Source organism: Halichoerus grypus, chromosome 1 (assembly GCF_964656455.1).
Source record: "Halichoerus grypus chromosome 1, mHalGry1.hap1.1, whole genome shotgun sequence".
Taxonomy (NCBI): Eukaryota; Metazoa; Chordata; class Mammalia; order Carnivora; family Phocidae; genus Halichoerus; species Halichoerus grypus.
This window is the reverse complement of record NC_135712.1, coordinates 185715021-185840429: the sequence shown is the minus strand read 5'-3', so window position 1 is coordinate 185840429 and position 125409 is coordinate 185715021. Positions and strand designations below refer to the sequence as shown.

Sequence of the window (125409 nt, the reverse complement as noted above, 5' to 3'; positions counted from 1 at the left end):
GCCCAGTTTATCTATTTGGCTCTGTTTTTAAGAAATACCTGGTAAATAGGATTCCAGCTTACTAACCACTTATATGATTGCTGCTCTCTGCTGCCACTCCCCACAGAAACCATTTGGAAAAATCCTAATGCTTTGTGAAAATACCTGTTTTCTGAAGTGGAGAGAGGCAGGAGGCTCTGGAAAGTAGCAAAGGTAGATTCCTCACCAGTAGCAATTTTGTTTCAATTCTGTTTTTCTGCCCCTGCTGAAATTCCTTTACTTAGAGCAGTTTGGTGGGGAGGAGGCTATGGTGGAAAGTGAAGAGTCCTGCAGATTTTACAGTGATCAAAAAAAGGTTAAAATAGGTTAAATAGGTTAAAATGTCAGAAACTTTGCCTTCTTTCATAGGTTGTGGCATTTAAAATCAGAATGGCCATGGGGATGCAGTAATTGTGTGTTTCTAGGAAGAAAGGTTTAGGGACCATCACATCTAGAAAGTCATTTGAGTTAAGGTCTCCCCTTCTGTATGAGAGAATACGTATTAGAATAAGGGACAGAAAACTGTGTTCATTCATTTACATGTTTAGTGAAAAATAGTTAAATCTGCATGCCATTTATGTCTGCCAAGAAAAAGAAGGTTTTATTTTGGAGGTGGACAGGGGATGCAAGCCTTTGTGGAACAGTCTGTCCTTTGGGAAGCAGTACAAACTCAGACGGCTACAGGATCAGGGGGCACACAAACAATGGGGAAAAGTCAGGGGGGTTGTATTTGCGGAATCTAGGACTTTGCTCAGAGCTGGAACTTTGCTGAGGAAAGAAGGAAGAAAGATGTGTTGTTCCTTCCCTTTGTACTAACACACCTGCACTGTTAGTCCTGGAGTTCAGCCTTAAGGCATTTTGCTGACTAGCTTTGGGAACTGGCCACCACACATCTTCAGTTCGTGGGTAGGTACATTCTAAGCTCCAAATGACACCCTTATGTTGGGAATGCAAACGTTTGATTCCTGGGAAGATTAAGTGTATATCTCATTGCCACCTTGATTTCAGAGCAGGTACTCTTAACCCCAATCCATGAAGTCCTATGATTTAGAGGTGGAGATGAGTTCTCATGTGCTTAGTGTGAGGAATTGGGAAAGATTTTGTTAAAGAAATGGAGTTTAAGGAGGGACTTGGTTGAACAGTAGGATGTAAGCCAAGGGAGGCAAAGTATTATAAATAGAGTGACCTTTATGAACAAAGCTTGGGCGCCGGGCTCTGGAGTGGGGAGCATGTTCAAAACCATAGATTGGTCATTTTGGCTGGACTGTAGAGTACCTGCTGGAGGGAACACAGTGGCCATGGTGATGTGGAACCAACTTGAGAGGGCCTTGAGTGCCAGGAGAGAAGTTTTTATTGAATCCAGTGGTCAGTGGCGAGCCCCTAAAACTGGTAGAGTGAGGACTAACATAACTAAAGCCATTCTTCATTCTGCAAGACTGACCTGATAGTATAGTGTGGGTAGATTAAAATTGGGACTTTCTGTGTGACAGACACGGTGTTAATAAAAATAGCTAACCCTTACAGGGTGTTTTTGTACTGTGAGGTTTGCTAATATTCCTCATAAAGTAGATACTCCTGTTTTATTAATTTTATAGGTGAGGAAACAGGTACAGAGAGGTTAAATGGTTTCCCCAGAATTACACAGCTAGTAAGTGGTAGTACAGGGATTCAACCTGGGCAGACCAGCTCTAGAACTCATGTTCTTAACTGCTGGGCCCATACGGTGGTGATATTTACAGTCACTTTAGTGAAAGCTGTATCAGCAGAAAGAAGACTTAGGAAATTATTTTTAACAGTGTGTTTAATCTTTGCATTTTATTATATCTGAGGCAGTGCACTAGAACTTTATATAGTCAGCCTCTTTTTATAGCTAAATGCTGGTCTTCTCCATTTTTCCCCATAAATTTTTTTCTAGACCCCCCCCTTTTTAAACTACTTAAAGCCTTTAAGTGAAGATTTTAAATCAAGTTTGTTAGTAGTTTAAAATTATAGGCCAGTATTAAATCCCTAGAAACATTTGGTCTTTATTCAGTTCAAAGTTAAAACTTATTATTTTGTATTTTTTTTAAAAAGATCTTATTTATTTGAGAGAGAGTGAGCAAGAGAGAGAACATGAGCAGGGGCAAAGGGAGAGGGAGAAGCAGAAGCAGACTCCCCTCAATCCCAGGACTCTGGGATCGTGACCTGAGCTGAAGGCAGAGCCACTGAGCCACCCAGGCACCCCTATTATATTGTACTTAAAATTTTCTCTTCCTTCAAATAGTTTGCTATTACTGGTGAATGTTTCTTTGGGAGAATTCGCCTGTAGCTTACACATGGGATTAAGAAAACAAATTTCAAAATTTTGAATTTTTTGGCAACTGACACAGCTTGTAGAATGAATACGTATACAGGTTAAATCTTTAAAAAGGTAATTACCCTCATCTTTAAGTTTCCACCTTTGCGGCTATCCTTATTATTTCTAATTTTGCACTTGATTGTCAGCCTTGCCAGCTACTGAGCTGAATTCAATTTCCTCCTTCCACTGTTCTCCCCCTGCTGGAATAGAGGTATTCATGACAGGCTGTAAGTATTTCACTAGAGGGAGCATGGTTAAAGGGTCCTTGCCTGCCAACCCCACATGCAGAAGAGAGCAGAGCCCTGGCTCTGGAGAAGAAAGAGGAAGAGAGAGAGAGAGGTGTGGTCAGAGGAGGGAGAGAGGAGATGAATAAAGGCTCAGCCAATTTTAGGAGAAATAAAGAAACCAGAGCCAACACATTCCTAATTCAGGGGATCTGAGTTTCTTGTTACTTAAATGACTACAGTCCTTTGGGGTTGATAATGGAGAATCTCTGTTACCAACCCTGTAATTTGCACAGATAAATATATTGTAGTTACTGGTTTTCAAGTTTATTAAAATGTTGTAGTGGGACCAGTGGGGTTTTTTTGTTTTGTTTTGTTTTTCCAAATAAAATGGCTGGTTGTGTGGGGTCTTGCGTCTTAGAAGTTTTGGACAATTCAACCATTTTACATTAAACCAAATTTAAAGACTGGAAAAGATCAACTTCTATTTTTTTTCACTTAGTGATGCCTTTGGCCTTTGAACAAAGCATTTTACAAGTGAATCTGCTGTGCAAAGAATACTTTTTGTAAAGAGAGACCTTGTTACCCTTGGCACCTACTGGGAACATCCCTAAATTTGGATGGTGAAGTAAGGCCATATTTTAAATGCATCCCTGGAAGGGATGAAATGATCAGAATTTGGCAGCATTTCACTTCTGACGGCCTAGTTCTTATGCCACATACAGCCTAATTGGTGGTGACAGCCTTTTGCATAAGAGCATGTTGATGAATTAAATTTTTTTCCCACTTCTTACTCTTCTCAGGTCCTCAGCAAAATTACTATGTTGTGTTTACCAATTGTGCCGATCCGAGCACCAGGTATGTGTTAGGCAATCAGGAAGTATTTGATAAATTGAGTCCTCATTACTCAAACCTTATGAAACATGTCATTTATCTGTGCAGATGGATAGTGAATCCTCAGCGCTATCAGACATCATCAGTACCCTGGCAGGAACACTGATGGATAGCATACAAGGGACACTACTATATTAAAATAATAATATTAAATGAATACAAATTGTATTGGTAATTTTCATTTTATATTTTTGGGGTAAGGAGGGGGGTATTTAGGTAAGAAGTCATCAGGTTTTTTTTATTATGGCCTGGTAGGTAAAATTTGACTTTCTGCTGTACTCTTATTTATAGACCGTGCCCTGTTTATAAGGAGTACTGTGGAAATGTTGCCCAAATTTGCATATCAGAACACTGTACTTTCTCAGCTACCAGTTTTGACTTTTGTTGGTGACTCAATTGAACTATTGGGAAACCCAAACCAAGTATGGATATCAGAATCTGGAAGGATTTAGGACTTATGGGTGAAGAGAGTGTAGTAAAATGCATTGGCTGCAGCAGAATAGAATTGGTGGGGGGCTGCCAAGAGTTGCCTGTTATTCTTTTGGTCCCCACATCTTCAACTTTAAATTCAAATAAATTTCACAGGTAAGAATTGATCTGGATTGCTTAGTTTGATATTAGACACTTATGGATAGGGTTTATTTTGTGTTAAGCTTTGTACCTAGTGCTTTCTATGGATCGTTTCCTCAGAAGAAGCTTGGCTTTATCTCCATCTTACATATTAGGAAGCTGAAGTGCAGACAAGTTAGATTAGGTCATTTGCTGTGGTTACATAGTTTGTAAGTGGAAGAGCCAGTAGATGGACCCAGAAAGAATTCATAGCACCTACCTTCCAGAGCCCTCCTCCATTGTCCTTATTTGTAAGTTGCAAGTAGTACAACTTCTACCTTATACAGTTTTGAATATTAATTGAGATAATGCAGTAAGGTACCTCTGGCAATGCTTGGCACCTAGTAGGTACTCAGTAACTGATAGTCGTTATTAGTAACAGTTTCTCTTAATAACTATCATAATGCTAAGAGGATACTTAGTATTTTTCACTTAAAGCCCTATTGTGTTTTCTTTATTAAACCACTCAAAAACTGTGAAGAAAAAAAAGAGGTATTGAGCAAGAGTAAGGACAGAAGGTGAAGTATTTTAAAGTGCCATGTTGAGCCCATTGGCTAGAGGTTATATTAATGAATCTTGAAGGATTTTCACATGTAAAAAGAGGGAAATCAATCAGTGTCTTAGGGAAGTCGGTCTGTACTTATGTTTGCCATTCTTCCCCTTATTTCTGTTCTCACATTGTTTTCTCAGAGATCAGAAGGGCTGTACTCAAACAGGCAAGCTCCCTTTGGTATCTATATAGCTGGGTGGCCCTAAGTTTTTTTTTTAATGGCAGCTCCAAATGACATTAAAATTCAAATTTTCATTTATCTTAAACATTGAACTACAAAATTCAAAGCAATTAATAAACTGTGTACTTTAATCTAGGAACACAGAGAAATTGGACATTTTTATCTAATTCTACAAATTCTTCAGTGATTTGGGATGAATGAAAAGTTGAAAGTGCACTGGGGACTTCCTCTTCCAATATTGAGGGCCTATATCAAGAGGTAGGAACCCTATCAGTATCAAGGGAATTACATGTTTTGTCCAGGTGTTTTTCTCACTGATAACTCATGTAGGAAGTTAAAGCCTTAAAAATGATTTGTTTTTTTATCCTTCCAGTAATTTCCACCATTTTTGGTTATTTTGTTTTTACTACTTTTTTTTTTTAAGATTTTATTTATTTATTTAGAGAGGGAGTGTGTGACTGCTGGGAGGAGTAGAGGGAGAGGGAAAGAAAGAATCTCAAGCAGACTCCACACTGAGCACAGAGCCAGAGTGGGTCTCCATCTCATGACCCTGAGATCATGACCTGAGCCGAAATCAGGAGTCAGACACTCAACCAACTGGGCCACCCAGGTGCCCCTGTTTTTACTAGTTCTTAGATAAGGACAGGAAGCATGCATAATTTCACTTTTTGGAACTTATGTTTGCATTCAATCCAGGAAAAGTTATACACCATTATTTCTAAATCTTTTTAAAATAAAAAAAGTGTGTGTGTGTGTGTGTGTGTATGTGTGTATTTTTTAAAGCTTGTAAAATTTCAATGGAAACCCTTTCTTATAAGAGCCCTGCATTAAGTTTAGATTGCAATCACATTTCCTTCTTAATTTCTGTTCTTATTTAAACATTTTCGTTTCTGCAAGTTGGACTTTGTTTCTTTAGCAGAGAAGTTGGCTACCTCTATCACAACAGATGTTCGAGATAAAAAACATGAAACCCTCTTCCTCCCCACCTAGAGAAAGCACCTGTAAGCAAACAAGTGTGACACATGTGCTGATATTATTGCCATGTGAAACATGATCAAAATTCTTGTTCTGTCTCAGGCTTCGGATTCTCACATCAGTTTGAAACAACAGAGCACTTATTGAAGGTGGCTGGTGTGGTCTGCTACTGTTTCAAGTACTTCACATGCTTTAGTTCATTAAGCAGCCTTTTATTCTGCTATCTTTACCTATCACTTAACACTTAAGCAAAAGCTTTACATCCTGTGTGTGTGTGTGTGTGTATGTGTGTGTGTTGGGGAGGAGTGCTAAATTTTGTGGGCTAGTGCTTAATTTAGTGTACAAAATCTGACAAAACACTATCTTCTAGACACGTTATCTAGGAATGCTGTATATTCTCCAAGCCCTGGGTTCCTGCCCTGCCCAAGCAAAGGCAACCATAAAGAGGGAGGGACCAACAACTCGAATTAAAAATGAGTACGATTTTAAAAATGGCAAGATTGTTTTGTTTTAATTTTCGGGGCGAACAAATCACTTCTGGGGGCAGTGAAAGGGGAAATAGAGAAATTTTGGGTAGTGTCTCCAAAACGTGTACATGGATTTGCTTCCGTCTCTCTCTCCCCATCTTACACTGATTTCATGGTCTCTTTGCTAGACGAGAAGTTCAAGTTCCCAGGGCGCATGCTGTGACCTCTAGTGGTGGGCATCGGGCAAACACCAGGCTTCAGGCTGACACCTGGGATGGCACCTGGGCCGCATTTCCTTGCCGGCCCGTGGTTTCCTACACATTAGGCGGTGGCTTGCCATTCATGCTTTTGACAGCTACGCGGCCGCAGGCGAGCGGAGAGTGAAGTGCTCCCTGCGTCAGCCCCTGCGCCCCGGTCCGAACCCCCGGGTGAGAGGGCCCGACGGCGACAACACTCGATGGTGCCCCGGGGCCCGCCGGCCGGCTCCTCCATAGGTGGCTGCGTTTCCGACTTCGCCCTGGCTCCACTCCGGGGGCTTGACGTGCAAACTTCGCCGGAGCGAGCTGAGAGGGAGGGACCGGCGAGGGGGAGGAGGCGGCGGGAGGTGCCTCTGCTTAAGGGAGCCGGCCGGGCGCCGCCGCTCGGACGGACGCGCGGACGGAAGGAAGGAGCGGGGCCGCCGGGCCCGGCCCGGGGATGCGAGCGGCCTCAGGGTGGGCAGCCCGAGGGTCGGGGGTGCGTCTTTGGGCCTCCCCGCCGCGGGCAGCCGTGACGGAGGCAGCTCCGGGCGCCGGCCTCCGTGCGGGTCTCGGCGGCAAAGGCCGGCAAGGGACCCTGTGCCGCGGTGGCGGGCCGCCGCCGGCTCGTCCCCTCCCCCGAGGGGCCGCGGGAGTCGAAAGCGAAAGCGAGCCCGCGCCGCGGACTTTGCGCCCGGGGCGGGGGGTGGCCCGGGAGGAGGCGGGTTGGGAAGGCTGGGCGGCCGGGGGGCGCTGTCAGCGCGCCCCACCCGGCCTGCGGGCCGCGCACGCCGCCGGAACTCCCCGGCGCCTCCTTAAAAGCGGCCCCCGCGCGACTCTTTTCCCCCTTTTTTGTTACATTGTAGGAGCGGAAAGAATGTCGGAGCGGGCCGTGGATGACGTCAGGGGGGAGCCGCGCCGAGCGGCGGCGGCAGCGGGCGGAGCAGTGGCGGCGGCCGCCCGGCAGCAGCAACAGCAGCAGCCTCCGCAGCCCCAGCGGCAGCAGCAGCCGCCGCCGCCGCCGCCGCGGCGCCTCCGGCCGGAGGACGGCGGCCCCGCCGCCGCCTCCACCTCGGCCGCCGCCGCAATGGCGACCGTCGGGGAGCGCAGGCCCCTGCCCAGTCCAGAAGCGATGCTGGGACAGTCGTGGAATCTGTGGGTCGAGGCTTCCAAACTTCCTGGGAAGGACGGTGAGTGTCCACGCCCTCCTCTTCCCCAAGTCCCCCCTTGTCCCTCATCCTCTGACCCTTCCCCCCCCACCCTGTGACCCGCCCCCTCGGGGGTCAGAGATGCTATCGCTCGGTTGGGGTACGCGGAGGTGCCCGCACCTACTCCGTGCGTGCGTGAGCGTGCGTCACACTCCCGGCCACTGATCTGCCTCTCCCCTCCTCCTGTGTGTGTGTATCTCCTAGGGACGGAATTGGATGAAAGTTTCAAGGAGTTTGGGAAAAACCGCGAAGTCATGGGGCTCTGTCGCGAAGGTGAGTCCAGCCCCCCATTGGAGTTTCTGCAAGCCCTGAGGAAGTTTCCTTGCTCGCTTCGCCCGGGTGGGGGACTTCATCCCACCTTACCCATTCCTTACCCCCGCGAAGATGCTGCTGTCTGAGGAGGAAGAAGGGGGAGAGCGGAACGTTTGGAAAATCTGGTTTCCGGGGCTTCCTGTAATGGGGAGCGTCCTGGAACCCTTCACTTCGAGGCCTGGCTTGGTGCAGCATGAGCTGCATTGCTCAGTGATAAGGTTTGGGGACCGGCAGTGAGTTTAACCCAAATCCTTTCTGGTCTGACCCTCTTCCGACAAACACAAGTGGAGAAAGGAATTCTTAGCTTTCGAAAGCATTTCCACGAATGCTTTAGGAGGCTTTGGAAAGGAAATCTTGCCACCAGAAATTTTCTGCTGGCAATCAAAATTGATTTCAAACTTTTTAGAAAAGATAACGCTTTATCTGTGTAGCCTTATTTCTATGGGATTTAAGCTACAAAGTTTAGGATGCCTCATAGGGATCATCACAACTGAGGAGCAGTTGGTAAGACTTTGTGTGTGAGCTGCCAAGATCAGGGCAGGAAAAAGTCCAGAATTTTATATGGTGAAACAAGCGTTTAGTGTCCATAGTTAGTGAAACCAGTGTCTAATTATTGTCAGTTTTTAATAAAACTGATACTTAGGCAAATACTTGTAGCTAAAGGTATGTTTCCAAATGAAAGGTCAGGTATCTAGAAATCGTCAGACTCTTTTTTTTTTTTTTTTTTTTAAGTTTTTATTTTTCTTTGAATAGTCAACTTTGCTATCTAATGCTTTTGCCAGGCCTGGACACAGTCATCCAAAAGGACTTCTGGAGGCCAGTCGACTTTAGGTTCAGTCTAAGTTGCTCTTTCAGTGGTAGTTAAGGACAAGGCCTTACATTAGGTTTGGTGTCCAAAATACTGAGTTTATATTCCCTAGTGCAATTTCATTCCTCATGTGTAGCCGTTTACTTCGACATAATTGTCCAGAGCCCAAGAATAGGTAGAACTTTGGCGAGCTGAATGTTTTAAAGTCCAGAGTTGGCCCATTGTTACTCTGTCTCCATATTTACTTCTTGTTTTTAGAGCCTCGCTTTTTTTCATGTTCGCTGTTTTGGTGTTTTGAACTGGCCTCTTGTTGGCCTCTTGGCACTCGCAGGAAGAGTAATACCAGTGGCAGCTCTGTGAGAGCTTCCAATTGGAACAGATTATAGAGCAAATTAGTTGATTTTGAAAATGAGAATCACTGTTTGAGTTCGAAGGAAAGAGAGGGAAAGCAAAGGACTTGGCTGGCGATGTTGCAATAGGAAAAATCAGTTGTTAGTCCGGTTTTAGTGTTGAATTGGCAGTCCGCCTGAGCTTAAAAAATTAAAATCACTAGGTGGCAACTCTCATAGGAAGCAGTTGGAGTAGAGCATTAGAGGACCTGACCCACTCTTGTTCTTAGTTTTTATTCTTTGGGTGTGGATACATTTCCCATAAAGGGTTTCTAAATCTGTTTGAAAACAGCGTGCTAATTATTGGTAATTCCCCAATAGAGGGTGAGTAAGTGTATTAGTGTTTCACTGGGCAACTTGGTCTGGACTGACCCAACCAAATTTAGTGGCCTGAACCCAGTTTTTGCCATATTTATTATTTTCTGCTGGGACGTACTCATCAGATTTTACCATGAGGATCTAAGACCTCTCAACTACCTTCTCGAGGCAAAAAGGGGTCATAGATTTGGTTGTGTATGCTTCTGACCTATGAAATGATGAGTGATTATTAAAGGTGCTGTTTTTTAAAAGGTACTCTAACCATTCAGAGGATGCTGAAGGGGCCAGGATGGCTGAAATTCTGCCTGGCTGTTTTGAGTAGAGACTGAAGTTTTTAATTCAATCAGTTCTTGATTCATTTGTGACTTGATGGATTTTCTGAGACAGTTTTAAAATTCAGGCATGAGAACATTTAGCACTCATGCAGTGGGCTTTGTCTAACAAACAGCTCCTGTCGGACTGTTTAAGAAATGAAAATACATTTTAAAATTATCAAAAATTATTGGACAGTTATCTTTTGTCTTTGGTTAGGATTATCTCCTTCCAAGAAGATGTGTATGGAACTAAATCTGTACTAATTCCTCTTGGCAAGGAGGTTAAATTGAGAAGAAAATGTAGATAAATTGACCATACAGTTGAAGCACTAAAAATCAGAAACTTCCCATGTTGGAAGAGGTCTAGGACTATGGACAAGACTCCTTGAGTTCTTATCTGGGTCATGACGGTGGACCTACGGGTTAAAAACCTGGGTGTGAGAGCAGGTTGCGTAACCTTGCATCTGTCATTTGACCTCTCAGAATCTAGCTTTACCTCTTTATAAAAGGAGATGATGGTACCTGCTTCCCAAGGTTGTTGGAGTGCATGTTAAATGAGATAACGTACGGAAAAGGACTCTGTGCATCCTACTTCTTTCAACCCTTCCAACTGCTGAAAATCTTTGATTTGATTTCTGAATTCGATATTTATCTAGGTCAGGGGATTTTAGTCTGGGACTCGAATGGGCTTCAGGATGGTCGTAGTTGCCTTGCAACGGTAGGCAAAAGTATGCATGTCTACTTTCTAGGGCAAGTGTCGACAGCTTCTCTTGAATTCTCGAGGATCCTTCATGTATCTCTGACCCCCAAATTCAGAAGTGCTAAGCCAGGATTTCTGTCTTTTTCTTTTTCCTCTTGTAGCTTAGTTTGGCCAGTTCCCTCATGGCAAGACTGCCCAAGCGCTAATGCTGTGGGAGAGGTTAGAACTATTGATTTAGATGGAAGTGAGATTATTTGTGGTTTAGCTAATATATCATCCCTTTTCTTCCTATTGACACAAGTAGGCACATGTTAGGATAAAATTTCAGTTATCTTTCAGGGGTCAGCCTATTTTTTGTTTGCATCCTCCTATTTTTATTGCCTTTTGTTTTCTGTAATTTGTAATATTAGTTGATAACAGAGTTGATCCGGGTGGAAAAAGATGGATAATAATTTTTACTTTTTTTCAAACGATTAAACTCAGAAGACAAATTACCCTCTTTTCCAAAGGTGACTTGTGAAATTCTACATTTAACAAAATTATTTTTAGATGAAATCAATTGGTATAAGTAACTGATTAAGGTTTCCGTATTAGTGCCTGAACATACAGAGAGCCTTAAAAAATGAAAATGTTAAATTCCTTAACTTCATGGCAGATTTTAAAAAATAAATGGTGTCATTGTGGGAGTCAACAGTAGAGTTGGAAAAACGACCTTTTCTTTGGGAAGTCACCCCTAACTTCTTTTAAGCCACCTGTTGTAAAACAGTCAAAGTAGCCTGTACTTTTCCTTCCAATAAACACTTAGCCTGTCACCATTGAAAAGTATGTATTGTGTGGTGGCTCTTTCATTAGAATGTCAGCTCCCAGAGGACAGGAGCATTGTTGATGGAGGCATATTCAGCTTCCGCACCATTGGTGCTCAGTAAATATTTGCAGCCCAAAATGAATTAATTGGGCTACTTAGAAAAATTGAACTGAGTACTCAAGGATTAAGAGGTCAAATGATAAATTTTCCACTGTGACCCCCCACCCCCCCAGGTACCTACTCTGTGGGAGGTAGGCTTTATGGCCCCAGGGAAGGCCAGAGGCTGTCTTTCAGCACTTCCTGTTGCTTTGTCCTGAGTTTAGCACTCCATTTACACTTTCCAGAAGGTGCAGACAGGACACCACCTCTCTTATCTGTGATATTTAGGCAAGGGAGTAGGATGGCAACCCAGAGTGATATCCACACTTGATGATAGGTGATTTCCCTGTCATAATAACGATGACATAATTGAGCCTAGGGCAAGATGAAAAAGAGGTTAGTTGGCATCTACAGGCAGCTAGATTAAAAGAAAAGAAAATAAAAGACCGACTAGGAGGTGGGTAGCCTCAATCAACACAGACGGAGTCAACATATCAATACCAAATTTTTCTTTCCTAGGGAAAAAAATGTTCATAGTCAGTTACTGAAAACAAATAGGTATCTGTGTGAAGTACTGTAAAAGTAATTGCATTATAGGCATAAAACCCTCTTCCTGAAGTGAAGAACATTTCTGTTTTTCACTAGGGTTTCTCTCTTGTTTCTTCCTCTAACTTTTTTTTATGGACAATTTGAAATCTACAAAAGTACAGAAAAAATTTTAATGAGCCTTGTTGTATCCATCATACAGTTTAAACAACTAATGAGTCCTGACCCAATCTTGTTTCATCTCTGCCCCATTCCCCACATTGAATTATTTTGAAGCGTGTCCCAGACAGCATATCATTTCTCTTGGTTTTCTTTTTTCTGCTTACATGGATTTCACCTTGCCTCCTCCAAAATGGAAGCTTGTATGTGAGCTGTACATTCTTTTGAGGCAAGCCAGGCTGCCATTTCTGACCTCTTCCATGGGTGTGCAAGGGTCTGCATTCTGCCTACATTTCAAGTGGAGATGGAAACTGAGCCTCAGATGGGAATCAGTGAGATCCAAGTTCACTGCATCAGAACTCTGTTAATACTCATTTAAAGAGCACTCAGGTGATTCTGTTTCAGGTCACCCACACTTGATGCTTTGTGGATGAGAGTTAGGACTGCATTGAGAGTGGGCAATGTCCTTGCTGACAGTTCATGTATGTGACTCTCTGCCTCTAAAGTCTGCACTGACTTGAAAGACCCCCTGGAGGCCTAGAGACCCTCCCACAACAGGGATCCCTTTCCTTTGATTCTGGCTCCTTAGCTCTTTTAATGCAAACTATAGCCCACCTGTGGGCCAAACCCTGCCTGCAGTCTAGTTAAGAATGGTTTCTACATTGTGAATCATTGAAGGAAAAACTCAAAAGAAAATGATTATTCCACGACCTGTGAAGAACATATGAGATTGAGATGTCAAGAGTCCATAGTAAGGTTTCATTGGAACACAGCCCCAGCCATTACTTTACTGATCGTCTGTGGTGGCTTTCTCCATACATGGAACAGCAGAGCTGAGCAGGTGCACCCGAAGCCATACAGTCCGCCGGGCCCAAAATTGTTTGGTTATTGACAGAAAAAGTTTGCCAGTTTTTGTTCTCATGGGTTCCTTGGTTAATGAAGGGAAACTCATTCTGCAGAATGTGCTTCTGGTACTCCTCGAACTTTTCTGTTCTGAAGGGGACATCCTTTAAAATACTAAAATCCATTATTCTTAAACCAAAAGTTTATTCAGTATTGACGAAGTATGTTAGGTTAGAAGGAATACGTAAGACTCTATGTAAGGTTTTGTGTAAGAAGGATCCTATCCTTGTCCACTCTTGTCATTCACTGCCACTTCTCTAGGACATAGATCTGTTTCAGGGCAATTTAGATACAGAGCATCAACAGAGCTGTTATTGTCTCAGCTTTCAAGAGCCTTAAACTGTGAGGATGGTGCTTGGCTTCTGTTAAGCCTGAATGGAGAAAGAATCGAACTTTCATGGGGGATCTTCAAAGGGGTACCTGACTCAAATTCTTCAGCATTTCTGCCCTTGCATTTGGCTTAGAGAAGCTGAAGCCTCGTTGGAGGTTGTCTTGGGAATTATAAGGCAGATTCACCAGGAAACAAGTCTGCATTTTGATTGATGGAGAGGGTACACAGCATCTATATGTGTGCATTATATCTCACATTTTTAAGATTTTATACTTGCTGAAGAGTGTAACACCTGGCACAATCCATGCTGAATTCCTCAAACATCAACGCCTTGTTGTTCACGGAAATCCTTTACATTAGCTGTAGTAGGATGGGATTCCCGAGCTTTACTCCCGTTACAGTTGTGTTTCTTTGTGAACTTTAACTTTGGAGGTGAAGCATGAGGAATTTACGCATCATTATTGAGTGTGACCTACATGTTCTGTGGCCTCATTTCTTACAAGGATATCGTGCTTTCTCAGTGCCGTATCTCACAATGTACCTTATACGTGTGTGGACAGCTTAAGTTTAGCGAGACCTTTCATTCTGTGCCACCACAAGTTTTTCCTTATGTAATTTTTACAGCACCCGTGTGATCTCGGTGTTACCATTTCCCCGTTTTACAGAGGAGGAAACTGAGGCTCAGAGAAATGAGGTATCTCAGTAAGATCACAAAACAAGTAAGAGACTAACCCAGATCTGCCCGACTCTGAGGCCCACATGCTTGACCCTCTGCTGTGCTGAGCCCATTCCAGACCGCTCACCTGCTTTTCATGAGCTTGAGCCGGTTGCTGTGACCTTTGTTTTCCGTGACCTTTGTTTTCCATATCCTCGGCTAGAAAAACTGAACCTTACTGCCCCCCCCCCCCAAATTTATTTTAAAGATACTGGAGCCTTTTCCTTGCTGTGCCTTACAGCAATTTATACGTTGTGTTTAGCAGTTCTTTTATAAAATCTTTTCTTTGAGGGGGAGGGGAAGTGTGTGCGGTTTGCATTAGAAGTAATTGGCTTTAAAAAAAAAGATTAAGTGAAAGCTAAGGTTGCAGCAGATAGCAAACACAATCATCTGGGATTTGTCCATTAGAAAGAATCCTTGAAAAAAGAAGTGAAATTCTGCTATTTAAATAGCATTTCAGGGCAAGATTGCTTTTAATCACATTGATATTCAAAGTTTATGGCAGTATTTTTAATAAATGTGCCCCTCTGATTATTAAAGTATTTTTTGATTGAAGTTCTAAGGAGAAAAAGAAGCCTGTTAGTAGACTTAACAGTTGGAGTTACTGTACTTTTGAGAGAAAGGCAGAGGATTACATTTATATTCATCTTGTACAGCAGGGATTATTATAAATGAGCAAAAGAAGGAAAAGAATGATTTTTGCATTTCAGGCACTCAACATAAAACTAGATTAAGTGTTCTCATTCCTCTTTGTAATAAAGACCCTGCTAACATGAAATGCTTTTTCTGTTCTGTGTAGGCTTATGGCAAGCAAAAGTCATAGGTTATTATCAATTATATCCACAGTCTTAAAACAGAAAATGTTTCCCTCCCAGGTTATACTGATGTTTTCCACAATCTTGAACTGTAATGCAGTAGGGAAAAAAAAAAAGAATGTTTTTAACCAATGGTCCCAGGCTTTTATATTTCAAACCAGAAAGTTTCTTAAATAAATTGGAGACCAATGCTAGGGTTGCTAGCATTCTAGGATATATATAATTAGACACACGTATAATTCTTACCATTATAAAAGTATGAGGGCCACTGTTTTGGAATGTGGAACAGTTTTTTAAAATTGAAGAAAGGTTAAGAAAGGCACAATGCATTGTCCTTATTTTTCTCATTTCTTTACGGACTTCTAGGAGATCATTATTTATTTTGGCGTTTGAGAACCAGTGTTTTATTTATTTGTTTATTTTTAAAGATTTTATTTATTTATTTGACAGAGGGAGAGAAAGAGTACAAGCAGGGGGAGCAGCAGACGGGGAGGGAGAAGCAGGCTACCCCATGAGCAGGGAGCCCGATGCGGGGCTCAGTCCCAGGACCTTGGGATCATGACCTGAGCCGAAAGCAGATGCTTAACCGACTGAGCCACCCAGGCGCCCCGAGAACCAGTGTTTTAAATCAGTTTCCCCAAGTGTCTGTCATGCAGCCCTGCTTCTGTGTGCTGCTATTAGAAGTTATGCAGAAAAGGAGTTCCATGTGGTAAGTTTGAAAAAGACAACTTTAGAGGCAGTAGTGGCAACTTACCAGTTCTGGAGGTAAACAGACCTGGCTCAAATCTCAGCTATAGTTGCTGAGTAACTTGCTGCCTAGCTTTGCTAAGCCTCAGTTGACTGACCTGTAAAATGGGAATAGTAGTAGTACCTCATAGTGGTTGGGAGGATCAAATGGTATAATGCAGTTTCAGCACTTCGTACAGTGTCTAGCAGACTAACTGTTCACTGAATGTTAATTGCTAATTCTGTTAATTTTATCAGTAATGAAAACACAGTGTCCTGAGCATGCCTCGAATCCAGTGGTGGACCAGGACTGTCAGGGGGGCAGCAGGCAGTGAGATGCCAGTTTTCCTTCAGTAGGCCGTATGTTGGCAGTGAGAGGAAACCTCAGCGTGCTCAGGGGGGCAGAGAGTAGGAAATGAACCCAAGTTTCGAGTTTTCTCGGACCGTAGTAAAAATGAGAAGTGGGATTTGACATTTCTTGTTTCCTCCTTTAGCCCTCTCTTTTTGACTTGCAGAGAGCAGCCCAGTGCGGTTATTTACATGCTCCTGCTTGTACAGAGTGGCACTGCTCCTCTTTCTGGAAGCCTCAAGTTTGTCTTTAGGGAGCTTCTTAAAATGTTTTACAAACCTCTTTTTCTGAGCAAGAAAGGTAAATTGCAGCTAGTAGAACGAGTCATCCTCACTAAATTGTGCGGTGGATAGGATGACGGAGCCGCTCCCATTTATGTGTGTGTGTGTGTGTGTGTGTGTGTGTGTGTGTGTGTGTGTGTGTGTGTGTGTGTGTTGGTGGTCACAAGGGGTTTTTTGCCTGATGAGGGAATTTAGAAAAATGCCTTTTTAATTCTTGGAAATTTCCAATCCAGCTTGAAGCAGTTCTTCATTTAAGTCACCTTGTTCTCTTTGAAAATTGTATAGACAGATATGTTTTCATGGAAAAAAAAATCATTATTATTATAAAAGTGAATGCTTATTCATTGTAAAGATTTTAAAAATAATGGAAATATGGAACATGAAAACTGTCATTCTCTGTAATCCCATTCTGGCCAATTTTAAATCTTCAGTTACAGGATTTGGATTTAGGGCGATTCATACTTGATCAAGGACACCCATGTAGCTGCTTTGGGCACTTCACGATAGGACTCAAAACTTGCTAGCCTGGTCATTTTATTTCCTGACAAGGTCCAGACCTTTCCTTTCGGCAGGCCTCAGGATATTTTGTCCAGCATGATTCCTGCCTCGAGAATCCTCTGGCTGTTTTGCCTTTGTTCGTTTAGCTTTTAACCCACAGGCGTTTGATAGACATTTTATGCGTGCCTTTTGCTGGCCTAGAGTCTGAGGGTACAACTGCAGACAAGGTAAGAAGGCACAGCTGTAACCCCCAAGTCAGGCAGTTGGTCAGCAAATATTTATGGAGTTACCCACTAAGTGCCAGGTTCTCTGATGGGTGTTGGGGATAGAGTGACACAAGTCAGAAAGAGCCCCTGCCCTCTGCCAAAGGGAGACACAGTAAATACACAAATATTTTTCAAGGACGTGGAGTGCTGTAAAGTAGGCTAATGATGTGGGGGTGGGAGGAGGGTTCTAGCTAACATGACCAAGGAAGGCTTTTCTGAGAATTTAGCATTGGAGCTGAGATATGAATGGTGTGAAAGAAGTGGCCACTGGATCTTCTGGGATGGGGGAAAGGGTGTTCCAAGCAGAAGGAAAAAGCAAGTACACAGGAGGAAAATGAGGCGTATGAAGGTTGGATCACAAAGGTCAACAGTCAGGATTTGGGTTTATCCTCAGCGTACTGGGAGCCTTCAGCAGGGGAATGGCCTGATGGTGAGGTGTGCAAACCACCAGCTCTTGTATGCTGAGTGGTCTGAGGGGAGGGGGTGGGCCAGGCAGCTAGGTGAGAGGTGGGGGTGGCAGTGGCCGCACAGACAGGATGTCCTGCTAAGGGTCTGCTTTGGAGGCAGATTTGACGTGACTTAGTGAAGAATTGGATGTGGATGAGGGAGAAGGGTAAGAACTGAGCAGCCGAGTGGTACCATAGTAAGCTGAGGAATGGTGGAGAAAGTGGAGACTGGGTCAGGAGCTCAGGTTTTGGCCCCAGTGTGTGTGATGTACTTAGCCTTCACACGCAGCTCTGGAGTCGGCCGCAGAGTGTATGGTCTGGGGCTCGGCGGAACAGCCTGCGCGGGCGGCCGTGTATCTGTGTCACCAGTGTACAGAGAGTGTGGAAGCTTGGGGCACGGTGCTTCCTCCAAGGTGCCAGTATCCGTGATGAGTAGAAGAGGGCCAACAGCAGAGGTGGTGGGTGGGTGAGGAGGAATCTGTAGGAGGAGGGAGGAAGCTCTGATGGGCAGGAAGGGAATCCAGGTGGGTGGTGGTGTAGAATTCAAGAGAAGAAACACTTTAATTGAGGTGCGATTGCCTACATCAGATGCTGTGTGATGTGAAGTAAAGCCAGGCCAGGGAGCTGATCTTTGGATTGGCAGTGTGGAGGTGGTTAATGACCCTAATCAGGAGAGTCAGAGAGACTGATGCCTCATTGGGGGTGCCTGTTGGAGTGGGCTGTGAGGACCAGCACTGAAAAAGTGGAGAGGACAAATGTGGGCAGGTCGCCAAAGGGTTTTGCTCTGAAAGAGAACGGAGAAATGCGGCGGTAGCAGGATGGGAGCATGGATGAAGGGGAAATAGGGAAGGATTATTTTATTCCATTTTATTTCATTTTACTTATTTGGGGTAATATTAGGGCATGTTTGTCTGCCACTGGAAGTACCCAGGAATGGGGGATAATTGATTGCATGGGAGAAGATGGATCACCACGAGGATAATACTTTGAGATGAGAAAAGGGGATGGGATCAGAGCCCAAGTAGACAGGTCAGCTTTGGATAGAATGAGGCTTTTTTCTGTTGTAATGAGAGATTTGTAGATTCAGTTATAGGTAGAAATGTGGAATTGGGGAAGATAAGGTAATTAGTTCTTTCCTGTGAAGTAAGGGAGAAGTTAGGAGGTCATCAGTTGAGAGTGAATAGGAAAAAGAATTTTGTCTGCCACTTTTTCAAAGTATCTAGATGGGGTGGGGGAAGCTGGATAGCCAAGTAAACTGGCAGTTTTGTATCCTTTGGAGGCTTCCCAGTGCACTTGGAGGAAATCCAAACTTCCTAGCAAGGCCTGTGAGGCCTTGGATGGTGAGAGGGTAAGCCCAGAAAATCAGGAATCTTAATAACTCTGGCGTGGAGGACAGAGTGGGTTGGTGGGAAAGCAGGGGTTAGGTAAGGGAGGCTTCTTGGAGATGAAAGGGAGAGTTGGAGCTATTGTTAATCCTTGAAGGAGTTAGCCAGTCTCGTGTGGGAGCAGCTTCTGAGGTGGGACATCTCTGCGAAGGAGCCTGGAATCTGGCTACAGCCCTGGGAGGTGAGCACTGGAGGGCACGAGGTGGAGCTGGTTGCAGCAGGAGGAAGGTCTCTCCAGAGGGTGGGTGTCAAGAGATCAGCATGGTAGCCATCTGGATATTGAACTGGCTGTGGCTGAAGTAGAAGTTGGAGGCCAGTGGGGCATTAGCTTATCTCCTTCATGTGAAATCTTGCATGTCTAGGTAAGGATAAACTCAGGAAGTGAGGTTTTAAAATACAATTTTAAAGTTTATCTAAAGTGGATTGTTTCTCTCTGGTAAAACTCTTAAATGTGTCTTTTTTTTTTTTTTTAAGATTTTATTTCACATGAGAGAGAGAGAGAGAGGCAGAGGGAGAAACAGGCTCCCTGCAGAGCAGGAACCCCGATGCAGGGCTCGATCCCAGGACCCCGGGATCATGACCTGAGCCAAAGGCAGACGCCCAACCAACTGAGCCACCCAGGCGCCCTAAATGTTTCTTTTTGTTGGTGTTCATTCATTCAGTCAGCCTGTTATTTATTGAGCGTCTACTTTGTGCTAGATACTGTTCTGATTTTCAGAAAAACAGCAACTGTTCCAGAACTGCCCTTTTTAAAAAAAAGGAACATATGAATGTTAGGTGGTAATGAGCGTTCTGGAGAACGGTAAGTATGGAAGGGTACAATTTACAATAGGGCGAGGAATTTTCTGAACCAAGGCTTACAGGATATGAAGGCGTGAGCCATCTGGATGTCATGGATAAGCTTCAGGCAGAAGGAACAGCAAATCCAAAGGCCCCGGTGGGAGAGGATCCTAGGGTGTTGACAGGCAGGGGACCAAGGTGGCTGGGGAAGTTGAGTAGGAGTATGGTAGAAGTCACATGCTAAGGGCTTGGGGTGAGTTGGGGAGGCAGAGCCCATCAGGCTTTGTAGCCCCGTGAAAATTCAGATCCTTTTCCTGTGGCCCACAGACCCTGCTTGGTCTGGCCTCTGCCAGGCTGTCCAACCTCCTCACCTTCCGTTTTCCCCTTTGCCTACAGTGCCTCAGGGGTGCTAGCCTCCTTCCAATTCTTCACACACTCTGGGCTCTTTCCCACTTCTGAACCCTTGCATATGCTGTTCCCTCTTCCTGGGCTACTGCTGCTTCTCCTGGCCCCACACTTTCCTTAGCTTAGGGGTCACTTTCCTAAAAGGAGTCCTCCATTGTCACTATCCCTTTGTAGCCCTTATCAAAAACTGTCCATTAGTATCTTGTGATGATGTAAAGCAAGCCGTCACTTTTACTAAAATGTGGCCTTACTGTTAGATTTGGGGTATAAATGCCGGGTAGAAGGAATTATCATGACACAGGTCTTGGCTAAATTTACAAAATTGGTCTGCCTAGAGGGGAAAAAACTGTATAGACCACCTGCTAATAATACTTTTTGGCCTCTTTTTGTTGGGGAGACCTGGTAGTGTTCACTGCAATAACATTCATTCCCTTGTTGGATATAAGGTTTGATAGATCCTTGTTCATCATTGCTTCCAGTGTTCTAGCATCCTCTTTTTGGTTGAGTAACAGTGTGCCATGAAGAGAGAAATGGTTTTGGTTTTGGAATAACTGGTTTTGTAGGAATAAATGACAGTGTGCCTGAATCCCTCTATTACATCATTGGGGTTTCTTTCCCAAGATAAACTCTGTGCTTTTTTCGGCCTCTGAATAGGAAATTTATTTTCTTCCTTCCCTTTATTCCTGTTTCTAGGCCTTTTTCTGTCTCCTCTGATGAACCACTGTACTAGAGACAGGCTCAGAGTTTACTGTAGATTTTATGTACTACACTTTCTATTCCTCTTATCTTACTTAGCCTCATGTCTGAGGAGCTTTTCATTGTTAACTGGCAGCTGCAATGGCTATTTCTTTAAAAGATCTTGTGTGTTTGGTAGATGTTTTCCTAAAAGCTGGTGGCTGTTGCTGAAAATAATCTGTTGTGTGAGTTTACAGTCTCTCCATGAATCCTAGTCTCTTCTCATTAAAGAGATAGTTATGTCAGGGTAACAAATAAAAGAACTAATTTTTTTAGTTTAAAAACCAAACCATCCAGGGGCGCCTGGGTGGCTCAGTTGGTTAAGCGACTGCCTTCGGCTCAGGTCATGATCCTGGAGTCCCTGGATCGAGTCCCGCATCGGGCTCCCTGCTCGGCAGGGAGCCTGCTTCTCCCTCTGACCCTCCCCCCTCTCATGTGCTCTCTCTCTCTCTCTCATTCTCTCTGTCTCAAATAAATAAAATCTTTAAAAAAAAAAAAAAAAAAAAAAAAACCAAACCATCCAGATAGATTACTCAAGTTGGTAGGCATTAGTATTCATCCATTGCCGTATAAGTGTAGAAATTTTGCGAAGATCCTCTTTTTTTTCCTCACCAGTAATTCTGAAATAAAAACAGCTCCTTAAATATAGGATATCAGTAAATGGCATTTTTTTTTTTTTAAAGATTTTATTTATTTATTTGATAGAGACACAGCGAGAGAGGGAACACAAGCAGGGGGAGTGGGAGAGGGAGAAGCAGGCTTCCCGCCGAGCAGGGAGCCCGATGTGGGGCTCGATCCCAGGACCCTGGGATCATGACCTGAGCCGAAGGCAGACGCTTAACGACTGAGCCACCCAGGCGCCCCTCAGTAAATGGCATTTAAGAATGATGAAAACATGTCAAATCCTGTTAGCTATATGGTTTACATACCCATTTTACTTAACACTGGGAAAATGCTTTTAAGAAGTACGTTAGAACTTGAAAAATTAAGCATTTTAGCCAGTACCTAGTAACTAGTATTAGTGACTCTCATTACTTGACCACTTCCTGTGTGTCAGACGCTATACCAAGAGCTTTACATGGATTGCCTCACTTAATCCTTACAAAGTACTGCAAAACAGGTACTTACATTTATCACCATTTTATTTTTTTATTTTTATTTTTTTAAAGCAGGAGTGGGGGGCGGAGGGGGAGAGTGAGAAGCAGATCCGCCCCCCCCCCCCCCCCCCCCCGCACTGAGCCCTTGGGGGCGGAGTCGGCGATCCCAGGACCCTGAGATCATGACCTGAGCCGAAGTCAGACGCTTAACCAACTGAGCCACCCTGGTACCTCTATATTATCCGCATTTTAAGGGTGAGAAAACTGAGGCTCAGGAAAGTTAACTTGCCCCAAATCACACAGTTTATAAGTGGCAAAACTGGGATTTCTGGTCTGGTTGACCCCAAAGCCAGATGGTTTGCTGATTTGTTGCTTTTAGCAGTGGCCAATTTCTGCTCGTTGAACATTCCTTTATGAGGGGACACTTGGAATAGGCTTTGATTTATTGGTAAACAAGTAGAGTATCAGTGCACACTCCAGAGAGCAGTTTAAAATCAAGGAATTAGCTTGGTTGGTGTTTTAGGGACTAGCGGCAGCAGTGAAGTTCTGGTGGGGAGAGTGGGTTTATTGTCTGAGAACTTTGGACTTAAAATGTTGGGGATGGTGGGAGAGGGAGAGAGAGAGAGAGAGAGAGAGAGAGAATTAGGCCATGCAGGGATTCATTTAAAATCCATAGTAAACATAATTTCTAGAATGCATGGTGGAGAAATGATTAACTCTCCAAAAGTATATCCTAATAGTTTGTTAACTGAAACAGAAAAAGTAATTTAGACATTTCTTAAATGTAACAGGGAAGTGGTATGTATACTAATTTTTGAGGACAGTGTCTTCATCTGGGCAGATAAATAAACACAGCTAATACAGTCTTTTATAATAATGCACAAAGATGCTTGTAATCCAGAGATTCTCCAGGAGTATTTCTTTTGAAAATGAGACTACTAAATTGTACTGTCTCACTTACCAAACCATTTTCTGGTTGGTATTAAGTAGCTAAATTGATTGATCTGATCTTTCATTCTTGTCTTTGCATCTCTGCTGGTCTTGTTGGTAGTGCTTCCTGAAACAGAAATAGGTTACAACAACAACAAAACTTTCCATCAGAAATTTTATTTGCTTTGGTCATGGTGTGTTACTGTGGTCTTGCCTACGTGCAGCACGACTAGCACAGGCAAGTGGGAGTTTTCTGGAAGGCCAGGCCAGCCTGCTCTTCCTGGCTGCAGAGCCACTCACAGCATTCTGTCTTTCCTCTGCGCACAGTGGGTTCACGACATGATTGAGAAGCTCCCCAGCCATCCACAGGAACTGGGAATTACCTGCTCGGTAGCCTTTGGCAGGAATCTAGGGAGGGTCTTGAAATGGTTATGACTAAATTGGACATAATTAATTAACTACTTTTCTTTCTTTCTTTCACAGGAAAAATAGATCTTAATGTGTATTTTAATGGTTTTCAAATAGTGCTAATTACTTTGAGAGGTCAGGCTTTAATGTTTGATTTTGGTAAAATTTAGCAGACCCTGTTCAGAGACAGCTTTTCCTTCCATTTTAAAAGATAACAAGTTTTTATTTTTATTCCCAAATCCCCAGGAAATTTTCAGTACTGTCAGTTTTATGAAAAGGTAATTAGGGAGTGAGTAGGGAATGTGTCTTGCAAGCGGTTGGTTTGGCATCATCACTCAAGTTCTTATTTGCCTGATGAAAATATCTCGTAATAAGATCCCTTTGTGTGCAGCCCCTCTACAGCTTTCCCTGGAAGGCCTTGGCCATAATTATGTCTATATCTGGGCACTGTCAAATGAAGAGAGGAGCCAGAGTAGACGAACAGCCACCTGATCTTTTTCAGATCCCACAGTTTAAAATTTGGGGTGGCTTCTAACATACCCCTATTGCTTAAGGATTTTTGTATCAAGGTTTAAGACACTGGACACGTGGCTACTTCTTTGGAGACATACTAAGAGCATGTGTACTGATTTTGTTAAATATGTCTGTGAAGTACCATGTGGGGCATGGGAGAGTAGAGCAGTCTCTTTCAGACAACCACTAAAGAATTAAAGTGAAACACAGAGGGGTCTAGAAGAGGTCAGCCCTTAAAGCTGGAGTCAGTGGAGTGTACAGTGGAAGTTCTAACTTCTTGTTTCTACTGCTGATCTTATTTACTTGTAAGCACCACCCTCCTCCCCTCCCCCCCCAAAAAAAGTGGAGGGGAAGACATGAAGCTTAATTACTCAAAATTTTAACATAGTTCTGATAAAGGGTTTGTGAGCAATTATCTGTGGATAACCACGTGTGGAGTCGATGCATAGAGGGTGCCTGGCCTTGACTGCAGTGTCAGGAAGGAAGAGCCCCTGGAGACGAGAGGGGGCGTTCATGCACTTGCTCTTCCTGCAGAAAACAAGCCAAAACCCTGGCCTTTGAGGCCACTGACGGACCGATCCAGTGTTCCCCTTTCCTTATAGCCTTTTGCCTTCTCTTCAGAAAAAAGGTACATCATTACCATCTCCCCCCCGCCTTTTTTTTTTTTTTTTTTTGCTTTGTTTTCAGTGCTCTTGGCTGTATTTTTTCTGGTTTAGGTGGTCTGCTTTGTACACCCACACCCTCTTTAAATTGCACCCCCCCCCCCAAACTCTCCACTCTTACTTCAGGAAAAGAGTTCACATGAAATCCTGCTACCTTTTAACGTTTCCGATTTCACGTGGTGATGTAGGTGACCACTGTAAATTGTGGACTGTGAAACACCTGGGTCACCTTTAAGTGGAGAAGTGGGAGTAGACCTACGAAGAAGTTACTAATGCAAGAGCTTTGAAATAAGTGGTTCTCAAACTGGGTTTATTTGAGCAATGGGAGGTCCTTGAACCCCTTTGTAGATACATGCAAAATACTGTCCGTATTTGCCTAAGTACAGTTTTCTAAAAAGAGAGAATATACTTTTGAACAGATACTCAAAGGCCTTTTAAAACCCAATAGGGTTTGGCACCACCAATAAAAATACCCAAAGACTTCTTATAAGCTTGTAGCTAGTCTCCATTATTATTTTATTTGCAGTTAAAGCAGGTTTTTTTGTTCATATTTAAGATAATTTAAAAATTCTCCTATTCAGTTTCTAAATCTTTTGTTTTGCTTAATGCTTTCACAGCCCTATTGTTTTCTATAATTTTCATTAGAAACATATAGTATTCTGGCAGCATTCAAGGTTAAGAGTCATAGTTGACCAGCCTGAGAAGATACCCATTTTTTGTCATAGTGATGCCTTGTGGATCTGCATCATCTCAGACAGAGAGGCAGATAGATAAAAAGCTCAGTGCCACCTGACATTTTGTCCTGAACCTGTTTATAAATTCTGAGCAAATAAGGCGCAGACTTTAGGACATGAGGGTGATCTTTCTGAGACTCACATTGAATAATGTTTATTATTGCTTAAATGACTTGCTCTTGCTTAACTGACTTCACGGATTCCCATTGCTCTTGGGGTAAAGCTAAAACTGCTCAATGTGGCTGCTGGACACGGTTCTCTTTACCTGAGGCTGCCACAGCCTCTGGGCTCCTTCGCCTTTCCCTCCGGGTTATGTATGTCTTTGTGCAAGGTAACTACCCCCTTACCCCAGACACCCTTCCCCTCCCTGCTCCCTTCTTTCCCCTAATTCCCTCCCCCCAAAGAAAGAAAAGTAACTTTCATCTCTCAGGTCCCACCTTCTACCTTAGTTCTTTCAGGCAGTGGCCCAGCTTTAAGCCAGCCGCATGTTTTTTGTGTTCAACCACAAGGAGAGCTTCCCATGACATTGTCGTTGAGTTCTGCCTTTTTTTTTTTTTTAATCCTGCATTGTAGATTGTATTATGAATATACTATGGTTTTTTAAACTCCACTTCAGTGGATGGATATTTAGGCTCTTGGTAGTTTTGCTGCTTTTATTAACAGTACTTTTACAAGCTTCTTAGCACTAGTGAAATTTTTTTCTGGTTTTGTAAATGAACAGGCAAATGGAAAGTATATTTAAGTAGATAATGCCGGAGTGCCCTCCAGAAAGGCGTTTTTGGTGTCAGAGGTCCATTTAGATGACAGAAAAGTTGATGGCAGGGAGCACAGTTCCTTTCTCTTAGAGTCTAACTCTCCTTATGGAACTGGCAGGCTTACCTTTTTTCCCTGATATCCTATTCCCCAAGTTCTGCGCTGTTGAAAATGGAGTCTTCCGTCCTGTAGAAACTTAGAGCCCTGTGATTTGAAAATGCAGTCTCACTTTCAAAGTGTTGTTAAGGGAAGAGTTCATTGGATGTTTCCTGGTTACAATGATTGTTTTCATCTGAGAATCACAAAGTACCTGGGGTATTCCCTCTTTAATCCACGCAGAATTGGGGGTACCATTTTTGCCACCTGTTGTTGATTTTCTTCACCTACCCTGCAAAGCCTCAGCCTCCACGGTCTTAAAGGCAAAAGCTATTTTCTACCTCCCTCTAGAAAGTCCACGATGAGTGAACTGTACATCTCATAACAGGATTTGGAGTTGAATAAGGAACACAATGTTAAGTGACTGTAGTCTCAGCTACTTTTCTTTTACAAAAAAAGAGGAAATAAAATTTCCCTGTGACTGCGGTAATCTCCCTTGTTTTCCCTCCTGAAAAAAATGACATTCTTCATTGGGTATTGAAATAAACCTTTGCAGAGCAGTTTGTTAGGTAACCTTTCTGGGAAGGGAGGGTAATGGTTCCTGCTGAAGGGATAATAAAATTGGTGTCTCACAGGTACCAGATGGAGCAAGTGGCTAGCTGATTTTTGTTGTTGTAGTTTGTATCGTATTTATTAACTGTAATTCTTTTTTATTTTAGAAGAAAGTTAATTGGAAGTTGGGTGATTGATTCATTTGCAGATTTTGCACTTGAAAAGCTATTAATGTTTATCCTCATTTTCAGAATCATCAATTGCCCTCACACCTTCGCAGCTAATGGCTAACACTGTATTTGCACAGAGAAGCCAAAGACTAATTCCTCCAGGAGCTGGGGAAGTCTGAAAACCACCCCCTTGTGTCCTGTCCTTTCATATTTGCCTGCCAGCTGGCAGCCTCTCCCACCGCCTCTTCATTCCTGCCCACTCGGAGGTTATGGTTGAGGCTGGTCTCTGGCGCACAGGGTGCCAAAGTTACGCCACTTCTGGGAAGAGAATTCACAAAAAGAATTGCCTGTTTCTCTGGGTCCTTGGGGGCGGGGGATGTTTTTGTTTATGCTGATGGGAAACACTCTTTGAACAATGGAAGGAGAAATCAGAAATCAGACGGCCCTCCTACTGACACACCTCTTTCCAGAGATCAAGATGGGATGGGGGAGACACTGGAAAGAGATGGCCTTTGTGGGATGCAGAAAGGGAATACCTCTGGATGGTAACTGAGGGAAGAGAGGGTGAAATGAAGAGTGTTACATCCTGGTGACTCAGTTCTTTTAAGTACTTCCTCTCTGGGTTCCTGTAATCATACCAAGAGTTTTGCAGGGTGTTAATGCTTGTTGCACCATGCTTCGCATTTCCTGGGTTACAGTCCCTGCTCCATCACTTCTCCACTGACCTTGGGCAAGTTACTTAATACCTCTTAGCCTCCATTTCCTCACAAGTGGGCATGGGTTAGGATAGACTTTCCCCCATACGGGTTTTAAGGGTGCTTTAATTAATGGAGGGTTTTTCAACCTCAGTGATAATGACATCTGGGCCCAGATAATTCTTTGCTGTGGGGGAATGTCCTGGGCATTGTAGGGTATTTGGCAGCATCTCTGGCCTCTGCACTGGATGCCAGGAGAACCACACGCCCCGTTGTGACAACCAAAAATGTCTCCAAACATTGCCAGCATCCCTTTAGGGGCAGAATTGCCCTTAAATATAATATATATAAAAAATACATAATATAAAATATATATAATAATATAAAGGCCCTCACTCAGGTCCTGGCATACAGGAATGTTCTTCAGTGTTGGATGCTTATGAGGTACTCGATAAATGTTTGAACAAGTGACTGAATGTTGGTGTTACTGGTGTGATGCTGTTGAAAGACTGCTAGCTCCTTCCTTAGAAATATTATGGAGGAAATTCCTTGCTAAGATTGTTGTGGTGTTACATTAACTACATTCTTCTGGGTGACTACCAAGAGCAGCACTCCCTTCCTTATCCTGAGTTTCACTGATGTTGCACAGCCGCACCTGAGAAGTCCCAGAGTAACTCTTACTGTATATCCTTGATTCCAAGATGCCACTTTTTCTTTCTTTTTTAAAAAAAGATTTTATTTATTTATTTGAGAGAGAGAGAGCACGCTTGTGCGTGTGCGCGCGTGTGTGCATGAGTGAGGGGAGGGATGAACAGAGGGAGAGGGAGAAGCAGACTCCCCCTGAGCACAGAGTCTGACCCTGGGGCATAATCCCAGGACCCTGGGATCATGACCTGAGCCTAAAGGAGATGCTTAACTGACTGAGCCACCCAGCTGCCCCACATCTTTTTCCTTTTAATATTTCTGAAATAAGAGTGGACTATAAAGTTGAAAGATACATTATTTTATTCTTCCCCAAAGGCTGATATTGACACACCCTTGATGGCAGCTTTGAAATGAAGGGATGTGGTATTTCTGTGAATGTCTCGGCTTTGCAACTGGATTGGAAGCTCTTTATGGGCAGAGGCTGCTTTACCATGCTGTTTTTTCCCAGTACTCAGCACAATGCCACAAACATACAATCTCGAACATTTGAACAGCCTGCACTTTTCACTGTTCTGTGATGATGCCCTTAAACTGCTTTTCATATGGTTTTGGACCTTCACACAGCTCAGGACAAAAAGCAGTGCAGCCTCTCACATGATGTTGGTACCAACAGTGTTTTTTGCAATTGTCCCTGTTTTGTCATTTCAGCAGTGAGTGTGAGTGGTTATGTGACTGTTTTACTGCATTTTGCTCACAAAAAAGATAAATAGTACAAACTAGTTTTCTGACACTGCTGATAAAAAGAAACCTAGGTCTTGGGGTGCCTGCGTGGCTCAGTCGGTTAAGCATCTGCCTTTGGCTCGGGTTATGATCCCAGGATCCTGGGATGGAGCCCCGCATAGGGCTCCCTGCTCAGCGGGGAGTCTGCTTCTCCCTCTCTGTGTGCACGCGTGTGTGCACTCTCTTTCTCTCTCAAATAAATAAATCTTAAAAAAAAAAAAAAAAAAGAAACCTGGATCTCAGACTTTTACAGGAGGCTTGCTTCATACATGCTTGTAGCTTCTGCAAATTATACCTTACGATGGCACAAAAGAGAAAAAACAGTGTGGCATATTTCACTAGTCATTCCATGCATATTGCCCTGAAATGAGCTTGAAAAGGGAGGTGTGAATCAACTAAGATATAAGTTCCAGGAGGGCAGGATTTCACTCACAGCTGTATCTTCAGCATCCTGAAAGAGTGTTTTGAACATAGTAAGCACACAATTATGAATATTGATTGCTTTTCCTTTATTTGGAGATGCTTGTGGGAACTGAGTCCAAGTGCAAGCATCTCATTGTCTTGTGATTCTGGTGTTGAATTACCTGGATATTTTCGTACAGTAAGGCCCCTAAATACAAGCCAGCTATTTCATTTGGTAGGAACAGCCATCTGGTCTAACATCAGACACACAACTGGCTGTGCAGGACTTATGGGTTGGCCTCCACACGGTGTCCGAGACATTTTTAAGGATGATTTCAACTGATGTTAGAAACTAACCAACCAATTCCTCTCTTAAAATGGAACTCCACTGTTAAGATCAAGACAGATGAAAATCATCAGGCATGCAGAAAACTGTAATATCAATTATATGTTAGGTGGGCTTAAGCTGGGCTCAGGGGACTGTTGTATTTACCTTGAAGTACTAGACGTATATCCCTGGAGACTGTTTCAAAGGTGACCCATAATTAGAAATTCTGTGATTTGCGGGGTCAAGTACAGGATCCCAGTAACCTCTTGTTTGACTTTCACATAGGGTTTGGTGTAAGAAAGTAGGGGATTGCTTGTGGTAGGTTCTAGGTAAATTTGTGTTGATAGATTAATCTCCGATTATAACGTAGTGAAAGAGGTGAAGGTCTTTCCTGCAATAAAGCTTGATTTGTCTTCATCCATGATTCCATTCAGCCCATATTTTGTGCCTTTGACTGGCTGGTCAGTTTTCAGTCTGTTCCTTTTCTTCCTGATTGCTTATTCATGCTGGAGTGAAGAATGGAAACATCACAGTCTCCTAATAACTTTAATCTGATTTGCAAGCATTCTACAACTCAAACCCATTGAAAGAAAGGCAACAAGCCCCACGATAAGAAATCTCAAGAAGAAGAGTGAAAATGTTCCCACTTTAGCCTTGTGTAATTATTTTTGCTGTTCGGTTGCATAGGCAGGCTGCCAGAAGATAGGGGTACAAATTAATTAACCAACTGTTTGCAGAGATATGGCCATGTCATTACCGATAAGCACAGACGTAAATAAGGCAGCGTGTTGGCTGTTTTTCCGAAATGAGGGAGGACAGAAATATGTTAACTAAAATAAAATAGACCAAAGGCTTACTGGAGTGAAAAAGCTTACTTTGTTAGTTTCCATTTATTAGTACATAAAGTTCTTTTTCTGTGTTGTCTTAAGTGCTTCGTGATATGTTGAATGAGGGGAGAAAGTGTGGATTGTCATGTTAGTCTTTTAAGAACATAGCTGAATGCTTTGTACTTCAATCGAACATACTTAGATCCCACCCCCACCCACTGAAATCATTTCCAATGTAATTTTTATACACCATAATTTAAGGTAATTGAGATTTATTAGGTCAGTGGTGAATTTTAAGTAATATGTATAAAGTAATGTATGTGAACAGTTTTGCCCACACAGATGTCTTAAAGTAAACAGTTTTCATGTCAGAAGCTGTGTCAATTCTGCAAGGGTTGGATCTTTGTATTTCTTGTTTACTCTTCCCCAGAGGTGACATTAGTGGGACCCTTAGTGAATACTTGTTGAAGGAGGGAATGAAGCTCTGTAACCAGTGACATGTCATTACATGCTGGTTAAGGACCAGGATCTGGAGTCAACTAGATTTAACCTTTAACCCCAGACCCATCTCTTGCCAGCTGTGCCACCTTGGGTGAGTCACTTAATCCTTCCATGCCTGTTTCCTCATTTGTAAACTTAGGCTAATAATAGTACCTCTACCGCAGGGCTGTTGTGAAGATTACATAACATAAAGCATGTAAAGTACTGAGCACACTGTGTAGCCCAGTGAGTGCTCAATAAATGTGTGACGCAGTGACTATTGTTATCATATTGTATTTTAAATGTTTGACAGTAAGCACTCAGACAGACAAACAACTGAGGAGAAATGGGTGTTTAACTTGAGGCATCGCTCTGAATTGTGGCTCCGCAGGGTGTTATCTGCCAACCACATCTGTTTGCATACAGTTGTGGTAACTGAGCCTTGAGTACCTTGTTCAGGTGTGTGGGCCAGTTTGCCCTGGAAGCACAAGGAATGCAACTGCGCAGTCTAAAGAAGTACAACTGAGATAAGAGAATGCATGAAGCTTTCTGGTAAAGGTATTGCCCATTAGCTCTTAGCATTTTTGAAGCAGAAATGAGCTAACAGTCAGAACAAACTTGAGATACTTAAATATTTCCCAGTAGTAATAAACTACACCTAATCTGTTTAAACAGAGAAAGCCTTTGTAACATTAGGAGAGATTAGGAGTAGAAGTAATTAACCAGCAGTCAACACTCCTCTTTCTTTCTCCCCTCAGTGTTCCCTTATAAGTCTCTCCCCTCCCCATACCCACCCCGAGACAGCAGCTGTACAAGTGAGTTTCCTGCACGAAGGGGAGGACTACCAGAAACGTTTATAGAACTAAAAATGTGTAATATTCAGAAAAGTTGGCGTTCAGACCAAAAGAACAATTTGCACTTTGATGACCTAGTCTGATCCAGCTGTCTCCTAGGCCAGACCAAGTGCTGTCAATTAGGAAGCATCTAGTATTTATGGAATGAGTGGAGGCGTGAACGAATCTGATTGATTTGAGCTGTTTTCACAGGCATCAATGAGAACATTAAATTGACGTGTGTACAAGTGCAACAGCATCTTTTTAGACACAAGGGAAGATTTACTTTATTTTTTATTGTAATTTCTCTTTAAATATAGCTGCCTTTGGGGAAAGCTTTAATTCATTTGAGTGTAAGCAATGAGTAGTTTCAGGCATTTATGCCTGGTTCTCATCATTCTTGGAAACATATTTTTAATTCCTGGGTGACTTTGAATTATTGACACTTAGTATTTATGCCTTGCCTGTTGTTTTTGTTTATTCCATATGGAGGAAACAATGTTTTAGGATTTATAAGACATTTCTCTAAAATCGGGAGTAGGGGGGAGTCCTCAGGATGAAGGCTTCTTTGGTATCTTCTTGGAAGTCTCACAGGTACCTAGATTTCAAATGTCTCAAGTGTATGTTCCTCATTCGCAGACCTGGCATTCTTCCAGAATTCCTTTTCAAAGACGGGTGCCACCCATCCATCCTGTTCTACAGGACAGGAGATGTGGTGTCATTCTCTGTATCACCCTGTGTCCAGGCCATTACCAAGACATGGCAACCGTTCCCTCTGAATGTCTCAGAATCTTCTCTGTGCCATCACCCTGCCATCCCCAAGTCCAGACTACCCCATGTCTCTCACCAGTACTATTGCAAACAGCTCCTGTTTGGTTTTCTCACTTCTGCTTTGAACCATGAACCTGCCTTCTCCACACTGCAGTCTAAGCAGTGTTGAAAATAATAAACAGTCCAATGATACTCTTGCAGTAAGCACTTCCAAATGGCAGAGTAGGGACCCTTGAAAATCTTCTCCATAAAAATGGTGAGAATGCTGTCAAGAATTGTCAAAATTAACTTTGTCAGCCTTCTGAAAATTAAGACTGGCAGGATCTGTTGAACACTTACACAGGAAATAAAGCTGAATCTCTGTAAATACAGCAAACTCTGGGGAGTTTTAATTCATTCTATTTCAAACCCCACCACCAGCTCCATAGTAACTTTGAAAACCAACTGCCCTACAACTATGATAGCTGTGAAAACCAGCAGCCTAGAAGCCACTGGAAGGGACAGAAGGGGTTTGGAGCTTCCCCAAAGTCCTATTCCCAAGCATTTGTCACTCTTTAAACTGCATGGTAGCTCCCTAAAAAGTTCCATTCCCAGAACTTATCTTTACTTGAGCTGGCTCAGGGTTCACTATGTGTCCTGTTTATTCAAAAAAAAAAAATTAGTGGCAATTATTGACCATTACAGTTGTCTGAGGTGGTGATACCAATTAAGGCTAACAACAGTCTGACCAACAAACTAAGGCTAACAACAGTCTGACCAACAAGGGAAAAGATGTCAATTGGGAGACCTGAGAAAGCCCTAATCTCTTACCTGGCTGACCTTGAGGCTCTAGGCAAGCAGGAAGTGAAGGCTGAAGCAGAGTTGTAAAATGCTTGCTAGAGCATTGAAGACATGCTCCAACATAACACATAGAGCCCCTCGGCAAGGGCCGGGAGACTCACTGGTTCAACATATTTAAGGAAATCCCTGTCTAATAATTAGCTAACCATACAGAGACTTTTGACCTAACCACACATAACAGAGAATATACACTTTACAACAATTACACCAGGTAAATCACTAAACAAAGACAGGTGGATGTGATTTCCAGAGTTGCCACATTATATCATTTGTCCAGTCTTCAAAAAATTACAAGAATGGCAAAGAAACAGTAAAATATGGCCCACATGCAGGGGGAGGGGGAAAGCACAAAGTCATGTCAAAGCAAAGCTTTTTTATATATTGTTAAGTTGGTTTTATTCAGATTGCATGTTTAAAGTTGTTAATTGTAATCCCCAGGCCAACAATTCATAAAATAACTTGGGACAAAAAGGTAAAAGGAAAAAGGAACTAAAAAGGTATACTAGAGGGGCACCTGGGCGGCTCATTCAGTTAAGTGTGTGATTCTTTGTTTTTAGCTCAGGTCATGATCTCAGGGTTGTGAGATTGAGCCCCACATTAGTCTCCGTGCTGGCTGTGGAGCCTGCTTCAGGTTCTCTGTCTCCCTCTACCCCTCCCCCCCACTCCCTCTCTTAAAAAAAAAAAGGTATACTGGGCGCCTGGGTGGCTCAGTCGTTAAGCGTCTGCCTTCGGCTCAGGTCATGATCCCAGGGTCCTGGGATTGAGCCCCACATCGGGCTCCCTGCTCCGCAGGAAGCCTGCTTCTCCCTCTCCCACTCCCCCTGCTTGTGTTCCTGCTCTCGCTATGTCTCTCTCTGTCAAATAAATAAATAAAATCTTAAAAAAAAAAAAAGGTATACTAGAATATATCAGTTTAACAAAAAAGGAGATAGTAATGGAGGAACAGCAACAAAAGACACAATACATTTAGAAAAAAATAGAATCACAGACATAAATCTTATCTTACCAGTAATTACATTAAATGTAAATAGACTAAGTACTAATCAACAGGCAGAAATTCGCAGAATGGATTTTTAAAAATCATCTAACAATATGCTATCAACAGGAGACCTACTTCAGGTTCAAAGTCAGAAATATGTTGAAAGTTAATGGAAAAAATATACCATGCAAACGTTAGTCAAAAGAGAACTAAACCAGGGGTGCCTGGCTGACTCAGTGAGAAGAGCATGCAGCTCTTGATCTTAGGGGTTGTGAGTTTGAGCCCCACATTGGGGGTAGAGATTACCGAGAGAGAGAGAAAGAACGAACAAACGAATGAACTAGACTGGCTATACAAATATCAGACAAAATAGACTTTAAAAACATGTCATTAGATATAAAGGAGGACATAATATAATCATGAATAAGTCAATCCATCAGGAAAAAGTAACAATTATAAAGACACATGTACCTAACAGCAGAGCCTCAAAATACATGAAGAAAAAAAACTGATACCAAAAGGAGAAATAGACAATTCAAGAATAATAGTTGGAGATTTTAGTAACTCCCTTGCAAGGATGGATACAACAGCTAGGCAGAAAATCAACAAAGATACAGAAGATGAAAAACATAAACCACCTAAGTTAACCAACAACAGCAGAATACACATTCTTTTAAAATGTGCATGAAATATTTTCCAGGTTCATATGTAGGTAGACTCAGTAAATGTAAAAAGACTGAAATCATACAAGTACAAAGTAGGATTTCTAACCACAGTGAAGTAAAACTAGAAATTAACAACAGAAGGAAATCTGGGAAATTCATAAACAGTACACTCCTAAGTAAGCAGTGGGTCACAGAAGAAATCACAACAGAAATTAGAAAGTACTTTCGAAGTTAATGAAAGTGAAGTACAATGTATCAAAACTTTTACACTGCTGCTAAAGCAGTACTTAAGGAAAATTTAAAGCTGTAAACAGCTCTCTTAAAAAGGAAGAATGATCTCAAGTCATTCCTCTAACCTTCTACCTTAAGAAACTAGAGAAAGGAGCAAACTAAGCATGAAGCAAGCAGAAGGAAGAAAATAACAAAGGTTAGAGTGTAAATAGATGACCTAGAGAACAGGGGAAAAAAAAAACACCACCATAAGATAAAATCAGTGACGCCAAAAGCTGGTACTTTGACAAGATCAGAAGGCTTTGATTTTGATAAAATTGGCAAACCTTTAGCTAGATTTCACCATATTATTCCTATTACTAAAATCAGGAATTAGATGACATCAGTACTGACCTTACAGAACAGAAAGGGGTTATAAAGGAATACTGTGAACAACTGTGTGCCAACACATTGGATAACTTAGATGAAATGGACAAATTCCTAGAAAGACACTACCAAACTACCATCACTGACTCAAGAAGAATTAGAAGATCCAAATAGACCTAGTACAAGAATTTGAGTTAGTAACTTTAAAACTTGTCACAAAGAAAAGCCTGGGTCGGGATGACTTGACTGGTGCATTTTACTATATGTATAAAGCATTAACACCCATCCTACACAAACTTTTCTAAAAAATAGGAAAAGGGGGGACCCTTCTCAACTCTTTCTGAGACCAGTACCCTGATAACCAAAACCAAAGACCGAAACTACAGACTAATATACACAGTATACATTATATAGTATACATTTATTATATTCTACAATGCACATATACTCAGTATAAACTTGAGCAATATACATTTGAGCAAGTATGCTCAATATGCGTTTGATAGGTGGACAGATTAAAAAAATCTGAATTATGAATAATTTCACCAATATTGGTAACATTATTCAGCTTTCAGTCCAAATTGTATGATGCTCTATTTTCAGCACATCTCAAACATTTATGTAAACCATCTGAGAATCTTGTTAAAATGCAGACTCTGGTTTTGTTGGTCTGGGTCAGGGCCTGAAATTCTGTAATTCTAACCAGGTTCTTGGTGATATAGAGGGTATGGTCCATGGGCCGTACTTAAGCAGCAGGGGGCTTTGAGGGGTAAACATAGAGTTGTATGTGCCTTTTTTTTTTCATTGTGATCATTAAGGTAGAAGATCTCTGACCCATCTTTTCTCTGACTTGATGAATCTCAACCAAACTCGACATTTACTCTAGTTTCATTGTCTATTAAAAGTCAACCTTCTGGGACATGTTTTTGGTAAGATATTTAAAGACTTTATAAATATGAGCTAATTATGTTTTATAACATCCCCTTAAGGTACTTACAAAAGATACAGATCTCTAGTTTGCTACATTCATCACAGCCACATGGCTGTTGAATAATACTCAACTATACTGTAAAGCAAATAACATGCTTAACAGGCCAACTGAAGGCTAGCCATTTAATTTCAGCTTTCACGGGTTCATGACTAGTATGTAGAAAGACCGTTGATTTTTGTGTGTTGATTTTGTGTGTAGGCTAAATATTGGTGATCCCCTCCAAAATTTATATGTTGAAACCTGATCCCCAATGTAAATGATTTTGGAGACTTGGCCTTTGGGAAGTGATTAGGTCATGAGAATTGGAGACCTCCTGGGATTAGTGCCCTCATAAGAGAGGCTCCAGAGAGCTCCCTCACCCTCTTCATATGGGGTACACATGGAAGAGAAGACTGTGAGCCAGGAAGCAGGTTCTTACCAGACACGGAATACAGTGGCACCTTAATCTTGGACTTTCCAGCCTCTGGAACTGTGAGAAGTAAGTGTTTGTTGTTTATAAGCCACCAACTCTGTGGTATTTTGTTATAGCAGCCCAAACAGACTAAAGCAGTTTTGTATCCTGTCATCTTGCTAAACTGGTAAATTCTAGGAGGTTTTCTTTTTTTTAAAGATTTTTTATTTATTTATTTGAGAGAGAGAATGAGATAGAGCATGAGAGGGGGAGGGTCAGAGGGAGAAGCAGACTCCCCGCTGAGCAGGGAGCCCGATGCGGGACTCGATCCCGGGACTCCAGGATCATGACCTGAGCCGAAGGCAGTCGCCCAACCAGCTGAGCCACCCACGCACCCCTCTAGGAGGTTTTCTGTAGGTTCCTGTGATTTTCTACATAGACCGTCAGGGTATCTGCAAATAGGCAGTTTTATTTCTTCTTTTCCAATCTGTATGCCTTTTAATTCCTTTTCTTGCCTTATTTCTCTGACTAGAACTTCCACTATTATGCTTAATAGCAATAGTGAGGGTGGATCGTCGGTTAAGCACCTGCCTTCGGCTCAGGTCATGATCCTGGAGTCTCGGGATTGAGCCCCATGTCGGGCTCCCTGCTCAGTGGGGAGTCTCCTTTTCGTTCTGTCCCTCCACCTGCTCTTGTGCGCTCTCTCTCTGTCTCTCTCAAATAAATAAATGAAAAATCTTAAAAAAATAAATAAATAGCAATGGTGAGAGTGGATATCCTTGCTTTGTTTCTGAGCTTAGGAGGAAAGCATATAATCTTTCTTCATTAAGTATGGTATTAGTTGTAGGTGTTTTTTGGTAAATGTTCTTAGTCAAGTTAAAGAAGTCCCCTCTGTTCCTAGTTATGTGGAGGTGGTGGTTGTTTATCCTAAATACTTTTTCTGCATCATTTATGATGGTATGATTTTTCTTCTTTAGCTTGTTAATATTATGATTACATTGTTTGATTATGGATTATTTGAAATGTCTTTTTAGTTTCCATGTATTGGGAAATTTTCATGTTATCTTTCTCTTACTGATTTCTAATTTGATTCCATCATGGACAGAGAACATACGTGGTATGATTTGAGATCTTCTGAATTTGTTGAGGTTTGTTTTGTGGCCCAGCATATGGTCTATATAAGGCTAACCATTTAAAAACAGAGCTAGGTCAGGAGGCAGAGCTATTCCATAGCACTTAGTTATATGAGAGCCAGGGATTTTCTGCATACAAGATACTGGCAGGTGTAGTGTTGTTGTATTGACTGCCTTTTGAACAAAAGAAGGAATGGTATTCTCAGTTGAGTCATTAGTGATGAAATTATAATAACCATAACAATAATGATGGTAAACTAACAGTACTCTTTATTGAGTCCTTATATACACTCTCCTTACTGTATTTAGAACAGAGTTAAGCATTTTACATGAGTTATCTCATTCAATCCAACAATCTACTGAAATAGATACCATTGTTTTTACCATTTTTCAAATGCAGAACTTGGAGGTCTGGAGGTTAAGTACCTCGCTTGAGGTTACAGTATCAGCGAAGGGGTAGACTCTTTTAGCCCACGTCTTACCCAGGAGCTACAAGCTTAGCTGAATGGTAGTGTTGCAAATCAGATTCAGTAAGGATTTTGGCAGGCACTTCCAGATTTAGAACACATGGCATTTCAGGCTTGGGTTCTGATTTGAAAGGTCAGAATTTACTGACAGTATTTTGAGTAGCTTAAGGTACACATGAGACAGCCTGTCATGTGTACTGCCCATTTGGTCACCCTTGTAGCCTGACGTGACTTCCCTAATGCAGATTCCCTAGGATTTTGCTGTTTGCCTCCTCTCTTCTGTCCCAGGCACTGTATCTCACTTTCAGTACAAGCAGTGCCAACATTAGCACTTGTGACTTTTATCTGTGGAGGGTCACTGTAAGGCTGGCCACTCACAGTGATTCAAAATATTAGGACTGCTTTCTTTGATCTAACTCTTTGACCTCTCCTGTTTGGTTAATTGCTTTTTGACTTAAAACATGTCATTTTTCTTTTTTTAATCCAATCTTTTTTGACTACTTTAGTTCAAACAGGGCCCCAAACCATATATATCTTAGCAGGCTGTTGATTGGCCTTTTTGTCCCTAGTTGGTTCCATTGTTTAACATCTTATGGTCAAAGGAAAGTCTGATTTCCTTTAATTATTGGAGTATAGGATATGAGTTTGGGAGAAATGTGTGTGGAAGGTAGCAATAAAATTCTATTTTATCCTTTCCCAATTGAGACATTCAAGCTCATTTAATAGCAATTAAAAACTTTTCTTAGATTATTGATATTACTTTTGATTATCTAGAATTGGGAGTTAGCATTTGAAATAAATTTGGGACTGACTGTAGTAAAAGCTTAGTCTTGCAGACCAGCCTTACAGGTCTGCCAGGTTATTTAGAAGTGTTTCAGACACTGACAGGGCTGAGCGTCCTTGTATCTAAGGAAACCTTTGAGGAGCAATGAGAACAGACCATCCAGAGGAAGATTAAGCAGTCTGCTCTCTGATAGGATGCCTTGGTTGACTTTGATTAAACAAGGCAGAAGGGCAGAGATATCCTGAGAGAGGTAGGGAGGACACTGAGTAATGGAGAGGCTTGTGTACTGAGGTGGAGAAGAGCATGTACTTTCGAAAGCCACCTTCAAATCCCAGCTCCTCCATCTACTGACTCTGTGACTTTAGGCAGGTAATTTCCTTGTGCCTTTCTTGCTTTGTTGGTGAAGTGTGGGGATAGTAATCTTGAAAGGCAGGTAGTATTGCGAAGATCAAATGACTTAATACTCAGCAGTGTTCTTGGAACATAGGAAGCATTCAGTAATTGTAAATTTTTATTATTTTTGTCTTATGTGTTAATGTTTCTTAGGGTTTCTTGTTGTGATTTTTGTTCACTGATACATACCCAGTACTCAGAATGGTGTCTAGGCATAGTAGGGATTCAATACGTGAATGAATAAATGAATGAATGAATGATGTATATAGAGTACTTGCCATGATACTTGTAAGTACTTAATACATAGTATCATAAGAGGTGCTGGCTATAGATGGCAGAGATTGGAAGCAGTGGCCAGTGTAGCTCACTGACGGTAAAAGTAGAAATAATTAGAATCATGATAGGTAAGGTAGACCTAGCACATGTCAGACGCACTTCTAAGAGCTTTATGTATACTAACTTTATCCTTATAACTACCCATTAAGATAGCTGCTAGCATCGTCTCCCATTTATGGATGAGCTGAAGCAGGGGAACTTGCCCTAGGTCATACTCCTAGTGAGTGATGATGGCACTGGGATTTAAACTTGGGAAGTCTGATGCAGAGGGCTTTCTCAAATTCTTTTTTTGAGAATCTACTGTGTGCCAGGCACTGTGCTGTGCAGATAGGCACCCACCCTCATGGAACGTCCATCTTAGGGAAAGAGCCAAAACACAAATAAGAAATAACTAGTGAGTGAAGAGAAGAATTATCTGAAGAGATAGGGGCCTGCTTTAAATGAGGGAAGTCAGGGAAGGTCCTTGTGTTGGAATGTAAGCTGAGACCTGGAGCCAGCCAGGCAAAGCATTCCAGACAGAGGGAGCAGAATTAGCAAAGGCTCTGAGGTGGGACAGTGATTGGCATGTTGGTGTAATTGTCAAGGAGATGAGAATTCTGGAGTGGAAATTATGGGGTGAATACTATGTCTTGAGGTTGCAGAGGTCAGGCAGGGCTTTCTAAGCATTGGTTTTCATTCTGACTACATTGGAGAACTACTAAGGGGTTAAGTCAGACTAGGTGATACATTGATTTAAAAACATCACAGGTTGCTGGGGGGTGGGGCTGGGGCTGGAAGAGGTAGAAGGGAACATAGCTACTGTTTAGATCAAAGACCAGATAGCAGTGATAGGGAAGATGATAAAAAATGGCTCACATTTTAAAGCACTTTGCACTGTTGAAGCATTTTATATTCATTAGTCCCTTCAAGGGGCGCCTGGGTGGCTCAGTCGTTAAGCGTCTGCCTTCGGCTCAGGTCATGATCCCAGGGTCCTGGGATCAAGCCCCGCATCGGGCTCCCTGCTCTGCGGGAAGCCTGCTTCTCCTTCTCCCACTCCCCCTGCTTGTGTTCCCTCTCTCGCTGTGTCTCTCTCTGTCAAATAAATAAATAAAATCTTAAAAAAAAAAAAAAACAGTCCCTTCAACAACCTATGAGGGAGGTGGTTATAATTACTTGACCCATTTATAGGTGAGGAAACTGAGTCAAGGCTAGTAGGTGGCATGACTGGGATTTGAATGCAGCCAGTCTGGCTCCAGAGGCCGTGCCTTTACCCACTAGGCTCTATTGTCTTTGCAAACAAAGTTCTTCCATCTGTGTCTCCCGTGGTCCATGTACTCACAGTAGCTGCGGTGAGGAAGGAACTGCAGACCCATCTCTGGCCTCCTCCCTTGGCCTCACACTCCACTCACAATCTCCTTTGGGCTTGACAAGGTCCTCCAGAGCTTGTCTTCAGCCAGGTTTCCCGCATTTTCATCGTACGGGCATTTTGTGTCTCAGTCTGTTGTGTCAGTCCTTTGGGGCCACTGTCCTCGATCTGTTTCCCTGCTGCCGTTACCTAAGTTGATCCACACTCATGCCAAAGTGACCTTTTCTATCATGTGGCTTCCTCACTTATTATTTTGGGTTCTCCCTGCTTGCAAGGGTATGGCTTAAACTCTGAAGCATGGGCCCTGACCCTCCACAGGGAGAGGGGTGCCAGCAAGCCTCCTCTGCTGGCCTGCTGCCTTTCATTGCTTACAGGGAGGAGTGTGTGGTCAGCAGTAGGATTACGAGACCACTTGAGTGTTCAGCTCACATTGTAAAAGAGTCCCTATTTGTGTATGTATCAGTCTTATGTGATTTTAATTAGTGAGAGCTGGGGCCCTTGCAGCAGACATTGCTAGTATGAATATATTTTTGTGGTTTTGTTTTGTTTTTTTGCTCACATTTATTGAGTGTTTACTACATGCTCAGCACTGAGTGCTCCCCATGGATTAGTTCATTTAATCCTCAAAATAACACTTTGAAGTATAGGTCCTGTTAACTGTATTTTACCGATGAGGAAACTGAAGTTCAGAGAGGTTAAACGATGTAAAACCATGATCACACAGCCAGTAAGAGGAAGAATAAGGACTTGAATCCAAGTAGTGATTCCACAACTGCTCTTAGTTACTGCACTGACATACTAGCGAAAGAGAAATTGCTGATGTGCATATTTGAGAATCAGACCCTGAAACGTGAATTTTTTCCAGAAATGGCCTCCAGGAATGGGATCGATCATGTCTTCAAGGGAAACCTTCTCACCCTTGAATGTGTGTATCACTAAATGGCATACCCAATTCTAGTGGATGACTCTGTCATTAAATGACATAAAGGCACAATTATAACCTTGACTTATGATGGCCCCACAGGGACTTTAATACTTTGCTTATTATTCATCAAGTAATATATGACACATACTTATTTGCTGCTTCCTATTGGTCAAGTTAGGCATTGTCAGGCCCTTTCACTAGAGCAGGAAGCCAGACAAATACAGAACTTTTTCTAGCGGGAGGAGATTAAGGTTCACACGGCTAGATGGATTGTTACAGATTGGGCATGGTACATTGTGGAAAGGCTAACTAAGGCAGTGCTCTGGGAACATACAACAGGGTCTGCCTAGCCAAGTCTCCAGGACGGTGACCTCGAGGCTGAGAGTGAACGGAGTAAAGCAACAAGCCAGGTAAAGATGTGGAGAAGGTTGTGGTTCCAGGCAGATGGAACAGCAGGTGCCTGGGTGCTGTACAGGAGAGAGCATGATGTGCTCCAGGAACAGATCAAAGGCCAGAAGGGCCAGCTGCAAAGAACCAGTGGGGAGAGGGGCAGGTCAAAGCTGTTCGAGGCCTCGTGGGCCAGTTTTTATCCTAAGAGCAACTGCAAGCTATGGAAGGGTTCTAAATGCTGGTCGTTACCTCACAAACAGACAGCGAGAGCTTGTTTCTCGGGATCCGTGCTAGGGAAGGCAAGGAGTCTGCTGTCAGGCAGGACTACAGAGGTGTCTGCTTATACCTTACCATTCATAAGTCATGACTCAGTGAGCGAAGGTCTGCAGTGGGATAATGAATGGTGTGAGTAAGAGCACAGTGGAGAGGGCAGTGGAACTGGTTCTTACTAAATGGTGGGAATTCCAGGAGGAAGAGGGGGAAGTTTTCCATGCTACAGGAACTGTTCTGGCCAAAAGATAGGATTGTGGGAAGACAAGGCAGGCTCTGAGAAGGCCAGGCAGTCTTGAGACTGCAGCAGGTTAGCTCAGACCAAAGAGATAGGAGAAGCCAGAGTGCTAGGGGCCTTGGTCCAGGAGAGGTTGGTCAGGGCTTCAAGCCCTATTTTGGAGCCAGCAGAGGTCTTCAAGGAGAGGAATAGTGTTAATGCATTCTAGGGCTCTAGCTTTGGCAGTAGGGTGGAGGAGGCTGAAAAGGGAAGAAACTCTGGTTCTGTTAGGAGATCTGTCCTGGTGTGTGGAGGCCACCACTGTGGGTACCGGCAGTGGGATTGGCGTGGAGGAGGCAGATTTAGGCAGTGTTTCTTGGGAGAATGTTGGGAGTTGCCTGGGCTTGTGAGCCCCGTGTATCTGGGTGCAAATGTCAACTCTGCTTCTTACTAGCTTGTAAGGTCTTAATGTCTATGTGCCTTAGTTTCCTGAGCACTAGTGTGGATGCATGACTCCTATCTCACAGGCTGGGGAGGGGGCTGTTGCATAAGCGCTGTCTAAGCTCTCCTAGAGCTTTGCATGTATAAACTCTTTTTTTTTTAAAGACTTTATTTATTAGCAAGAGAGAGAGTGCAAGAGTGCACAAGCAGGGGGGAGGGGCAGAGGGAGAGGAAGAAGCCGACTCCCCACTGAGCAGGGAGCCCGATGCGGAACTTGATCCCGGGACCCAGGGATCATGACCCGAGCTGAAGGCAGTGGCTTAACCGACTGAGCCACAGCAGGCGTCCCTGTATTAACTCTCTTAATCTTTCAATCTTGTGAAGTGCCCAGTAAACTCGGTACTGTTTATCATTACCATTTGACACATGAAGAAACTGAAGTTCAAGAAGCTTAAAGACTTGCCTAAGGACACACTGGATTCAGTGATAGGGAGTGGTCCTCTCCCTTAGCCACTCTGCTTACAATACCTGTGATAGAGAGTAACTAGTTGGGGGGCGGGGGAGGTGGAGCCATTTGAAGAGAAGACACCTGAGCCAGACCTGACAGTGTGTGAATGTACTAGGCATCTTATGACGAGAAAGGGCAGAGCCTAGCTGAGAATAGCTTTCTGGGTCTAAGGAGAGAATGGAGGACAGTGTGCCTGGAGCAGAGTGGGCCAAGGAGAGAGGAGCAGGGAGGGAATAAGGGAACAGAGAGTGAGAAGGAGGTGGATGAACATCTGGCGGGGCCCTGGGGGCTGTGCTAAGGGCCGAGATTTTATTCCCAGAGGAGTGGGAAGCCACTGGAGAAATGTTAATGGTAGTGATGTGATCTGCTGGAGGACTTAAAATCACTTTGGCAGCCATGTGGAAGAGATTGTAGACCAGCTGGTAGATGGACTTCTTCCATAGTCCATCAGAAAGGTGCTGGTGGGAGGCTCTACAGCAGTGGCTTAGATAATGGAGAGAAGTGGACGGAGATTTTAGAGTAGAGCCAAGCAGACATGCTGGTGGCTTGGATGTGATGAGGGAAGGGGGGAGTCAGAGATGACATTTGGGTTTTTAGTTTGAGCAATCAAGGAGATGAATAGTCATTTACCCAAGAGAGGGAAAGTTTTGCTGGGTGGGAACAGGGCAGGGTGGAAAGTGGAGTTCTCTTGGACATGCTTATTCCTTTTGAGATGTATATAAGACGTCCAGATGGCAATGTCTAGTAGGCAGTTGGATATATGAGTCTAGACAGAGCTCAGGAGCCATCTGGGCTAGAGACGGAAATGTGGGAGTCGTTGGCATGTAGAAATTGGGGAGCATGGGAGAAGGGAGACACCCAGGGTACTGCAAAGGTGGAATACTTTGCTTACAACACACACGTTCTGTTGTTGGACTCAGTTCTCAAAATGGGGATAGTAGCACCAAAGTGACTGAATACATTCCCTCTTTAGGGTCTGGTTTCAGGCAGAGAGCCTTCATTCTACATTTGCCTGTGGAGGTTCTGCACACGTGCTAGTGTATACATGTGCTTAAACCCAGTCCTTCCTAGTATGCTGGCCTGGGGTGTCCAAAGTACATTGATGGCCTAGATGTGGGTGCTGGGCTACTTGCTAATTGGAAGATTAGAGTGACCTGAATCCTGAAAAAGATTTAGGGCTTACACACAATAAAATCCATTCTTTCAAACTACTTCAGAGTCCAGGGAGCCAGGTACAATTTAAGAACTTTTCATGATTTTGAAGTATATAATGGTCTAAGTTGTATGTTTACAGTGTACTTTTTATAAACTTTTTAAAAAATTCAATAGTAACTAATTTTTATAAACTCTATTTCATTTTTTGGTTTAAATCAATCTTTTACCTCCTTGCATTTGGGCAAGTTTTATATGTTAATTTGTAGATAGGCTGATTATAAACTTATGCTTTAAAAATATTCAGAAACATACATACTGTCTCTCACAAAAATTTCATTTTCTCTGTTGCCACAACATTCCACATTCTGTTCCTGTTGCTAAGGCCTCTGGAATGTCCCAGTGCAGAAAAAGGATATAGAACTCTTTTTTTTTTCTCCCGAAGACATTTTATTTAAATTATTTTGTATCTTTAGCTTACTTCCAAATATGGATATCTGGAAGTAAAGAATTTAGAAAGCTAAAATTAAAGTTGCTTTCGATTTTCATAACTGGAACTCAGTTTCTGAGGGTAGCATGAATTGGATTTAAGTGTACCATGTTTCTTTCCACGGGGATTGTGTGTGCGCGCGCACACACACATACACACATATGATCATATGCACCCAGTGTGTGCGCGAGTGCACACACACACACACACACACACACGATCATATGCACCCAGGCAGGCTTTTTCGGGAGTGTGATGTGCTGGTGAGATATTAAGAACTGAGCTCACAGAGCACACCTGAGTTTGAGTCCTGGTTATGCTTTCTTGGTGGGTGATAGTAGACAAGTTCATGTCTCTATCGGTAAAATGAGGATTTTATTGTAGGATAAACCATATAAAAAGTCCTTAGCACAGGGCCTGGTACATAGCAATCTCTCAGTAAAGGCCAGCTGTTTATCCTCATTATTGTCATCATCGATTGCAAATGATCTTAAGTTATTGAGGAAACTGAAGTTTTTACAGAAGTATAGATTCCTGGTCCGTTACACAATGACTCCTATCCTATTTTTACTAGTGTTTCTAAATCTCACAAAAGGAAGAAAGGAATCACAGCAAAAAAGAACAGTTTTCTATATAAAGGTTATTGTGGCTAGTTGAATTGCTATTACTTGAAAGGATTGGTACAGTTCTTAATTTTTTAAAGTTGTTTTATTTATAAAGGGGTTGGGGGGCTAGTCCCTAGAAGTATTTGGTGTCTGGCAAAGTGATATATTTTAAACAGCATTGCTTAACATTGAGTGCTGTGGGAAGCCACACAAAACCACCACATTGCAGTCGCCTAAATCTAAAGTGAGACAATTTAATGCTGTTTTAACTACCATTTAATTAATAAAACTAATTGAGTCAATTTCATTAATGAAACTGATATTTATAGACATTTCATACTTCACAGCTGTAAATTATGAATGCTATGTTCTGTAATTCAGATTTTCTTAATTGGTCTTGTATTGGAGGCATTTAGCACAGGGGTATATGGAACTTAAAGGAAACTATTTTATTTTTAAAATGAAATATGTCAAGAAATTGTGGCCATGGAAAATGGCTTATTACATGTTGATCATTGCATGGATGTAACCTTTCCTTTTCCCCCACACGTACTGTTTTTAACTTAATGTGGGCATGCTTTCAAGGAAAATAGCACATTGTTTGGTTCTTATTTTTCATTAAATTATTAAGCTTAGTCACAGAAGTCAGTAGTCTACTAGAAGCTTCTTGCATTATCTAATCAGTTTATCAAAGGTGTTCAGCTCTGACATACCAACTTAATGGAGGTGGAAACTGGAAGGAATTTCTAGAAATCACGTTCCTCTGATCTTCAAGGGACCAGATCCAAGCCATTGTTGTGAGTCAGAATGGAATCCCAGCTACTGACGTAGACAAAGTACTTCATCTCTTTGTGAATCAGTTTCCTCCTTTTTAGAGTGGGGTTGTAATGGTATCTACCTAGGTAGTTGTGAGAAAAGAATGAGATCATAGCACCTAGAAACTACTCAGTGCTGCCACTGCATCCCAGAATCTTGTTGGTCCCTGGTATATTTCAGATTTATAGCTAGCGATCTGTGCAATTTAGTGTAATAGAAACTGTTTAAGAAAATCTGAACTATATCCATGTGTAGATATTAGATTAGTAATTTGATGCTTTTAGACTATAATCACTTTACATCTCCTCAGGGCATTTTCTTTTTCCTGTAAAACTACCATGATCACCCAAGCTGGAGAAAGTGTGAAATTAAATCTTACAGGAAAGAAAACGGATGCCAATTAGTTTTGGATCTTTTTTCCCCTTTAAACTTGGTATTTGGTCTACTAAACTATTTGTCTAATTGAAATATGCTAATTATCCATTCATTGCAGATATTCTAAATAGTGTACAATACTTATTTAAATTCAGCAAATATCTTTTTTTTTTTTTAAGTAATCTCTATGCCCAATGTGGGGCTTGTACTCAACAACCCAGAGATCAAGAATCCCATGCTCTACTGACTCAGCCAGCCAGATGCCCCTAAAATCACCAATTTTGATTTAAGACATTAGATTCTGGATCTGAAATGTTAGCACTGTTCCCTACCTGGATTATTGTTAATAAATAATTATTCATGGTTAGGACTTTTTAGTTAACCACATATTACCAAATATCAAGTCACTTTCAGTTTTTGTGTATATGCAGATAGTTTAGTTTTACATTTGTGTTTTAATTAACTTAACTGTAAAAAGTTCAACTTGTATCTTGCCCTAGTCTAGTAACTGAACTGAGATTAATGCATGAAATGCTGTGTTTGTACCAAAGTTCCTTGTGTTCAGGAGCACCAGTATGTGAGCAAAAGGACTAGAGGTTCTTGTGACCTGAAAAAAGAGTATAAAAATAATTTTCTTTGTATTACATGCTGACCAAACCGGCAATTTTACTCTTCAGTGAAACCTCTGCTTCCTTTCTTAACTGTTCCATAGAACTCAGAGACCAAATGGCTGGAATAGAATGCATAGTTAAACAAATCAAACCATTAGATGATACAGCTTTGTGAATTGCTAAGCATTTTATGTGGTTGAAGATTCTTACCCATAACCCTTGGTGGAGTTCATCTAAAGTTGCTTTATTGTGTGAGTGTATTCATTGTTTGCATTTTAATAGATTTGTCTGTTTCACCTCATACTGATGATTTTTGGTGCCTTTTATTTTAACTCTGAACAGTGTTTCTGTAAGCCTGATTTGATTTCTCTCTTAATAGTCATGGTGCCTCAGTGACTTTTACATGTTACTGGAGTAACATTTGAACTGGTGTACCTCATCTTAGGGCAGCTCCTTTAGAAAGTATTGCTAGCCTAAATGGTTTCATATTCATCAGAACCAGATGAGTGAGTGATGCTCTTTCTTTGTTGCAGACATGCCAATATTTGGTCTGTGTCCAGCCCACGATGATTTCTACTTGGTGGTGTGTAACGACTGTAATCAGGTTGTCAAACCGCAGGCATTTCAATCACATTACGGTAAGTGCTCAACCATTTAAAAATCATTATTAGAGGGTAAAAGGTAAAGCAGGATTAAACTGAAGGCCAGGGCGCCTGGGTGGCTCAGTCGTTAAGCGTCTGCCTTCGGCTCAGGTCATGATCCCAGGGTCCTGGGATCGAGTCCCACATCGGGCTCCCTGCTCAGCGGGAAGCCTGCTTCTCCCTCTCCCACTCCCCCTGCTTGTGTTCCCTCTCTCGCTGTCTCTCTCTCTCTCTGTTGAAAAATAAATAAAATCTTTAAAAAATAAAATAAAATAAACTGAAGGCCAGTGACAGCATGGATAGGATATAATATCCCTCCCTCTGTCAGGTTTTCTAATTCATCGAATGGGTTAATGCCTATCAGATGTTGGGTATTTTCTGAATTTTATTAAAAGTGATGTGTATATTCTAATTTATTGAAATTAGACAAGGAGAAATGTATTTTATAAAATCTCTGGAAATAATTGAGTCAGTATAGTGAAAGGTTTATTTCCTTCTAGACCTCATGGTTGTGAATTTAGTGGATGGTAAAATCATATATACACAGTGTGGATACATGTCTTTCTTAAAGGAAATGTGATTTTGAAACTTCCAAGTTCAGTAGTTCTAAATCCAGCTTGACATCATGTTCAATTTGTGAATATGATGAAGTTATCACATCTTCTCCATTAAAATGCACATATACTTAGAAATGAAGCAATGTGTCTTTAGGGATTTCATGAACCCCTGAGCCATCCCTGGGCTTTTAGGCTCCACGCCTGCTGTCTGGGTGTTTAATCATGGAAGAATCCAAATAAAATGGCTTTGCTTTGTTATAATGCCACCTAAAGACATAGTTTTATACCCAGTTGGGTTCAATAACAGCTCAGAAGTATTTGAGTCTACACCTTGATTCAGGCTTGAGGATGTGTAGTATGATCCTTATTTACCTCCTTGGAGTTTGCAATCTAGCTTAAGAGACAGGCAAAACTAACTAGAAATACTTTTTAAACAACTGTGAGTTGTTTCTTCATTGTCCTCAGTATTACAGATGCAAGCTTGAGACAGAATAACAACGGGATCGTTCTATAGATAGAGTGTTTAAGTGAGGCTTCTGAGGAGGTAACCCTGGTGACCCGAACTGTAAGTGATGGGATGGAGCCACCCATGTGGCAATCGGGAGTAAGAGCATTCTTATACAGAGGGAAGAGCTGGTGCACAGTTGACCACCATAGGTGGAGGGTAGTTAGTGAAGGGAAGTAGAGACTAGAGAGGTCTGCGCTTGTGGGCAGGGACCCTGATCGTGCACAGCCTTGAAGGCCAGAATAAGAAGCAGCTTGGGGGCATTGTAGGGCTTATTATATAAGAAAGTAACATAGGCCGACCTCACTGGTGAATTTGCTGAGAATAAATTGTAGAAGGGTAGAAGGGATGAGTTCAAAGGCAAGACATGATAACAGACTAAGGCTAAGGTGGGGCACTAGAGCAGGGGAAACAGCATAGCTTTGAGGCACATTTTAAAGCTAAAACTTACAAGGCTTGCTGTTGGGACAACAGTTGTTTTAAGAGTCATGTCATCATATCAACATCCCCCCATGTTTTCCTGAAGGAATAGATTTTTTTATGTAACCAGAAAAAGGTTTTTTGAGTTTCTGATTCTCAGTGAAGCCCTGGGGTAGGCTCTAGAGTGAGTACAAAGGTGAATAAGATATTGTCTTCCTGATTAAGAGTCATAGAGGTTAGTATTGGAAAAGGCAGTTAATCAATTGCCAAGTATTTTGGAGTTCAGGATTTTTAAGCCAAACTAGACTGGATTTAAATTTAAACTTGAAAGAACTATAAGCTATTCATTTGCCCTGAGAAAGTTTTCCATCCTCAGCTTCCTTTGTTACAGTGTCAGAATAGTAATAGCAACCTCATAGGTTCTTAGTGACCATAAGTGAAACGACATGGTAAAGCGCCTCATACAATGCCTGACACATAATAGGCATGAGCGAGAGAGAGAAGTACAGCTGTGGATACAGGAAGGTTTGTGTCTAACGTCAAAAAATAGTCCAGGGTCTTAAGAATAAGGAGGAACACAAATTGCTTCTTGATGAAAAGGCTTCTTAGAGAAAATTGCCTTCGGGTTAGGCAGTTCTGAAGAGTAGAATGGATCTGTTGTCCCATGTGCAAATGTTTTTCTTCAGTTTTTAGGTATGTAATACATGTCCATTGTGGAGGATGCAGAAAATACTTTTTAAAAATCACTTATAATCCCCTAAAATGGAAGTGTTTTGATGGGGATGGATAGGGCTACCATACCTAACTTCACAGTTTGTGCGCTGAACAGCCACATTTGGTGGCCCTAGGTTGGCAGTAGCGATGATATGAGCAGAGGCAGGAAATTGCACGCTGTCTGGGATGGACTGCATGGAGTCTCCATTGGCCAGGGCTGATGTTCCCACACATGGATGGGCAGTGTGCCGAGACAGGCTGGGGCTAGCTGTCAGAGCCTCAGTGCCCATTAGACGCCCCTGGCCTTGATGTGTCGTGGGGATGTGCTCCAAGTTTCTTAGCCCCAGAGTGGTGACTTAGTGGTCCTCCAGAGAGGATGGGTGGGGGGCAGACTGGATCAAAAGGGACCAAAAACGGCAGTGTGAAAACAGCTGCAGCTTAAGGCAAGGCCCACTAAAAATGTGTTACCTCTTCCAGGACTCCCTTAGGCAGAAAGGGGCCCTTTTGGTCCCCTCTTCCAGAAGCACCTCACACAGTTGTTCCAGCGTATCTTATGGAAATGATTTTCTTTCTCTCACTCTCTTTTTAAGAATGTCAGTGTACTGGGGACAGGGGTGAGGGAGTCCCATAAAATCACATTTTTACCCTTTTTCTCTACCAGTCCCTCGTCCACCCAGTATCTTCTAATAAGATACTTGTAGAAGGAGAAAGGAATGGTGGTCACTTCAAACATGTAAATGAGAAGATGTGAATGCAAGATTCACATACTCAAATGCCTTTTGTGGCTATGCAGGGGCTGGGATGGGACTGATAAAGCCACTGGGTGGGGGTGGGCTTGGTCCCTCTAGTGGCAAGAGAAATATTAAAGCTGTAAGAGAGAAGAGTCCCTGGCAGGAAGTTGGGGCCCAAGTGTTCTGAGAGAGGTTTTTGGCTGGGAAATGTTGAAGGACCTCCCTCTGTGAGGCAGAACCAAGGAGAAGGCTGATGGCAAACAAACAGGAGGTTTGGACATGCGTAGATGTGAGGCATTGGGTGCAACTGCATGAAGTGGAGGGAAGCACCATGTGATGACCCTGGGGAGATTTGGGACCCACACACCACTCACCTGGAGGGAAGGAGGGGTGGGCAGGGTCTCCAGTGCCAAGAAGCATTCCCGGTGCTGCCAGTGTCTCTTCTATCCTTGGGGATAGGGGTTATAACAGGAAAAGTTTGGTTTTGGTTTTGGTTTTTTTGTTTGTTGTTTTTTTGGAACCCATGTGTTTTTTTGTTGTAATTCCCCAAGGCGCATTCTTATGTGTTAACACCAAAAAGAGATTTAAATTCAAAATCCTTCCCAGTGGCCATTATAGTTTGTTTATTAGGTATTAGGAAGAATCCATACCTGCCAATCGAGGGATTCTCTTTTCTTATCTTTGTGCATGAAATTGGTGAAAATGTGTGGGCAGTCTTCTGTGAATTAATGTATTACTGATAATCATCTGTGACTTTTATGAACAAGTGAGCAGTTGCTGCAAAATCCAACAGGCAGTTCCTTTAAAACCACTGCTGCCAGGGCAGAGAAGGAAGCCACAATAGCAACAAGGCTTGTAAATCGGTTCTTGGTGGTGGTAATGTTACTGTGAATTGGTGAGCAGCTTATTACCAAGAGTAGTGAGAGATAATATACTTTTTTGCTAGCCGAGCTGCTTTTTTGGGAGCTAACGATTAACCAGGATTTCCATGTGAGCAATGATGTTGATTGATAGTAGTGTCATTTTGGCATTCCCAGTTTCTCATTGGTCTATTTGCTTTCATAGTATAGATTGCTTTTTTTCTTGGAAGCGGCGTAGTAATATCATACTTTCTTGATGTTGTCTTAATGTTTTGAACTAGTCCGGGATACTGCATATTTTTCCTTTAGTTACTTGGTATTTTTGAGAGCAAGATGTTCCTTACTGTTAATTTCAGATTTGAAAGTATAATTTGAATCATTGGATCCCAAACCTGCTGTGCATCTGAATCAGAGAGGAGCTTTCTAAATGGGCAGCTTCCCAAGGACCATTCCGACTGACTAGATGGGAATCTCTGGGATAGGACCTAGCAATCTACATTCTAAACCACTCCGGAGATGGATTCTGACCCCCAGGCTGGCCGGGATGCCCTGGGATCACAGCAGATCCCTCCACTCTGTCAGGGTTGTTGCTTTGTGTTCGTGGTGCCTGGCACAGTGACTGATGTAGATTGGCACTCAGCAATTTGTTGAGTCTAGCAAGGATGGCTCGAAAGGAGGCCCTTGTTTTTTTAAACTGATTTTTAACTTTTTTTATTACATGCTGGAAATGCCCTGTTAATTGCCTCTAAAACTTTGAGTACGGAGGAGGGCTGAGATGGTGCCGTTCCTTAGGGCCAGAAGCACCCTTCTTTTGAGGTTGTTGACCAAGGTGGGAACCTCAGTTATCTAGTAATAAATGTGTTGGTCCTAAATTGGCTACTGAATAGCATAAAATGTGTAGTCCTATTTACATATGTTGGCTATGGATCTGAACAGGTTGGGTTCGCTGGTGATTTGTGGGGTGTCTTTGGGGTTTTGTTTTGGAAGAGCTTCCCAAGTGATTCTGACACACTGTGTGCATGTCCTGGTCTTTGCTCTGCTGCTTCTCTTTGAGTTTGCTTACGAAGAATACCTTAATTCCTCTCAACCTGTGTTTTGTGCAGACGTGAGGTGATCTTACCTAGGTTAAATAAGTGAATGCTGGTCGTTCAGCTTGGACAGGTGCCACAGTTAGAATCTCTAATAAATTGAAACCCTGCTTGAAAGTCAGCTGTTAAAGTATTTTGCCCCAGGTTAATTAAGTTGACCCATTTGTTCACCTTTTGGCTCAGCCCTGCGTCCCTGAGCAAGGCCTCATGGTCACATGTGCCTCTGCCACCTTTCCCCGATTTTAATCAATTGGGTTCTCTATTTATGATGTGCTTACATAATTCCACTTAATATTTTTCTTTAAATCAAACCACTTCTATTTAAATAAATCCTTTACAAAGAAAATCTAACCAGAATCATCAACAGGAAGACTGGTGGTGTTTTCCAGAGATGCTAAGTGTAAAAATAAATAAAGTGAAGAGGTGATTAAATTCTTTGTTGATGTTCTTCCTGTGCTAGCTCTGAGCCCTGAGGCCTGCTCCCTTTGTGGAAAAGGAGACAAGCACGTTTTAGGCAAGTGTTATCCACCCGATAGTGTGGTGTTTGTTACCAAGAATTGAAAGAGATTTGGGAAAGGAGTAAGTTGTCACTTGAGATTTAATGTTGTTAATGATGGGGAGTGATACCTACTCAATGTTTTGGGGAACACCGGCTCAAGCTGTTGGATTTGGTTTCTTCTCATGTTTAAGGAGCTGTCTGTCCCCTGAGGCCAACCCCAGCCCTAGGAAGTTGTCATGCCTAAGAAGCAGATTCTCAAGTCACATTTTGATCTGCAAAAGGATCACAGAGGACAAATACCCTTGATCTTTTATCAGTTGGTATTTTGTATTGATTATGTACTGAGCCCCTTCCAGTCACCGTGAGTGGTGTGTGAGTCTGGTCCTCAGCGTAAAACCTATTTCCTCTCTCAGACCTCTGTTCATAGATGGGAGGTGTGGTGGAGGGTTGGAATTTTATAAGTCTGGCTTTTTCTTAACTGTGAAAGTAACATTAGCAGAAATACTGCTGTGATCTTATATCTTTCTCTACTTGCAGATATTACGATCCTGCAAAATTAACAGCCGCACACATCGCTTGAATTTAATGTTCCTTGAAGTGCACTGAGGTGGTGTGGATTCTTTTAGATGCCAGCATAAATTATATTTTTCAAAAATGTAATTTTCATCAGAAGATGAGTAAACAGAAATTACTCATACTTTTTTGAGCTAATTAAATTGGTTTCAAAGAATGTTAGTGTATGAGCAGAATGAGTCTTAATCTGTGAGAGCCGATAGGCTGGTTCTGGCATAAATGCTGATTCCCATTGTTGACAGCATTTCAGTAGTTGTGACCAGTAATTGCTATCATTTGATTGAATTAATCTACATCACAAAGCAGAGCTTTTGCTGTTTAATAAAGAACACCCTTCCCCTTTTGCCATATGGTTGAAAGTAACAATTTCAGGTATTTTGAATGAGTTATTTTATTTGGCCATTAAGTAACTTTGTTTTTGGATAAAGAAAAAAATGTTCCTCTGTTCTGTCCATTGTGCTGGCTAAATTTGGCCCCTGCATTTTTATAATCTGGGCCTTTTTCTGCTTTGAAACTTTTAGTGATAATCTTTTCAGGATTGCCATTCATCTAAAAGTCCACAAACTAATGATGATTTTTAATAGTATTTGGTGATTCACAAAGCATTGTTGTATGTATTGTCTCATTTCCTGTTCTTAGCAACCCACTGAGTGGATAGTTCTATTCCCAGTTTACAAATAAAACTCCTAGATTAAATTTCTTTCACATGGATAAAATGTACCAGGCCAGCTTTTCTGGCGACTCCTGTCTATTTCTCTTGCATGTAATAAGGATGTATAGAGTTAAAAGAAAATCTAGGGAAGATGTAATGAATTCCACATGTCACAAAACTATCATTAGTGACAGATGTCCTAGCTCAGGTAGAACTTTAAAGTTGGCGTAGAGTAGCTGGGTCAGCATTGTAAACCCATTACCTCAGAGAGAACATTCAGTAATTCGAAGACGTAATGGTAGTAGGTAGATAATCGATTTAGCATAGTTGCTGGATTTCTCTTCAGCCTGTTCTCCTACTCTGTTTTAACCTTAAATCCTAGTAGTCCAAAGCCAAGCTCCTCTTCTTGTTTCAGCCCCATAACATTCTGTAGCTGCTGCTGCTGCTGCTTTTTTTTTTTAACGTGCAGATTTTAACAAATTTATTTTTCAAAAATAAGGTCTGTCATAGTCTGATGGCCCCCAGTCGCGGACGGTAAGGCGAGGTCCATCATCATTCCGTAGCTTCTTTAAAGAGTTGGTTGGCATATTTATTTCTGCAGTCAGTATAAAGATTGAAACTTGTTGCAGAGCCAAACATACTTCACTCTTTTGCTTCTGAGACATATGCCAAGCCTTTCTCCAGCAGTCAGGGCTGAGTCAGGGAAGGGAACTAACCAGAGCAGGCACATCAAAACGTGAATGATATGAAGGTGGACGTTAGTGTAACTCTCAGTGGAAATTTGAAGTTGACCATTTGACCTAAATTTCTTGTCACCAAAAAAAACATGATACAAAATAAATGCAGTGAATTCAGTTTTTCTTTGCCACAAGCGAAACAGTGCTAATTAATTTTTTCATATAACTTCAGTAGTATCAAATAAAGGACCACTTTGTCCCTAGCTAGTATTTTATCTTTTTTCCTCAGTTATATAATAAGCGGTATCTTTAAATGGTGTTATTGGGGTGCCTGGGTGGCTCATATTGTTAAGTCTCTGCCTTCGGCTCACATCATGATCCCAGGGTCCTGGGATCGAACCCCACATTGCGCTCCTGGCTCAGCAGGGAGCCTGCTTCTCCCTCTCCTTCTGCCTCTGCGTCTCCCCCTGCTCATACTCTCTCTCTCTATGTCTCAAATGAATAAAAAATATCTTTTAAAAAAAAGGTTATTTATGCCATTTATAGGAGCAACATTTAAATTTATAGTTATAAAATGTATTGATTTTTCCTCTTAATGAATCTCTGCCTCTATTAATGTGCCTTTCCAATTGCTTAAAAAAATAAATTGGCTGTGATATTATTCATGCTTTTAACAAATATTTATTGAGTACCTAGTGTCAGCTCTAGGCATTGCTCCTACTGAACTACTAAAGCAGTGTCTCTTGCAGCTTACAGTCTGGTTAGGGAGGGTGGAGACAAAATCAAGTAAAATAAGATTACGTCAAGTAGTGATAAATGCTAAGAATATTGTGAGAGAGAATGACCACTGGGGCAAGACCCTTTATGTAAGGCTAGTCAAAGAAAGCTTCTCTGAGGTGTTGATTTTGAAGCTCACTGAGAAAAAGAGCCAGGCTTCTGAAGATGTGGAAGACCGGTGTTGGACACAGAGAAAATAGCAGGTGCAGAGACCCTGAGGTGGAAATGCGCATGGCAGAAAGGCCAGTGAGGAGGTGGAGAAGCAATGTGTAAGGACGTGAGGGGTCTGGGTTAAGGTTCAGAAAAGGGGGGACTACTGGGATCTTCTTGGGGCCACCAAAGGATCAGGATTGGACAGTGCAGGTGATTCGAAGTTGCTGGAGGGTTTTGAGCAGGAAGTGTCCTGATCTGATTGATGGTTGCTCTGTGGAACATAGGGGCAGGAGCAGAATCAGTGAGACCAGTTGGTGAGCTGTTTTGCTCTAGTCCAGTTGAGAGCTGAATCAGGAGAGAAGGCTTACATCGAGATTGTAGCAGAGGCTGGAGAAGCTGAGAGTGTGGCCAGAATTGCAGTCGGCATGGACGGAGAAAGCCAGCAGGGTCTGCTGATGGACAGGGGATTAGCAATATGGGGAAAGAAGGGACAAGGAGTGACTCATGGGGTTTTTGGCTCAGGCAACTGGATGAATTTACCTAGTTTATGGACCCAGGGGAGTTGTTCTTCCAATTTGTGTGGGGGCTTTTTTTTTTTTTTTTTGTAAATGAGGTGTACTGACTGGAATGAAAAGCCTTGATGTATTATATTCAGTCTTTAGGCATTTTCTAAATATTGTAGGGGTTGAAAATAATTATTGCAATGATGCCAAACTTGGGGGTCATTTATTCTTTTTAGTTTGTTGTTGTTTTGTGGAATGGTAGTTACCTAGTCCTAGGTGCCTACCTAGTCCTAAATGCTGGGAAGCAAAAGAGGATGTGCCTGCTTTCCTGGGATTTCTCAGCTTCTCATTCAGCTAACAAAAACATACCAATTCCAAAGCAAAAACACAGGCATTTTGATGTTTTTTTCATTATTAACATAGTAATATACATTGTAAAAGAAAAATAAATACAAAAGAGGAGGATGAATATGAAATCAGAATGAATAAAGCTCCTCCATGTTACTTTTCAGGGCTGCAGTTTGGCATATACCCTTGGAAGCTTTCTAGACCCTGCACAAAGACCTATTTGGCTGCATATTTCTTGTTCCCTCATTCACATTAACATTGGATATGTTATAAATTTACTTTTAACTTAATAACCTATCTTATTTTTTCATGTGAATTCATACTACGCCACTTCTTTTTAAAGACTGCCTATTATTCCACTTTATTAGTGTATTTAAATGAATTTCACCAGTCCTCTATTGGTAGACATGTAGTTTCTCAGTATTGCATTATGACAGGCAGTGCTTTAAAGAACATTCTTCTTTGGGAATGTCTGTCATTTATTTCAGAGTATTGATTCTCCATATGGAGGCTGGTCAGAGCTGCCTTCCAGCTTAGTATTACTGTGATTTAATGAACTACTTCAACAGTTCTGATTTGCATCACCGGAATAAGGCAGTGAAAATGTGGGTTTCTAGCAGCATTAATCAATCAGTAAATAAATACCGTTTATCCACCAGTGCTTTTCTTGACCTGTCTACTATATATAGAAATCATCGGGATGGCTGTGCTTCAGATTTTAAAGGGGGATATTTCAGTATATAAAGCCGCATTTTAGTTATATTTGCTAAAAGATGTTTTTCCTGAGTCACTTCACAAGACTAATGTGTATGTTTACTGGTTACGATACACAGACACCTGCTATTCCAACCCTGTTCAGCTGTGGTCTTACATATGACCAGAAGAGGGAGTTTTTTTGCTTCTTTATGCATGTAACACCTCCTACCTGGCTGGAATAATTCCGCCCATGCATGTGCTAGTCCAAGCCCATAAAACAAACTGGTTTGAGGCAAGGGAGCAGTGGCTAAACTTAGCTCTTGGCTTCCTCATTTCACATTGTGTATATAGAAATCCCAGTCTTTAGGTTTACTTCTACGTTTTGTTATTAAGACAACAGTTCTCAGATTGAACTTCAAAGAAATTTTATACCTTTTCCTCTTGTGTGTTTGAAAGCTTAAAAAAAAAGAGAGAGAGATCAGGGAAGGTAATTATCTCAGTTTTAAAAGTTAAGATACAAGCAGTAAGCCCCTAATCACACATGTTAAGAGTTCCTGATCTATAGTCTCCTAGAGTCAGAAATAAACTCTGGAGTGAAATTTGTTTATTGCTTCTTATGCTTGATATTTTCAAAAGATTGTTAGAATTTCTAATACTGAAGATTTGTAGTGAGCTTTAGAATGTTAAAATACTGTTTCGCCAGAGTGGCTAATAGGCCTTTTTTCTATGTGATTCTTAGTGTGTTCAGTTGTGCTACTTGAATCTCAGTCTGCTTAGCCAAACAAATGAAATGGGAGCCCTAATCAGGATATGCTTGTTTGATGTAATACCAGAATGTAATGCTGTCTAAATTTTTCTTCAGCTCCTTTCACATTGCATTTTTTAAGAACAAAAATTTGTTAAATTAGTTTATGGATTTTTTGAATGATGCATGAATATATTAAATATATAAACATCATATATTTTTATATATATACATAATCTCAAATACGCTGTTTCACTTCAGCCTCCTTTTTTCTTATTTCATTGGCTCTTTCTCCCTACTCACTGTCTCCAACTGTTAACAGTCTTCTCTTTCTGTACACCATCTATGTAACTTGATACAGTGTAGTACATAACTTAGTTTACATACTTCTATATTTTTTCTCATACTAATAAATCTATATGAACACATATAATCCTATGTTTTATTAGTAGGGACTTTTGATCATAGTTTTATGAAAAATGGATTCTATTACGCACACTTCTGCTTCTTTTCTACTCAGCAGTACCACATGGGAATTCATTCACAGGCCAGGATAACGCTAATCCCCCCTTTTTAATGGTTGCTTACTATTCTAAGGTGTGGCTGGGCAGTAGCTTTCTCCTCGAAGTCCTCTTGTCTGTGGACATCACACTTATTTCCTGCTTTTTGCCTCCATGAACAAAGCTACAGTAGCCCTCCTGCTACAAACGTCCTTAACTACTGGTGGCTTTGCTTCTGTGGGATTAGAGTCTCAGGAAGGGAATCCTGGGTCAGAAAGGATATTGATAGGCATTGTTAATAGCTGCTACTAGATTGTTTTCCACAAAGGCTGTTAATACTTTATATCTACTAGGCATGTATGAAAGTATCACCATCAGGAGTAGGTGTTTTATTTATCTTTCTAAAATTCAGTTTCTTTTGCTAAAGCATCTTAAAGTGTTTTATACACACACACACACACACACACACACACGATTGATTGTAATTTGACTTTGAACCAAGTCTCTGAAACAAGCACAAACTTTTTTTACCAGTGTTAGCACGTATCTTCTGAATTTGAGTAATATGGAATGATATGAGGCAAAGAGATCTTTCAAAATGAGCAATGATTTAAAAAAAATATTCATTTAAGCAATCATAGGCAATTTTCTTGGCATCTGTGGGAAATTTCTATTCATCCTGCTTGGAATTTACCTTAGGAGAGAAATCTAGGTCTGCTAGGCTGGGATTCCTCTCTGCAAAATGTATAGGCTCCTAGAAGATAACAGCAGGACCGATGATTTTAATCTGTTGTCAGTTTTATTTCTGATCTCATTATCCCCCTTGCATTTGGTGTGATTGGTCACCTTTTAACAGTGTTCACTTTGTGTATCAAATAATGACTGGACTGAGGTCAGACTGTGGTTAACACAAAGCCTCTGTAAATCAGGCCATGAGGTTATACTTACTTTATTGGCCTGCCTTTGAACAACTAGAACTGTTGAAAGGGGATACACACATGAAGTGTGGCCGAGCCCTGAAGAGCCATCCACCAAAAGATCAGATGATGCCAGCCCGAAGAAGGCTGCTGCATGATTAGCCCCCAACGTGAATTATCCCCATTTCTACTTCATCTCCCACCTCTCCTAATCCGGCGCGAGTACCTAATGAGCACTGGGTAACAGCATAGCAACATTCTTTGGTGAAGCTAATCTGATTCTGGATAGCAGGCTTCCAGGCCCACAGCTGAATGAATCGCTTGGTATTTCCAAGTTTGAAAATACTTTCTCCCCCTTTAAGTGTTCCTTGGCAGCAGGTGAGGAATGTTAAAGCTCCTGTAAGTGCCAATTAAGGCCAATTATAACTTGCCCAGCCTGCTGAGACACTGAAGTGGAGTCAGCGGAGACTTGCGCTCCTGTGAACCAGAGCACTGACTACCACCAGTGACATAGCACAGTCTTCCCCCCGCCGCGGCCGGCAACATGTTGGGGGCCCTGCTGAACGCCGAATGACACTGGCCGGCCTCTCCAGGATTTGATTTAGGAAATCCCAAGATTTGCTGGGGACGTCACTAATTTCGGCAGTAGGCACCTCTTTGTCCTCTTCCCCCTTTCTTTGAAATGATGTCCACCATCTAACTTCTCCTTGATTCCACTCATAAGAGCTAACCCGTATGGGGCACTGAAGAGGTGCCAGGCTCCACATTATGTGCATGACCTCCTTACTCCTCGCCGCAACCCAGCGGGAGGAGGCGGTCTTAGCACTTCCCAGGAGAGGACGCAGACCCTGAGGGACAGAAGGCTCTTGGCCTGGACTAGGCCGCATGACTGGAAGTGATGAGACTGCAGCGGGCTGGTTGCCCCCTCAGCCCAGGCCCTGGAGGCGCTGCCCTTCCTGGCGGCTGCTGGTATACTCCTTTGCTGGGAGCAGGCCCATTCACCGAAGAATTTTTGTCAGCTCAGGACTCCCTTTGTGCACCAGAATAAAACTGATGAATGCACACCATCCACAACACAGCCGATACCTGCAATTTTTGGTCTGTAAGGCATGGATGTTATTCTATTAAAATGGTATTTTAGTCTGCAGTCTTTTTTTAGTCTGTAGTCTTTGAATTTTTTTTTCATAGGAAAAATGAAATGTGACCATGTCCCCAGACCTAGACACTTAAATATGAGCTATCATTGGGAAACTTAGTATCAAAATAAACTTCATTTAGATAGGATATCTGGAGCTGGTTTGTAGAAAACAGTAAGAATGCTGTCTGAGCAGAACAAAGTGGTATTTAAGTATTTGCTTAAACATTTTACTCGGGGCATTCAGGGAGGAGAATGTGTGTGTTTAAAAATTTAAAGCTTTATGCCCATTTTTTTTGTATTTGTATATATTCTTATTGTACAAAATTATATTTTCCTGACTTACACTGTCATTCATCCCTTTTTGGTTATAGATCTTAAAAATAAGTTTGAATTGCTTCTCTCTTGTTTATGCAATTGACCCTTGAAAAACATGGATTTGAGCTGTGCAGATTTTATCCATTTATCCGCAGAGCTTTTTCAGTAAATACAGTACTGTAAATGTATTTTCTTTTCCTTATAATTTTCTTAATAACATTTTCTTTTCCCTGCTCATTTTAAGACTACAGTGTGTAATATGTATGACATAGAAAATATGTGTTAATTAGCTTTATGTTAACAGTAATGCTTCTCATCAGTAGGATGCTTTTCGTAGTTAAGTTTTTGGGGAATCAAAAGGTAGACAGATTTTTCCACTGTGGGGTGTAGGGGGTCAGTTCCCCTAACCCCCACATTGTTCAAGGGTCAGCTGTTTGTGAAATTAAATATAGATGTGTATTTGTAGCAATTAAGAATGTTTGCTGAAATCCACCCTAGTTTTCATCAGAATTAGAGATAAGATTTGGTTCTGAGAACTCATGGATTGACTGGGGTTTGTAAGGATTTTTTCCCCCTTTGCCCTACCGCCATCTACAAAAGGGAACATTAGAAAGTCAAGTCAAGAATTTGTGCTGGGAGAACAGCGAGGACTCTGGGGTCTGGCCTGACAGGTGCAGTGATGTGGAACTGAGGCTTAGTCTGAGAAAGGGCGTCTTATCTCAGTTTTGTCCTGTGGCCATGACATCAAGGAGACTCCTCAGCTGCCCCTTGGGGGGGGTGGGTGGGTGCAGTGAACAATGCTAAGACCTGTTGCAATCAGGTAGGATAGCAGTGGAATTTTTTCTTCTAGCTTAAGAAGACCTTTGGTGAATTAACCTAAACTTCTTATTTTTGCTAAACTTTTGGAAGATTTTTCTCATCCTGGGCTTCTGAGACCTGCTGTTGCCCCTTACCTGGTGTTCTGGCATCTTCTAGGGATGACCATAGTTTTGCATTGTTTGAATGTGACTGTAAGAAGTCTGGGGGGAAAAAAAAGTAGGTTTCAGAAAACCCTCTGGATCTTAATATTGCTGCCTTGGGTAGGATCTGAATGATTGCCATGAAATTAAAGCAGTGTGGCTACTATTCTTTTGTTTTAGAGTAAATTTAGAATTTGTGTCTGGTCTAGTAGAAACCATTTCCTACGACTCATGACTCTTTCCCACCCCTTCCAAGCCAAATCTTTTCCACACATGTAATTCATGACTTCTAGCCAAATATTCTCTATGGGGTGATGGGATTCTGTAGAGGAATTTCCCCCCTCCTTTTGACATTTAAAAGTGTTCATTCTGAACTATCAGGCATCCGAGTCTATTTATGTGTGCAGCCTTTATCATCATAAAACTCAGATCAGTTGGCCATTTTTTTTCCATGTCTATTTGACCGTAAGATTTGGGGATTGAGAATGGGGGGTGGGGGGTAGCTTTGTGGGGAGTATGATAGGGCTGAGATAGGGAAACAGACCAGGAAGACACTTTATAAAGAGCCATCAGTGAGAGAAGTTTTTGGATTAAAAGTATAAAAGGTCCCAGCTTTAGTCAGTCATGTAATGATTGAACACCAAACTCTGGACGATCAGGTATATATTCTTCTGACATAAGATGTATTTTACAAAAATGCACAGAAAATTGGTTAAGATTTTTGTTACTGGATTTAGGAAGGAAAAGTAAGCTTCAGTATGACAAATTTTAATTATTTTTAAGTATAGATCATGGGGACATAAAATGTTGAGAGAGGCTGCTGATTTTTATAGAAATGCATTAACTTTAAAACTTCTAGGTCTATGGAGGCTTAACATGTAGGCTGTATAATGAATCATGTAAGTTTTCTAATATACCTGGATGCAGCAGCATCCATTTCAAGGTATTCAGAAAAATCAGAGTGTGAGAAAATTCACAGTTTAGCAGGTTAAATTCATAAGTTCCATCTTCCCCAGTTTTGGCAAGTTGCCTCTCAAGTAGAAGGATTAATTTACACCAGCCAGGACGCCTTGTATGACCATATTAGATGAAATTAGACTCCACCCCTTGTTTTCTGTTGATCTGCCAGGACCTTTGTAATTCAAGTGCTTTTTACAGTAGTAGCAAATGTTACATAAGACCAAACATGGAGCATATTTGGAGTTGGTGGGCAGACCCAAGTCATGATGCAAGCTTGCAGTAGCAAGTGTGCAGTGAAGCACAACCAGATTATGTGAATGGAAGGTGACAAGAAGCCTCTCCAGAACAGCCCTTCCTCCGCACGAGGGCTGAAAGCTGCACTGGGTAAGTTTTCCGAGGCAGTTTCCAGAGGCTGGGCTTGGCTCGGGGCCCAGTTGTGGATGAGCTTGCGGGAGGTGGGTTAGGTCTTTGCTATCGTTACATGGAAGAGCTCGTGCAGGCCTCTTTCCTCCTGGCGTTTGGCCTTCTCTGCCAGCAGGCCCTGAGCTGTACGGTGCTCAAGTCGTGGAGGGAGTGAGCTCTGCAGAGCTAGTGGATCAGAGTGGGTAATCGCAACAAGGGGGATTAGCTGCCGCAAGCCGTTCACAGGAGCCATTCTGAAATGTCATTTGAGTGGTCTGGACAAAGTTCAAACGCAGACAGGAGTCTAGTTTGTTATTAACTCCAACAAAATGCTGAGGTTTGCACCAAACAGTTCCCGTATCTCAAAACAGGGAAAGCATTAGTTAAGCCGCTCTCTAAAAATGGAGGAACGCTGTGACACGCTTTAACTGTTTGTTTTTTATCTCACTTGTGGTAAGTGAGGTTTTGTGACAGGCAGTTCATAGTGTTTCCTGTAGAATGTGTTTGAAAGCTGTTTTGTCAGATACTTCAAATCCACAGCAAAGTTTCAAGCAGAACACTGTGTCAAGAGGAGAAACAACTTCAAAATACAAACAGTAGCCCTGGAAAGTCATTCAGTAACTTAAAGTGAGTGTATAAAAATTTAATTACATACTGACTGCCAGAAAGAATGATTTTTTTCGGTTGTGTTATCAAGGGTAGCCAGTGCAGCTCAGCTGGTTGTGTTTGGCTGTGTTGGGAGTCTGTTCCCAAAGTTGCCCTGTCTCCTGCTTCTGTGGGTGAGCAGGGCGTGAGGTGACAGTGGCGTTCTTGACTTGTCCCTGGAGTCACATTTCATGGCTTCTGCAGTAATGAGCTTGACCGGATGATTTTAATTGAGGTTGAAATTTAGCTACCAGTTTGAAGGGCTGTAAATATAGACAGATTTTAAACCTTTAATCAAATTGCTATTAATTCCCTAAAATTTATTTTTTTTTTAAAACTCTCTCGTCAGGCAGTTTTAGTTTTGCTGTTTGTGGTTTCGTTTTTGAACATTGCTTTTGATGTTCATTAGGTGATAGCTCCAGCCTGAAGGTGGGGCAGATACTGTTTCTCTTTAAAAAAAAAAAAAAAAATGTGTGCTACAGATTCATTGAACACATTGGCATTGTTAAGTAATAAATCACCCATTCCTATTAAACAGAGTGCTTAATGAAGGCTTTGGGGGCTGTGTTCTGAGTTTGAGGTTTTTGTCATTCCCGTGTTCACTGTTTGCTTCCCTCCCCCATTCAGAATAAAGTGAAATTAAAAGGATACAAAATTAGTGGGGAATAGCAATAAGGATGTGACTTAGACTCAGTGTAGCTCTTGATGGCAGATGGTGCTGTCATTCCATTGCACCTTGGACTTGCTACTCCTTTTTGGCCTGGGAAGACAGTGTTCCCTGTGGGGATTCGTGCGTAGCAGTTTTCATTTTAAAAAAACAAAACAAAAACAATGAAAATTTAAATTTAAATTTACCAGGTTCCTTTAATTCAGTCTCTTCCTACACGCACGTGTGCACGGGTGTGTGTGTATGTGTGTAAAATTTGGATTGGAGTGGGAAAGGCATACTTTGTTTTTTTTTAAATTCCCTTTTTGCATTTTGATGATAGCCTTGTATCTTTCATTTGGGACATAGGCCCAAAATGTGATTACGGAGAAGCTTGGGTAAGGACTGAGTATGTTGATGATTGAACTGCACTTGGTATATAACAAATTGGAACACTAAACTTGGAATGATAAGTCACCGAACTGTAGGATGCTTCGTTCCCTAACCAGTGAAGGATTAAACCAGAAGTAGCTGGAGACTGGTCGATTTTTGGTTTTGCCTCTTTTTTCTTCTCACATGTTGATACCTGAGGAATGCAGATTTTTCAAGGCATTGATAACTGCGAGAGAGAGAGAGAGAGAGAGAGAGAGAGAGAGAGGGAGAGGGAGAGGGAGAGGGAGAGGGAGAGGGAGAGAGGAGCGAATCTGGGGGAAATGCTGTGCATCACTCGGTGAGATCATGTTTGTTTCAGGCAGGGTGATGGCTTGCTGTACTCTGCCAGCATCCTTTGGGTAACACTGTGCTTCCTGAGGACGGCAGAGCGAGGTCCTTAGGACTGTTAGCAGCGTAGAAGTGTCAGCCAGCATGTCATTTGTGGCACGCCAGCCTGTAGTCAGAAACGGTGGCAGCAGAACTAGAGTTTGGTGGCTGTATTTTGCTCAAGGCAGCAGCAGCCTTTTCCCCAAAGGTACTTTCACTAAAAACATCTGTGCATGCCTGTTCGAGATCATGATGATAACCCTCAGCTCTGAGTCTGCACCTTGAACACAGTCGCAGAAGCATAGGAAGGGCCCCCATCGGGAAATGAACTGGTCATTTAGACCATTCACTGTCCCTTAAAACAAGCTGTCTTATGACAGTGATTATGAAGAAATGATGTTATACTCACAGCCAAGGTGATCTCCTGTGATAACCATTCAGTGCCTCCTCTTTTTCTCTTTCATTTCATCTCCTCTAACAAAGTACTTGACTTTTTAAAAAAGTCATTGTAACAGTGTTTGCAGAGAGCTACAAGTTAAGATGGCAGGGGAGGAGTACCCCCAGATACTCAGTTAAGTTTTTCATATTTCTCACACACTTGAAAGCAGAGTACAGAAAGAACAGTCCCTCCCCATGGGAGGAATTCCTGGCAAGAGGATTATTTGAAGTTGCCATATTTCTGCTCCCTTCTTAGCAACATTATTTACAATCCATTCACGCCTGTCCCTTCCCCCACTGGAGTCGGAGTTGTTCTCCCTTGTAATCTGCCCTTTGTGATCTGTTCTCTTTCATGCAGCTAGTGTGAATGGGGATGCTGCAAGTGCGCACCCTGCCCAGAGACGGGGAAATGCCAAGAGACCCGGCATACTTTAGTGGGGCTTTTATTTCCGTCATAAAGCACTGACTTGAAGAGCTTGATAATTTGATGATAGACCTTTGGTGAAAAGTTGTTTCAAGTGGCCCAAGTGCTGTAAATGACTCTCTTTTCTGCACTTTCCCCTTATGTTTTAATTTAAAAGCACCTCTGCATTAGGGGGAGGAGAAATGCATTTGGCAGAAGTCGCAGTTGGAGACTAATTTGTTAGGGCAGCCAGTGTTGAAATCATCCTTTTCAATTAAATCTCTCTAGTGGAAATGATGCTGAGTGCTTTGTGGTAAAGACTTTTTCTTCCTCCCTGTTTTTCAGTGCCGTTTGTAACCCACCTAAGCATGCTTTTCTGAGGCTGCCTCCCAGCTCCAGTTTTGGCTAATTGTCCTTTGAGGCACTGCCTGTCAGAGGTCAGCTCTGGATTCCCCAACCTGAGGTTTGAATATTCCAGGGATAGTCTTATGGATTGGCTGTTTTTTTTAGCTGTGGACTACACTAGGCTCTCTCTGGAGTAGTCTAATCGAGTGTCTGGGGATCCTAAAGAAGTTGGATCAAAGAAAAAGCAGATTGAGAATTAAAGAGAATATGCGAGGACAGAAAGTGGGGTAAGACCGTGTTTGCGGGTCAGACACATGAGCGTGCCTTTAGACAAGAAGAAAACTTACAGGGAAAAGTTGACTGTGAAAGTAGTGAGAAGACATCATTAAATGCTTCATGTTCACATGCAGTGATTTCATGTCCACACTGTGAATTTAGATAGGATGCCATGTATTTTTTTTAATAGTTATTAGGAACAAAATAGATAACTACTGTGTCAAACACAAAGTCATGGTTTCACCGATAATGCTTAGGAGAATGCTAAATTACATATGCCTAGTCAGCTGCTGAATTTTGAAAAGTATAGTAAGAAGATCATAATCTAGATAATGTATAGAAATGACGCAAGATCTGGAATGGGATTCAGCTTTGAATGTCAAAAGTCTAGGGAAAACCCTGATGTGGATGGAGCAAAGGAGATGTGCAAGGAAGATGCTCTGAGAGTTGAAAAATGTTTATGTAGTCTTGATTTATAGTTCCTTGATCTTGGATGTTTTTTAAAGGGTCATTCTTAGAAAGACGGCTGATGCCAATTGACACCTCCACGAATCGTGTTTGGCAACTTGAAAGTGAAGTATGATAGTTTGGGTTAATTGGGAGCTGGATAATAAGCACATTAGCGTTATTTTTCAACCTGGATGTTAAAATAAACAATTTAATAAGTTTTGTGAAGGGCCTGCTTAATGAATGATCCTAAGTTTCCAAACTGAGCCTTTTGTTACATGCAGTTATTACTTGCTATACCTGGCCAAACGATCCATACATGTGCATTTAACATTTTATAGCCATGTTACAACCTTGATTTTTTTTTTTTTTTAAGATTTTATTTATTTATTTGACAGAGAGAGAGAACACAAGTAGGCAGAGCATCAGGCAGAGAGAGAGGGAGAAGCAGGCTCCCCGCTGGGCAGGGAGCCCGATGCAGGGCTCGATCCCAGGACCCTGGGATCATGACCTGAGCCGAAGGCAGACGTTTAACCGACTGAACCACTCAGGCGCCCCTACAACCTTGATTATTAAAAAATCCTTGCTTTCAAAGGGAGCAGTTGTAGAGTATTAGTGGGATGGGGCTGTCAGAGACCCCATGAAATCATACATTCCTTGAAGTGTGTGGATTGGTATTTTTCATAAGGCCTTTCTGTACAGAGTACACACTCTTTGTGACCTTATCTGACCAAATCTATCCAAAAGTGTCGGTTTCATTTAGAGAAAAATTTGTGAGTTTTAGGAATCATTTCTTCAATAATTGGCCTAAAATTTCCACCTTTGGATCTATAAAGCTGAATTTGAGACTTGATCTTCACTTTATTCCATTCCATTCACCTGCAGTTCTTTCTGAGTGACTCATTTCTGTCAGAAAAATGAGCCAACTTTTTATTGATAAAATAGCTTGAATGAGCGTTCTTTTTGGTTGGTGTAAATTTACTCATTTTTAAATGAATTTTAAAAGTTGTTCCTCTGAGCTTTTAGGAGAAGAGCTTAGTCTCTTCCTGGACTGACATATGCACTAGATATGCAGCCTACACCTGTCCCCCACCGGAGAAGATAACTTAAAGTGGGTTAGGTTTATTAGTAAGTGATTTCTGCCTCCTTCGATAAGCAGCACACCTTTCTCACAGAAGTCTGTAACTGGCATTAGCTGAATTAACAGGGGCGTTTGTCTTGGTGCCTGCTGAGTTCCCAGTGCCTGGTCTATAATCGTCCCTGCACTGCGGGGTCTACAACTCTCCATCGTTTAATCCCCAATAGCCCTGCAGGGTAGGCATGACAGATGAAGAGGCTGCCAGGGTGGGTGGAATCAGGTTACTGTCCAGCGATACCCATCTGGTAAGTGGCAGAGCAAGGCTTTGAACCCATCTGTCTCTTGATTCCAAAGTTCTTGCCCTTTCAGGGAATCTACAAAAAAAGGATTCTTTATTTGGATTCTATTCAGGCTGGTGGTTACTTAGCCCATATCAAGACTGTGCCTGACAGCCCTGAGCCCCTGCTGGAAAGGCGACCATGACCTACCAGAGACCAGAGAGTGACAAGAAGCATGCATTGTATTGGTCCAGAGTCGGGGGGGGCCAGCCTAATCCTATAGAACAGGTATTTGCTGCCCCTCCTGATGGTTCTTAGTAAAACAGGCTCATCTGGGAACTTGGTAAAATGTTCTTTTTAGCCAGAAAGACCGCCCTGCCTGATAACTTTCTATCAAAATTTACTCTTCAAACCATCTCTGATGGCTTAAAACTCTCCTGAGCAAAAAAGAATAAAGCTACACTGGCTGACATGCATAGCTAATCTTTAGGATAGCAACTTGCAAAATGGAAAGATGAAATCCACAAGAACCTGGGTTTCCCTTAAACGGATTCTGGATCCTTATCCTGAGTTCACTAAAATTGTGTCTCGACCATGTGTGTTTAGCCTCTGCAGCCTTTTGTTCTGGCAGTTAGCCTCTTTTTGCTGAGCACCTGGGAAGATGGGTTTCCTACTGTTTTATGTCCCAACCCTCACTGTCACCCCTCTCTTCTGCCTGCCTTTGGACCACATATTATGGCTTGCTAATAACACCACATAAGAGCAGGTGGATTATAGTGTGGTCCAGCCTGGGTGCTAGAGTCAACCTGCCTGGGATTGTATCCCAACTGTGCCTCTTAACTAGTTGGGTGATGTTGGGCAACTATCATGAGTCCTTTAAAGCCTTGGCTTCCTTATCTGGAAGTGGGGATCATAACAGTATCTGCTTTGTACAAAGATGGTCAGGACTGAATGAGATAACCTCTGTAAATTACACAGCATGGTGCCTGACACGTGGTTTCTGCCCAGTAAACAGTGGCTACTATTGTTGATGTTGCTGAAGGTGAGACTTCTAATCAGTCAGTTGTTTGAGTTATAAAACATTAATAAAAGAGCCCTGAGCAAAAATAAGTTTGTGAAGTGGTCCTAGTAGCTCTTAGGTGCTGTTGCCTGCTCTTACGTGATGACCACTGAGAATGGGACCAATTGACTCCTTGCTCATAAACAGTAATATGCCTTGCTGTAGTTTGGCATGTGTGAGACTGAGGCTAGCGCACCACAGGAAATGCCCCTGTTTTTTTAAAGTATAATCAAGTAAACCATAGTTATTGTAGAAAAATAAAACAATATACAAAATTTTTCAAAAAATAGACACTAATCCCAGGGAAAACTGCTTAAAATTTGACATACATCCTTGTAGACTTTTTTTTTTTTTCCAGCATGAATGGTTTGAAGTTACAATTTGCTTTGACAGCCTTTTAGGTTTGTGTCCTAACTTTGACACTTGTGCATATAAATTATTTTTAGTTATTTTCAAAACAGTATTTATTTATGACTTAAAAATATCTAATGATTTGCTTTGAACTCCTATTTGGTTTGTACCTGGGTGTCAACACGTACATACATATATTTTTAAACCTCTGCATGAATCCCAGATTGCAAGCTCAGTATACTTGGTTGCTTTCCATTTTGGAAGACTTAAAGAGAGCTGTCCTCTACCTTACCCTTCCCAATATCCTACCATTGCCTTCAGTGGTAGCACACGTTCAAGCCACAGGGGGAAAAAGCCCAATGCATCTATCTCTTGTATGCTGGCACATGGTCTCTTTCTCTCTCCTTCCCCTCTCCCTCTTTACCTGTACCTCTTTCTCCACATCTGTCTGTCTGCCCTGTTTAGCCCAAACCCCCAATACCACTTCCGCCGCTCTCCCCCTGCCCCTGGCCTCCACTCACCCATGCCTGTCGATTGGTCTGGGTCTCTGCTCTGTGTTTCCCTGTATCTATATTTGTCTATCTGTTGGTCTGCCTGATTATCTCTCCCTCTTGCTGGAGCCATTCAAAGTGCCTTCCTCATTCAGGGACAACCGAGTGTGCTTTCTCTGAGCTGGTGCCAGACCCTGGAGAGAGGAGTGCTTTGAAAACTCAGCTTGGACTCCTTACCAAACCACACTGCAGTTAAGCTTAGCATCTGGCCACCAGTTTGCCCACTTAATATAAGGTCCCTAACCCTACCCATAACTTGCCCATTTCTCTTTTGATCTAGGAACACTTTTTTTTTTTTTTTTTTAAGCTGGAAGCCCAGTTTAAAATCTTATGGAAAATAAAGGCCCACAGTGAAAGGATGAGGAGAGTCCAACTCAGCTGTAATTAAATTTGTTTTTTCCTCTTTGCTTTCTCGCAGAGGGTAAGCCAGATACCGCCCTTTCCAGAGAATATGTTACCAGACCATGAGGTGAAGGAACAGCTTAATTCAGCAGCATGACAAGGATTTGAGCTGGCACTTTTCAGCCAGAATCTGTTACACGCGTACTCACACACACATCACACTAGTCTGTTTCAAGTTTTAGTGAATGAAAGAAATTCACATGATAGATTGCCATTCTTAGTTTCTAAATAGCTTTTATTATTGAAGTAGAAAATACAATTTTTTTGAAATGTTATTGATATATCAGCTGACTTCTAATGTTAGGAAGCTTTGATGCTTGATTTTTCTAGTGCAAAATCCCATATCAAGAGTTAATAGACTAGAAAAGAAGTGTTAGCTGAAGAAAATGGCAGCAATGGACTATGATGGGAGCAGAGAATTAAAAGGACAAGCTTGAAGTTACAGTCAGTTCTGCTGTCACAGCACGCATTCCTAAGGAATTACTGTGTCGTGCAAAATTGTGTAATACAACCTACATGAGACTCACTGGGAAGATGGGATTATGGGCACAATACTCAAAACTTTATTAGTGATACAAAACAGATAGGAACCTAACAAAAATGGTAGCACAGTTTTACATGGATTAAATGGTTAAGAGTAGGTAAATAGAAGAAAACGACCTGACATTTGCTTCTGGAAGTAGGTGTTGGAAGGGCTGCGGCTTATGAGCCCTTGTGAAGTAGTGGACAGAGGTTATCTGAAATTGAGGGAAAGTTGTAGCACCGGTTGTGCATGGGTACGGCTCCTCACATCCATGGTGGCCTGGGGTGGATGGTGGGTGTTTGGGGGGAGGGGTGTGTTTTGTGTACGCCCACGTGGCTCGGTTTAGCCAGGTGTAATTTTCTGCATTGACATAGTGCTCTTTGCAGATGAAATCTTGCAAAAGCAAGTGCAATATTTCATTATGCTCAATTCGTTCCTTAGTGTATCAGTGACTTTAAAATAAATTTACTTTCTCAAAACAAGCATTACAACCAAAACTGTATTGAATTAGATTAAGAATTTTATTTACATCATTTGATTATCAAGAGAAAATGTATCACGTTTACTCTAAGACACTTGCTTGAGAATTCTGATCCCCAGAGAACAGTAAAAATAGTATACTTTGTTAAAGTAAAGTTGTAGTTGGGGTTTTTCTCCCTCTTCCTAGCAGAAACATGGTATCCCTTTAGTACGCTTCTACCGGAAGTGTACAAGATTGCTGTGGATGAACTTGGAGGAATATTTTAATATTTATTTTAACATATGTCAGAAAATGTATATAACAAGCTTATCAAAACCTATTTTGTAGATACTGTTGTTTGGAGAAATAGCTCTCAATTGAGGGTGGTACTGTGCTTCACATTGGATGATGTAAAAATGGATTGGAAGGTAGTTTCAGGTTGCCCCTGGCAGAGGGACACTGCTGGTGATTAAGGGATAGGGGGCAAGACCTCTAATCATCCTGAAATCCTGTACAAGAATTGTTCTGTCTGAAACACCAGTGATGCCCCCCTGAGAGAGACTGGTTAATCTTGGCTGAGGAGGAGGATGGAACAGTAGAGTTGATCATTTAAATAAAAATGTTGAGTAAAAAAGAGCATTTTATGTGGCTTTGGTAAGAATGATGAAAATAGTTTGCAGTTGATGGAAGTCTGGAAAGCACTGGTTGAGAACAGGTAGTAGCAGTGAGCTTTACTTACTAGACCTCGATACAGAGAGCCATGGCCCAGGCGGTGTTCTCAGTGCTCTACAAATGTTAACTTACTCGGCCATGTCTAATGGTTCTGGAGCATTAGCCTAGTATGAGGAAGGCTCTCAACCTTGACTGCACTGGAATCACACAGGGGCGCTTATAAAAGTCTGGATGCCCAGACCACATCCCATACCAGTTAAATCAGAATCTCGGAGGCTGGGACTCGGTATTTTTTAAGCCCATTATGTTACGCCAGTGTGTGGCCAGGGTTGAAAACCATTGGTCTAGGGCCATTTGACAGTCACTCCTCCTCCTCACAAGAAAAGCTGTACCGATAGTTGCAAATGTTAATGGAAGGTCTGCTCTGTGCCATGCCTCAGAGGGGCAGAGATGACCCAGACAGGAAGCTTCACCAACCAAGGGAGGAGGCAGAACTGGAAACCGATTTTTACAGTTCTGGCTGACAAGTGCTGGTGCTTGGAAGGATCTTCAAACAGTGTTTGGGGATCACAGAGGAGAGAGAAACTAAATTAGAAGGGGGGGACGACGACCTCTCGGGTGCCAAATTTGGAAAATTATTAAACTTAAGTTATTTTAATTTTCCCTCCCATACACACAACTTTCATTAGAGGGAAAAAAAAAATCAACAGGCACTTAAAAATCACTATCAGTTTAGCCATCCTAACTTGGTTGTGGCCCTTGTGTGGTCCAGTTGGACGTTGGAATTTTGTCTGTAAAATAGGTTCTTAAGTACTGCATAAAGCGTCATTGAACTAATGGCCTCCTGGGAATAAGTCATCTCAGCTTCCCAGAGAGCCTCAGGACTGGTATAAATGACCTTTAGAAATAAACCATTTGTGTGATGCTTATAATCATTGATTCTAGTTTGCTTAATTTTTAAAATATTCATATAGCTTCTGTATTGTGATAAGTAAATATTGGATCCCATGTATTTTAAAACGTAGAGTTAAGCCATGTGTCATTTTAAATTGCAAGTTTAATTGAGGACACTCACTAAGCTACCATCATAAGGTACTTAAGTAGATAAAGTTACTAAATAATTTACTTGTTTCAGATAGTAGCATTCTTCAACAGCTCTCAATTTATTTAGTATGGATTGCCTTATGCCGAGAAAACCTGATTCTCCAGTGGGTAGACTTATTTTCAGTTAAACCCTGTGTAGTCTGTATTTAACCATGAATTACTTCCTGGTTTAAAAAACAGGCGTAGCTATTTGTGGTATTTTTGTCTTGCGCCTTTGGCATCTTAGTGGTGTGAACCAGAGCTATGCCATCTGTAGTTGAGTGAGATTATTAAAAAAAAAAAAGGAAGGGAGGGAAGTGATTCACTGGAAAATTGCAGAACAGATTCTTAAAGAATGATAAGATAACCCTAGAAACATTCTTATTTGGTGTCATATGCTGGTGGGTAGTGACAAAAAAAAAAAAAGGTACAACTTGTTTCTTAACATTTTGCAATTCTGAAAATTGGAAAGATACTATGCTAGCAAGGAAGAAAGAAATCCATGCAGTGTCAATTAGTACAACTCTGCAGATGAATGAATAATTTGCCTCTCCAACTGCAAGTTGGAGTGAGGTTCATTTCTAGCCTGCAAAACCAAATATTCTCAGGTTTAGAATGGCTGTTTAATTTCCTAATGGCTATCTATGTATGATAAACCGCTTTATGCTGAGATGTTTCCGAAGCAGAAGGACCAGTTCCTAGAATCCTAAATAAGTCTGTGGGGCCTAGATAAGCCATTTCTGAAAGCTGCTGAGTTAAATATATTTTCACTTAGTGACGCATATTTGAACCTAAATGTGTTGATTTCAGGGGACTCTTCCAGGATTCCATTGGACACTTGCCTGAAACCGTGTCTTTTTTTTTTTTCTTCCTGTTTTCCTTTTCAGAAAGAAGACATAGCTCGTCCAGCAAGCCTTCTTCGGCCGTTCCTCCCACTTCAGTATTTTCCTTCTTCCCTTCTCTGTCCAAAAGCAAAGGAGGCAGCGGGAGCGGAAGCAGCCGCTCTTCCGGTGGAGGTGTCCTAAGCGCATCCTCATTAAGTTCCAAGTTGCTGAAATCACCCAAAGAGAAATTCCAGCTCAGGGGGAACACCAGGCCAATGCATCCCATTCAGCAAAGTAGAGTCCCCCATGGTAGAATGTGAGTATGGCCATCCAAGAGCGTTCTCAAAGCTTCCCAGCTGCAAGTGGAGCTGTGTACCCCAGTGGCATCTGAGAGTGCTGTGGATAATGGGGGAGAGAGGCTGCTGGTGGTGGGGGGGAAGCAAATAGATGTTGCTTCTTTTTGTCTCCCTATCCTATTTGGGGAGGCTTTACAGAATAGTAATAGTAAGGTTAATAATACTGATACTTTATTGTGGGCCAGCTATGGAAACTTGGCTCTCTTTGTGTCCTGTCATTTGATTATCACAACAATCCTATGAAGCAGGTCTTGTTGTTATCCCCATTTTGCAGATAAGGAGAAGGAAACATAATAAGGTCGAGGAGCGTTAGCCAAGGAGCACTCCCGTCAGACAGGCCTGGGTTCACACGCCCCTTCTGTCACTTCCTAACTGCAGGGCTTTGAGCGAGGCACCGTTTCTCTCTCAGTGTGAGAATAACAGCCACAGTGCAGAGTTCCTGGGAGGAGTAGAATTAACATGGTAGCGTCAAGCACCTGGCCTAGTGTCTGGCCCACAGGAGACAGTAAATGAATGGACACTGGTGCTTCTGCTGCTGCCGTTGATAACAGTGGGAATAAAAAGGTGAGGTGATTCCTAGATGCTGTGCCAGGATTTTCTGGAACTTGCAGAGCAATAGGGAAACAATGCTTCCTCCCCCACAGTCTTGGGTTCCCATCACAGTAGTGACAGGGGAAGACTGGAAGAAGTTCCCACTGCCAGGCAAGGCTTTGGCACGTTTGTACAGTGGGTCTGGAGGCTGCCAGGCTCCTTGTGGTCATGTGAGGGAGCAGCCCAAGCGCTCCGCAGAAACCTATCATGGCAGCCCTCGGCCCTGGTGGTGGGTGGCTTTTCCCTGGCCTGCCTCCCTTTTGGAGGGTATGCCCCACATCTCCGTCCCAAGGTCTGATAACCTGGTTAATCTCAGGGCAGCGTCTCACACCTGCTACTGCTCGAGGACCTTGCCAGCTGGGAGAGGCCATGGCTTCTTGCAGCGCCTCTGCTGCTGTCGGGCTCTTCCAGTACAGCTGTTCGGTGCTGTTTGTCCTGGTTGCTGAGCCCCCAGCCTCTGCTCATCTGTCAGGAGTACAAGTACGGCAAGCTTGGCTTCCGTTCCTGGACCTGTCTGAAAGCCAAAGAAAATGCCAGTGCTGTGCATAAGTCACTTGCCAGCTTAGCAGCTGCTGGAGCACTGACTTCACTGAACAAAGTTTACAAAACCTCATCAATCCACATCTTCTTTATTTGGACAGAGCTGGGCTTTAGAGGCGGACCAGGCCGACTGTTAGCTTTGTACCAACATTTGCTACCCGAATGATAACGTGAGATTCCCAGAAAACGCAGTTCTTTATTAGTGGCCCAGGTGTTCGGGGCTCCCCAGCTGTGTGCCAGACACTGGACTTCCGCGCTCTTATTATAGAAACTCAGAGACTGGAGAATTAGCACCTCAGTGACACATCACACAACTAATTAAACATCCGTCTCCTTCATTGGCGGGGGCAAAAAGCCTCTTCTTGGAGATACGGTTAGGCTCATTTGAATTCTTGTATGTCCACAGAGACGTTTCTTGGACATATTCTCTAATTCTAATTATTCTTTCCTCTGTTCACTCACTTTACTTAATTTTGACGAATGCTTTCTTAAAAATGATAGTTCTCAAAAGATATTCTCTAAAGGTTTTGCAGGTAGTCTTTGGTCCCTTTAGACCTTTTTATGTTCTGCTTCTTGCAGGAATTGAGTTGGGTATCAGGTGTAGGTCTCCCATAGCCTCATGTGTAAGATTATCCTGGATGGTGAAAGACCAGGTAAATCCGACGGTCCACTGGAGCTTTTTGCTTCACCAGGAGGGCTTAGAGACTGAATCATCATGAATCTTCCTGAGTTTCCTGGGTAGTCCCAACACATTTTCATAAGTTTCCTTTGGGGCCCTAGCTCTGTGCAGTGCATGGGTAGATGGAGGCTCTGCCCTCTGCCCTCTAGTTCCCCACTTCCTTGGGGCTATGGGGCCCTCAGGAGCTGATGTTCTGCTCCCCCTCTGACAGCATGACGCCCTCTGTCAAAGTGGAAAAGATTCATCCGAAGATGGATGGCACACTACTGAAATCTGCGGTGGGGCCCACCTGTCCTGCTACTGTGAGTTCCTCAGTCAAGCCTGGCCTTAACTGCTCCTCAATACCAAAGCCAACCTTGCCTTCACCTGGACAGATTCTGAATGGCAAAGGGCTTCCTGCACCATCCACTCTGGAAAAGAAGTCTGAAGATAATTCCAATAACAGGAAATTTTTAAATAAGAGATTATCAGGTAACTTCACATTTTTTGTCTTAATGTTCTCTGTATATTAATTGGGCATTCATGAGGGAGCAGATGGGCTGCTGTCTGTCAGTCCTCTCTTTAAGACTGGTCAGCTTCGGGCGCCTGGGTGGCTCAGTCATTAAGCGTCTGCCTTCAGCTCAGATCATGATCCCAGAATCCTGGGATCGAGCCCCATGTCATGCTCCCTGCTCAGCGGGAAGCCTGCTTCTCCCTCTCCCACTCCCCCTGCTTGTGTTCCCTCTCTCACTCTCTTTCTGTCAAATAAATAAATAAAATATTTAAAAAAAAAAAAAAAGGACTGGTCAGCTTCAGCTTTAGGAGGAAGTTCCTTAAGTATAATGTCTGTCCTCTTCACTCTTGCTTTTAAAAGTATATGGGTCTCCAAAAAAAAAAAAAAAAGTACATGGGTCTGTAGGTGCTGTAAAACTAGGTTTCTCGGGGTGTCTTTGTGAATGGAGTGGTGTGGTAGTGCTGACTTGCACACTCTCTTTCCTGTCAAGTGATGGCGATAGTCCCCCGCTCTCTTTGTGGTGTCCGCTGCTTTGCAGGGCTCACGTGTTGTAGAGTTTATACTTATTGATGATGTCGTAGATTTTATTCAAGTTATAATTTGTCTGTTTTGAGATTGCTCCTTTTGTTTTCAAAATGAAGGAATGTTTGGTGAACCCGTGGTAATGTCTGTGTGCTTTTGACAGAAAGAGAGTTTGACCCTGACATCCACTGTGGGGTCATCGACCTCGACACCAAGAAGCCCTGCACCCGGTCTTTGACATGCAAGGTAGGTGGCCTCCTGGACGGGACTGGAAACTCTCCGGTAAGCACAAGGAGCTGGGGTCCGTGGCATGGCCCCTCAAGTCACTTGAACCTGGAGGGGATCTGATCTGTGCATTGTTCTGAGGGGATTGTAAACGAGGGGATGGCTGGGCTTGGATGAAGAATGCCTGCAGTTCAGAAAATGTGATATCTTCTGTGATAAGCTGCAATCGTAAGAGGCATTTTGCCCCCAGTGAGCTTCCAGTGTCATACCCAGGGGAATAGTGTTCTTTCCTAATCAGTCTGTTATTTTCAAAGACTGTTAGTATTTCTGCAGAGAAATTTAATGTGAGAGGCTACCCTTTACTGTGGTTTAAATTGTATGGACTTAAAACAAGTCCAGAAATTTCCTTTGCCTATGTGTGAATATTCTTTAAAATGCTTGTGTAGTATGTGGTTCTTAAATTTTAAAGAGCCACTTTAAAATCCTCTGATTTTGAGATAGACTCATTTTTCCAGTTCTAAGAAAATACTAGATAATATACAATCTTACTAAGTGAAGAAAATATTATAATCCTCCTTTCTGTCCTGAGTTTTCCCTTGAAATGCCGGTATGCTAACAAGAAGGTGGTGTATTTGCTGTACAGTTGGAGTTCCTGTGGAGTGGCTTCAGTGGCCCCTGCATAAATGAGCAAAGGTGCTTATGTGCCTTTCTCCAGAGAATGTCCCCAGCTACCCTTCAGAAGGGTTCAAAAACTATTGAGAATCATTGCTTTAAAGTAATTTTGTAAAAACACTTGTTTGGAGAAGGGGGTGAGAATTACAAAAATGAGTGTTCTAAAAATTTAATAAAATTTTTGGTGTATTATTTTAAATTTTGCCAAAGATTATGTTTGAATAAAGGACTTCAGGCCCTACTCCACCCCCTAACAGTGGAGGAATGTTAAAATCTTCAGAAAGTGGAAATGTTGTTTCTAAGTGGTTCTTATTTCAGTTTAAATTTCTAATTTAATTTTAGCATGTAGATTTTATCCTACAACAGTGGTTTTGCAGCTTTTAAGGAAAGGCGTTGGCCAAGAGCTCCTTTAAATATCTAACTTAAAAAAAAATCACAGATCATTTTCCCCAAGGAAAAATACCTGTATACACATATATATTCTGAATTTTGCATTCTGTCTCAGGGGTTCGCACATATCTTCACCCCAAGCCCCTGACCCTTGAATTCCCTAGGCTAAAATCTCCTTTCTCCGGCCAAACTGCTTTTATTTTATATAACATTAGTTGAACACAGAGCACCGTGTGTTGTTGGAAGGTAGCCCTTCGAGCTCTGGAGAACCGTGGCCCGCTGCAGCTGCCCCGTTGGGAGTTTGTAAGCGCAAGCCTCGGCCGGGTACCATGGCCTGGTCCCACTCAGCCTGCCGCCTGCTCTCGGCTCTCTTGCTGCCTCCCTGGCTCTCGGGACCCTGGATCTCTCAGTATTAGGGTGCCTGTGGTCGATGAAGAATGCTTGCTTCATCCAAAAGGCTTGCCTTTAATCATCTCCGGGGCATGCCAGTGGACCAAAAGCTTTATCAATTCGTAATGTGCAGGATTGACCAGCCTTCTCTCTGAGCCTTTATTGACGGTGAACAGACCTCATACGGGTCCTGCATTGTCGTCCCGTGTTCCTTTTCAAGTCGTGTGTGCTCTCCGTGTGTTCTGTGAAGGGTGTCGTCTGCGTAGCACGGTGCGGGGCCTGCCTTCATGTTAGTTTGCATCTGTAGCCCTGGCGTGTCCCAGGTCAGCAGAGAGGTGGCAGGCCTGTCCTTTCACAGGTGGCCCTTCCTCTCCTCCTGCGTTCTGTTTGCCGCTGCTTCTCCCGCTCCCTGCCTCCATTTTGGCCTGCATCTCTTAAGCTGTGGAGGGCTGCCCGTGCTTGAGAGCCTCCCCGCTGAACATCTCCCACCTTCCCGCCCAGGTCTGTCCTGCCTCAGACCAAGAACGTAGTCCTTCCTCTTCAGGGTCTGGGGACCTGCTGCTGCCCAGTCTGTCACTCATCCCCTTTGTCTGCCTGCCACCCTCTCGGTCCCCTCACTTCCTTGTCTGTCTGATGTCCTGTTTCATGTCCTCTCTGTCCTCCACGCAGACGAAATTTGGCTCTGGTTTCCTTGCCCCATCAGTCATTGTGGAAAGTTGATTGCACATATCTGAGCACAGGCCCCATTCTGGGTCTCAGTAGATACAGGCTTTAACAGAATCAAGGCACAGTCCCTAGCCTTGAGGGGCTTACAGTCTAGTGAACGAGAGGGAGGTTACCTTCATAATCATTCGTACATGTGTGAAGTTACCACTGATGGGTAATAAACAGGAAGGAAGCCTATGTTATGGCAGCCTTCAGTAGGGGATTGAGCCAGGGAAGTCTCACGTCTCCTTTGCCATAGGAATACTAGGCTGAAATCCACAGGATTTAACTGGGCAAAAAGGGGTGGGAGAAACCAAGGAAGCAGCCTGTGTAAATACTCAGTGATGGGGCGGAATAGACATACGTTCGGGTCTGAAAGGGCCGCCAGGAGGCTAAGGAGCAGAAGCAGGAGGAGGTACTTGGTACCAAAGGAGTGGGGCGGGGGGGTTGGGGGGGGCAGGAGCCTAGTTACATACCCAGTCTTTGTCCTGTGATACTTGGGTAGCCCTGAAGAGTTCTGATGGGGAGGGAACTCCGTGGAAATCTGGTTATTCTTCAAATCAAGCCTCTAAACTTCTAGAGCAATAACACATTTGTATAATGTGTAAGGCCATAAACACAAAGTACATTTGCATTACTTTTGTAACATGAAAGAGTGGAGGAAACCTGTAGATGAATTAACTTGTATTTGCAGTATGTGATTTGTGGCCACTGTCTCCTTACGTTTTTTACAGACTAAGACCCCAGCAGTAGGGAATAGTCAGTTAACTTGACTTTATCTTCTTCTAGGAATAGTATTAGCCCCAAGTGAGCCTTAAAAAACAAACAAACAAAAAGAGGAATTATCAAATGCATTTGGAGTATAGACATTTTTTATAAGATACACCTCGGGATTGACCTTCTTTTTCTCATTGTGCCCATTTCCTAATTCTGAAATGAGATGTTGTCTTAAGATCCAGAAATGCAGTCGGTCCCATTTTCTTGATTTGCATAGTGAGTGTTTATAGGGATTGACTCTGCTTCATCTCCTCCGGTTCACACCTCACTCCTCTCGGCCTTGTAGTCTTTGCTTCTGTCCAGGCTTCCTCCGCCAAAGCACTCCCCACCTCCAGGATGCTTTGAGCCACTTTCTCTCCTGACTTGGCATTTTCACTGGAATAGAAACACTTGTCTAATTTTTATTCTCTGGCTGTTACTGAAAAAGGAGTCCCTGATACATTTTTTTAAAGTAAGCTCTACGCCCAGTGTGGGGCTTGAACTCACAACCCCAAAATCAAGAGTCTCACGCTCTACTGACTGAGCCCGCCAGGCACCCCTCTGGTACATTTTTATGGCATAAGTGCTTTATCCCTTTTAATATTTAAAATCTAAATAACCCAAAGAGGGATTTTTCTGTTTGAGTTGGTAAGAGCCCCGATAAATAAGCTGTTACAATGGCACAAAGCATGAGTCCCTAACACCTGTTTGTTTCTACTGTTTGCCATTCACTTACATACCAGGTGGCACAGCTAACACTCCTTCTTTCTCCTGGTGGAAGTAACAGCACCACATTCTCATATATTTGGAGCCTGGATTCTATTCTAGCAAAAGAAAAAAGGTCACACTCCTATGATTTTTAGCTTATCAAATGGTGAGCAGCCTTTAACTATGCTAATGGTCCAGATTGTTGCTTTGTTTTGTTTGTTTTAAATTGGGAATGGTGTTTTTGGATATATGACAGAGAAACAGTTATTGATGAGATTCCTCAGTTTTTGTATTTTTTTGGTCTGTAGACACATTCCTTAACTCAGCGGAGGGCTGTCCAGGGTAGAAGAAAACGATTTGATGTGTTATTAGCCGAGCACAAAAACAAAACCAGGGAAAAGGAATCGATTCGCCATCCGGACTCTCAGCAACCAACGCAGCCTCTCAGGGACCCGCAGCCTGCCCCTCCTAGACCTTCACAGGAGCCACACCAAAACTCTCACGGAGTGATTCCTTCTGAATCAAAGCCTTTCGTAGCTAGTAAACCTAAACCTCACACCCCCAGTCTTCCAAGGTAAGCCAAATCCTCCAGCGCTCTCCCTTCTTCAGAGAACAGACTTGCAGACGCTACAAAGCCCCAGTGTAGTCATGATGTCGAGGAGTGTGCATCAGGCTCACTCTAAGAAGATGAGAGATTTCTCTGATTGGGTTTTAATTTAAGGAAAAGAAATTGTTGAGTTCATCAGTAAGTTTCAACCAGGGCTCTTCTCGGCCAAATGCAAGCCCAGAATGAAGCGAGAATGATCATCTCCACCCCCTGCTCACTTCAGGGGTCTCTAAACCCCATTGAGCAGGGCTGAGACTTGGGTCTTGACTGCAGGTTAGTGCCTGGAATATCTCACATGGCTTTGGCAGCAGATTCCCATTCGCTTGTCTCACTTCTTGCAAAACACAGCCATGGAAGTCCTTGCTGGGGATGGGCATTCAGCCTGAGTTTTTACAGCATCCATTTATCAACCTGTTTTTTCATTCATTCATTCGAGACCTGGGCCTAACCTTATATTAGGCGTTTTAGCCATTTCGTAAGTGATGGATCTCAGAGTGTTTCACGAGAACTTAATGTACGTTCCTCGGAGACAGTGAAGGTGGACTTGAATCTATGTGTGTTTGTGCTTGTAGATTTAACGAAGTTGAAGTAAAGCACTTTGTCCCCAGTTTCTAGAGGGAAGGGAAAGAGAAAGGTATAGAGAGTGAGGGCGTGCCCTGTCGGACACCGGCAGCAAGGGCTTCTGCTTAGGAACGTGCCAAGCCCTGGCTGCTGTGCCCAGCCTTTCCCCCCTTGTGCCTTTTCCTTGACATGGTCGCATCGGGGTAGAAGTGCTGCCCACGGAAACCCACGTGTGTGGTGGAGCCACTCCCAACACGGGCCCTCTGGTCTGTGAGTAGCGTGGTGGGGGAGCAGTGGGAGGCGGCGCCCCAGAACGTGGCCAAGCCCAGGCTCCCATTCCGTGGCAAGTCCTTTCTCTGGCCATCTTCTCGTTGAAATTTTTCCATCTATAAAAAAGTAAGCTTAATTCTAGAATCACCAGGCATTCATATATGTAGGAAACCTACAGTACTGCCCCTGAGTTGTAGGCCGTAGATTTTCCACATCACGTGGTCATGCTGCCTCTTCCTTTTATCACCTCCTGTCCCTCTCAGGGTTATAGAGCACATTGCCAGTAACCTCATTTATTGCCTCAGTAACCCAAGTCCAGGTGAAATTTGAAGAGGAATCAAAGAAAGACTTCTCTTAAGTTCCACTTCTATTTCCTGTTCTTTGGGGAGAATAGGAAGAGGCCCCGGGCCATTCGATCAGCTATAGAAAGGAGAACCATTTACAAGTTACCTTTGGGTAGATCTGGCAGACAGCTTCATGTGACGTCGTGCGGTTCAGGAGAGTGGATTCTTTGCTCCCCGGCCACCTGATCAGCGTCTGTTGCCCCCAGTGCTAGTGGGGGACCCCAGGACTCCCTAGGTGGTCTCAGACACGTTGTTGTATCTGGGTTAAGGCGGCTGATTCCCAGATGTGTGATCTGATCGGTGCTGCACTTTCTACTCACCAAGGCCTCCAGGCTGCCCTGCTCAGCAAGGTGGGAGTGCCCCCATTGACCCTCCTCCAGTCCATGAATCTCCACACCCTCCCCTGCCTGCCACTGAGCCAGCTTCTCGGTTATCCAGTGAGGAGGGAGAAGGCGATGACAAAGAAGAGTCTGTTGAAAAACTGGACTGTCATTATTCAGGTCATCATCCTCAGCCAGCATCTGTAAGTTCCACATGTACCCCCGTGTTGACCCTCCCCACGCAGCAGGGACAGGGCACTGCAGGGGGGCGTGCCAGGGGCCTTGGCATGCCCATACGTGTGGGAGACGTGGTCAAGGTGTGAGAGCAGCTCAGAACAGGGCGCCCCAGAGGCGGCATGCACTCTCTCCTGGGACACCTCTTCTCCCTTTCTCTTCCATGAAACGCAGGGCTAGGCATCTTCACTCTCATGCTTCACAGCCTACGATACTCAGAGTAAGCTCTTTGATGGTTAGCTCCTTTCTTGAAGGAGAGAGAACCCTCACCACCTGTGCTCCTGTCAGAGTGAGCAAGCACGTGCGGTTGTGCTCTCTCTTGCAGTTTTGCACATTCGGGAGCCGGCAGATTGGAAGAGGCTATTACGTGTTTGACTCCAGGTGGAACCGGCTTCGCTGCGCCCTCAACCTCATGGTGGAGAAGCATCTGAACGCGCAGCTGTGGAAGTGAGTGCCTGTCCCACCACCTCTGGAGTGCGGAGAGGGGACCGACTTTACCCGGTGGTGCATCCTCTCTGTTTCTTATGGGACTGATTTGATAATGATGATGATGATGATGGTGATTTAATAAGCTTATCTAAAAATTTATTTTCCAGCGAGTAGGGGGAGGGGCAGAGGGGGAGGGGAGAGAATCTCAAGCAGACTCCCCACTGAGCCCGGAGCCCGACGCGGGGCCTGATCCCACGACCCTAAGACCATGACCTGAGCCGAAATCAAGAGTCAGACACTCAACTGACTGAGCCACCCAGGCGCCACAAGATAAGCTTATCTAAAATGAAAACGTGGCCTTTGACTGTCCCTGAGAAGGTCCCTTATCATTCATTCATTCACTCTTTCAGCAAATAGGTCTTGCTCTGGGTGCTGTGGTTCCAGGCAGAGGGACTCCCACATGTCAGGGGAAACACAAAAACCACTAAGCAGAAAATCAGGAGAAGTTATAGCTTGTCAGAAGTGAGATCATGGAAGCAGCAAGAATCACTGACACTTACTGAGAGCTTACTGTATGCCAGACAACTTAGATTTAATTTTCACAATATGCCGTCTTGGGGGACCTTGATTATCCCTCTTTTACCTAGTGAAACCAAAAAGCAAGGTCACACAGCAAGTTGGTGAGTAGGGCCAGGATTTGGATCCAGAGGCAGTTTGGTTCCTAACAGAGAGCTGCGATGGGAAAACAAGAAGCCAGAGGGATTCAGGGAAGGCCTTGCTGAAGAGGCGTCCTTGAGCTAAGATGGATGGATGAGAAAGAACGGCCATGGGGTGGTGGGGTAGAGTGGGCTCTAGGCAGAAAGAACCATATGTGTCAAGGTCTTGAGTCAGAAAAGATCGTGGCTTGTTTGAGAAAAAACAAGAAAGCGAGCATGCTCTAAGATGAAACTCAAGAAGCTGGCAGGGGCCAGATGACCCTGGGGAGCTGCCGAAGGTTTCAGGAAGAGGAGCCATGTTCTCTGGTTTACAGCATGAGATAAGACAGTCATCTTGTGAGCCACAATGTGTGCTAGTGTTTCCTACATGGGATTTTAAGTGGAAGAAGAGTTTCATGGCCAAAAGGCTCAGCTTTTTCTGAAGTGAAATCGTTTTCATTATTGCGGGACTTCTCAGAGCCTTTAAGGGGGCACACTGTTCATTGTAACTCTCAAAGCAGGGGAGATCATGTATAATGTGGAATATCTCCCAAGTTCTTTTGACCTGGGAACCTCTTTTAGGGGAGCATCTTAGGGAACTAATATTGGGTGGAACCTACTTTGGGAAACCTTGAGTTTTGCTAAAGGAAGGGGGCTGTCCAGTCATCCACATGTCATTCCATATTCTCCATTTGGGCATCATTTACTAGTGCCTTCCTGAGTGGACTCTGCCAGTACATCCATTTGCCTTACTGCCTTGGTTTCCTCATAAAGTCAGAGGAAGCTGGTCAGAGGCCTCAGATAGTCCACAGTCTGAACTAGCTTCATGATCATTAATAGGACTTGGATTTATTCTCTTAGAAAATCAGACCCAGAGCAATGCTGCTCTGCTTTTCTAGTTCACATTTCTTCCTGGTCTTTTATTAGATAAGAGACTCCTCTTCCCTCTTTATGAAGGAACTTGGTCTTTGCTTAGAAAAATGAGTCCGGACACTGGTTTGTTGGGATTCTGGGGGTCTCTCCACATCAGAAAACCCCCAAATAGGTGAAATCTCAGCTGCTTATTTCTTCAGATGATCTGTTAGGACTTGAAGAGTTCATTGAGCTCCCCAAGCTGTGGATTTAGTGTCCTTCTAAGAGTTTAGCAGGGTCCTCAGAAGGACTTATTCCCATTATACTGATAAGTGGGTTATGGCCAGCAGTTGGGGTGAATATGGTTTCGGTTCATAGTGGCTGCTGTGGGGAGGTTTTTGTCTTTGTGCCATGACCTCTTGAAGATGCAGAATCATGAAGTTGTCTCCACAGTCTCTTTTTTCTGTCAGAGGCCGACTGCCTCATCAACCACTTGATCCCAGCAAGGAGGAAATCATGCCTTTCTGTTAACATGAACTTTGGTTTTAAAAAAGCCAGTACAACAGAGAGACGTTTTGCTCAGTGGTGAGCTGGCACACAGGCCTGGGGCAGACAGGAGCTCAGAGAGAGGTGCCGGGAGTGAGGCCAGGCAACGCAGGCGAGCTTCTCAGGCAGAAGATTCGCTGGAAGGAGCTCAGTGCTTCTCAGTTCAGGAACAGTCCTCAGGTGGCATCTTTGACTTACTCAAGGAAACTCCCAGAGTGGTCCAGGTCCCATCCTACTGGCTCAGCCAAAAGTCTTCCCTTCCAGGAGGTCTTCCACTTTCAGTGGCAGCCTTCTCAGTCCTTTACCCTGTAGTTACTTGTTATGGTTAATTTGGGGATAAGTGGAAATGGGATTTGAGTATGTCAGTGAAATAAGTCATCTTCAGTGTATGGAGTCTGAACACTGGGGAAATTAGACCAGAATTTCCTCTGGAGCGTGGCCATGACCCCAAAGGCTAGTTCTGAGCTCCTGTGATTTCTTTCAACTGCTTGTCTGCTGTTGATTGGGGACCTCTATTCCACACATCCTAAGGAAGGGATGGGATCCTTAGCAAAGGGTTTTTCTTTGGCGGCGGGTGGGCGTTGGGGGGAGTAGAGTGGTGGGCAATGGTACTTAATTTTTTAGATTGGTAATAAATTCACTGGGGTAAAAAAAAAAAAGAAGAATGAATGTAAAGAGATATACAGTTCAGAGTTTTAGTCTCCCTGACCCCCACATTCCTATTTCCCACCCCACCCCTCCACGGACAGAAGCATTTTTATTAATTGCTTGTATATCTTTACAGAGTTCACTTATACAGACATAAGTCAGTACGACTACATATTCTTTGTCTTGTTTTTATACGAAAGGTAATGAATGACTTAAAAGAGCTTTTTTTTTTTTTACCGGGAACCAGTATGTTGTGCAGAGAGATCCACATCTCTCCCTGTCTGGAAGCTTTTCCTTTTTCCAGGATTTAGTTCCAGCAGCCTGGTCTTTAGGCTTCGTCTCCCTAAGCCCCCTGGTGGCCGCGAGGGGCCACTGCACCCAGTGAGCAGGAGCGGTGCTACACCCCTCCCTTCAGAGCAGGGCTTCCCAGAGGTGCCAGTGCCCACAGATTGCCTGGGGATCTTGTTGAGATGCAGATTCTGATGCAGTAGGTCGGGGTGGGGTGCAGGGACTCTTCATTTCTCATAAGCCTTTCAGATAACGTCCGTATCTGTCCTCTGTGATAAGCATGGGGATAGAGCCCCGCTTCTCAGTTTTTGCTTCATTTTGGAATCTCCCAGAGATTGAGAAACTTCTCATGTCTGGACCCTGCCCTACAGGGATTTGGGTGTGGTCAGTCTGGATGCACTGGCCTCTGGGGCCAGAACGACACTCCTGAATGGGGTGGTTACAGCTGGTACAAATACAGTCAGTAGTTGCTTTTATTAAAAGCTATAGGCCTTACAAAGCATCTGGAAAGCACTTTAGCAGCAGTTGAGGACACCTCTCATTTGGAAGATGAGGAGTTGGGAGCCCCAGCTGGTGCAGTGACTGGATCCGCCAGAGCTGCCCCACAAAGTCAGGAGCGGTCCGGTCTGGACACTTGCCTTCCATTCAGGCTGTTTTCTGTGTTGTCACCTGGGTGTTAATTCTGCCACAGGGATTTTTGAAATTTTGATGCTGTCATATTTTAAAATCAGAGCAAAAACAAAAGGGGACCTCCCTGGTTTGCCATTTGAATGACTCATCTTCAGATAGGTACCTAGCCCAGACATTATTAACAGAATACCTTTTCCCAATACTGTGATTGGAAGCCCCGGGAGTTGTGATTCAAGCCTGTAGGTAGCACCTAGCAGTTGCTATTAAATCGCTGTGCCCTTCCTTTTTTCACATTTATTCATGAATTCCCTCAACATTTGCCTGCCTTCTGTATTCCTGGCACTTTGCTGGGCACTGGGGTACAGTTATAAATACGCTGTGGACTGCTCTGTCTGTAGGGAAGTTAGACCGTGATCGGCAGTCACACATGGAAACTCCTTTGCATGCCCCCAAGTCTGGGAACAGGCAGTGTGAGTCTGTGGAGGAGCAAGCAAGTCCGGATGATCAGGACAGATTTTGTAAGAAAGTTATGATGGTCTGAAACTGAGGGGTGAGCAGAATATGGGGTCAGAGTGTTGTAGGCGGCAGATAGACAGTGCCTCACGTCCAGGCCTGTTTTGCGATGTAAGCAAGGTCAGTGGGTGGAATCTGGGAACCGGGAGGCGCAGGGGTCGGGGGGGAGAGATGGGAGGAGGCAGTGTGAGGCTGGGGACCGGCAGGGAGTGAGGCACGCATGCTTTACAGGCCATTATTCAGAGAGCCCGAGGAAGGCATGAAGGAATTTGAAGGAGAGAAGTGGCAGGAAGGACGGGCTGTGCATTTCAGATGGATCCCTCTGACAGGTGTGTGCTGCTCAGTGCCAGAGGTGAAGAGCACGTCCATCTGAAAGCTCCCGTGAGTGGCTGTGGTGATGGTTACTCACTGTCCTCTCTCTTTGCAGGAAAATTCCCCCGGTGCCCAGCGCCACACCCCCCGTCTCCACACGTGTTCCTCATCGGACGAACTCGGTGCCGACAGCACAATGTGGGGTCGGCTGTCTGGCCACAGCCACTGTGTCGACATCCCCTGTCCTGCTCTCGGCCACCTGCATCTCCCCAAACAGCAGATCGGTACCAGCTCATGGAACCACACTAAATGCACAGCCCGCCGCCTCTGGGGCAATGGATCCTGTGTGCAGTATGCAATCCAGACAAGTGTCCTCTTCATCCTCGTCCCCCTCCACCCCCTCTGGCCTTTCCTCAGTGCCCTCCTCCCCGATGTCCAGGAAACCTCAGAAGTTGAAATCCAGCAAGTCTTTAAGGCCCAAGGAGCCTTCTGGTAACAGCACTAACTGTCACAATGCCAGTAGCGGTACCAGCGGCGGCTCAGGAAAGAAACGCAAAAACAGCTCCCCGCTGTTAGTTCACTCTTCCTCCTCCTCCTCCTCCTCCTCCTCCGCTTCTTCTCATTCCATGGAGTCTTTTCGCAAGAACTGTGTGGCGCACTCTGGGCCTCCCTACCCCTCCACGGTAACATCTTCCCACGGCGTGGGCCTCAACTGTGTGGTAAATAAGGCGAACTCCGCGAGTGTCCGGCACGACCAGTCAGGGAGGGGCCCCCCGGGGGGGAGCCCCGCTGAGTCCATCAAGAGGATGAGTGTGATGGTGAACAGCAGTGACTCCACGCTTTCTCTCGGCCCATTCATTCACCAGTCGAGCGAGCTGCCCCTCAGCTGCCACGGCGGTTGCTCACACGCTCACACCCCCCTGGACAGACTGCTAGGAAAGAAGAGGAAGTGCTCGCCCGGCTCCGGCAGCGCCGGCAACAGCGGCAGCAAACCCACGAAGGTTGCCAGATTGCCAGCCGCCAACAACGTGCACATGAAGCACGCGGGCGCCAGCCCGGGGCCCCCAGGACTGACGAACAGTTCCCTCCCTCATCAGGTAGGAAAGGGACTGTGAGCCCGCTGGGGAGGCCCACTTCCTCCCCCTCGAGCTCTTCGGCCAGCCCGGAGATCGGTGTGCTGGGGTTGGTTGGTTTGCCTGTAAACACGTGTCCAGCTTCGTGGTCTCTTTTCAAAAAGGAAGAGCTTGTGGCCATGTGAAGGTAAAACAGCGTTTCTCTGCCAGAATTTCCTAGGACTTGGAAGATGCTCCTGGGTCAGGAAACCACAAAGTGCACTTTAGTAGCTAGGGCCGCAGAAGCCATCCCGCGTGACGGCAGGGGGCCCGCCGCAGCTAGGGGGTACGGGCCCCAGGGGCGCGCGCGTCCTGGGACACCGTTCGGGGAGGATGCAGGCCGTGCGTGCCTGGGGACTGGTTCTCTCGTTTGTTCCTCTGAAGAAAGCTGGCCTGTAAGCACACTGATCTAGAAAAGGATGGGTTAAATTTTTGAAAGAAAGACCTTTTAATAATTTTCCCACCAAAGGACTTCAGATTTTCCAGTTAACTCTCTCCTTATCTTTTCTCCCAGTTTTCCAGGGAGGCAGGGAAGCAGCAGTAAGTGTGGGTAGAGACAAAGACTAAAATCTCATTTAAGTGAAGAAATGTGAATGCAGGCCCATCTGTAGAGCGGTGGCTAACTGGGTGTCAGATTCATAATGACCCGTGACTCTTTGTCTTGCGCTCTCTGGTCCCCGCTCTTCCCTTCCCCCCCGGTTCCCGTCGTCCCCTCACCCTCTTCTCCTGGAGCTCCTTCCTCCAGCCTCCTTTGCTCTAAGTGCCTGTTCATCTCTCCTCTTGTTACTTCACTCATCAGCGTGTCTCCTCTCCTTGCCTGCGCTCGGGGATGTCAGCAGCACCCCCCAGAGCCCTGAGGTACGGTGCAAAGCTGTTCTGTTCTGTTGGCTTCCTCCTCTGCAGAATTTAACCGAACTGGCAGGTTAGGATTGTTCAGAAAATACCAGGAAGTTTCTTACAGCAATAGAGTTCCCTTCACTATCTGTGTGAATGAATACCCACTGCCAAAGGTGTGGGGAAAAGATTTATCCGTGAATTTAAGTAGCAACTGTTTAAATTCTTCTCTTTGAGCCTCAGGTCTATAGGGGCTGTTTATATGTTGCTTGGCTGTTTGAGCAAGGGGTCCCTGGACGTGTGAAAATGAGCTTTTACCACTTGATTTGTAGTTATTCATTATAGTTTATCAGCATAAAAATTCAGTGCAAATACTGCAGGAAGTGGTTTAGCCAGCCATCCTTTAAAAACTTCCTTCTGAGGGTAGTTTCTGTGAACCTGAGGGAGGGGTGTTCCCTTGTGTTGCAATGCCCCACACATTCTTTTACTGCGTGCACCTGTCTTCCCACAGACAGCGCTGCCAGCCCTCAGTGCCCACAAGTCACAGAAAGGAGGGGAGGAGGCTGGTGGGCACAGCGGAGATTAACAGTGCTTGTGGAAAACGAGGGAGTGGAAGCCCATCTACACAGAGCAGGTGCTCCCAGAAACCTGTCACCCATTTCAAAGAAAGTGCAGATCTGGACTTGGCATGAGAAATTTGGCCATGTTTAAAAGTTATGTAGTGTGTTGTTTTGAAATCTCGTACAGCCCACACATCTCCTGACCACGTCTGGCTCATGAGCTGCCAATTTGCACTTCTGATGCCCACCATTGGGGAGGGCCCTGTCCCACTAGGACAAACAGTCTGAGTTTGGGTTCTTAAAATTAGTTTCAACTTAAGTGTGGATTTGGTAGATTTCCCCCGTGTGGTAGAAAACTTCATTATGCTGCGTAAATCTTAAGGGGGGCGCATGGCTAGAGATTGGATGATCGGTGAACCCCCAAAAAAGTGTTGGGTATTTTTAGTGTCTGTGCTCATTTATCTGCAGGAGGGATCCTATAGCTTTCATCAGAATCTCAAAGGTATCCATGACTCCAAAATGCTGTAGAGATTGCTACTCTTAGAAGAGTAGGAACCTCACCTCCCTGTATCTTGGGGAGCTGATTTTAAGATTTAATTAATTTATTTTTTAGGTTGGTGGGGTGGAGCAGAGGGAGAGAGAGAATCTCAAGCAGACTCCATGCCGAGGGTTAAGCTCGACACAGAGCTCGATCCCATGACCCCGAGATCACCACCTGAGCCAAAACCAAGAGTCGGACGCTTAACCGACTCTGCCACCTGGCCGCCCCTTGTGGAGCTGATTTTAAAACAGAAAACTGAACTGGTTGAAGACCCCTAAACCAGGGAGTGTGGGTGTGGTGGGCTGTACTGGGAAGCCTGGCAGATGGGGCTTGGCAGCTTCCCCCATCCGCCCTGCAGTCTGCTTGTGGCCTCTCCCGGCCAGGACTTCAACAGCTCACTGTGGGTCACTAGGGGCCTGAGTTCCCCCACCCCAGGCACGGGCACTTGGGTGTGAGTTCTCACACCTGCGTGTGCTACCCCATACGATCTTGTTCAGTTCTCAGCTGACAACCTGGAAGACCTTCAAGGAAATGAAATCAGTAAATAAAACCAGAAGGCAAACATGAGAGCCTTTTCTCTAAGCTAGAAACCTGGCCTTCATCTCTTCTAGACGGTTTTCTAAAAGTCAGTGGTTTAGAATGATTGTGCCCAAGGCAGGCAGTTGAAAGCTAAGGCCGGGTTGTGTAGCCAGTGCTCCTGGCGTCACCCAGCCGCCGGAGAGCGCGGAGCGGTGTGTGGCCTTCGGGATGCTCTGTTGGGCGTCAGGGCGGTGCCGCGTACAGCTGCTTACTTACCTTTTCATTGTTTCCCTACCCCCTCTTTTTTGAAAGCCAAAGGCACGTCCCTGACAGCTGAAAATAGCGCGGGGAGGAATAATCTGGACACTTTTGACGACAAGTTACACCTCCACTCAGCACTATGGACTCCACGATGCCTTTGAGTCTGTTTTCCCAACCTCCTGTGGGCCTCGAGGGTAGAAATCTGCCGGGCTGTTGTTGTAACGAGGATTTCCCTGAAGCTGTGTCTAGCAGTGAGTACTTGTAACGGACACTGGATCCAGTTCAGCCACCGGATTGCTTCTGTCAGTGTTAACGTGGGCTGGACTGCTTGCTACCAATCTGTGAGAAGTTGTCGCTTTGTTTTTTTAACTTGCAGTAAATCATGGAGCCACTCTTTGAGTAGATTGGCGGGGCGAAAGAATGTCTTGGCAAGAGCATTACTGTAGACTTTTCTCCCTTCTTCCCCCTTCCCGTCCCAGTTCTTTTTTTACACTGTCTTCTGTAGGTCACCCTCCAGCAGTTAGGTCCCCCATCTGGAGACGCCTTCCAGAGGAGAGCAGAGCTGCGCCCTGAGCAACCCTCCGGAGAAGGCATGTGCTGTTAGGTTTTTATAGCAATGTTCCGGGAATGGAATATGGACGTTAGCACGAGGCATCATGACAAAATAGCCTGTATTTTCCCCCAGCTTTTTGCAAGTAATTTGGGGTAAGAAGCTGTCAAAAGTTTCTAACTTACAAACTGGTTTAAAGCCATCGACGCCCAGAGAGCAAGTATACCACATTGTAGAGGCTTACTTTTCAAGGTACTTTTCATTCTATGTGATTTTTTTTTTTTTAAGAAAATGCAAATGCAAACTAGTTTTGATAATGGAAAGCCAAATTTTGGTTGGGGGACGGGGGTGGGGGGGTAGATAAAATCACTATGGGGGAAATGTTTTTCCAAGATTTCCAAAGAGGTGGAATTTTTTATCCTTTAAGTTTTCATGTTATACAATAAGGCAGATTGGGTTGGTTGCCCTGCCCAGTCTCCTGTTTTTAAAAAAAAAAATGCCTTTGTAAAGTGAAATTACTAGAATGCAGCAGAAACTGTCATTCACGAAGTCATTAATATATGTAAATGTTTCCAGGGCACTGTGTGCATTATCCTCAGTCTCGGTGGTTGCTGTCCTGGGACTCTGTGTCAATTTCTGCTTTGAGCACTCCCTGTCTGGTGCGTGTCTGCTCTCCCTTCCTCTCCACAGGTTCACTGGGATGCCGTTGGGTCCCCCGGCATCCAGGGAGGGGAGCAGGCAAATGTGTACACATACCCAGGCAAAGATGACGTGATGCATACACTTGCCCGACAGACCCTCCTTTCTGGGGATTAATACCAGCCATCTTCCAGAGAGAGTTCTGGAGTCCCTCGGGGTTATTTATTTATTTATTTATTATTTTTTTGAGTACCCCATCCCAAAAGAAAGAGCTTCCTGTGTTAAAACGTCAGTGCTTGAGAAGGTATCATTGCATTGGGGGGATGAGCTGGGGCACTTGCACTGGTGATTCCACGATCACAGCTCCTGAAACAAGAACCCAGGCACTTTTGCTTAGAAGAACACACAGAGTTGCCGATCACCACAGGGTACATTTCCCCGGGCTCTGATCGCTGCTCCGGGCAGGGCCTGGACAGAGCCAGGCAGTGCATCCTTTCTTTCCCTACAATTCTTGGGTTACAAACGTCAGTTTCAGGGAATTTCAAGTCAACAACAAGTAGAATGAGTAAATACTTGGTTACCAGCCTAATAATGTGAATTGCTACAGAATTATTCTTATTATGTAAGACAACAAAAGCTATATGCAGATACTTTAGCTATAAATTGATGTAAAATACTGATTTTTTTTTTAAAGGAAGGGGAAAAGAGTATCTTGTTCACTTATTATGCAATCAGTAAATATTTTTAAAAAATGATACTATAGGAGAGCTTAGTAAGGAGAGCGCATGGAAGGGCCAGTTTGGTGTAGTTAGGAGAAATCAGTCTGGTTGTTCCATCCCAGTGGAGGGAGAGAACGGAAGTAAGAGGGAATCAGAACGTACTTAAGTTGATTCCTTGGTGACAAGTGCAATGGGGCTATGGGTAGAATTTATTTTCAGAGCCAAGGGGACTTGATGGATATAAATAAAGTTGCTTTTAGCGATGGAATTTATAGACAGATCATGTTGTTCCAAAAGATGTGAATAAGATCCATGATAGCAAGTTGATTCAGAATTATGTAGATATTTAGATAAGCGAGTGTTGATCATTTGATTTCTTAGACTGAGGTTTTAAATGAATTTCATTATGTCTCCCGGTAGTACACAGATCATCGGGATTAGGAAATTAGCCATTTTGGATTCTGCCTGCCACAAACAGACCTATTCTAAACAGTGCTATTAAATTTTAGACTGTTCAAATATTTTATTTTCTCCTACAACTACTTTTTATTATAATGAACAATTAAGACCATTTAAAACACGGGAGTACAAGTATTTTTTTGAATTAAATTAACTTGCAAAAACCAAATTTGCAGTGGTTGGGTTGTTTCTAGACAGACTTTGGTATCAATTTAAAACCAAGATAATTTTTATATTCTTTCCAATAGAATTTCATGACAACTCCTGCAGTTTTCTTAACCTACAAAAAAAAAAAAAAAAGTGCTGCATTGATGAACAAAGAATTCTACAAAACCTACTTTTGTATCTTTATTTTGGAATTTCTTGTTCTATTATAAATATGGAAGTATCCCTATTTCAGAAGACATATTTTGTTAAAAATGAATTGTACATATTTAAATATGTATTTTTGCACAGGTCTTTTTTTCTGATATCCTGTTTTGGTACAATTGAGATCATCTAGTATTTATTTATTAATTAATAAAAGTAAATACCTTTTTATAATTTGAAGTGGTTCACTGCCAAGCCAATAGTTCTAGATCCTGCCTCCTTTACAGTTTAAGGGATGCCTCTGTTCTGTGAAAGTCGTTTTGTCCCTTTAATGTCTCGGGAGCGGATTCATGCCGATCAAGTGGGCATGGCTTCTCTAGTTGCCTGATTTCCCAATAGACTACACGTAACGAAGTGACACACTGCTTTTCTTTTGTTCGTGTTTTATGTGTGAGTGCGCGTGCGTGCCTGTGCGTTTGTATGTACACACTCTGAGCACGTGTGTGTGTTCATGTGTGATGTGGTTTAAAACTAACGGGAAAAACTGAAAGTGCCTGAACCTAGTTTTAAGCTTCGACAGATTCTTTAAAAAGACTTGAATGTTCAGTTCAACTTTTGGAGTTTGCTTTTTCCACCTAAATATTGTTTCTAAAATCTTAGGTGAGGAGTTGAAAACCACCAATGCTGGTAATTTTATTAGGTATTTTAAAATTAAGGCCTTTTGGTTCACAGTAATTCAACTGGTGACGGATTGCCTGGTGGCACCAAGGGTTACAAATCTTTTTGGTCAGCCAGTGACTTTCACAATATGTCCGTTTTGTTACTCACTCATGAAATACAGAGTTTAAAATAGAATATTTAAAAGATTTTATATTCCAAAAATATAATACAAAGTACCTCTGAGAACATTGAAAAATGCATAATTTGAAAAATGTAACTTATAAAGGCAGCTGTCTTCCTGCAAGAGTTCTGTTGCCAAGGAATTTCTTAACTATCTCTCTGTCCGGGGGGGTGGGGGGCGGGGGGGGGGGCTTTGGAAAATGATTGTTAAAAGTTTCGTTGTTTAGCAGAAAATAATCATTTTTACATTTTGTGCAAAACGTTCTGCATTTTCCGATCATTTAAATGAGCACTACATACTGTCAGTGTGAATGTAGAGCCTTGAAAAGCATTTTGCTGTTTCTTTGAGCTTGGTTATAAAAGCAATCTCCTGTGTTAAAATGTGTGAATAGTTTGATAATTTGTACACGTAATCAAGAGCATCTCAGCTGGACTTTGTGTTGGCTGCTGTATAGAACATGAACAAATGTCAAGGGATAGAAAATTACTTTGGATATTTAAAAGAGAAGAAATATATAGTCTATTTGTTTTGTAACAAGTTTCTGTAAATAAAATAATTTATACTATTTATAAGAAAAGGTTGTGCTTTGCTTTATGAGAAATTAGTTTGTGGAACAAACATGTTACTAAATGGGCAATAAAATTAGGACTTCTCAATAAATAAGGTTGGCTGCATGAAATATTTTACATGTTTCTGCCTCGTGATACTAAATCCCTTTCAATCTAGTCTGACTTGGCTTCATTTTTGGCATCAGACACCCTTGTGAAGCACCTTTGGTTTCCTTCCCTTCTGCGTAAGCCAAGTACAGGGCTTACGATGTTTCCCTTCTTGGGCACAAAGCTTTGTTTTGGAGAAATTAATAACTGGGTAAACTGTGAACACTATTGCAGGTTTGTCAACAAAGGGAAGTTGATAGATTGAGAAACACATTCTCTTTGTACTTGCTTATGTGCAGATTTGATGGCGTGTGGTCAGTGTTCGTTTTTCTCCAGAGGTAAGTTTTGTTTCCACAGCTAGTGTGATCCCTTCCTTGCTTTTACGTACGACTTCCCTCCCTGGAAGCGCAAGTGCATTTTGGTAGTATTCAGAGCACAACATAATCTTTTATCTGTAGAAACTGGGCCAGTGTTTCCATTTGCAAATCATTCTAAGAAATTAAAAATTATTCTTGTTCTTAACATAGTAAGGGAAGCAACCGATTTGTGTGTTGGAGAAAATGTCCATATATTACACAAAGGAGCCAGTCTGGTTTCAACCCCCACCACGCCACGGACTTCCCATTCCCTCCTTAGATCAACTCCTAAAATCATTTCTAAGGAGCTCCTTTCGCCTCAGGCATCCTTTTTAAACTTCCTGGGAAGAGGTTCACTCAATTTCTTAACCCTTTTTACTTCCATTCCCTTGCAGGTAACCTGGCCGTGGACAGCAGGAGACTCCCGATTCAAGGAAGGGGGGGTTGGCAGGAAGGCAGGGTAAGAAGGTCATTGTCAGCAGAGGGAGCAGACTGGGCAAGCACAGGTGGGAAGCAATGCGGAAGAGAACCATTCTGGGTGGAGCTTCTGGAAAGGAGGGGCTGAAGGGTTGCAGAAGTCGGCACCAGGTTGTCGAGGACCTGAAGTCATGGGGCCTTCACCGTCAGGAGCATACAGTTTAACCAACTGTAACTGTCACAGCCCAGAGAGTCCCGGGGCCCATGGCCCCGTGCTGCCGGCGTCAGAAGTAAAAGCCATTCAGATCTTTCCCTTTTTCTTGCACTTCCCTCTCTTATGCCTCAAACCTCATCCTTTACACCTTTCTCTCTTCTCTCCTCCTCCCCCTCCTCGTCTTAATCAAAAAGCTCTCCTCTAAATCAAGCCCACGGCCCTGCCCACTTTCTACTTTCATCCCACTTTCTACTCTTGCAGTCTTTTCTTTCTAGTAAGAAACTTTTGCTCCTGTTGCTCATGGGAGTTAATTAAACTTGTCTTTCATTTTGTAAGGCTGTGTGATTCTTGGCACTTCTCACCCCTTTTTCCATAACCAAAGCCCAGGGACCAAAGCTGGTACTAGCAGAGATTCTCTTTGAGGGGAGGGGGAGAGGGAGCCAAAGGAAAAAGTTTTCAGGAAGAAGGGAGATTCAAACACATAATTTAATCCCTTTTTTTTTTTTTTTAAATCCCCATCCCATAAGGGCCCTCCAGTAAGTATGGAGGACAGCATGGACAGGTGAGAACCTTGGGACAAAAATAAGTTATGGTGCTGTCGTAACAATCCAAGGAAGAGCTACTGAGTTTCCAAACTAAGGCAGTGACCATGGGGATAAATAGGGAACTGACCGTAGAGATGCTTTACAGGTAGAACCAACAGGTCCTGCCTGAGGTCTCATTATGTTGAACATTAAGGGGAAGGTTGAATCCAAGATAACATACAATTTCTAGCTTAGCCGAACTGGTTGATGAGCCTTACATATATGATCTATGACAAAGAAGGAAAAACCTACAGCAACGAATTTGAGTAGCCACTGGGAAACTCACATTTCGTGCCCAGTGGCGATATGTACAGTCTGGACGGAGCTTAAGAGAAAGGTGTGAGCTGTAAAATGGAGGGTTGTCTTCCATTCTTAGATGGTAAATGAGGTATGGGAGTGTATGAGTTCACCTAGGAAAAATAGGGTCGCTATTAAATTTGGCTCATTGTTAAAATAATGCCCATCTAGTTGAATGCTTACAATGCCCAGTGAAGCATTTTGTAAACATTCTCTCTCTCACAAAGCCCCGATAGAGTAGGTAGTTTTGATCCTAGTCAAATGGAGGAGGAACATCTAAGAAGTTAAGTGTCTCGCCTACGGTTCCGCACCTACTGGTAGCGTTGCCAGGCTGTGAATTCAGGTCTGTCAGATCAGTGGTTCTTAATCTCTTTTTCCCTCCCCCCAGATTTCAAGAAAGGAGTATGGACCCTCTCTGCCAGAGGCACAGACACACCACATTTTATGTTCCGGCTCCAGGACTTCACAAACCTGAAGCCCATCCTCTGTGGCCCAGGGAAAGAAGAAAGCCCAAGATGAAACCCTGGAGAGCGTATTTTTGGTGAAGACAGAGGATGAGGTTGAAACGGTTTCGTTACAAGCTTAGACAGTTGACTCCATTGTAATTAACCCCACCAGCCCACTCAGGTAATGTTTGCTTTTAATTTTTTTCCTCCTGCCTCTTTCTTGGGGATAATTGGAACAACAGGTATTAGTTGAGTGAGGAAGTTAGAACTTGGGCAGGGAGCTTGCCCAGCAATTAAAGCATATGAGGGTATGGCTAAGTCATTGATGATGGCCTTGATTGGGACATTCAAGGAAAAGAACCAGAAGCCGCCCTGCAGAATCTTTGCAGACACTCTCAAGACATTTTATTTGTAATTACCCTTCTGGTAAGTCTTACGATCCTCCTTCCAGGTAATTTGTCTGTGATGAGACAAGTTAAATGGTTTATTCACCGTCACAGAGCTAAGTCCACGTTCAGTTCAATCTGGCCATTACTGGAAGAGGGGCTGACAGAGGCGGATCCAGGTTACAGAGTTATGATGGTGGCATAGCACTTTTAGGGACAGGTCAGGGAACAGAGGAATAGGATACTAGGGGTTGGAGTAGAATATCAGGTTTCAGTTTGAACCACAGAGCTGTTCAGAGGTGCTTGAGATTCCTGGGTCCTGGGTGAGACCATGGCAGAGGTTGGAAGCGGACTGGGGGGAGCGTGAACACTGAAGTTCAGGCCAAGGAGCTGTGAGGCGTGGCTCTTTCTGTATAGGTTGCCGGTTTCCAAGTGGTTGCGGTTGAGAGAAAGAGCCAGCTGCTGGGTCTGGTGTGTGGAGGATGGAGCGGCTTGGAGGTCTGGCGGCAGTGAGCACAGAGAATTGGTGTATTGGTGGGTGGTGAGCAGCTTCAAAGAGAAGGCATTTTGAATGAGGGTGGAAATCCTATGGCCAGGAGACAGCAGCGCAGACTAGGAAAATGTGGACTTCACGTTGGGCCCACGTTCCTGAGGTATGATTTGAATGTACAGCCTCTAACCCAGAGGAGGACTTCGAGAAATGCAGAGTCCTCAAAACCCAAGTGCAGAGTTTCAGCAGCCTTGATACTCTGGTAAACTCCTCAAGGGGGTTGGGAAGATTGTCAGGACGCCACCTAGTAGCAGTCTTGACTAAAGCGGTCACTTCCCTGAGGCCACCTCGGGATTTCTAGAAGCTAGATGGAGGCCGATGGTTCACTGGCAGATTGTCCCTTTTACTTAAGCTCACAACCAATCTCTACACGAAAATTATGCCAGACCTTTGTGAGTGACAAACGGTGATCCTCCCCTGGACCAAACTGCTACAATTCTTACTGTCCTTTGTAGGTCTTCAGAAACACAAGACTAATGCACGCCTGGGGCTCTATGCCTCTGAAACCCACGTTAGTCCACATTCGAGTTTGTCACGTTTTTCCAGATAGGGATTTAACTTTACTTCCCCATTGCCATTGTGGAGGTGGCAGGTTGCTACAATTTGTAGTTTGTACAGCATCAGGAAGGTGAGAGATTATCGCAGTCCCCCTCCTTTCTTTCTCCTAATCATGAAGAAACAGTAAGATTTCAGTGATCAGCCATTAATCCTCTTTAAAAGCCAGGTTATAAACAGCACCAAGGATTAATCCAAAATTAGGCAGTTTGCTAATGATCAGTAACCTGCTGATCAATTAATACTAACGCTCGGTCAGGCTACTACAGGACTAAAGGTGTTGCATCATAAAATGGGGACAGAATGGGGCAGTGGGGTGGTAATGCAGGGGCAGCAAACTCGAGTGCCGGTGGGCCCGGCAGGTAGTAGAAGGTAACGGGGCCCTGCTGGAGAACCCGTGCTAGCTGGGTAGCTTGATGGGGAAAGGGAGCCCAGAGTTAGCCTCATCTGTCCGTTTTTCCACAGAAGCTGGATAAGTGACCTTTGAATTGTGCTTTCAGTTTTTCGAAGGTGACCGTAAATGAATTTTTATCTTGAAAACTAACTGGGGGTGGGGAGAGGGTGGCAGGTGTGGCAGTGTTGCAGCTCGTAGGTGACCAGTCTCCAACTTCGTATCATCAGGAAGCATCCTTTGCCATCCTGACTGGCTTTGGCCTTTTGAGCTTTTTTGATGCCTACCTGTGGGAAACATGGGCCTGGACCTAACATGTCTTTGACAAGCCTTTTATTGGGTTTAAAATACTCTACCTGTCCATAAAGCAGACGTTAGCATTCCATAATTACGTAACAAATGTTAAGTTTGTTAAAAACATCAGTTTAATCTCGATCAAATACAAAAAACTCCGTTTTCAGCTTATTCTATAAAAGTTGGCTGAGGTGGCCCAATTTATTTATCCTATGTGACAGTAGTTTTCTACTAACGCTCAGTGTACTAAGAAATATTTTAGTACTATTGCTTCCGCGTTCAGTGTGTTAGTGTTTTCACACAGAGAACTGCATGAGTCTGATTGCTCCCCCGCTCTGCAGATGAGGGGGAGAGGCTCCCAGAGATGAAGGCCTTTCTCCCTGCATCGCAGCTAGTGTGAGGAGAGCTGGGACCAGGATTTGGTTTTTCTGGCCTTAGTGTCAGTGCTGTTTCTCCCATACTGTATGGCCTCATTTAAAAAGAGATGTGTCGCATTCGAACTTTGTTTTCACCTCCAAACTGATACGTCTAGGCTAGCAGTGTTCCTCTGGGATTTGTAATTGCATAGAATAACTTATTAACAACATGTAACAAAAGCTCCAATTTTGTATTAAAAACTACATTTGCATAGTATTAAATGTGGCAAGCATGAAAATGTTGACAGTAGCTGTCCCTGCTGGGTGGGACTACAAGGCCGTCCACCTTACTTAGTATCTTCAATTTCTTTTGCAATGAGCACACATTCTTTTTCGGGAAAAAAAAAAAAAGGGAAAAAATTGACTCCGTCACCTCAAAACTGTATTGTTTCCCTCATAAGTAAGTTATCAGCTTGTGGAGTTTTCAGTTTCCCTATCTTGAACTCAGAATGGATAGCACTTGTTTCTTTTGGCTTCCCTTACCTATCACCCTCGCCTACTAATTTTAGACAGTTGGGCTGAAATAGTGAAAGAAAAATAAAATCAAGTACATTTTAAGCAAGCAGAGGGAAAAAAAAAAAAGTGTTTTGAGAATTCCCTGTCTAGACCAGGAGTTAGTCTAAGCCTTCAATGAAAAGCCAGAATTGCTCTGTGATCACATCCGTCCCGGCGGTCTTAGAGGAGGGAGCCCAGGGAAAGGGCTATTTTAAGAAACTGACGTTTCAATCCTACTTTTTTCCCTTTAGCATGAACTGCAATGAGTCAATTTGCTAAGAACAGAATTCTCATTTTTAAACGGACCCAAGGAACACAGTGAGTTCTCAGTGACTACATGTTGGATTTAAAATTGCCCTGATTTTCAGGATCATGGGTTTGGAATACTTATATTCACATTTTCTTCAAGAAATTACAGTGATTACTGTTAAGGTTTTATAAATAAGCATTTTCGGGGACCCGTAAGTGGATATTCTCCAATGCTTAAGGCGTATGCAGCATTGACTAGCCTGCCATCCACCATGGCGCCCGCAGGAGAGCGCTGTCACCCCCCGCCCCGCCCCCCAAGCACCACACTGACGCTAGCACGGTCATGAACTGTGTCGTTGGCAAGCGTGCTTTGATTTCCCAACCTTCATTATTTCTAGTTTACTTACGTTTATCATGAATGAATGTTGAATTGTATCACATTATTTTCCATCGACTGAGAGGCTAATGTTAATGAATCCTTCCGATCAGCCCATAACTAAAACAGCATGTAAACTACAAAAGCAGACTTCTCTCCCCTTCCTTTTACAGTACAATGCCATTTCCCACTCTTTTTAACTCAGCTCTACCCAGATGGCTTTGTCAGAGTCAGCATCCAAAAAGCTTGGGGTCATCCCAGACTTTTCCTCACCCAACCCCCCCCCATTCTAATCTTTCAGCAAAGTCGGCTGCCTGCCCCGTCCACACCATCATCAGGCATCCCCTCCAGCCGGTGACACGTCAAAGGCCATCCCTTGGCTTAAAACCTCCAGTGACTTTCCCTCTTTCTTTGCCCAGATATTTGCATGTTCCTCCTCTATTTAAATGTCACCTTAGCAGAGGCCTTCTGTGACACCCCATGGGAGAGCTTGTCACACCCTACCTCACTCTCTCCTTTATCCGGTTTTAGATTTCTTTTTTCCTAGCACTTAGCCCCATCTGACTCACCGAGCTTATATTATAATTAAGAGAAAAACAAGGAACAACTTTGTTTTCCTTACTGTAGTTCTATTTGTTGGGGGGGAAAGATCCCATTGCCAATATCAACATAGGTTTTTTTGGGTTGTTTTTAAGCAGTGGTGAGATTGGCAGATTCTGGAATCCAGGTTATGGTTGCCTCCTAAGTGTTTAGTTATGGACTACTATATGGCATGTACTCTTTCTAAAATTCAGGAGACTTGGGTAAGATATGAAGGGTTTGTATTATCCCTACTGATTTGAACTCAGGCACTGTAGTCTCGGATTACAGTCTCAAATGACATAAAATGACCTTATTTTAACATTACTGGTCCCTATCCTTAAAAGGGGTATATATTAAGAAAAATAAATTGAAACAGAAACAACAATGCAATATTTATTTTATACAGTTGAACTGGGTACATAGTAAACTATAAAAATTCCAAATAGTTATCTCTAAAGGAAATCCTTTGTTTACATGGTTTTACATATTAATTACTCTGGAAAGTTTCTGAACTCTGTTTAGTAGTAGATCTCCTTTCTTGATAGTTTCTTGGTACTGCCAGTTCTTGCTATCAGGCCTATAAATAAATTCAAGAAAAAAATGAATTATTTACCAGTCACATTACTCCATAACAAGAGTCGACCTACTTTTAAAAGAATGCCCCTTATTCTAACACACAAATGACGTACCTGTTGGTCTCCACTATTTCATTTACTTTATCTATTTTGCAGTGTAGTCTCCCTGCAGCAATAAATCTGGACAGCTCCCTACAATTAAGGGGGGGGGGGGGGGAAAGAAGGGCATTAGAGTATGAGCCTTACACAAAATTCTTAAACTGCACTAAATACATGCTTCCACTCCTCTCAAGGTAACATTCAGTTGGCTTCCCGCCTGCGCTTTTGACTATGCAGCAGCTGGGACAATCGTCGGGGGCATACTGCAGGATCATCCCAGAAGATTAAATCACTTACTGGAATAAACGGCAAATTCATATTTGAGTGTACGTATCAAAGAATGAAATCATTCGTAAGCACATCTTTAAAGCTTCAGAGAAAAACTTGGAGGCAGAAAAATAATAATGAAACAGCAGATGATGCTCAGGATTTTCAAATTAAGACAAGAATATGCCACAATAAATAAGGATCAGGAATGCACAGCTGATATTAATCTGCTGTGAAAAAGTATTTCTGAATATCTATGTAGTCATAACCCAAACCTCAAAATTAAGATAGGTAGAACATGCTTACACATAAATCTCAATAAGCATGAGTAATGAAACACTATCAAAGATTGTGTACCAACAAAGAGGAAAAAAAGTAAATGCTTAAAAATGTACAAGAGCGGGCGCCTGGGTGGCTTAGTTGTTAAGCAACTGCCTTCGGCTCAGGTCATGGTCCCAGGGTCCTGGGATCGAGTCCCATATCGGGCTCTCTGCTCCGCGGGAAGCCTGCTTCTCCCTCTCCCACTCCCCCTTGCTTGTGTTCCCTCTCTCACTGTGTCTCTCTCTGTCAAATAAATAAATAAAATCTTAAAAAAAAAAAAAATGTACAAGAGCTATATGAAGACTTTACATTACATGGAAAGATGACTGCTTTAAAATAAAAATCTACTTGTAATAGAATTGTTAAAAATTATATGACCGGTTACTCTCCCAGATACTAAAACATCTTGATCCTAGCACATAAACAACAAAAAAGAGACTCTTCTAACAAAAGTGCCATTTGAAATCCACGGGAAAGGGCTGCTTTGAGACAAATCCTAAAAAAAAAACTGATAAATCTGGTTACATACAGAGAATGTTCACATAGGCTAATACCACCAAAACCAAGTCACGAACTAAACGACAACGTGGATAGAAGATGTTTGCAGCATAAATTGGGGGGGGGGGGGAATTTCAGACAAAAGGCTCATTTAAAAACAGAGGCAAAGTACATACACAAAAAAGATCAATTTTACTCATTTAAAAATGCAAATTAAAGCTATAATGAAATGCCATCATTCTAGGGAGAACAAAGCATAATGGAATGTTGAGGAAGGTCAGAGACAAACACCATGTCTCACACTTACTGGAGAGCAAGTAATATAATTAGATGAGAAAGTGTGTTACTTGGATTTGTGCTTTAAAAGTGTCAAGTATCATAACTAATTGCCCCAGTAGTCAGTGGTGAAAAGACCCACTATGCCTTCTGTACTAGTTGTGTCCAAAAAAAAAAAACTATGAAAAGGAACTAATTCTTAATGCTTTCTCATTCTTCTTAATAAAGTGTTTTTAATAAGGAAATGTATAATTTTGGAAAATCTGGTTATGAGCTTCAAAAAGCCTGAAAGACAAGTTACTGCTATTGGAAGATCTTAAGCTGGAGGTCATCCTAAACTAGCAAGCACTGTTCAGTTACAGAGCATGCCCTATTTCTATACTCTCCATCAAAATATATTTCGATCCAGTTGCTACAGTGTCCAGTCTTTTTCAACTGAGTTCTTTTACTGAGTGGCTTTCTACACTTGGGTTCATTTTCCAGACACTTAAATAGTTCCATCTCCACAGGGAATCCATTTGCAACTATTATTCCGGGACTGCGGTTCACAGAGAAAATCATACAAGATCTAACAGCCTTCCTAGTCCCACCCTAAACTTGAGACAGGGGGAAACCTCTGAAAGTGGTTCTGACTTACAAAGCAGCTCCAGGGATGCACTCTGACTCAAGAATGCCCTCTGCTGAGGTGAGGACAGACTGCCCCATTCTCAGAGCCGTACTGTCTACACCTAGGCGGACGGCGAGGCTGCTGCCCGTGCCGGCATCACTGGACTCGAGGCCTTCCCGTAACCTCTGCCCAGACTACTTGAGGAGAGCCTGGCACTTAAAGCACTGCCTATCTCAGTTCCTGTACATACTGCCACACACTCTATCCAGGACAACTAGGCTACTGGTTTCAAAAACATGTATCTGTGCTAATTTCTTCCATTGGGAAAGCACTTTTTTCCTTAGCTTCTTAAAAAAATCTTAAAGCAGCAACATCCAGTCTACAGGTCCACCAGAAGGCATCTGTGGATGTGTCCATTTCTCAGGCACTTCAATCAGATACAATGACTCCTAGGTATGCTCATTCTGAACTATATGCATCAAGAATAATCTGGGCACAGCTTCCTTTCTGGTTACAACAACAAAATTTAACTCCAAATGTCCTATGTTTCCATTCAAGTCCCATTCCCAGCTTTAGAGCCAAACCACTTGTCATCTCCCTATGTGCCAATCAAACACATCCCAGGATGACTCATCTTCCCCAGCCATGATTTCTCCAAGCCCTGAGCGTGGTGGCTCATACACAGAAGGTATGCAGTAATGATGACCCGAGTATTTACTGAACAAACAACCTACCAATCAGATTTGCATCCCTTGTTTCAAACAGAAGACCTACCAACAAAGTTGTGTAACACAGTGCATGGGTTCCTAACCTTAAACCTGTCAACAGTAGCGTTTCCTCAAATAACGGACCCTTCCTATTCTCCCGACAATATCTTACTGAGTCTAAGGAAGTAGAGAAGTAGAAGAATGGTGTATAATTATGTTCAACTTATCAAATCAGACCCTCCTTAAAAAAGGATTTCACCTAAAATGATTTTTATAAGGGAGGAGAAAAAGAATCTGGGAAAACCCAGATGTGAATTGGGTATCAGAAATTTAAAACAAGATCTTAGTAGGTAACAATTAGAGCTCTATACAACTTTTGCCTTTAGAGCTGGTCTGCAACCATAAAGGGAAAAAACTGAAATACCACCTGAAATGTACCACGTCTGGAATGCAGAGGTCATTGTAATGACTTACAAGAAGGCTGCAGTATGTCTAAGTGACATGTTCCTGCTTTAGTTCATCTTACCCAAAATTTCATGTGAGCCTCAAATGGCCCCCAAGTAGTGAAAGCTGTATCACCTCCAAGGCACAGTTAAGAAACTGAGGAAGGGACAGAACCAGACCAAGGCCACAGGGCTATTCAGTGGCAGAGCTAGAACAAGGAGCCAGGCCAACCCTGTTCTTCATGCACTGCTCACCACGGTAAGCCACTCGTTCCCCTGAGTCATGAGAATCACACTCATGATGGCCATCCCCCATCCCAGTAACCAGTTCTCTTGGGCAGTGGTAACCAGACTTAAATTTCAAAAATTAGTTCAATTCCAAAATAAAACTAACCTAGGAAGACCAGCCTTCTATTTTGGTAAGGATAATTTTTAAGATGCAAAACTATCACTGCCTTTTTTCTTTCAAAGGAAGAGAATAAGGGGATTCCTGGTGGTGATTGCCAGACAGTTTAGGTTATACACAGATCTTATGTACTGGTGTCTGAAACTCTGGAGTGGTTAAAAAACAGGATATGTATGTAATAAAGCAGATACAACAACATGTTAATTATAGAATCAATCACTTATGGGAATTCACTAATTCCTTAGAATTTCCTACATGTTTGAAATTTTTCATAATAAATTAGAAAAATCAAACCCCTAAAAAGAGAATTTTTTTTTTTAAATGAAATATACCATCACTGAATTTTACCAAATGACCATCTTTTTCATTTTGGGCCACTGAAAACTACCACCAGCACTTAACAGATCTATCTTTGGGAACCACGGATCCAGATACACTAAGGAAAGCACATACTCTGTGTACGTCTCCCACACTCCACTCCCACCACCCTAGTTCAGGTCACCGTAACAGCTGCTCCATGAGCTCCTGCATTCAACAGCCCACCAAGTCTCCCTGTCCCCTCGAGGTCTGTGTAAGGTAGGGTTTCATGCTTGATCACTGTCATGCTTAAAATCCCCCAATGGCTTCCCACAGGACCTAGATTAAAACCCAAGCTCCATACCATGGCCTACCAGGCCCTGCACAAACGTACATGTGCCTGAGTCTCCCACTGCTGCCCCTCCCCCACCACTACCACTCCATGGCAGCCACACGCATCTTTTTGTTGTATTATCTCAAGATTCATTTCTATCTGAAATTACCTTATGTATTTATTTGCTTACTTGCTAACTCTCCCCATATAAAAAGCATCAAATATTCAAGTCCATGACGACAAAGACCTTACTTAAACAATGCCAACCATACAGTAATGGCTTAGTATTTGATGAATCATTGATTTAAGGGCTAAAAGTCCCATCTTTAACAACTAATGTGACCAGAATTGCAGCAGCAACCAAAAACAATGAAGGCATTAGCAGAGAAAATATGACCTTAATGTGAAACATGAGAGTGGCCTCTAGGAGTCACCACCATTAACAGCAGTGTGGTCCACAAAGAAGGGACAGAATTCTCCTGTCATAACACCTGGTCTGACTTAACCACTCTACAACTCAGTATTCCCAGCTGTTAATAAAAGGGGCACATCATGAAGGCAGATGACAGATGATTATTCTGATAATGTTTAGAGAAAAATTTTTTTTTTTTATAATTGAGGGAAGCAATGTAAATGGAGAAAATGTACAAGCTGAGACATTAAATAACTTTAAGAGATATGCATTAACATATTATTATTTATACTTACTGATCAATGAATTCCACACCAACACCAAAGGCTTCTGCCATATAGCCAAGAGTTAATGACCTATAGGATTCCAGCAGCTGGCTGTATGCATGAATTCTCATTTCTCTGACATAGTATCGATAGTGAGGAGCAAAAAGCCAGTCCTTTTTCATTTCCTGTTCCACAATAGCTGCAATGAATAAGACGACAAATTATAAGAGATAGAGCTTTTAGGGGCGCCTGGGTGGCTCAGTTGGTTAAGCGACTGCCTTCGGCTCAGGTCATGATCCTGGAGTCCCGGGATCGAGTCCCACATCGGGCTCCCGGCTTGGCAGGAAGCCTGCTTCTCCCTCTCCCACTCCCCCTGCTTGTGTTCCCTCTCTCGCTATGTCTCTCTCTGTCAAATAAATAAATAAAATCTTTAAAAAAAAAAAAAAAAAAAAAAAGAGATAGAGCTTTTAGAAATAACTAAGACTGAATGGTAAAATGTACAGAGGATATTGATCAGCAATCCAAACAAATACAAATTATTTTACTAAATAACTACTATGTATCACTACTCAGAATAGTGAGGATATGGCAGTAAACCAAAAGACAAGATCTCTGCTGCCACAGAAACTAAATTTTCAAAGAGCAGAGAGAAATGAATAAACAAAATACTCCTAGTAACAAATTCTGTGTTGAAAATAAGAGTGACAGGGCGACTAGGAGGCCTTCCGCTGGATTGGGGTGGACAAGGAAGACCTCTCAGAGGAGCCAGGCAAACAGCAGGAGGCACAGAGCAATGCAAATAATGCAGAAGTTGTCGTCATCCCTCTCCACCCCCCCACCCCCCCCACCCCCACCGTGGGAAGAGCCAGGCTCAGCCCAGAAGAGAAAGGAGGACAGATTTGGTATAAAGCAGCAGGGGGGGGGCAGCTACAGGGATATGGAAGGTGAGCAAGACAAAAGAATCAAAAATAGACTTGTGTCTCTGGCTTTAACAAGAAGCAAATCCCTGGAGAAGAATTTTTGTTTTCTGGTTTTAGAGATTTTTTTGGAGTGGTCAGGGCAAGGGAGATTCACAGTGTTCAAGTGGATTCACCTGTGCATCCAAGTGAAGCTACCAAGGAGATATTTAAGTATGGGTCTGGCACTCACTGAAAAGTCTGGGGCTGGAGACATGATTTTGGGAATCACTGCCATCCAGATATATTTGATGATAGAATGAAGATGGAGACAAGGGCAATGACCAAGTCTGAGGCAGTCACTGAGAGGTCTAACGAAGGATGAGGTTGTAGGTCGGGGGGAAACAAGGCTGTGTTATTGTTCAAGAGAACAAAATTGTGGCAAGATGCAAAGGTTGCTCAACATCAAGAGATAAGGATGAGTAAGGCTACACATGGTTTAGCAACACGGAAATCAATGGCCTTAAAATGAGATGATGCTCATTCTCACAAAAGAAATGCATAAACATCAAGTCATTATGTTGTACAGCTTAAACTTTGTTTTATGTCAGATCTCAATAAAACTGGAAAAAAAATACAGTAAGAAATTCTATGGTAGAGAATGGGAAGAAAAATGTTGGTCAGGATGGGTCACATTCATAAGCCGAACATAAAATATCTTCTTCTGTCATTTATGTGCCATTTAAAAGAAGACTCAAGAGTTCAATAAAAACTGTCCTTGGAAACAAACAAGAAATGAGTAAAATATGAATATATTTTTCTCCTCTCAGACTGGCTAAGAGTGGAGGGGGGAGGGGGTGGGGGGGAAGGCTCTCTTCAAATGATGTAAATTGAGGGGCGCGCCTCGCTGGCTCAGTCGGACTGTGCAACTCTTGATCTTGGGGTCGTAAGTTTGAGCCCCATGATGGGTGCAGAGATTAAAAATAAAATCTTTAAAAAAAAAAATCGATGTAAATTAAAAGAAGTAAAAACTGTGAAACTATACATTAATCAGCATAGGGAACATAGTAATGTATTAACTTTGTACAGTGACAGATGGTAACTACATTTATATGGGTCATCATTTTAAAATGTATATAAACATCAAATCACTATGTTGTACATCTGAAATTGACATTGTATCTCAGTTATACTTCAGAAAAAAATTGCGTAAATATAAATTGGCACAATATTGCTGGAGGGCAACAGTGATCAAGATGTAATGTATTTCCACTTTGTAAAATTCACTTTCTTGGATTTTTTTCTTAACGAAGTAAGGAAGTAGAAAAGATGAATTATAAGAGAATGTTCAAAACAAAGTTGCTCACAATAGAAGAAAACTGTAAACAGCGTAATTTTTTTTATCTAGAGGATAAATTATGGCACATCCAACACACTGAAATAGAAGGTCTTCTAAAAGGATAACTAGAAGCTCCAAGGAGCTCCACCTGTTTGATTTACCACTACATCCGCAGTGTCTGATACAGGACAACTACTTAAAAATACTTACTGACTCAATGACCAACTATTTTTATAGAGTCATGAAAAGATACTCGCATTATATCATGAAGAGAAAAAAAGCCACTTAGAAAACAGCACGTAAAATACACCCACATATGTTTAATGGTGTTACGTGCTTGTATCTCTGGATACAAATGTCCCTGTAGGACACACTTGAAACTTGATAGTGGCAGTCACCTCTAGAGAAAGGACTCTTGACAGGTTAGGGAGAGCCTTTTTCTTCTTCATAGGACAGTTTGAAATTTTTCCATGGGTATGTATAACCCTGGGTTTTTGGTATATTGTTTTCCATTTCTTAAAGTGCATTTAAATGAACAAAAGGTTTGGAAAGATACATAAAATCTTAAAATGGTTATCTCTGGAAGAATTTTGTGAGTGAACATGTGTATGGATTTGGGAACAGGGCCTTCTCTATTTTTAATTTTAAAAACAATTGGGTATTACCTAGGATAGGATGCAGTTTCCTTTTCCAGATGAAATATTTTAAAGTACATACATTATGAATATTCAGGGAAGCAAACAGGCTCACAAAACCAAATAAATCCTACATGTCTCAGTACACTAGAGAGAATAAAGGATACAAATAATGATGACTATCATCAAAGAAAATTTATCCTGTTTTCTGCATTTAAAAGGTCTGGGAGGGGCTCCTGGGTGGCTCAGTCAGTTAAGCGTCTGCCTTCCGCTCTGGTCATGATCTCAGGGTCCTGGGGTCGAGCCCTGCATCGGGCTCCCTGCTCAGCGGGAAGCCTGCTTCTCCCTCTCCCACTCGCCCTGCTTGTGTTCCCTCTCTCGCTGTGTCTGTCCAATAAAATCTTTAAAAAAATAAAATATCTGGGAAATGTATACATTTGGTAGAGATAAGTTTCACCCACAGTATTCAAATAAAAGATTGCTGTTAGGAATGGGGACAGTAGGAAAAGATTAATATCTAAACAATTCAAAGGTTTCCCAAAGCCATGAATTTCATTTCATTTTTTCCTCACTTTCCTCTTAAATTAACCAACGCAGCAGATTTGCACAGAGCACGCAATAAGGTACAGGCAATGTGCTGGCGTCCAGTTCCTTACGAAGATAAAAAAAACAAAAAACAACCTGCTTCCAATAATTCCAGTTAGTAGAAGGAACAAACAGAAAGAATCACAAAATAACATACTATTTTAAAATGGGGCATATGACCAAAAAGCACACAAAAGAGGTTCAACATCAGAGAGATCAGAGAAATGCCAATCAAAACCACCATATACCACTTACACACCCAGTAAGAAGCCTATAATCAAAAAGACACAACAACAAGTATGGGATGTGAGGAGACTGAAACACACACACACACTGCTGGTGGGAATGTAAAATGGTGTAACTGCTTTGGAAAACAGTTTAGCAGTTCCTCAAAAGGTTAATCAAAGCGTTACTGTATGACCCAGCAGCTCCACTACTAAATATACACACCCCCCCCAAGAGAAAAACCATAGGTCTATACAAAACATAGACAAATGTTCCTTACAGCCAAAAAGGGGACACAACCAGACGTCCATCAATGGAAGAAGGGATTATAAAAATGTGGTATTTCCATATAATGGAGTATCATTCAGCCATAAAACGAAATGGAGCACTGAGACATGCCAAAGCACGGATGACCCAAGAAAGGATGATGTTAGGGAAAAGGAACCAGGCACAGAGTGCCGCACAGATATGATGCCATTCATATGAAATGTGAGAGTAAGAACACACAAATCTACGGAGATAGATCAGTGGTAGCTGGGGGAGGAACAGGAAGTGACTGCTCAATGGGAACAGAGTTCCTTTTGCAGTGAAGATGTTCAGGAATTAGTGATGATGACGGCACAACCTTGTCAAGATGATAAAGCCACCACATTTTACACATTTTAAACTGGTGAATTTTATATTTATATATCAAATAAAAAAGGGGGCATAAAATGAGAGCTCCCCAGGAATGCAGGGAAGGGATTCATTCTGAGTGAAGAAGGGAAAGGCCCCACATTTGAACAGTAATTCTGCAATACGATCTTGTGTGCAAATGCACCTGTGTATACATTTCAGAAACTGAGGCCAGGCAGGTAACTCATCATACGCCAAGGGCCCTGGTTCCCACATTACACAGGGCAAGTAGTATGAATTCCATAAACACTGGGCCAAAACCCACTTCAAAAATAGACCAAGCATTGGGGAGCCTGGGTGGCTCAGTTGGGTAAGCGTCTGACTCTTGATTTCGGCCCAGGTCATGATCTCAGGGTTGTCAGACAGACCCCGCGTGTGATTCTCTCTCCCTCTTCCTCTGCCCTTCCCCCTGCTCTCTAACATAAATAAATCTTCAAAAAAATTTTTCTAAACAAACCTTTAACAGCGTAAACATCAATCTTACCTCTTGGGTCATATAAAAACAGTCAGTCTGCTAACCCCCCCCTTCTAAACAAAAAGGGGCAAAAAAATGGAGCCACAGTAATCAAAGACCTGCAGCAAAGACCTGCACGGTCTGTCACATATGTGAACAATCATCTTAGTTATCTGCATACAGGATCAGGATTAAGACAAAGATCACTGAAATGAGCAGCTCTATCCTTACCTAAGGACTGGAAGAAAACTGAGTAACGACACTCATAGAGTGAAAACAGGTACTGCCGGACCGCTGGAAGGCTATGCAGCACCTCGAGGATCTCGGCTCCTTTAATCACCTACAAATGAAAAAAAAAAAAACAACAAAAACAAAAAACACACAAATGTATGCTTTAAGGTGTATTTAGGTTAGAAAAGTTTGGAGTAATTTCTAAATATGAGTATTAAAGATTCAGGCATTACCTTTTCCCTGAGATCTGGTCTTTCTAAGGCAATCATGCTGACGTAGACAGTGTAAGTCACAAAGGTCTTATAATCCATAAGTTCATAGGATGTGAATGTTGACACTGTGTCAAGGAAGAGTTCAGCTGCCTGTTTGAAATCACGAATAGCCACACAGTAAAGACCTTGATATACCTTTAGGCGATTTCTCCTGTCCCAATCTCCTCCTTCCTCTATTAAGCTATAAATAAAAAATAGTAAGGTCACAATCTGGAAACAGACAAGGCCACCTTTTGTAAGTGTTGTGTTCTTTTCAAACAGAAAACAACTTGAATCAGAAGGCAATATTTAAAGAAAATATTTTACTAAAAAGCACATCAATTATTTGACCTAATTTACTAGTTGTAAATAAAATAGGTAAATTTCTTACATCGGTTTCTTATTTATAGCATAATTTACAGGGAATATATCGCCATCATTAAAAAGTACCTTTTGGCCTTCTCTGTGTTTCGTGTGATGAGATCATTATCCATATAAAATAATCCAATCCTAAGAAGATAGAACACAATATCCAGTCGGTGACCCAAGGCCACAGTTTTGTCATATGTCTTGCGAAAGGCTGTCAGAGCACCCTCCTGTCAAGAGCAACAGGTGAGAAAAGGTTAAAAGTTTCAAATGCTATCAGCTGTCTGGAATTCTCTTAACAAGGGGTAGAGGGAATAGGTAGGAATAAGATAACCACGAACTGGTAACGTTGAAGCTGGGTGATAACTGCATGGGGGGGTGGGGTTCATTATACTTTTCTCTCCACTTGTATAAACTATAAAAAAATACATCAGATATGCCTAAGCATATACTTAACAGTCTAAAAAATAATATAAGAAAAACATTCACAATTTATTCTCAATTGTTTCAACATTCTTTGTTGTACATATTCAGCATTTTCCCCCTTAATCACAATTTATTATATCACTATCCTGTAAATTATCACACTACTTTAAGGGTAACGGAAGCTTTACCTTAGTCACTGACCATGAGAATACAAAGGAGTATTTAAATATATAAGTCTGTGTCAAAATATTGTGGAATAAAATGTTTCTATTGCTTTAAAGACACAAACATGAATAAAATCATTGGTCTATATGTGGTAATTCTTAGTCTGTGTCTGGGTTTATGTAATTGTAAGTTACACCTCACAAGTTAGTAAGACAGTAATGGGCACACCTGGCACTCAGATCTTGGTTTCTAAATACAACTCCCCGCCCCCCACATGCTAAAAGAAACCAAGGATCCTTGGAGAAATGGATGATTCCAGGTTTGAAGAGTAAAAATAACAGGTGAGCCTGTAACAGCTTGTTGTGTGAGAAAATAAGGAAGACCAAGGAGATGTCAAACAAAGAAGACTTCTTGAAGGAGCTTCCACTAACATGCCTGTAACAAGATGAGTACCATAAAGAGTAATGACTGTGAGCAATGGTAACACAGCGAATAATAAAAATCCATTAAATAAGTTAATAATATATTTAAAATGAGAGTAAACAGGAGAGAAAAAAAGCTCTTCTTTTTAGAAAAATGCTACTTAACATGGAAAATGACATGAGCACATCACCAATGTAACTCCTGATATTGACTCAAGCATGTTCTTGTTGAAATTCCTCAAATCCAGAATCAAAAGCTTTAAGTTTCTCATTCACATCTAATAATGTATCCTCTTTAAAACCAAATCACATCACACAACTGAGAAAACCACACAAACTGTTGGCTATTTTTTTAAAAACATTTATTCATTTGAGAGAGAGACAGCGCACACTCATGGTAGAGGGACAGAGGGAGAAAATCCTCAAGCAGACGCCCTGCTGAGTGCAAAGCCCGTCGTCATGGGGCTGGATCTCAGGACCCTGAGATCATGACCGAAGCTGAAATCAAGAGTCCGACGCTCAACCAACTGAATCACCCAGGCACCCCCATTAGCTATTTTTTTTTTTTTTTAAAGATTTTATTTATTTATTTGACAGAGAGAGACACAGCGAGAGAGGGAACACAAGCAGGGGGAGTGGGAGAGGGAGAAGCAGGCTTCCCACTGAGCAGGGAGCCCAATGCTGGGCTCGATCCCAGGACCCTGGGATCATGACCTGAGCCGAAGGCAGACGCTCAACGACTGAGCCACCCAGGCGCCCCCCCATTAGCTATTTTTAAGTTGTTCTGTATTTCCCAAATTTTTACAGTGACCAAATCTTAAATTTACAATAAGAAAAATCTTGTTTTAAACCTAAAATGGGATGCCTGGGTGGCTCAGTTGCTTGAGCGTCTACCTTTGGCTCAGGTCATGATCCCAGGGTCCCGCATCGGGCTCCCTGCTCATTGGGGAGCCTGCTTCTCCCTCTGCCTTCCGCTCCCCACTTGTGCGCTCACTCTCTCTCTCTGGCAAATAAAATCTTTTAAAAAATAAACAAACCTAAAATAATAGTTCTTATCACTAACATTTGAGCTCTCTGCCCCTATGTTTAATCCTCATTAAGCAGGAACTGTTGTTACCATATTTTACAGCTGAGGAAACGGAGGGTCCAGTAAATGGTATTACTGAAACCAGAACTTTAACCCAGGCAATCTGATCCAAGAACCCATACTAATACTTTTTTATATTGATGCCATGACATCTGTCATGTAAATACTTCAGGATGCACTGCTTAAAATTAATGACATTCAAAGCCCATCCTCCTAACCACTATTAACACAACTGCTAAATTAAATTCAAAAGATGTAATACCTGTGGACATCCGTCTCATGCAGTGATAGGAAAGTACCGATCAGGTTGGCCACTACTGGAAGAAATGGCCACATATATTAAGACAAAAGTCCTTCCTTGTCCCAACAATTCCATTTCCCAGAATACACCCTAGAGAACATTAGCATATATCCACAAGGAGGCACATTCAGGCAGGTTTCTCCATCAGCAGCTTGTACTAGCAAGAACAGCTGAAAACAACATCCAGGTCCACCAACAGCTCAAGAGTTAAGTAAACTCTAGCACAGCCTTACAATGGACTAGCTAGCAGCTGACCAGAAGACGTATCCCGGTTATACACATTAACGTGGAAAGGTCACGATTCAATGCTGAATGAAAAAGTAAACAGGACAACATGAGTTCACTGTAGGCCCACTTACTAAAAAAAACCCACCTTTTTTGTATTTCATTTTTTTTTTTTTTTAAAGATTTTATTTATTTGACAGAGACACAGCGAGAGAGGGAACACAAGCAGGGGGAGTGGGAGAGGGAGAAGCAGGCTTCCCGCTGAGCAGGGAGCCCGATGCGGGGCTCAATCCCAGGACCCTGAGATCATGACCTGAGCCGAAGGCAGACGCTTAACCATCTGAGCCACCCAGGCGCCCTCATTTTTTTTTTTTTAATCTCTACATGGGGCTCAAATTCACGACCCCGAGACCAAGGGTCACGCGCTCCACTGACAGCCAGGTAGGTGCCCCCAAAATCAATTTTTTATTTTTTTTTATTTATTTATTTTTTTTATTTTTATTTGAGAGAGAGAATGAGAGAGAGAGAGAGCACAAGAGGGGGGAGTGGGAGAGGGAGAAGCAGACTCCCTGCCGAGCAGGGAGCCCGATGCGGGACTCGATCCCGGGACTCCAGGATCATGACCTGAGCCGAAGGCAGTCGCTTAACCAACTGAGCCACCCAGGCGCCCCAAAATCAATTTTTTAAAATATAATACTACCTAATTTACGTGCCTGTAAATATATAATAAAACAACTTAAAATGCTCACCTTTGAGGAGATAGGGAATAAAGAAAAATCAAACAGAACTTCAGCATTAACTCTAATGTTCAGTTTCTTATAAGGAGACTATTACTTGTATAAATAATTTTTTAAAATTCAACAGAACCAGTGCTTTCCAACCAACGTGAGAGAAGTGCACTACTAAGAATGATCCCAATTTTGTAAGAGCAGTAAACCAACAAATCTTTGCAAGAGCCCTTAAGTTTTACTGGCGTGGACAAAGAGAAGAACACACACACTCGGCTGGACAGGGGATAGAAAGAAAACTTTTTCTTGACTCATTTTTGTGCTGATTCGCTAGGCCAGGTAAGCACATTACCTTTGCGCTGGTTTTTTTTAAAGGAAGTGAATTTTTGAAATAGTGCCTCTCTGCGGGGACCGTCTCCACTCACCTTGTCGCCTATCCGGCACAGGTACTCGGCCTTGGCCATCATGGCATCCCGGATTTCGCTCTCTCCCAGATTCTTCTCTGCATCTTCCAGCTCCTCGTCCAAACGTTTCAACTCTTCCTCGTTCGCCTTCTTCATTTTATTGAGCAGGTCCGTGTCCATCTGCCAGTCGAGGGATTTGCACAAGGCTTCGTAATAAGGAGCCATGTCTGAGAGCCAAAAAGAGGGACAGGACTTACAAGCCGGCGCCCCTGGTGCCCTCAAAATCAGTGTCCACCCCCTTCTTACACACGCACACCCGTCGGCTCATCCACCACTCTCCTCCCCGTGACCCCGTGACCCCGTGACACACACACACACACACACAAACCACCACCACCCCCCCCGTCGGCTCATCCACCACTCTCCTCCCCGTGACCCCGTGACACACACACACCACCACCCCCAACCCCCCCCCCCCGTCGGCTCATCCACCACTCTCCTCCCCGTGACCCCGTGACACACACACACACACACACACACACCACCACCCCCCCCCCCCGTCGGCTCATCCACCACTCTCCTCCCCGTGACCCCGTGACACACACACACACCACCACCCCCAACCCCCCCCCCCCCCGTCGGCTCATCCACCACTCTCCTCCCCGTGACCCCGTGACACACACACACACCACCACCCCCAACCCCCCCCCGTCGGCTCATCCACCACTCTCCTCCCCGTGACCCCGTGACACACACATACACACACACACACACCACCACCACCACCCCCCCCCCGTCGGCTCATCCACCACTCTCCTCCCCGTGACCCCGTGACACACACACACACACACACACACACACACACCACCACCCCCCCCCCCCGTCGGCTCATCCACCACTCTCCTCCCTGTGACCAGGAAGGCATGGGACAGAAGAGCCTGGCAAAGAGCTTGGCAAAACGTAGACGTCTGCTGCTGGGAGACGGCTTAGACACATCCTCAGACATCTATGTTCAAGTCTACACAGCCCAGGGGCACCGACCCCACTCCACCCCGTCATGCGGACAGCTGACCTCTCCTACAGGGCTGCCCCAGCCCGGGCCCGGCCGCTAAGAACAGCAAGTCCTGAGCCTCTCCTCCGGGCCTGGCTCGGAGCTCGATCCCTCGGCATATCCCCCCAAAGCTGCTTTCAGAGAAGGGCCCCCACGGATGCAGACCCCCCCAACCGAGAGCAAGGCTGGAGGGCCCCGAGGACACCCCCCACCCAAGCCCGGAGCCCCTTCGGGGAAAATGCCCGCAGGCTCCGGGGCGCGGGGCCAGCCCAGGCCTAGGCCGCTGACTCGGCGCTCGCGCGGGCCTCACTATTATCCCGGACGGCCGCCATCAGCTCGTCGCGCACGGCCGCGTCCCCGCGGTGCTCGGGCAGGCTGAGCAGGAAGCGCAGCTGCGCGATGCGCAGGTCGGGGTTCTTGGGCAGACCCTCCTCCTCTAGGTTCTCCAGCGGCATCTCGGCGGCGGGGGTAACAGCTGGGGGCGGACGGCAAGTCGGCGCGGACTCGCGGCGGCTGCGGCAGCGGAAGCGGGAGGAGTCGGCGAGGGCGCCCGGCCGCCTCCGGCCCGGCTTCCGGTCCCGGGCCAGCCTCCGCCAGCAGCGCCTTCTGCTGGACAGGCTTCGGAACACCTCACCCGGCCTGAGCGCCGGCGCCCCCGTGTGGTCACGAACGGCTTTCCCTCGCTCCTGGCCGCGACAGACAGTCCCAGGATACGTGCCGCCCAACTCGGAAGATCCATTTTCCGAAACTCTCCCTCCCTCCCTTTTTAGCTAGTCTACTTTTCGTCCTGTTCGTAACTGACAGGAGCTGGCAAGCTTTTGAAATTTTTGAAAATATCATCATCATCCCATCACCATCACCAACAATAAAAACAGACTCTAAAATTTGTGGAGTCCTTCCTCTTTGCCTGAGCAAGATTGTGTATCAGCTATTTAGCAATGCAGAAATAAAAGCCTCTGTGCACAGCTCTAAAACCCATGTTCCGCCAGTCTAAGAAAATGCCACAACATTAATATGTTGTTTATGCATAATTTAAATCATTGCATGCCTGCATTTTCAGCCTCTTTTTGTTCTTGTAACTACAGTCTTCAGACTTGGTAATGGTCACGTGAAATTCCATCCAGTGAATTTGCCATAATTTACTTTTATTCTTCCTTCCATTACAGGTCCCTTGAGGTCGTCCAGAGTTGTTATTTTCTTAATATAAAACCTGAGATGAACATCACAGGTCATTTGGTATTTTACAGTTTTTTTTTTTTTTCCCCTAAGCATAAATTCCCATGCAGGATTAATAGACAAAAGGTAGGAATGTTCTGTGAGTTTTGAATATTTAATGTCACATGGTTTTCCAAAAGAATTGAACCAGTTTATACAGCCAGTGAAACGTTTGGGACTGCCACATTTGTCCCAGCAGTAAGCATTATACCACACATTTTTTATGATTTACTTGTTTCGGTAAAAACAAGCATTTTGAAGACACCTAAAAGGACGATAAAGAACATAGAAAAACATTATGAGGACTCCATCATGTTAAGCTTTTGGGGAAGAACTTTCTAACCATCTTTCGTTCATTGATTCAACAGATTTATTACGTGGTTGCAAAGTACTAGGGGCGGTTCCAGGCACGGGCGACCCAGCAGTGAAGAACACAAGACCTTGTCCTTGTGGAACTTACACTCTAGAGACACTTAGCTTCACTGAAAGGTACCTAGATATGTTAATAGGATCATTCTATACTTGTACCTGATACACTGTTCTGTTCCATCCGCCATGTATAGTAGATACCTTTCCATGCCAATAAATATGGACTGACATCATCACCTCTAATGACCACATAGGATTCCATTGTTTTTATGTACCAACTTTTGTCCCATCAGTCCTTAATTGCTATCAATTTGGGTAATGATTATGTCTTCAGTCTCATAAATACCAGTGTTGATCATCTATGTGCATATATTTTCACATTTATACAATCATTTCTTTTTTAAGATTTATTTATTTATTTGAGAAAGAGAGAGAAAGAAAGAGCAGGGGGAGGGGCAGAGGGAGAGGGGGAGAGAGAATCCTCAAGCAGACTCCCTGCTGAGAGCAGAGCCCAATGTGGGGCTTGATCCCAGGACCCTGAGATCATGACCTGAGCCAAGATCAAGAGTTGGCCACTTAACTGACTGAGCCACCCAGGTGCCCCTCTATAATCACTTCTTAACCCACATCCCTACAAGTGTAATTTCTAAATAAGAGGGTCTAAGCACTTTGTATTTTGACATATTACATAGGGATTATATAAATTATTTTTCCAAAAAATGACATAGCAATTTATATTCCCACCAATATTTAAAAAAGGACCTGTTTCCCTCTTTGCCAATACACTTTTATCAACCATTTTAAGCTTTGACAATTTTAGCAATGTTGCTTTCCTTTACATTTATTATTATAAGGTTGAATTCTTTTCACATATCTGCTATGTATATTTCCTCTTATGAAATGCCTGTTTTGCTTTGTCAATTCTCCTACAGAATTTTGTTAATTTGTAAGCACTCTTCATATCTTAAGGATACTAACTGCCTGTCAAGTGTTGCAAATTTCCTCCTGGTTATTTTTTTTTTAACATTTATTTTATTTATTTTTTTAAGATTTTATTTATTTGACAGAGAGAGCACAAGCAGAGGAAGAGAGAGGGAGAAGCAGGCTCCCTGCTGAGCAAGGAGCCTGATGTGGGACTCAATCCCAGGACCCTAGGATCATGACCCGTGCCGAAGGCAGCCACTTAACCGACTGAGCCACCCAAGCGTCCCTTTTTTTTTAACATTTTAATAGAATTTTTTTTCAACACAAATATTCAATATTTATAAGTTTTATCAATCTTTTCCTTTATGGTCTTTGTTCTCACCATCGCATCTTAGCAAGATCTTACCAACATCGTGATTTGAAAATTATTAACCCATGTTTCCTCTAATATATTTCTTTCTCTTTTTTCTTTTCTTTCTTTCAGTGCTTTAATCTTTGATCCATCTGGAATAGATGTCTAAAGAATATGGTATGTCATATTTAAAATATTTCTACAATTTGCTCTGTAAAAAAAGTATGTATATACATATACATATATATATACTATAACCATATTTTTTTAATCCAGAACCCATTACTTGACATAAGATTTGACAGCAAAGAATATTTGCAATTAGCTTTATCTTAATGAAACAAGCCTATTCTCAAATGCCTACCCTCCTGCTTATGTAACCCGAAGGAGTGGCAGTTCTGTGTCACATGACCCAGAGCTGATTAGACCAAGTGAAGCAAAAGGAAAACAACTAATTGTCTGGTTGGCAGTTCATGACTAATCTGGCTTGTCTCGACTAGATGAGCTGGTTGGGTGAATTGTTTTCTTCAGAATTTGAACTAGGAAACTCCCTGGTGCTCCTCAGAAGGAAGCAGTCCAGGAAAGCCAATACCTGAATAATAATTCTAGAAGAATAATTCTAGAATGATAATTCTAGACGGAATAGAGAAACCCGAGAAGGCAGACATCCTAGAACTAAAGGACATGGCATTTCCAGTTTGAAAGAATCCATTGCATACCCAGCAACGCAGATTTTTTTTTTTTAAAGACACCTCATTGTGAAAACTTAGAACACTGGGTACAAGGAGACAATTCGTAAGATTTTTCAAGAGAAGAAATAAGGTCACTTAGGCAGGAATAAGAATCAGAATGAAAGGTATCTCCTGAAATACAACACTGGGGACCAGAAATTAATGGAACAAGGCCTTCAGAAAAAAATCAAAGTAAAATGGTTTCCAACCTAGAACTCCACACTCAACTTTTATTCTGCAATGAATATGGGCATTTTAAGACCTGCAACATCTCAAAACCGACCTCCCATGCACCCGTCCTCAGGAAGGAAGTTGCAGAGGATGAACTGTCCCTAGAAAACGGGGAATCCCACGCAAGAGAGGAGCTATCTCTGGGATGGTATAAAGGTAGGTCTCAGGACAACAACCTTGCAGGTGACCTGGAGGGCTGCCCATTAGAAGTGCAGCAAAAGTGGGTTCTCTTTGACAAGTCTCTCTCTCTCTGTCCACAAGGAGCTCTTACTCTAACTCCGAAATCTATACAGAATCTGACCACTTTCTATCGTCCCTATTGTTTACACTCTGGTCCTGCCCACCATCATTTCTAGTCTGAATCACGGGTGTTCTCCTCATGGGTCTCCCTGCTTCCCCCCTTGTGATCTTCTTGACCAAGCAACCAGGAAGGCATCATCCTTTCAAAATTTAAGTTCCCCATTTTGCTTGTGAAATCAAGCCCTTGCAGTGGCCCCCAAGGCCGTAAAAGACGACATTTCCCGACGTCTCTGCTGTGCGCCCCCCACATTTCCCTTCACTCACTCCGCCGCCCGCCTCGGCTCCAGGGCCCTGCCCGCACCTACCAGGCATCTTCTCCTGGAAGGCCCTTGGCCCTGACCACTCCCTCTGCCTGGAATGTGCTGCCCCAAGACACCCTCCTTCCCTTCAAGGCTACTCGGATGTCACCTCTCAGAGGGGCCATCCCCACCTATTTAGAATTCCATTATGTCTCCCTGCCTGCCCTTCCAATCCATTTTACCAAGCTCAATTTTCCCCCCACAAAATTCTTCTAAAGTACTATTTTTTATTATACTTATTGCTTATTTCTGTCTCCCCAGCTCCAGGGTAAACTCCAGGAGAGCACGAATTCTGTCATGGGCTCGGTTACGGCCAGTGCCTGGAACAGAGCCTGGCACCTAGCAGCTACCCACAGAGGCTTCCTGAGTGAATGAAT

The 125409-nt window shown here is 43.1% G+C and overlaps 2 protein-coding genes and 1 long non-coding RNA gene across 4 annotated transcripts in view; 2 read left to right on the top strand and 1 right to left on the bottom strand.

The window, feature by feature from the left end:
• Positions 1–6848: 6848 nt before the first annotated feature.
• On the top strand, positions 6849–97950 carry ATXN7 (ataxin 7). 2 transcript variants are annotated; one of them, XM_036117110.2, is made up of 12 exons: positions 6849–6969; positions 7359–7682; positions 7905–7973; positions 48716–48820; positions 75817–76069; positions 78131–78390; positions 79098–79180; positions 83089–83354; positions 84887–85085; positions 85442–85563; positions 90145–91126; positions 93908–97950. In XM_036117110.2, exons 2-12 carry the CDS (start codon positions 7370–7372, stop codon positions 93923–93925), a joined length of 2670 nt encoding a protein of 889 aa, XP_035973003.1. In that variant the 5' UTR covers positions 6849–6969; positions 7359–7369; the 3' UTR covers positions 93926–97950. The 2 variants fall into 2 exon arrangements, with proteins under 2 accessions (XP_035973003.1, XP_035973004.1); XM_036117111.2 differs by lacking the exons at positions 6849–6969; positions 7359–7682; positions 7905–7973; positions 48716–48820 and adding an exon at positions 64319–64494.
• Positions 97951–105017: 7067 nt separating this feature from the next.
• PSMD6 (proteasome 26S subunit, non-ATPase 6) lies at positions 105018–121153 on the bottom strand. The gene is made up of 8 exons (XM_078076370.1): positions 120922–121153; positions 119582–119787; positions 115887–116032; positions 115419–115638; positions 115186–115294; positions 110176–110344; positions 105327–105404; positions 105018–105214 (listed from the first exon to the last, which is right to left on the bottom strand). Exons 1-8 carry the CDS (start codon positions 121064–121066, stop codon positions 105118–105120), a joined length of 1170 nt encoding a protein of 389 aa, XP_077932496.1. The 5' UTR covers positions 121067–121153; the 3' UTR covers positions 105018–105117.
• Positions 121154–124961: 3808 nt separating this feature from the next.
• The window catches only part of LOC144380049 (uncharacterized), a 1265-nt gene continuing 817 nt past the window's right edge, over positions 124962–125409 (top strand). Inside the window, exon 1 of the long non-coding RNA XR_013443781.1 lies at positions 124962–125409. This exon is cut by the window's right edge and continues 2 nt beyond it. This is a non-coding gene — a long non-coding RNA (uncharacterized LOC144380049).

Excerpts from the sequence above, each read along its gene's own strand:
- ATXN7 (XM_036117110.2), top strand. The coding sequence starts at position 7,370 with ATGTCGGAGCGGGCCGTGGATGACGTCAGGGGGGAGCCGCGCCGAGCG. Across the intron at positions 48,821-75,816 it reads GGCATTTCAATCACATTACG|AAAGAAGACATAGCTCGTCC; the intron begins GTAAGTGCTCAA and ends TTTCCTTTTCAG. Across the intron at positions 79,181-83,088 it reads CCCGGTCTTTGACATGCAAG|ACACATTCCTTAACTCAGCG; the intron begins GTAGGTGGCCTC and ends TTTGGTCTGTAG.
- PSMD6 (XM_078076370.1), bottom strand. The coding sequence starts at position 121,066 with ATGCCGCTGGAGAACCTAGAGGAGGAGGGTCTGCCCAAGAACCCCGAC. Across the intron at positions 119,788-120,921 it reads GGCGGCCGTCCGGGATAATA|ACATGGCTCCTTATTACGAA; the intron begins GTGAGGCCCGCG and ends TTTGGCTCTCAG. Across the intron at positions 105,215-105,326 it reads GAAATAGTGGAGACCAACAG|GCCTGATAGCAAGAACTGGC; the intron begins GTACGTCATTTG and ends ATTTATTTATAG.